Here is a 144,179-nt window from a genome sequence, read left to right as displayed (position 1 = left end):
CCTCATGTATCTTCTAACACAGATAAGTAATGTAATTTCCTTAATTACATTATAATTGTAACATAACTCTGTTCTGTCCTCTTTTATTTTTCTTCAAAAGAAAAATCTTCATTTCACTTGTACAGAATATCAAGATAATGTCGAAGTATATAGTCCTCAAAAATCTCTACAATATGAAACTATCACAGACAGGACTACAAAGCCTATAAAGGGAAAAGTGATCTAAATATGAAAATCAAATAAAAAAGCAGAATGACAAAAAGCTTATACTAAATAAAATAAGGTGACCAGAAAGAGGATATTTCTGATTGATTATTATTTATACTTCTTTTTAAAAATCCTACAGTAGTTGTCCTAAGGCTTAAAACAATACTCTTTGATTAATTAGATTCTACCTATAAACAATATTATAACACTTTACTTGTACCTTAAGCACTTTAGAACAGTATATTACCAATTACTCCCTTTCATTTTGTGTGATATTATTGTCATATATTTCACTTTTACAAATCCAGAATCAATTGCTATTACTTTTGCTTTGGACAAGTCATGATCTATTAGTGATTAAAATAATTAAAAATAACATATGTATTTAACCTCTTATTTTCACAGTGTTCAGCACTCTTTGCCCCTCTAAAGATGTAAGGATATATGCAGCATCAAAGTCCTTCCTTCTGAGAACTTTCTTTAACACTTCTTGTAATACAGTTATCCTGGGAATAAACTCAGTTTTGTTTGTCTGCAGGAGTCCTTAATTCTCCTTTATTTTTTAAAGATATTTTTCAGGGTAAAGAATCCTGGACTGACTTTTTCCCCAACACTTCAATAAAGATGTCACTTCATTGTTTTCTGGATTGTGTAGTTTTTGATGAGGTCTGCTATAATTCTTACTCTTACCCTTTTCTTCTACATGCTCTTCCTTTCTCCTTCTAGATTTCCATTAAATATATGTTAGACCATTGATATTGTCCCACAGCTTTTCAATGTACTTTTTTTTTTCTTTACTCCTCTCTTTGTGTTTCACTTTGGGTAATTTCTATTGACCTATTTTCAAATTCCCTAATCCTTTCCATATTTATAGCTAGTCTACTGATAAACCTGTCAAAGGCGGTCATTATGTCTGTTATTGTGGTTTTCCCTATAATTTTGATTTGATTCTTTCTTATACTTTCCATCTCTCTGATAAAATTTCCCAGCTGTTTTAATATTTTTATATGCTTTTCTACTAAAGCCTTTCACATAATAATCAGTACAATTCTAAATTCCCTGATATTTTCAACATCTGAGTCATATCTGGTTCTGTGGTTGCTTTGCCTCTTGACAATGAGTGGGGTTTTTTTGTCTTGCTTTTTGTGTATCTCATAATTTTTATTTGAAAACTAGACATTGTGTGTAGGAGAGCAATAACAGATGTAAATTATATTTATAACTGCAAATGGACAAGGCTCTACTTATATACACAATGTTCACAGAAGCTTTATTAATAATTGTCAAGATTTGGAAGCAACCAAGAGGTCCTTCAAGTAGGTGAATGTATAAATATAAATATTTCAGGCAATGGAATATTATTCAGTGCTAAAAAGAAATGAGCTGTCAATCCATGAAAAGACATGGGAGAAACTTAAATGCATATTACTAAGTGTAAAACACCAATCTGAAAAGGCTACATATTGTATGATTCCAACTATATGGCATTCTGGAAAAGGCATAAACATGGAGATAATAAAAAGATCAGGGGTTACTAGAGGTCAGGGGAGAGAGAGGAATATAAAAGCAGAACACAAAGGGATTTTAGGGCAGGCAATTAAACTATTCTGTATGATACAATGATGGTATATACATGTCATTACACATTCTTCTAAACCAAAAACTGAAGCCTAAGATTGAATCCTACTGTAAGCTATGGACTTTAGATTATAATGGTGTATCAGTATAGGTTTAGCTATTAAACAAATGTACTACTGATGCAGGACGTTGAGAGCAGGGAAGGCTGTGTGTGAGTGAGGGCTATAGGGGTACTCTCTATATTCCACTCAATTTCACTGTGAACCTAGAACTGCCCTAAGCAATGAAGTCCATTTAAAAAGAATTGCAGCACATAGGCCCAGGGATCTAGATACACTATGAAAACCCTTATATCTTACTAAAATATAAAAATGGAAAATCAAATTTGAGAAAACTGATAATTATCTGAACAAAACCACAGCCAGGAAACTATAAAACATGCTTGAAGAGTAGTAAGTGGGAGTAAGTGAGAATGTCTCACCACCCAGAAATGTTTCCAAAAGTTGGAAACTGCTGGAAAAGCAGGCAAATTAGACCAGATGTGCAGTGTCACCAATCAGGTATGGGAATCTCTAATAGTGGCTAAGGAGCTTAAACTTGGAGGTCATGAGAAAATACCAAAAGTCTGGTGGAGAGTAATATGAAGAAAATGATCCTTTAAGAAAATGTGACCAAAGGATTAAAGATGGCACCATGAGAGGTGAGACAGAGACTTCCTCCTAAAACTGCATATAATATGAAAACATAATTAGTGCAACTAATCCTGAAAGAGCAACAGGAAAGAAGCTGTACCAGACTGCATATACCTGGAGAACAGAGCAGACCTCACAGAACAGGGTAACATACCAAAGCCATGACCCGGCAGGACCCATGCCCTTCCCCAACCCCAGCTCACTGGCGGGAGGAAGAGAAATGGAGCGGGGAGGGAGTGGAGGCCTGGGACTGCTGAACACCCAGCCCTGAAGATCTGCTCTGGGAGCACGAACCTACATTGCATGGTGCTCTCGTGATTAGTAGGATTGGAAAGCTAGGACAGGTGGAATACCTGGAGAGACTGAGATTCTAGCTGCTTGTGGAAAACATGGAACCATATCCGGCCACTCTAGGTGGACAGTCTAAGAGACTTCCTAAAAGCAAGAGGGCTGTTAAAGGGGCAAGGACTGCACAGAGCTTACTGCTCAGGAGAAAGGACAGGTAGACAAAACTGCTGAGGTGCACTCTGCCCAGCAAGTTGGGAACTTTCAGGATCTTCAGGCACTCCATCCCCCTGGCTGGCTACGTGGCTCCAAGGCCCCCAACCCTGATATGCATCCTGGTGCACATTCCTCCCAGCCAGACTGCACCTGGCTCGCAAATCGGCAAAACCTGCCCTGACATCACGCCAGCCAGATGGAGGCCCCACCTACAGCAGCCACACACAAGCATGGAGGCTCATACCTTTGTGTTCGGCCCACTGGTTCTGGCAGTAGAGATAGGCATAGCAGCTGGGAAGAAGGAAACAGTTCTTTCCTCCCCCCCAGGCACCAGCACTGCACCCCTGCAACCCCTGACATCACTCCAGGAGCTGAGGAGCTCCAGAGAGTAGAGTTTCAGGGTATTAGAGGGTGCCACATACAAATATGAAGCATCAAAGGAACCTGGTTTAAAATAAAATCTCACAAACACCAGAAAGCGGGATGAGTGAACTGAACTAAACGATCTTCCTGAAAGAGATTTCAAAATAAAAACCATAAACATGGTCCTGGAGGTACAGAAAAATATTCAAGAACTCAGGAAAAAATTAAGGATGGAAATCCAATTGTTGAGGAACACAACGGAGGGTTTTAAAAGCAGATAAGATACAGTGGAGGAGACTATAAATGAAATATAAACTAGAGAAGAGGAATACAAAGAAGCTGAGGCACAGAGAGAGAAAAGGATCTCCAGGAATGAATGAATACTGAGAGAAGTGTGGGACCAATTAAAATAGAACAATATTTGTATTATAGATGTACTAGAAGAAGAAGAAAAAGAAAAAGGGATAGAAAGTGTCTTTGAGGAAGTAATTGCTAAAAAATTCCTCAATCTGGGGAAGGAAATAGTCTCTCAGGCCACGGAGATACACAGATCTTCCAATACAAGGGACCCAAGGAAGACAACACCAAGACATATAGTAATTAAAATGGCAAAGATCAAGGATAAGGACAGACTATTAAAAACAGCCAGAGAGAGGAAAAAGATCACATACAAAGGAAAACCCATCAGGCTATCATCAGATTTCTCAGCAGAAACTTTACAGGCCAGAGGGAGTGGCATGATATATGGTTCGAGGGCCTCGAACAAACAGTACTCCATCTAGCAAGATTATCATTTAAATTTGAAGGAGGGATTAAACAATTTAGAGATAAGCAAAAGCTGAGAGAATTTAACTCCCACAAACCATCTCTACAGTGTATTTTGGAGGAACTGCTATAGATGGAAGTGTTCCTAAGGTTGAATAGCTGTCACCAGAGGTAATAAAACCACAGTAAAGAAAGTAGAACAGCTAATTACTAAGCAAATGCAAAATTAAATTAACTACCCCCAAAGGCAGTCAAGGGATAGACAAAGAGTACAGAATATGATACCTAATATATAAAGAATGGAGGAGGAAGAAAAAGGAGGAGAAAAAAAAAAGAATCTTTAAATTCTATTTGTAATAGCATACTAAGTGCATTAAATTAGACTCTTGGACAGAAAGGAAGTTACCCTTTAACCTTTGGTAACCATGAAGCTAAAGCCTTTAATGGCAATAAGTGAATACCTACCAATAATCACCCCAAATGTAAATGGTCTGAATGCACCAATCAAAAGACATAGAGTCACTGAATGGATAAAAAACAAGATCCATCTATATGCTTCCTACAAGAGACTCACTTCAAACCCAAAGACATAGACAGGCTGAAAGTAAAGGGATGGAAAAAGATATTTCATGCAACTAATAGGGAGGAAAACCCAGGAGTTGCAGTACTTGTATCAGATGAAATAGACTTCAAAACAAAGAGAGTAAGAAGAAATAAAGAAGGACATTACATAATGATAAAGTGGTCAATCCAACAAGAGGACCTAACCATTATAAATATCTATGCACCCAACACAGGAGCACCTACATATGTGAAACAAATACTAACAGAATTAAAAGGGGAAATAGAATGCAAAGCATTCATTCTAGGAGACTTCAACACTCCACTTACTCCAAAGGACAGATCGACCAGACAGAAAATAAGTAAGGAGACAGAGGCACTGAACAACACACTAGAACAGATGGATCTAACAGACATCTACAGAACTCTACACCCAAAAGCAGCAGAATACACATTCTTCTCAAGTGCACATGGAACATTCTCCAGAATAGATCATATACTAGGCAACAAAAAGTGCCTCAGTAAATTAAAAAAGAACCAACGAGCTTCTCAGACCACAAAGGTATGAAACTAGAAATAAATTACGCAAAGAAAATGAAAAATCCCACAAACACATGGAGGCTTAACAACATGCTCCTAAATAACTAATGGATCAATGACCAAATAAAAACAGAAATCAAGCAATATATGGAGACAAATGACAACAATAATTCAACACCACAAAATCTCTGGGATGCAGCAAAGGCTGTGCTAAGAGGGAAGAATAATATTGCAATACAGGCCCACCTCAGGAGAGAAGAACAATCCCATATGAACAGTCTAAACTCAAAATTAATGAAACTAGAAAAAGAAGAAAGAAGAGGCCCAAAGTAGAAGGAGGAACATAATATAGAGCAGAAATAAATTAAATTGAGAAGAATAAAACAATAGAAGGAATCAATGAAAGCAGGAGCTAGTACTTTGAGAAAATAAACAAAATAGAAAATCCCTAGCCAAATTTAGAAAAAGAGAGTCTACACACATAAACAGAATCAGAAATGAGAAAGGAAAAATCACTACAGACAACACAGAAAAGCAAAGAATTATTAGAGAAGACACTGAAATATTGTATGCTAACGAACTGTATAAACTAGAAGAAATGGACAACTTTCTAGAAAAATACAACCTTCCAAGGCTGACCCAGAAAGAAACAGAAAATCTGAACAGACCAATTACTAGCAATGAAATTGAACTGGTGATAAAAAACTACCTAAAAACAAAATTTTATCAAACATTTAGTGAAGACCTAATACTCATTCTCATTAAATTTTCCAAAAAGTAGAAGAGGAGGGAATACTTCCAAACTCATTCTATGAGGCCAGCATCACCCTAATACCAAACCAGGCAATGACACCATGTAAAAAGAAAATTACAGACCAATATCCCTGATGAACATAGATGCAAAAATCCTCAACAAAACATTAGCAAACTGAATTCAAAAATACATCAAAAAGATTATCCATCATGATCAAGTAGGATTTATTCCAGGTAAGCAAAGATGGTACAATATTAGAAAATTCATCAACATCATCCACCACATGAACAAAAAGGACAAAAACCACATGATAATCTCCATAGATGCTAAAAAAGCATTTGACAAAATTCAACATCAATTCTTGATAAAAACTCTCAACAAAATGGGTATAGAGGGCAAGTACCTAAACATAATAAAGGCCAAATATGACAAGCCCACAGCCAACATCATACTTAACAGCAAGAAGCTGAAAGCCTTTCCTTTAAGATCAGGAACAAGGATTCATGCACTCTCCACTTTTATTCAACATAGTTCTGGAGGTCCTAGCCACAGCAATCAGACAACACAAAGAAATAAAAGGCATCCAGATTGGTAAAGAAGAAATTAAATTGTCACTGTTTGTAGATGACATGATATTGTACATAAAAAAACCCTAAAGAATCCACTCCAAAACTACTAGATCTAATATCTGAATTCAGCAAAGTTGTGGTATACAAAATTAATACACAGAAATCTATTGCATTCCTATACACTAATGATGAACTAGCAGAAAGAGAAATCAGGAAAACAATGCTATTCATAACTGCATCAAAAAGAATAAAATACCTAGAAATAAACCTAATGAAAAAGTGAAAGACCTATACTCTGAAAACTACAAAACACTCATGAGAGAAATTAAAGAAGATACCAATAAATGGCAACACATCCCATGCTCATGGATAGGAAGAATTAATGTTGTCAAAATGGCCATCTTGCCTAAAGCAATCTACAGATTCAATGCAATCCCTATCAAAATACCAAGAGCATTCTTCAATGAACTAGAGCAAATAATTATAAAGTTCATATGGAACCATAAAAGACACCAAATAGCCAAAGCAGTCCTGAAAAGGAAGACTAAAGTTGGGGGGATTACGTTCCCTGACTTCAAGCTCTAATACAAAAAAAGAGCCACAGTAATCAAGACAATTTGGTACTGTCACAAGAACAGACCCATAGACCAATGGAACAGACTAGAGAGCCCAGACATAAACTGAAGAATATATGGTCAACTAATATACGATAAAGGAGCCATGGACATACAATGGGAAATGAGAGCCTCTTCAACAACCGATGTTGGCAAAACTGAACAACTATATTCAAGAGAATGAAACTGGATTATTGTCTAACCCCATACACAAAGGTAAACTCAAAATGCATCAAAGACCTGAATGTGAGTCATGAAACCATAAAACTCTTAGAAGATAACATAGGCAAAATCTCTTGAATATTAACATGAGCAACTTTTTCCTGAATGCATCTCTTCAAGCAAGGGAAACAAAATAAAAAATAAACAAATGGAACTACATCAAACTAAAAAGCTTCTGTACAGCAAAGGACACCATCCTATAGTTTGGGAAAATATATTTGTAAATGACATATCTGACAAGGGGTTAACATCCAAAATATATAAAGAACTCACATGCCTCAACAACCAAAAAGCAAATAATCTGATTAAAAAATGGGTGGAGGATATGAACAGAAAAGTCTCCAAAGAAGAAATTCATGTGGCCAACAGGCACATGAAAAGATGCTCCACATCACTAATTATCAGGGAAATGCAAATAAAAACCACAGTGAGATATCACCTCACACCAGTTAGGAAGGCCAGTATCGAAAAGATTAAGAACAAATGCTGGCAAGGATGTGGAGAAAGGGGAACCCTCCTACACTGCTGGTAGGAATGTAAACTAGTTCAACCATTGTAGAAAGCAATATGGAAGTTCTTCAAAAAATTAAAAATAGAAATAGCATTTGACCCAGGAATTCCACTCCTAGGAATTTACCCAAAGAATATAATTTCTCAGATTCAAAAAGACATATGCACCCCTATGTTTATCGCAGCACTATTTACAATAGCCAAGATATGGAAGCAACCTAAGTGTCCATCAGTAGATGAATGGATAAAGAAGAGGTGGTACATATTCACAATGGAATACTATTCAGCCATAAGAAAGAAACAAATCCTACCATTTGTAACATGGATAAAACTGGAGGATATTATGCTCAGTGAAATAAGCCAGGCAGAGAAAAACAAGTACCAAATGATTTCCCTCATTTGTGGAGTAAAACAACAAAGCAAAACTGAAGGAACAAAATAGCAACAGACTCACAGACTCCAAGAAGCGACTAGTGGGTACCAAAGGGAAGGGTTGAGGGTGGGTGGAGGAAGGTGGGAGGGACGGGGGAAAAGGGGATTGAGGGGTATTATGATTGGCACACATGGTGTGTGTGGGGTCATGGGGAAGACAGTGCAGCACAGAGAAGGCAAATAGTGACTCTGTGGCATCTTACTATACTGATGGGCAGTGACTGCAATGGGGTATAGGGGGGACATGATAATATGGGTGAATATAGTAACCACATTGTTTTTTCATGTGAGACCTTCATAAGAGTGTATGTCGATATTGCTTTAATTTAAAAAAATGAAAGAAAATGTGTCTGGTGGCCTATTTGAGATAGGTGAAGGTAAGAGAAACCATAAACAAAGAAATTAAATATTAAATTATCATAATAATCTCAGCATAAGGGAGTCAAGGCCCGAATTAGGATACTAGTGATGCAAACTGAAAAAAATGGGAACAATTTGGGAGACAGTGTGGACAAAGAATTCATATGACTGGCTGACTGGTTTGATAAGAGTAATGAAGGTAAAGGAGAAATCAAATATGCAAAGCTTCACACTGGGACAACAGTGGTGGAATTTTCTCACCAGTATCTTCAATAGATCCCTTTCCAAGAGCTTTCTCCTTTCTCCTTTAAACTTGCCCATGCCTGAATTAGCATAAATGTTTGGAAAGGTAAAAAACATTTATCCTCAAAATGTTCTTGAGGTAAACCATTTCTGAAATATGAACCTACTCACCAGCCAAAACTCAATTTGTATTCAAACTGTGGTTTAAACACTCTGTCCAAACATGACAGATGCTGGAATCAATTGGTTTGCAAGTCTTATATTTTTTTTTTGTCAGCTTCAATAAACAGAATCTTCTTAAATTATTTTCTGTCAGATACATTTACCAAATCTTTGCAATGCATAGAGACCTCTAGAAAGTTAATTGAAAATTAAATTCTTGGCTTTTAGGAGCTATAAAGAAAGGCAGTTTTTTAAAACGGAGACAAGGGAGGCTTTAAAAAATGCAAAAGAGTGTACCAAAAAGCCAAGCAAATGAACAAAAGAAAGCCCTATACACAAGAAAAGATTTTTCTCTTATTGCAACCTCTCTAAAACTATTTCCTAACTTTTGGCCTAAGGTTCCAAATAAATGTTAAGGTTCCAATCCTAAGATCCAGTAGGGTTTTTTTTATCAGATCCTATGACATTTATAGGAAAGCTTGACATTTTTATATTATATTCTAATTCAATAATTTGAAATATCTCTTTATTTGTTCTCATTATCTCTGCTAGATTATGTTAAACATAATACTGACTATGGGAAATGGAAGTGTTCCTCTAATTATCATAAACAATAAATAAGTATTGATTCTATCCTTGATAAAGATAATAACCACAGATTGAGTTCAATGAATATAAAAGGAATCCAGACATAAAACTCAGGCCCAAGGCCACCTGGCCTCTCTAGTTACTCTTAATAGAACCTAGTTTATAGGATTGTGGGCATTAAATGAAATAATGTATGTAAAGTACATCTCATGGTGTCTAGCATATAGTACATGTTTAATATTATATAACACACCTTTAATTTACTATCTAGTTATCTAGTTATTTTGTTAATTACTATGTATAGTTAACTAACTGTAGTTAATTTACTATCTTCTTAATTTGCTCTCTAGTTTTTGTTTTTGCTTTTGATAGAATTACTCCTCTTTGACTTTTCTTCTTGAGAGTTACCATTGCTTTTATGTGTAGAGAGTCTTCCCTATTCCAGAAATGCATGTTGACATATGTTTATTTGAAGTCCCATTGCCCCCCATTTTATTCTGTGTGTTTCTGTGTGGTGACAGGTAGACATTTTAGAACAGCTAGACCTGGGGAGGGGATGAAGTGAGGACTGAAATTTAATTTTTTCAGCAAATGCTGCTTATAGTACAAGCCACACTTATTGAATAATCTTGTCCTTCATTATTGACTTACAGTATGCGTTCTTCCTGGCTCACTGGCCTTGAAGGATCCAGCTCCTCAAACTCCAGCCATAAAAATTTAGTTTCTGCTTTCTACTCTCCATTCTGAACTGGCTGCTCCCTCTGGCCTGAGCACTTGCTCCAGCCCCTCACTCACACTCTGATCTCCTTCTCGGCCCGCATTCAAGTACATTGATGTTTAGCTTAGGCCCCATCCTAACTCTCTGATTTCGCTTGGCTGCCCAGCACAGCCCAATGGCGTGTGAGGTGGCGGCCAGATCTGGGGCCTTAGTGGAAGAGGGACCAGCTGCCACCACGTTTACCATGGATTTGGCATGTGAACTTTGACTTCTGTTCCCCTTTGTGCTGAGTCCTTCAATCCCACAACTGTGTTCGACAGCTTAATTTAAGCCAGACTGGCAAATGTCTGCAAAGCCAGCGCAGGCATCTGCTGACCTCTCTAAATTCTAGTCCTTCAATAATTTTTTTACTATTCCATGTTAGATCTTTGGTATTTTTATGAAAGGATTGTGTATTTCATCTAGTAATTTCAGTTGCTTTTGGCCTTCCTTTACTAGAAATGGATTTGCTCTGCATTACAATTTATCTTTTCCATAAAATGTACATGTGTTGGTTCTCTATCTAAATTATGTATCTTCAGTGTAAAATCATTCTAGGTACCTAACAATGCTTGACCCGTGGTAGACACTCAAGTAATATTTGTTAATAATTATACAGTAATGACATTATCAGCCAATTAGAAAGCTTCAGATGGTAAAATGGCCAAGTAACTATAAAAACTCTGAAAAGTTGATTTTTGAAAATGATATTTCTTACCATAGGTACTTTGAAATAATCATGATTGCCACATTATTGGGAAAAAGGAGAAAATTTAGATTCTGTGTATAATATGCCTCTCTGTATTCAATTCCAAAATATTTATGAGGCAAATGTGAAAGAAGTGAGTACAAATAGGAAGGTCAGGAGTGAGAGGAGTCCTCATTGGGAATATGATTTTTCTCTTCTCCAGCTAAAGTTTAGGAATATATTGCTTTATATCCCTGATTTTAGTAATAGCAGGGAGAACTCTCAGATGTTCCAAATGTTTGTGAAACCATGCAGTTACATTTTTATTTATACATCTATTGAATTATTTATTTATTTATTTATTTATTTATTCATTTATTCCGCTACACTGTTTGCTAGACCGCAAGTCTACAAGGAAAGAGATGGTTGGTTTGTTCATGACACTACTCATAGTACCAAGATCATTGCTTTTTACCTAGAAGGTGCTAAATAAATTTTATTAATGAATGAATGGGTGCAGTATTTCTGGAGGCCTAAGACCTGGCTCTGCTTCAGGGAATTTAAGATCTACATAAGATGAAGGAGGATGAGGGAACTACCGTTTGTTTAGCATTTATCACATGCCCACTTTCATATGTTGTATCATTTATTGCTTGCAAGGACCTTATGAGACAGCTGTTAGTACCATAATTTGTGAGCAGTACTATCTGCTTTATTAAGATGAGGGAACTGTGTCGTGCAGAAGAGATGAAACTTGCCCAGTCACATTTTTTTAAGAGGTAAGGCCAGTATTTGTCTGAATTTTGTGTTCACACTCTTTCTTGTATGCACAGTCCCTCTCTGAGTGGAACACAAGTGCTAAAATACAGTATATAATTAATTTTTAAATGTCCAGGGTGACTATAAATGATCTAGAAATTCAAAGAATGAGATGAGTGAAAATAAATAGACTAGGCTCATTGGGGAGTTGGGATTTGAGTTAATTTCTCAAGTCTGTAGATGTAGAGTAGAGAAGAGTAAAGAAGAGTTCATTTCAGGAAAAGCAATTTCAGAAATCCCATCATAATTCTTTAAAGTCAATAAATGTTTTTTAAATGGTATTGGTTGATGAACACTATAAATAATGTGGAGGCAAGAAATGGTATACTCACAAGCCATATAACAGCATAGATGTTATATGGGTATGTGAAGAATGAGACTGATACAGTCTTGGCTTTTGCCTCATAACACTATACTGAAAAATAATTGAGTGGGAAATGCTTAGGATATTCACATAATACTTTACTAATCTAAAGGATAATATTCAATATCTGAGTCCGTGTTATGCCTAACGATGACTGCATAGAAAAGCATGAAGAGCCAATAATATGTTCTGATGCCTGCAAAGAGCTAACGTGGTAATTTCACCACTTGATGAGAAGGGGGATGCTAATTGTCCAGTGCAAAATTGGCAGTGACCTCTGTAATGCTTTGAAATGACTGGGCTCTCTAGATCCAGATAAAATGTAGACAAGATATCTTATTAGTTAAGCATTTCTTTTTTTCAAAGCAAAGCTCACTGGTATTATGCTGATTCAAGAAACCCCATTCTGATTGTTAATGAAAACTTAATGGAGCTGACATAAGTAAGATGATTTTAAGCCTGCCTCACTCTCTAAATTGCTTATTTTGTTGCCTTCTGGAAAGATGCTGGGTCATTGAACACAGCTGTCATGTCAGGGTCTAGAAGAAAAGCTGGTAAACAACATCAAAAAGGTGAAGAAGGTCCATAATACAGTCAGGCAGATTGTAGGGGCATATAAAAGATAAAGAAGTAGGAACCAGGAAATCAGCGCAAGGGCTAACAAATTAGTAAATTGGAAGTGATCAAGGTAGACCTAATTTTGCTTTCCATTGCCACCATTTAACAGCTTTGTTAACCTGGGTAAGTTACTAAAGTTCTCTGAGCTTTAGTATGTTCATCACAGAAATGGATTATAAAAGTGGTATACTGTAGATGCTTATTGTGATGATTAAATAAGAAAATTCAGGTAAAACACCATTGTGTCTAACACAGATAATTCCTTTAAAAATGATATTTTTCTCTTATCATATCATCATCATCATATCACCATCAACCCTAACAGGAACATGACAAATGCATAGAAATTAAGATAAGCTAAAGAAAAGGGGGAAATAATAAGGCCTAGTACCTCAAGACAGGCAAGGGTCAGAAGTCTCACACAGTAGGTCCTACAGTCAAAAAAACATTAGAAGGGAATTTAGAGATCATCTAGCAATCACTTTTGTTTTACAAATGAGCAACACAACATTAACAAATGTCTTAGTGGCCCAGTTACTGTTGAAAACATTTTGGTGATTTTTTTATAAAGTTCAACATGGGCTTACTATGCTTTGCTGGACAACTTTGTGATCGCATTCCAAAGTATTTATCCAAGAGAAATAAAAACTTATGTCTACACAAAGACTTGTACATAAATGTTCTCAGCAACATTATACATGACACCCCATACTGAAAACAATCAAATGTTCATTGATAGAAGGACGAATAAATAAATGTCATACAATAGAACACATTCAGTAACAAAAAAGATGGAGCTACTGGTATACCCAACAACATGAATGAATCTAAATCATTATGCTAGCACAAGAAGCAGTATTAAAGAAAACAAACTGCCTGATTCTATTTATCTGATGTTCTAGCAAATACAACTAATCTATAGAGATCCAAGGTGTCTAAGTAGTTGTCTGGAGTTTGCATGGGAAGGGGGATTGCAATGAAGGGGCAAAAGGGAACTTTGTGGGATGATGGAAATACTTTATATCTTTCATAAAATACTTCATAACTTTATTGTGCTGGTAGTTACACAGCATGTCAATTTGTTAAAACTCATTAAAATTTTATACTTAAAGTATCATTTTGATTATACCTAAGTAAAGGTGATTTTAGAAAGAGAGAGATGACTTGCTGTCTTATTCTTTTCAGGGCAGAGCAGAGAATTTAAAGCCAAATCTTTGCTAGCTAGTTAACTACTTAGCTAAGCTAGCACCTAGATGGTGCTCATTAGCTGAGCTTTATTCAGTAATTAGTGCAACATCTTGGTATACTTGCTCTTATTCTGATAGCTGGCCTGGTGAAATGACATAAGCCTTAGCTTTGGGGTCACAAGGATGTGGTCTGGTGTCATGGCTTCCCCTCTTATTAGCTGTGTGGCTTTGGCCAGGTTGTAAGACCTCTCTGACCTATCTTTTACTCATCTCTCAACTGGGGCTAAAACTACTATTATAGGATTCCTATAAGATAAAATGATATGCTATAAAAAGTGACCAGAAAAAAACAGACACAAATAAATTGTAGCTGTGGCTACTATTAATTTCTTCAAAAGAACATGCCATAGAAAAATCTTGTCATGTGAGTTTGTCAGATAATGCCTCCGGACTGCATTTATTCATTCATTCAATAAATATTACTCAGAGCCTCTGATGTGTCAGGCACTGTTCTAGACTCTTAGAATTCAGCAAATTGATAAGCCAAGAGATGTATAATATGTCAGTATCTGTGTCAAGAAGAAAAATAAACAAGAGTAAGAGTAAGGAGTGCTTAGGGATGATAGGAAGATGCCATTTTACATAGGGGGCTTAGAAGCAGCTGACCCACTAACACCATATCTGAACAGAAATCTGGAGGAGAGGAGAGAAGGAGTCAAACAGAAAAATAAGTACAGGGAAATTATTACACGTAGAGGGAAGAGCAAGGAAGAGGGCTTGATGCAGAAGTCAGCTTGGCCCATTTTGGGATCAGCAAGACCTATGGAGCTGTGTGTGTTGTTTTCAAAATTTGCAGCAAAGCCAGGTATTTATGCAGCATGCAGTTATATACACAACTTACCAACTGATCACAATGTTGATCTCTACCTCTCTATCGTTTGGATTTGGATTTTCTTCATGGACACAAATCTTTGTGCCAAATTCCTATTGCTTTTGTCATGTTTAGTAATGGCTTTGGTGCCAGAAGGAAGTAGTTGCTTATCTATGTACACCTTCTAAATAGTAAACATTTATTAAAATAAAATAAAGATAAATAAATTCTGGTCCAGATCAGTTGCCTCCAACTAAGGAGAGATGTAAATCTACACACTCAGCTTGAGGACTAAACTGCCATTTTTTTGTTAACCTGGGAAACAATGTTTTCCATTCCCATCACATATTTGGGAGCAGGCAAGAAGTTGAATGTGGAGATAGAAGCCGGAAGTGTTATGTACACCACTACTCCTCATTCTGATTTTCTCCAGTGTCTTAAGGATGAAAAACCCAAATGCAAAAACACTCTCTGAAGTAGTGCTTATGTTATCTCAGGCATTCTCAGCCAAGGTGCACAGAGTGGGTGCAGTGAAATGAGCCCAGCACCAAAACTGGAAGAGCAAAAGGCAAACACCAAGACCTAGTTCAGCCATGGACACTGGCCTCCTTTAGAAGTGACACTAAGCCTTGAACGCAGTCCTGGTGGCAACCCGTGACTTCTCTCATACTAGCTATTCCTAGGCATCCAAAGTTTCCTTCCAGGAGAAATCTACAGAGGAGGACCAAACCCCAAAGTTCTTACTTACTTGCTTTCTGCTCCAAGTACAGTCCACTTGAACACAGTGACAGTTTCTGGTGACAGACTGCGTGTGGGGAAGTTGGGGTTCCTATGGCCAGGATCCTCACTGAACTTAAACCACCTAATGATGTAACTGGCCTGTTGCTGGGCTGTCACTTCCACACCTGCAGGCAATAAGCTATTATTGCGCTATATAGAGAGCTCGGCCCAGTGCTCTGGGCGGAGGCAGAGACGCTAGTGCTCGACCTACTGCTGGAGAACAAGCCAGGTCATAAACCTTTTCACCCCAAGAATGTTTTGCTGTCCATTTCTTTGGTCACACTGAATGCATAGCAAACTTGCCCGGGGCTGAAACCCATTGGCAAAACACTGGGACACAGTAGAATGTAGCCCCAAGGAACCTCAATCATCATTCCCAGGGGGCACCTGTCTAAAGCCAGCCAGGTAACAGCCCAGTGTGGTGAAGAAGTGCAGGCAGGGTGACTGGCAAAGCACAAACACCATAAGAAATGCATGTTGGTATCAGTGAGAGATAGGAGTCGAGTCGGAATCTATCAGCAAAACATAAAACACAGGGGGGGCATTCAAGGAAGCATTCTCCTTCTTTCTCAGGGAAAGAATATTCTGGTGCAGATGCTTTTAAGGGACTGAGAAACCTCCTTCTCCAGCCTATGGCTTTGCCTCTTGAAGTAATGTTTCACAGCTGATGTTATTCACTTTGGTAATCTGCACCTAAGCTTCACTTTCCTTAGTATAGACAGTGAAAGCTAGTTGTGTTAACTAATTTTCTCAAGAAAAAATAATTAAGAAGGAGTGTGGCGAGGGGCTCAGTTATTCTGTGGGAAGATCCTGAGTGTTCAGTCAATTCAGCCACTAGCATAGAGTAAACATTAAATAAACTGCAGTTTGTTCGGCTATTGCTAAACCACAAGAGCACTGAGCTGAAATCCAAATTTAATTTTAGACAAGGATAAAGACACGACACTGCTTAGTTCCCTGAAGTTTCACTGAATATTGTCTTAAACTTTCCCACACATGCGTCAACCACAGAGAACCATGGTTCTGCACACAGCTGGGCGCAAGGGTCTAACAGAAGCTGCTGCTGAAGCTACATCGATTCACCTAAAAAGTTGTCAAAAACCAGAAAATTCAAAAGAAATAGAAATATTATAAAGCATTACCTAAGTTCAATGTTCCTATGAGAAACAGTATACATAGAAAGCTCTATATTTTTTAACTTTAATGCAAAATTAAAAATGAATGGTCCCAATATTGATATATGCCAACAGATACTGTGTGTTTTACATTTTTATAAATATTCTACTACCATTTTACAAAAAAATGGCCCCTACTCCTCAGTTTCAATGTGTTGTCAGAGAAGTTCCTTCATTTAACCCTCATAAAAACTCTGAAAAACAAATATTAGCACCACATCAGCCATTTCCCTGAAGAAATTAAGACTTTGATTGGGTCAACTATTTTCACAAATTTCTACAAGCAAGCACCAAGATGGACAGTAAAAGGCCTTTGATTCCAAAATCTTTTTCAACTTTCCCATTCTGCCTTTTTCAGTAAAACCTCAAAACAATTTGACACACACAAAAGAACAGATGAGTGAAGACTCCCTAAAGGAAAGATGTTTTTCAAAGAGGATGCAGGGCCAGTAGGGAGGAAAGAAATGTTTCTGTCCCTCCCTCACGCCTTTCTCTGTACATCCCATCAACACATGCACTTTTTTAAAAAACCATTTTTATACTTAGAGCTACTAACTGCCTTTGCCAAACTCCAAAACTGGGTTACTTCGCATTTTCTGAAATCTGTAAGATGGTAGCTCTCAACATTAAAGAGTTTGTGCTGGTATCTATTCTACATAGGTTCCTGGTACAAATTAAATGGTACATTTTAAGAGTGGTTCACCCAAGCATTGAATAGTAGGCAGTCTTACTTAACTATGCAAACTTAAGATTTTTATTAATTTTATATACACCATTTTTAAGGTATATCATATGCATAAGACAATATGTGAAAGGGTCCTGATGGTACATACACACACACACACATACACACACACACACAGTAGTAAAGTAAAACAGAATGCTACATGGTGTAAAGATGGTAAGGAGGTTTCAATACAATCCTACATCAACCATCTGGTAGTTACTGTCTGGAGCACTGGTTTATAAATTATTCCAAGACCAAGACCAGACCAAAGAAAGGGAGTGCAGAGATTGATTAACAATGTCTGTCATGGCTTCAGGAGTGGGGAGTGACACTTCTTAACCTGAAGGTATTATATCTCACCAGACTAAGAAATAAAATATTAAAATGTCTTCCATTAAAAGGCAAATTCATAATTTACATGTCAGTCTATAAAGAGAATTGCATACTTACTTCTAACTCCCTGAGATAGACTACTGGATGAGCTCAGAGTGATGGTCTTAATCAGCGGCACATGGGGTAATTTTAGAGCCTGACACAGTCCCGGTCTGGCATCTGACTGGGTGTGTTTCTGTATGTGGGGCAGGAAAGCAGAGATGTTGGGAAAGAGAAAAAGGAGGGGAAAAGGTTGTCCTTCAAGACTGATCAGCATATTTAGGCACGTGCCTGCTAAATATCAGGAGCATCTGACATGGGCACGGCCACATCCAAATTCAAACCATCTGGCCAGTCCAAGTGCTTGTCCAGTCCAAACTTTGTCCCTGCCTTCGGTCCCTGGATTCTCTCTTTCCCAAAGAAAAATTCACTTGTGATCCTGTTTGACTCTTCAGAGGCTCAACATGAAGTTCACCCATTAATACTGAAATGCAAAATCATTTAATTAAATGAAAATTGCAAGCACTTCTCTTATTTTTCTCACCAAGTGTCGTTTCATTAAGTCGGTTCAGTTTTGATTTACATTTCTGAAACTGACTACATTTGCAGAGTTAGCCTTTAGCTTTCTTACTGGTTTGGACAGACAGTTGGTTTTGGTTTGTAGTATCTTAACACCTAGGAGACAATGAATATAAAGGAAAAGACAAATGAATAACCAAGTTCTCCCTTCCCCTCCAATTACCAAGAAACCGCAAGAACCTCTGTTTCCCCCTAATTTGGCATTCATGAATAAAAGCAGATTCTTTTTAGGAGTTGGTGTGAAGTGATGAAATCATTGAGGTGTACCTGACTTGAGTCTCAAATGTGCTACCATGACAAGTACAGTTTCAGAACTCAATCCTTTTTTGATCACATCTGCTTTCAAGATCTTTGGTGCTATAGGTAATTATAGGAATATTCAGGAGACAGATACAAGCATTCCTGTTTGCAAGTTCCTGTAAGAAAAGAAAGCAGACCAAGGCTCCCTGCTGTGGATTGTAGATTGAAATATATTTAGCCAATGAGAATGCAAGCCACAGAAAACCCTGGGGGGAGGTAATAGCATGTATTTTCTGTCCAGGAAATTACTGGGCCTTGAAATGTAAGGAGTTAACAGGGAAATTTGTTCACTGCAGTCTCCTCCAATTAAACCCCCAGGAAAATGCTCTCATGAATCACTTGCTACTTCAGACATGACTTTCTAGTCCATTGTTTGGTGTTCATAATCATATTCCTCTTTTCATCATGCAATCATCTTTCGGGTACTATAAATCTGGAAGCATGTTGGGGAGACATAAATAAACCAAACTCTGCCTTTAAAAAAGAGATCACATTGTTTGTGGTGCAGAAAATAATGTCATTTAATCAGGTCTCTGCGCATATATCCCCTCCTCAGAGCAGCCTTCCATCTCTCTGCCACCTAAAATAGCAACTCCCTGTCCTCTATTCTCTTCTGTATTATTTTTCTTCACTGCACTTACAACTTCCTGGAATGACGTTATATACTTATGCATTTGTCTCCTCTCAGTCTCTCCTAGTAGAATGCAAACTCCATGAAGGTAGAGATTTTATCTATTTTGTTCACTGTTGTATTCGCATGGCCAAAAGTTTCTTGTATACAGGAAGCTCTTGTTGAATATTTGCAAGATGGATGAATGAATGGATGCATGAATTGAAGGAAGCTTACACAGTGGTTGAGACTGAAGTTAGAAGTCTGGGTTTGAATTTTGTTTACACAGATTACCTTGGGGGAATTCTTAACCTATGTCTCAGTTTTAATGTGTTCTCTGGAGATAACAATAATACTTAGCTCATAAATTGGTTGTGCCTGATGCATAATTAACATCAATAAATATCAGGTGTTGTTATTACAATAAAACACACACACAACACAAGGAAGCACAAAGTCAGAGAATGTTCTAGCTGTGTTTTAGAAAGGGAAGGGCATGACCTGTACAGGGGACAGCACAGAAAGAAGTACATAGACTTGAAATAATTTTATGCTTTTTCAGGACAATAGCAGATCCTAAGGCAGCAATACCAAGTATCCAATCATCCAAAACTTCTCAAAAGCAGTATCAAAATCCTGATAGCATCAGACCTTCATGACATCTTTCACTAATCACAGAAAGATTATTCTATCTTCCCTCTTCAGCAATAGGACTCAGCAATGTTTAATAGTTTGGGAAGTGCTAGAAGAGTCTTTTCTATAGTTAAACACTCTACCTGTTCTTGAGACAAGATGGTGAGGTGATAGAAGATGGTAAAAGAATCAGCTTGTCCCACTGGCCACAGGCCCTTTGAGCTTGCTTGAACCTCCCCCACCCCATTCACCACACATTTTGAAGGTATGAGTTACAAAGAGCAATGGTAATTGAGGGAGATGTCTAGAACCCCCTCTAGCCTGTTTTTACTTGCTTGCCTTTTGAACTATTTTCAGCTAACTCTGGCGTTCCCCCTATGTAATTTAATTGCATTCTCTACTTCATGCGGTTTTGTAAGCCACCACTGGGGTTTGGTACTCCTCTGTTTTAAGGGGGCTTTTGCTTAGTCTTTGGCTCCCGGGATCCTTTACTACATTTGGCAGAGGCATCTAGCTACAACAGCCTTGGGCCACTGACTACCTCCACCCATCAAGTCTACACCCAAAAAACTAGCCCCAGTCATTATCTTTCAACCCCACCTGCAACAAAGAATGTGGAGTCAGGAGACATGGATTCAATTGCAGTTATACCTCTTACATTAAGTTCCAAGCCTGGTATGGGATTTCCCTAGTGAAGGACTACCCAACGGGCAATGCAGAGCAGCTGACCTGTGACCACCCCACCTCAGAGTGTGGCAGACGCAGGCGCTGAGGCCCAAGAAGGAAGCCCTCCTTGCCTGTGTTTGAAGGACAGGTAGACGATGGTACCCCAGAAACTGCAGCAGGGAGCGGGTGAAAGCTTATACAGCCATTGCTGCTGGGGGCCTTCAACACAGAGACAGAGGAGCCCTGGCATTTTGGGTAGCCTGTGATAAGGAGGACCCAGGACACAGAACTACTCAGATAGTGGGATGAGCAAGCTGGAGACACAGGGACATGGATCAGTAGGTAATACAGCTCCAGTGTCCTGGTGATGTGAAGGATCGAGGTTTTTTCCTCATGGGTTTGGAAGAAGCATTGTAGGGCTCTAGTTTGAGGAACATGTTACCAAGGAGAAGACTCTAGCAGAGGCCGCCGTGCTGAATTTCACTTGTAGCATGTAGGTGATGCATAGAGATGATGATCGTGATTCCCCCAGGTCCCCTGCTCCACCTCTTGGCTACAGTTTCTAACCTCTTTCTCCATTGCCATATCTATAAAATAGACTCAGAAGGGTTTCCATCCCACTGAGTTTTGGAAGGTTTACATGATAGTTAATAAAAGGTTATAACAGTGTGTGGATTATAGAAGCACTCAGTGCCTGTGCACTCTGATGATTAGCTTGTAAGCAATAGTTTATAAGATGTATGTGTGATATATTATATGTAAGATATTATATATATATATACACACCTATATTTTATATATATATATATACATATATATATACACAAATGTAAGATTTAACTAGCCATTACTTTTTGTCAAGCACTTACCAAGTGCTTTTATGAATTACTTCATTAAATCCTTAACAATCCTGTGAAGTCTGTACTGTTATCCCCTCCATTGTGTAAAGGACTGAGGCACTTCAAGTGAAAGCAAATAGTCCCAGGTCATACTGTTAGCAAGACACAAGCTGGACATAAGCCACACAACCGAATTCAGAGTCTGGGCTCTAAACACAACTCACTCTGCTGCCTCTCTAATAAGGGGCTTAGCGTTGCCCTCCGAGTTAAGCTATGAAATGAGGGCAAAGATATAGGCAACATCTCTCCAAGGAGTGAAAACAGTCATCTGGCTAGAGTACACCTCCCCGTAAACACACTGGAGCCACTGACATGATCATCTTAAAAAGCAAGTTGCCCATGGAACATGGAGCATAGAAAAATGAGAGTCCCAGAGACCAAGACTAGCAGTGTGTATACAACCCTAACCAGCAGAGAGGGGCGTTTGGTCACCAGTCAGGCCAGACTGGTCCTCCTAGAGAAGAACAAAGACTCTCAGCTATTTGGCTGAGGAATATTTCTTAAGACCCACCAGCTCCCTTTGGCTCTGGTGTTATGCTCACTCCTTCCCAGTCTCCAAAACAGTGTTGGTGACTGGCTGTTCAGGGCTGAAATGCTGTTAGCAACTTGCTTTTAGCCACAAGGAACTGCCTCACCAAAGGCTACGACCCCTCACTGGGGTAGTGCACTTCCAGCGACTGGTTGCTGTGGGTGGGATTGGACCAAGGCTCAGCCCCCTTGCCACGGTGTGAGGGCCTCACCCATCTCCAGGACCCCCATGGGAAGGGCTGAGGCAGCAGGTGTACCTGCACCACAGGTGAACTTCTCTTGCTGCCCCCTCCTGCCCCTCTCGCTCCCTTCCAGGGCTACTCCTGGGAGCTTCCCCAGGGCACCATCTGGACACCAAGGTCTGCCTCAGAGTCTGCTGTGGGCAGGGGGGTACCAAACTTAAGGTGGGCACTATGGAGTAGCAGTATTATTCTCATTGCAGAGAGGTGAAGTAACCTGCTCAAGTTCACACAGCTCAGAAGTAGCAGAGCCAAGGTTTGAAACCAGTTCTTACGGTAACATTTGGTACAGGAATTTTCTCTAAGTGAATCAACTGTTTGGCATGTACTTTGATTAATAACGTCTGGGCTAGAAAGTGAGCCCAGGACCTAGAAGCTGATTGTTGCCACAACTTCAGAGGAAAGAAAAAGTTACTCTGAAAAAATAGTGAGACAGATTTGAAGCTGGGTATAGTGAGGAGAACGAGTGGAGGGGGCCACGGGGCAGCTGACCGGGAGGGCGCTGTGACTGTGCGGTGTGATTCCTTCCCGCAACACCCTCCCCCCGAAGAGCTACCCAAACCAGGTAGCGCTTGGTGCTGTATTTATTGGCTAGGGCTGCCAAACAAAGTACCACAAACCAAGTGGCTAAAAAACAGGAAGGTATTGTCACAGCTCTAGAGGCTAGATGTCTGCGATCAAGGCCTCACTGGGGTTGGTTCCTTCTGAGGACACAAGAGAGGATCTTTCTATGCCTCTTCCCTAGCTTCTGGCAGTTTTCTGGCTATCTCTGATGCTCTTTGGCATATAGAAGCATCCCTCTGATCTCTGAGTTCATCTTCACAAAGCCTTCTCCCTGTGTCTGTATGTGTGTTCAAACTTCCTCTTTTTATAAGGACACCAGTTGGACTCAACTAGAGGCCCATCCTATACCTGCATGACCTCATATTAATTTAACTGCATTTATGAAAACTCTGTTTCCAAATACGGTCACATTCTGAGGGACTGGGTGGTAGGACTTCAACATACGAATTTTTGTAGGATGCAGTTCAACCCATAAGTGCAGTGGATTGGCTCTCTTATGGTCACTTGTGAAAGGTTTGACTTCTACATCTGGGTTGACATGGAAGTAAACAGAAACCATGAGACGCAGACATGAGACTGTGAGAGGAAATTTTGGAGAGGCCTAATACTTTCTCAATTTGAAGAACTGTGTTTAGAGGGAAGCTTGCCGTGTCTCAAGGACTGGCAACCAATTGAAATCCAGATGACAGTGTCCTGAAGTGCTGTAATTTCAAGGGCTACTATCAATTATCAATTGCTTTCCCACTATGACTCTCAGACTTTATAGAACCAACTCTATCATCCCAATCCTCCAAAAAGATCATCTGCTCCCACAAATTTTCACATCCATCAAGAGGGAGTATTTCTTCTACTTCTTTTACATCTTCAACATGTCTAATGTACAGGGAAACATCCTACTAGAGATTGATTCCTCGGAGATCTCTGCAAGGGAGCTCGTCATACCCAGACCACTTGTGAACACACACTGTTCTTGGTGATATAGACCTGCTATGGCTACACTGATGCATATAATTCTTCCCGGCATCTGACTTAAAGGAAACCTTACAGTACAAGAAATATAGCAGTGTGCATTATAGGGATTTCCTACTCAAATGGCCTCAACTAAAAAACCATCCCTGTTGTTTATTGGCTGTATGAGTTTGGACAATTTATTTAATCTGTCTGTGCTTCATTTTCCTTGTCTGTAAAATGGGGATAATAACAGATCTCATCTCAATGGGTTATTAAGAGAACTAAGTGAATTAAATCAAGTAAAACACTTAGAGTGTTGGCTCTCCCATAGTGAGCTCTCAATAAATGGCAGCTATTATAATGTGGTCTGAAAAGCAACTGTATCACACTATCAAAATGTGATGCAGCTTGACATAGTCAAAATAAGTATAATACTTAAAAGTACTTAATAATAAGTAATAAAAAAGCATAGTACTTAAAATTAAGTAGAACAGAGGAAATGCTCTGCTTTGTAGGATTTATTAAAACCACTGGGTGAAGTTTGAATCACTGGTCAGGGGCCAGGCAATATTTATCACTAGCCCTTTGTGCATATTTCAGATAGATACTGCCTGAGTCCAGTACCTATATTATCAGCAAAGGCAACTACATAATTAAAAATAAAAATTCCTGGCTCAGACCCTAAGGATAATGATTTAATTATATGTTTAGACCATTAACATCATCAAATAGACAGTCCAATAGTTTAAGAATATAAATAGTAGGCCAAAATGCAATTTTAGGGTAACCAGTACCACCTTCTCATTTTAAAAATGCCTTGGGGGCAAGAAAGAATGACAATACCTCATAGACTAAAGTTGTTAGGAGAAAAAAATTGTAATGCTAGGTGAGGTTTCTAAATAATACAAGCCAAAGATTTGATCTATTCACCAAATGTGACTCAAAAAAAAAAACAACTAAACACTGGTAGCATTCCTTTCCTAGCAAACCTATCCATGACCCCAGCCCTAAAAAATACCACCATTGAGAAGATGGCAGAGGTTCCTCATCTGCAAAATGAGAAAATAAAGATTTATATTTCAAGGCATCATTGGAGAATCAAGATGAGATAATTTATAAGAGAGCAATTTGAAAATTGTAATATGTACATATGGTAGTTGTTATTACACTTACAAAGGATGTTATGACTTCTCAATAATTACTATATACTATTATGGGAAAATAAAATAAATTGAATATAATGTTCAAAAGAACAGAGCATTTTTGTATTTACTACATCTGTTCATCCTCATGACCATGCTTGAAGCAAGGCAGGCAGTAGAGCTGACTACCAAGAAGGCTGAAGCTCAAGGTAACATACAGACATGGCAACGCCAGGACCTAAACATTCACTTTCTTTTCTGATTTCAGATCTTTTATGCTTCCTTTAGAAAAGAAATATACTTTCACGTTACCTCGAGCTCCAATCTCTAATCTTACCACTTCCTGCCATCACTGTCTGTATCTTTCTGTTTTCAATAAAATGAAGCATAACACAAGCTAAACCCCTCCCCCGTTTGTGAGAAGCAGCTCAAAAATACAGCAGAGGTAGCAAAGCCCATGCCACCCCCACAATATCTCACCTACTATCTTCCAGGGGCACCCAAATCAGAACTCCATGTTCAGGAGGCCATCACACCACTCACTGTGCTGCATAACAAAGCACCCCCAAACTAAGCTTTAATAAGCATTCATTATTGCTCAGAGGTTTATGGATGCCCTGGGCAGTCCTGGTCTTGGCTGAGCTCGTCTGTGCATCTCTGGTCAGCAGTGGACTGGGGAATCAACTCTGTTGGCCTTGGTTGAACTTCCACGCTTACCTGTGGGATGGCTCGCCATGGAATAGAACTGGTACCTTGTTCCTTCTGCTGCAGTTCAGCAGCCAGAGCAAGTCCCAAGGCCAGCCCCAAGCCAGGAGTGGACACAAAAATTCCACCTTTTGATGTAACAAGTTGGAAAATCATAGAGCAAAGGGGATGGGGATGGGGATGGGGATGGGGATGGGGATGGGGATGGGGAGAATGGGAGACTTGGAACCATCCTTGCCAGTCTTCTCCTGGAGTGGCACCTTGCCTGTCACCAGGGCGGAAGGCCCAGCGCACCGACACACATTTGCATCGATTGGTTGGTTGTCACTGTGCAGCACTGAAAGCTCCCAGTTAATCAGTCAAGGGATTTGATAATAAAATATGATAATTTACTCATCTTTGTATTCCCAACACTTAGCATTGCATCAGGCAAATTGTAGGCATTCTGCAAAAATAATTAATACTGATTAAAAAAATGATAGTGGAAAAATTACTCTATTAGAAATCAGAAATCAGCTGAATCTCAATTCGGCTTTGCCAAATTACCTATGCAACTTTGAAAGCCAGTAATTCGACCTCCCTAAGGTTTCTAGGGCCAGACTGGGAGCTCTCTATATATTCTTCCTATATTCTTCTCTATATATATCCTTCCTTCCTTCCTTCCTTCCTTTCTTCCTTCCTTTTATCTTTTCTTTTCTTTTTCCCCTTCCTTCCTTCCTTTCTTAATTTTAAAATATAAAGTCTGTAAGAAAGAACCCCAGAAATTAAGGAAATCCAAACCACTCATCATTATATAGATGGGGAAACTGAGGCTAAGAAAATGAATCACTGGCTTAAAAACACAGATGGTTAATGTCAAAACTAAAACTCAGAGCTCATGACTCCCCGCCCAGTCCCCAATGTATATGACTCAGTGTGTTCTGGGGGCCAGTAGCATCCCATGGGAGTTTGGTAGAAATACAGAATCTCAGACCCTGTCCCAGACCTCGGAATTAGAATCTGAATTTTAACAAGATCCCCAGATAATTCATATGTGTACTATAGTTGGAGAAGCTTTAGGCTTCCTGATAAATACTTAACTGCCAAAAAAGCCTAAATAACTTGTTTAGTTAGGAGAATGTTCTTTTGGATATATTAACACTGAAACCATCTTTTCTACACACCCCTCACTATTCCCTTTAATGTACCTCCTCGGTACTTACTCCACGCTCAGTGTTTTAAGAACTCTGTGTGCACATCTTGCCTTCCTGGAGTTCATCCTCCAAAAGAGAGTCAAAAGTCCTCTGCTCTTCTCCCACATCCTCCTTTCTGCCTCTGTGCCCTCTCTTTGCTCTTTGCCTTCCCAACTTCCTCCTACTCCCATCTTAATGATTCCATGATTGAAATCTAACTTCAGAAATTGTTGGTGTGAGAGTGAAGTATTTTAATTCATTTGAAATTCCAGTTTCAGAGCAGTGATTTAAAACATTGGAAAAATTTTATTTGGCATGCTTCCAAGCAACTTGCCTTATAATACCAGCATGACCCTGAAACTGTGTATAAAGAAGACTCGAGCAGTCTCCACACGTTGAGAGGAAATCCTACAGGAATAAAGCACAGCTTAGTCACCTTCGTTTCTGCTTTTGTTTTTTCCTAATCCAATCTTTTTACTAGGAAGAGAAAATGTTGGGAAGCTGTGAGATACTGGAACAAAAATGCAATAAAATTGGTGGGTTTTTTTTTTTTTGAACTGTTTACAGCCAGCACATCTACATCTATAATAAAACATTTATTTTTTCATTGGGGAGCAAAGGAAAAATTTTAACTATCAACTGATTAATTTTATCAAAGAACTTAGTATGAAACAGAAACAAACAGAAATTCAGTAAATCAACTATTTTCTGATGAGTCATATGTAGGATGGAGCCTTTACATTAAACAATTGGATCACAAGTAATGGTAATGCAATGATATGCCATTCCTTTGAGACTTATATGCCTGGCATTTTAAGTTCCAGGGATTGCAAGTATTGTACTAGTCTCTTTTTTTTTTTCTTTCTAAACACTCCTTCATAGTCCTGAAAGCTCTGAGCTCATTTCTTTCTTCCTTCCTTCCCTTGTTTTCTGCCTCTTCAAAGATAATCCATGATAATTCTGCTTTTCAAAATCAAGACTGCTTGAACTTTAGCCGAGAGTAATAAAATTACAATCTTTCACACAATGGCAACTACATCCTTTCTGCTCTCTTGGTGTAGTTAGAATAGCAACTGCCCAGTGTGAACAAAAGAACTACTTTTCAGTTCTGTGGGATTGGCTGTTGCTGAACAGCAGTGCATAGAAATAATCTTTGACAATCCCATGGGTGACATTTCTCATTCCTTATCGTCCATGCTGCACACAGCCTGAACTTGATAAGACATCCAGAAAGAAGATAATGGCTGCTATCAAGCTGTCTAGGTAGAAATAATAATAATAATCTGTTTATAGAAAAGCAGCTGTCCTATTGTTCCGGATTTCACGAAATCCCAGAGACAGATCCTCTCTCCTATGCCAGCCCCATCTCCATTCCCCTTGCCAATCCAATCACTTTGGACCTTTAATGATGGGCATTTTTTTTCATGATCTTTTGATACGATGAACAAGGATAGCTGTAAATAGTCCATAACCATATTCACTCACAGGATGTATTTAATGACTAGAGAAGAGGCATTTTATGGAAAGATCTGGAGGCTGGGAAGACTTTGTAATGAATGTAGGAAAGCCCAGCATCCCTTTTGAAAATATGTACAAAACCCAGAATCACTATAAATCAACAGTCTAATGATTATTCCAGTCTAAGAGAATAACATCCTACCCCCAAGTTTCAAAGGTAAGTCTCAATTTCTCAAAGAAAAACCCCAAAGAACTGTGATGTGGTTGCCAACAGTGCTGGTTGCATTTTGTCGAAGGCTTTTCATGTATTCCAAACAGAACAGCCCAAGGCTCGGTCCTGGCTGAAAAGTCAGTGTGATCCTTTCCTTTGGGCTGGATTGCTGCCCTGGCTGGGACCAGATAGGTGGTCACTTCACCTCCCAGTGTTAACACAAAGCATCGTCTTTCTCACTGTCCTCTTCAAGGAGGGCTGGCTGTGGTGCTACATTCCTTTCCTTTTCTATCCCACTGTCTCTGATGAAAGAACCAGGCTGCCATGCCCTTCAAGGTGAAACGACACAATCAAAGAGAACCAGTGGTATCAGTTCTTCTTCTTCCCTCCACGTGGTCCTGCACTGCCACTTCCAGGGTCAGCAGGTCCTTCAGCCCTGGATCCCACAAGGTCCCACCATTGCAGCAAGCAGTGATGGGTTACCTTTGTCTCTTTCCTGTGGTTTCCATAAGAATCATCACACCCTCTGATTTACCGAGGCTGAACTCCCTTTGTCCCTGAATCTCCTTGTAGTGGGACACGGCAATGCCATGAACAAGAAACAAGATACGGATAGGGTAAGTGGAGAAGCAACCCTGGAGAATTTCCTGCTGAGTTCCTCTATTCTGTAGTATAGAATCACTCTGCATTCCAGAAGTTTCTTTGCCTCTGAATAAGTCCAGGTCTTTTCCTAACAACAAAGCATGCCCAACTGAATCTCTCTCTCCCTCTCTGAAGCACATATCCCCTTCCACAGAGGCATCTTCCAAGAACTACTGTCTCTGTGGTGCCTTGCTCTACCCTTTCCCACCTCCCCCTGCCTTCCAGCACAATCAATCATGGTATTTAGTCCACAGCCACGTTTGAACCTCTTTCACTCTGCATCACACACCGTTCATGCCAACCAGAATGTGAATTCCAAAAATTAAGTAAATGCATTTTTTGTTTTAACTCATCTTTAGGAAGGCAGTTTGGCAAAATGAAGAAAGGAATGGGTTTTGTATCACATAGACCTGGATATGAATCCTAGCTCTGTAGCCAGGGCCCTTGACTTTTCTGGGACTTAATTTCCTAATGTGTAAAATGGAGCTATTTCATAGTTTTTTAAAGGAGTATGTGAATTTAAGCACATGTATGTGAAGTGTTTAACATAACACTGACATGAATAAGTTCTTGATAAATGGTAGCCATTGTTATTACTGTAATTAACTTGGTATCCCAGCTGTACCACAGTGGACTATCAATAAATATATATTAAAGAGTAAAGTAAAAGGACAAATGAAACACACATATACACACATAATACATATACACTGCTATCCTCCCACTAGAGATTGCATGGCTCTCTGCTTATCTAAACTCTCAAAATGCGATATAGTATGTCCACATACAGGGTATAGGACAGAGGGGAAAACACTTCTCAGGAATTCTCCTTTCTAGCACCTTTGCCGTAAGTGCTGGCCTCAGGAAACCCACAGGTTTTCTTCTGTGAATGCCAATTTTGCCCCTTTCCTTGGGGCAGCCAGCTGAACACCCAGGCAGGGCAGATGGCAGGGCAGAGTTCTCCTTGCCCACGACCAGCAGGCTCACAAAGAGAAAAGCAGAGGTGATCGAATCTGTGTCCGCTCACCAAAATGAGTTCTGGCAGAATGCAGGAAACAAGGACATGTGGCCTTGAACTCGTACCTCCTTCTCACAACAGTCCTTTTTTGCACAAGTCATTATAAATCACCTGCTCTCACACCACGAGTGAGTGTAAAATCCTGGAAGTGTCTGCATTCAGACTTGGCATTTCCCCAAAAGGACACCAAAGGGGTTAATGTCTGTCCAGTAATCAAAATCTGGCAGCTCCTACCCCACACATAATGGGCATTGTTGTTCCTGAGAGTTTGTCTGTTTTTTCTGGCAGGCTTTACTGTTTGGAACTGATTCTAAAACAGAAAAGGAAAAAGTCAGTCTGCTTTTTTTAAGTGCACATGCAACAAGACATAAGGCTGGTCACAGAATGGTTGTTTTGCTAGATTTCCAGGAAAGTTGTTGGCTTCCTGTTCAGAGAAGATGAATTATCGACTTAAAATGCATTTAACTCCAAAGGAATTCATTTATATATGTATGTGAGACATACATAATACCCTGAGGTGGCTGCCTTCTCTCAGATAGGAAGCAACACATTACAACTGTATTAGCTGGTGAGTGAACTGTAGCAGACCCACCCATCTGCATCTAGAACCCATTTGCATGATGTTATTAATGGGCTCGCTCATCAGCCTTCCCAGGTCGCTTGCAATCTCAGGACCTGTTTGTCACTCCCACCTGATGGGCCCCCAGATGTTCTCATTTGAAACCACATGACTATGTCTTACTAAGTTACCAGTACAACAAAAATCCTGTTACAAAACACCAGATTCTATTCCAGTGGGAAGGGCCAGGGTATATTATTTTTTTATATCCAATTTGTCATAAACCAACACTTTTGTATCAAACAAAATCATGCACTTGGATGTCAACAGCACATCACATTGTTACAAATGCTTCCAAACACTAACTCTTAGTTTCTGTGTTTACCTTGCCGTGGATCAGTAACAGTTTGTGAATCACAGTGCTGCACGGACCACACTTTGCTGGACTTGTTTATGTTGCTGAAAGACCGTATTCTAAGGCAATTTCACAGACTTTTTCTGTAAGGGACCAGGGAGTAAAATTTTAGGCTTTGCAGACCACTCTGTCTCTTATAACTACTCAATTCTGCTGTTGTAGTGAGAAAGCAGCCATGGGTGATAAAAAAAAATGAATAGGTATGGCCGTATTCCAATAAAATTATATTTACCAAAGCAGGCCACAGGCTGGATCTGGCCTGCAGACTCTACTTTGCCGACCCCTGGGTGGTGATGATGATGATAAAGATGATAGCCAACTTTTGCTGACTAGCTATGATGTGTCAGGCACTTCCTGTCCCCCCACTATAGCCACAGAGTACGTAACATTGTTGTAATTTTATAAGCAATGAAAATGTGACATCAAGAAATCAATAAATTATTTGTTTATTCTGAAAATAAGTGGATAATCCAGGATCCAAACCACAGTCCCTAAACTCACCCTATACCCCGTGTATACACTGAGTGGGGCGTCTTTTTCACTGTGAATGAAAAACTTAAAATATCGGTGTCATCTTAGTCACCCTTTCCCCTTTCTCCTCTGCTTGCCCATCACCCCTCTCCACAGAGTCACCGTCTTAGTGTTGGATCGTGCTGTAGAGACCACAAGCATCCAGGACCAGGCACGGATATTCTCCAACATTCTCATCAAAACACTCACTTATTCAACAGATGTGTTGGGAGGGCCTGCTCTGCACAGGCACTGTTCTAAGCAATGGGGTTCTAGCCATGAACGACATACACAAGTTCTTGCCCTTAAAAATTTTGCATTCTAGTAAGTGGAGATAGAAAGTAAGCAAAGAAATACATATCATGTTGGCAGGTAGGGGAGTCAGGCTTTGAAGAAAAAACACAGGAAGAAGATAGTGACATGGAGATGTTTCTCTTTTATCCCCTTTTGCATCTTCTCCTTACCAACTAAGCTATGTAAACTCCAAACAGAGCTACATTTCCAAATACATCTACGAGGTATAAACCTATTATATTTATGAGATTTTTTTTGTATCCTATTTTTACCAGTTATTTCCTCCATAATTGTATGGGAGAGGACACTGAGGAAGAAACGAGTTCATTCACTCATGCTGCGAATTTTTATTGAGTGTCTGCTTGGTACCTGACACTGTTTTCAGAACAGAGAATTCCACAGTGAGTCAAACAGACAAAGATCCTTGCTGTCATGGGCCTCCACTATGACCAAGGGAGTCAAAGAATCAACAAAAAACATAATAAACACATATTAGAAGGTGCTGAGTACAATGGAGTAAAGTAAAGATACAGCAGGATTAGGAGCCCCAGAGTGTGCTGAGAAGGGACCAGGTTGTAATTGTGAAGAGCAGAACCCCTTTCCCTCGATTCGGTTAGTATACGACGAAAACAATGTCTATGCGAACAGCAGCCCTGGTTTGCAGTTTGCCCATTGCCACAGTCAAGAGTGTCATCAGTTAAAAGAAAACACAGGATGTTCTGTGTTGAGCACTCTATTTAAGTCCATAGAAAGAAATGTTATTCTTTCAAAGTCAGTTTCGCCCTTCCCTTTCCCTGGCTTCGGAGAAAATACTGAGACTGGCAGCTAAAACAATGTAGGGACAGGAGAGGGAAAAGGAAGGAAAAACTGAGCGCCAGCGTTCACACCAGGTGACTGTTTGAACAAGGACGTAGCTGTGCCCTGGCCCCGCTGAGTCCCAACACGGCCTTGTTCAGTAGCCGCAAAAACAGACCTGGCGGATACTGAGCATTTTCCATTAAACATGGCGCTCATTTTTTTCAAAAAGTAATGAGATGTTAATATAAATTTGAATTTTGATCAGATCCAACTCAGGAACAGGGTGTTTTTCTGCAAATGTGAAATACTTCTAGGCTTTTAGGGAAGTGCATTCCGCATGAAGGCTGACTACTGTTTTACATACGCTGCCATTCTTCACTGGTTTTTCAGGAGAGAGAAAAATATAATAATAAAATGAAACATTGCTGCAAGGATTTCTTACTTTCTTGTGAACATTAATTGTTTCCAAGGGTATTTTTTAAAATAATTCTTTACAAATTAAGAAGGGAGCTTGTAAGCTTAAGACAAGGATTAGAGCATTTCAGTTCAAAAATCACGACAACAGACATAACTAAAATCTACTTCTTTATAATAAGAGCATTAATTTAACAGATCTCAACAAATTCTCTAAACTATTATTTAGGCTCAGTGTTAGGAGTGCCAATATCAGCAATCCTGCCTAAAATAAAATGGGATTCAAGGTCCGGTCTGCTTGCCTGGAAAGAATCAGCACACAATTGATACCAGCAATAATAGCCATATTATTATAATAATATCATATTATTATATAATAGCTGTATTATTATATAATAGCCTTGTTAGCTTAGATGTTTGTGTTGAGAACTATTCTATTTCAAGCATTTTGCTAAGTCTTCAACAGAATTCACTTTAGCAAATCCTTACCACAACCATGTGAGAGAGAGATAGTGTTCCCATGGAATAGTAAGAGAATCATTCCCATAGAATCTAAGAGGAGGCCAGCTCAGAGATGTGAAGTGACCCTACTGAAAGGCATACAGCTAGTCAGGGTGGATTCGAATCCCCATCTTGCTGATCTTAAGAACAGAGCTCTAACCTACACTTCTTCTCTTTTTATTTGTTCTACATTCCTCTTTTTCCCCCATAGTATCTTCCATGGATACATATTTCTTTTCCAGTTAAAAAAAGTTTTTTTAATAATCGTTATATAGTCACTATACTAAAGTTGATCATCCACCAGTTCATTCTATAAACCTCAGAAGAAAATCCTCTGGGGTGTGATGGGGCACGCTGGGTCCTGGGAGTCCCTGCTACCTCCCTTGTATAAATTAAGCTGTTTTCCACATGACAAGTCTTTCCCACAATCCATTGCTTAGACAAGGGATAGGAACTCCCCCCCCCCTCCAAGCCACCTCCTATCCATCCACCCTGGGAATTCTCTAAAGGCCACAAAAATCAAAATGACAATGTCAGAGTCAGCAGCTGGTGGAAGCTAGGAGGCTAGGAACAAGAATTCCCTAAACCTCATGCACTCAAGTCTGACCTTCAAATTCCATAGAGAAAACAGGCAAATTCCATTGAGTGTCTGTGTTTGGGGAATGGGCCTTCCATGAAAGCTTGATATTTTCCATCTGTGCATATATTTGGATATCTAAACATGTGTTTATAACACACAGTCCTGTTACTAAACATCTAGAGTATTAAGACAAATGCATTGGAGGGAGGGACAAGTATTGACTCTAATAAAGGATTTTTCACATGAAAATATAAATCCCTATTGCATTCACTTGCAAAGCAATCTGCCTGACACTGTGAGATGTGCTTTTTCTTCTAATCCAGATAGGACAGATGGACTGAGAAACAAAATGTGGGTAATTATGGCAAAGGGGCAAAGGGATGTGCACAGCAGGAGGAGGTCTTGCAGGTGTTCTGATAAGCCCCTTTAAGAACCACTGGCCAAAACATCTTAAATGGATTTCCATGTATATAAATTAAATGTATCTATTTTTAAAAATCATACATATCATCTATAGAAAGAGCCACCTAGATAGTACACTTGAATATTTGTATCAGTGAAAGAGAACTCTGGTCTATGGATGTTAAATTTAGTGTGCATCTGAAGCACTTGGAGTGGTTCAACTTACACAATTTGGGTACCATAGCTGAGAATTCTGATTCAGTGCATCTGGGGGAAGCTGGGCATCAGCATCTTAACTTAACAAGTCCCCTGACCCCCCACTATCACCACACGCACACCTACATACCCGTGACTCTGAAGCCCACCTCATCCTGCAAAGCACTGCGTTAGTCAATGGAAAATGGTAGACAAGCCCTGCAGGTAGGCGGAGCCAAGGGTGACAGTCCGCAGGAAAGGCTAGAGGCAACGACACGCTCCTGACTTTGTCAAACTGCTGGAAATGTGTGTCCAGCTTTTATAAAGAGAAACAGCTCTTTAACATAATGGGTTTTATATAATGTATTTGGTTTAAAATTAGAAGGGGCACTGGTATTCCTCTCTCGAACCCGTCTGTCATTCACAAACCCCGGCCCTATTTTTGTATGACATGACCTATTTGCCATATTTCTGTGATTGAGATTTCTGGCATGGAATCTCAGGTAAAAATCAATAGGTGCTTCCAAGAAAAACAAGAAAATTAAAACCATTATCCTTCTCAGTGCTTATTAACCCAGCGAGCTCCTATACACTGTCAGTCAGCTCCATCTGCCACAAAAAAACAACGTAGTGTGCATGGCTTAAACAACAGTAATTTATTTCTCACAGTTCTAGAAGCTGGGAAGTCCAAGATCAAGGTGCTGGCCCATTCAGTTCCAGGTTAGGGTTCTCCTCCCAGCTTTTAGATAGCCCTCTTCTCATTATATCCTTACATGGCACAGAGAAAGAGAATGAGAGCAAGGAGCTCTGGTATCTCCTTTCTCTTCTTTTTTTTTTTATTTTTATTAAGGTATCATTGATACACACTCTCATGAAGGTTTCACAAGAAAAACAATGTGGTTACTACATTCACCCTTATTATCAAGTCCCCCTCATACCCCATTGCAGTCACTGTCCATCAGTGTAGTAAGATGCCACAGAGTTCCTGTTTGTCTTCTCTGAGCTACACTGTCCTCCCTGTGACCCCACACACACCTTGTGCACCAATCATGATACCCCACAATCCCCTTTCCTTTCTCTTCTTATAAGGACACTAACCCCACCATGGGGCCCCCAACCTCATGACCTTCTCAGAATCTAATACCTCCCAAAGGCCCCACCTCCAAATACTGAAACAGTAAGGGCTAGGGCTTCAACATACAAAGTTTGGAGAAAAACAGACATTCAGTTCCTATTATGCATGAGGATAAACCTTATATTCTTGGAAGGAGAGGCCACAAACAGCAGATTACACATGGGTAACTTAGGTCATCGTTGCCCTCAGATGAGTCGTTCAAGGTGAGAATGTCAACTTATTTGAGAGAATGCAAAACAATCTTATTTCGGGAAAAAAAAGGTGATGTCAGTTTCCACCATATCGATGTTCAAGTATTTCTAGAAATGTAGCAATAGCAAAGAATGAAATTCAAGAATCTACACCCAAGTTGTTGTCTACTTAGTAATAATTGCTTGGTTACTGACACTGATTATTCAAAGCAAAGCAGTAAAGAATGAATGAACTTATCCAACCACCTTTTAATTCTATAATTCTATCTATGAATTATCCACTCTACTTCATATAACTGTCTTGTGGAAGATACGCAATCTTTCCTATTTTATTTTTATTTCTCTCTTCCTTCAGATACCCTACACTACAAATTTTATGAAAGTGCTGTAAGGGCAGGCAAACTTGAAAGATATTTCTATTTAGACCTGCCAGAGAAAGGATAGTTTTCGTCTCCCATATTGCCATTAGTTGGTACTTAAAGAGACTGATGAAATAGCATATATTCTGTCATTTTATTATCTGCTTGCTCCCCTCCAGCCATCACTGGGAAGATTTTGAACAGAGACGTGCTATCAGATCTGTACTCCTGGAAATGAGGAGTTTGTGCAAGTGAATAGCAGTTACATTCTAATTATATTAATTCAGACTGCAATTTCTTTGAAATATAAAGGACCTGCTGTCGGAGTGGTGTGGACAATGGAGGCTGAACATGCCAACGACATGACAAATTCCTCGAGCAGAGCGCCAGATGTATTGTTGCCCAGGACTCTTTTCTGAGAGCAAATTCAGCAAGCACTATCAGTGTCAACTCTGGAGTAAGGAATTGGTTCATTTGTTATCTTTCCAAGTTGCAGGTACATTTGCCAGAAGAGTCTGCCAACAGATGAATTGGTAATTAAAATCATTTCCGTGGTTAGAGGAGTGATTCGGAAATTGTTCCTCTTGTCTTTCTTTCCCTGGGTAGGGAAAATCGTGGGAGAATATTGATACTGATTTGCCATGGGCAATACCAGAACTGTGTGGCTCACTGGAGTGCCTTGCTGTCCACTTGGTGCTTAAACACCTTTACTGGGGGTTGTCAAGATTTTCTCACAGAATTTTAAAGTCCTGTTTTTTGTTAATAGTGTATCTTCCTTCATCTTATAAAAGCACTTTGCAGATGTTAGCAAAGCGTAATGTGGGTCAAATACACCTAACAATATTGCTCAATTCCCATATTCCTTCCCTATGCCAGATACTGTGCTAGAATAAAGAATAAATAATGGTGATAGATTGAAAATACACTAAAATTGATACTAAATTACATAATGTAGATACAAGTTCAGTACCTGCCCCTAGTAGTTACTCAACAAATACCAATTTTACTTCATCATAACCACCATCACAACAACAAAACCAACTAGTATTTATTGAGCATTTACTATGAGCAATACAAGCACTTCACATGTATTCATTTATTTTATCCTTACAGCCTATGCTGGTTTATCCCTACTGCACTGATAAGAAAGCCGATGCATGAGAAGTGCCTTGGGCAAGCTGACAAACTAGGAAGTGCTAGAATTAGATTTGACCCAAGCAGTGTGATCGCCAGCACTCAAGCTTTACAATAATGTCACATGACACCATATAAATAAACTGTATTAAATTTCCTGGACTACGCAATGGCCCATTAATTAATTGACTTATCTTTCAGTACTCATTTGCTTACTGTTTTTCTTTTCTTCCTCCTCCCTCCTTCCTTCTTCTTTTCCTGATCTTCGGTCTATATGAACAGCTGCTTCTGTTATTCTAGCAACAAAGCAAGGTCTTCTACCGTTCTCAGAGATGTAGGGGAATCTTTATGAGTCAGTAAATGAATAATGTAGATTTATAGACCTTGGTGATCTACAAGTCCACCACTGAGTTACTAGCATATATGTATGTATACACATATATACATGCACATACATATATTTATATAATAGAACATTGAGACATATCAAATATGTTTAAATACATGACTTCTTAGTGATATTAAGAATAAAAACAAAAACAACATCTTATGTTCTTAGAGGATACCAGAGAGTATCAACACATTATTCTTCAAAAAACTAGTAGATAAAGAAAAAGCACAATTTACTTTGGGTTTGTCAGATGAATTTCACTTCACATAACCAACTAGGTAATGAGGGGGAAGCTCCTCCTTATAGAAGTATCCCACTTAATAAATGGAAAATAAGTCATCTTTGGGTACATGTCAAGTTGCACTTGTCAAAGCCCACAGAATGTACACCACCAAGAGTGAGCCCCGTGTGAACTATGGACGTTGAGTGAATGATGAGTCGATGTAGGTTCATTCCCTGTGACACTGCATAGCTCTGGGGGAAAAGGTTGATGGCCTCAGAGGCTAAAGGAGGGGGGAGGGAGGAGAGGAAATATATGGGAACTCTGCGTACTTCTCAGTAGATTTCGCTGTGGATCTGAAACTGCTCTAAAATATATTTTTAATCATAAAATTATGAGATCACAGCTTTGCAATAGCTAAATAATGGATCCAGGCAAAATCCTTAATAGCTGATTACATTATACATACACACATTTCCACTTATGGAACTATATACCACTTGTTAGGACATAGTCTTGCTAAACTAAAGTCTGATAAAATCTCTAGCTCTACCAGTAAATTTATAGGAAGTACAAAGTACAAGATGACCAATATATCTGAGAATACTTCATAGAACAGAACAAGAGAAGTTCAGGCTGTCAGAAAATCTTCAGAGAAAGCAATCCCATTTCTTCAACCAAAAGTTCTGAAGAATAAAATTAGATATGAAGGGGGAGCCTAGAGATTCAGAGAGAATTTAGAAGGTCATCAAGAAATCACAACGTATGGACCTTGATTAGATCTGCATTCAAACAAACTGTTAAAAAGAATTTGACTGTAGGACAACTGGGGATAGGTAAACACTGACCACATAATTCTTGGTATTAGGAATTATTGTTAAGGCTTTTAGATGTGGTGAAGGTATTGTGGTTATTTTATCTAAAAGAATCTCCTACCTCTTAGAGTCACGTATTAAAAAGTATGTAGATGAAATGATATGATGTCTGGGATTTGTTTCAAAACAATGCGGTGGAGTAGGTGTTGAGGAAGAAGGCTGACCCTGAATGGGGGGAAGCAAAATAAGCATAAAGGTTCATTATACTCCTTTCTCTTATTTTGCATATATTTGATATGTTTTATAATAGAAGTTTGTATAACTTACGAATTTACTTAATCTGCCCAAGCCCATTTTTGTTTGTAAAACAGCAATATCTACAGTACAAATAGTATCTCCTTATAGGGTTTTTTTTTGAAAATTTAAATAGTGTATTTAAAGCACCTGGAACACAGTAACGATTACATAACTTTTGAGGGACTGAGTTTGGATCGACTTACTACTGAAGCAGCTGGTGTACGCTGAATGGCGTCTCCACAGCAGCCTTGGAGCCGAGGAAGGCCAAGGAGGGGGGCGGGACAGGGCGAGCCCGTGTCTCCAGGAGCCGCCCTCCGGGGCACCGCAGACACCCTGGCTGCAGTTGTTGGTGTTGTTTTAACTTCATTCTATTCCATTTACTATTTTTAGGTTTGCTGATCTTGGAACACATGTAGGTACCCTAGTTTTGCTAAATATTTATTCAATTCTAGGCAACTCCAGGTGCAAGAAGAGAGGGTGCAAATATATCACACCTTCCTAAAGCATTTACTTGGGCTCCACCCTCACTTCCTCAGGCAGTTTTCTTTTCTGAAATACCAGAGAATCAGGTTATCTTCAAAACTAAATCATCCTAAACCCACCAATTTCCCCAACTCATTCCAGTTCTCTACAATCACTCTCTTTTTGCTTTGTATCCCTCCCTGTTCTGATTCTCACCAACCCCTGTGAGACCCAAGTTTGAAGACCAAAGTTTAAAGGAAAGAAATTACAAACGTGAAACCCAGGGGCCTGGGGCTGGAAAAGATTAGATTGCACAGAGGCACAGTCTGCTTTCAGAGATGATAAGCCCCAAATAGGGATTCTGCCGGTTAGTTTTTCAATGACTGAGTTTTTTTGGCTCTCTGGGTCCTGCTGGAGACGTGAGTTTGTCAAGAACTGAATTTGGACATTCTCCAGCTCATGGCTGCATGTCAATTCATTTGATTTCTAATAAAGCCAATTCTTATTTTTCTAAGTTGCTTCCAATTCTCAAATGTAGTTCCAAAGAAAACAGAAAGTAATTAAAATGTCAACACTTCCCTAAAAAGGAACATAAACTCTCTTTGGATTTTCTTCCCACTGGAAACGCGGCTTTCCTCTGAGGCTCTGGCCCCACGCTCAGCAACCGGCAGTCAACCCACAGCAGAGCCAGTAGAGGGGCAACCACATAAATTCCCCTCTGTCCATTTCCATGTTTGCATTTCTTCTTCTCCCTTGCCATTTCCAAATGGAGAGATCCTATAAATGAAGTACTTACGTCTGTCTCTTAAAATGGACTAATATCTACTCCACTGCAATATATCCAAATTGTATGCCATATGAAATAAGCTGCAGCAGCAATAAGCTATTTGATCTAATGTGAGAAAAAATAATGTGAAGCCTAACAGCTTATTATTCAGTGCAGTGCAATAAATTAACTGAGCACCATTTTGCATAATGCAAACCTGATTATTCCTTTTCCCTCCATTTGGATTGGTTTAGATAGATTATGACTCTCTTCAGAATTAATTGGATTTACGTGTAATAACTTTTTAAAATGTATTACATTACAGGATTAAATAAAAGGGGAGGAAAACATAACCATCGTTTTGTGATTTGGTGTTTTGTAAGGTGAGTCCTTCAAAAGAGATTCCCTATGGAGAGGAAAATATTGTGGCCTTTGACCCAAGAACACTTTTGTTGGAGATGTTCAATTTGGGAAAAACACATGTTCATCGCCTACTCCAGCCCCTTTCCTACTTTCTTCCATCAATTTAACTTTGAAAAGTACTTTTAGTCAAACTCTTTTGAGTCCTTCTTTCCAGTATCTCCCCTCCCCTGGAATCTCTCCTACCAATGCCCAGTTACTTAGCACTTTGGTGCACTTATCAGACTGACCAGCACTTTTGGGCAGTGAGTCCAGAGGCTCCAAACAGGACTACAGCCTCTCCTACCACTGAAGGTCTCCAAAATGCATCAAAATGGGTCAAAACATGTGCCAACAATAATGGCTGCTGCAAACTGTCACAATAATCATTTTGAGAACCCAGGGTGAATCAAGCAACTCTTTAATCTTTAAAGCAACCCTGTTAGACATGTATCACTTCCCAATTTTGCAAGTGGAACCTGAGTCTGACTGAGATCAAATACCTTACCAAACTTGCATGGCAAGTGAAGAGATTACCTCTGGAGACCTTCCAAGTCTGTGTGATATGTTACATTATCTGCTGGGAAAAATAAAAACTGCTACGAAAATAGTATCTCTATGTTTGAAGGGAAAAACAACTCAAAGGGGATGCTCTGTTAGCCGTAAGGCTGAACTTCTATAATCATGTATGTGGAGTTATTTTTACAGTAAATTGGATAAATATGTGGTCTACCAAATCTGCTTTTTACAGAGATATTTGCATTTCTTTTCTTAATTACAAACTGCTCGAGGCCAAGACATTTATTTTCTACATGACAGGATATCGATGTGGTGTGGTGTTTAAATCAGAAAACCCTAAGTTTCCGTCTTGGTTTCAGTTACTGCTAACTGTATAGGGAATTCCAGGTTTTTTTTTGAACTCAAAAGTAGATAAATATACTACATAGAGTTGTTGGAAAGGTTAAATGAACTAAATTTATATACATGCACAGCACAGAGAATGTAATCAATAGGTTCTAGTCCTCTCTAATTATACCCATCCCACCTTTACTACCTAAACATCAGGTTTCCATGAATGGAGATATTCCAGGGAGGGGTCAGTGAGACACAGAGTTGTGACTGGAAGATTTCCTGATTGACACTCTTCCTCTTACATTATATTCTCTTACAATTACTCATTGACACATATAAGCCATCTTTCCAAAATGATACTTTTAAAAGATGACTTTAATTCTAAAGCTTGTAGAGCATCTGGCATTCATCTCTGTGTATCTTTCCTTCTAATGCTTCCTGTTTTATTGCTTCACTTCTTTCCAGATTGTGACAGTAAGTGCTGCTGATAATCTAAGAAAGCTTCAGATCAAGATCAAGGCCATATAATTTTAAACTTTTATTTCCTCACTTCTCTGCTGTGTGACTTTTCTCTCATCAGAAGGGAAAAAGAGCTAAGTAAAATAACAAAGGGTGAATTGTAAGTCCTTCAAAAATTTAAGGGGAAATTGCAGAAAAAGATGAATGATAATCTGTGCACAAAAGAAAAAAATACACGATAAAGCTTTGTTACATTATAAGTAGCTTCAATTTTAAAGATGTCAGAGGAGGGGACATTTTTCTTTGGAAATAGTTCCACTTTGTTGGGGTCTGAATGAAATGTTTGACAAAGAAAAAAATATTTTTAATAGATGAAAATTTATTTCATCTTTTGGTTTATGACCTCTTTGAGCCTGGTGAACTCAAAGAATTTGGTACAGTTCTTTGAGTTATAATGGTAACATTGCTTGACAGAACTTGAGTTGATAAAATGACAGCTCAGAGAGGTTAAGTAAAATATACAGGATCACACAGCAAGTTAGTGACAGAAATTCAATAGTTTGGAATTGAGAGAGTGTGGATGCTTTACAATGAGATACAATAAATGATTTGCAGGAAAGAACAGCTAACGTGAGCACAGAAACTGCTCCGCACTCCAAAGGAACACACAATCCTCCTGGAGGTGGGGGGCAGTGGGGTCTATATGAGACTGTACTGTGCCTAAAATCTGGGAAGGGGTACAAAAGTAACGCTTACTGTGAGCCTTGCAGAATGAGTAGGACTTCCCACGGCCAGCAGAGTGGGGCAGGGGTGGGGAGGGGAGACACCCCTGGCACACAGGACCACTGTGGAGCTGCATGAACACATGGGTTCAGCTGAGCCTTCTTATGAAAGATGAGGGATGCTCTGGATTGAATGTTTATGCCCCCAGAATTCACATGTTGAAACCCAGCCCCCAGTGTGATGGCATCTTGAGGTGGGGACTTCGGGAGGTGAGGAAGTCATTAGTCTATAAAAACGGGGGTTATAGGGTCATGGGCAGACCTTGACAGAGCAGCATGAGGGGAGTAGGAGTACTGAGGGCCTATCACGGGTAAACTGGGGGAGTGCAGAGTGAAGAAGCCTTAATGGAGCACTTTCCTGCATTTAGCTATGAAAGGAGGAGGGGGAGAGGCTACAGCCGGAGAGGCTGTAGAATGAAAGTGTGACTATCTTTGCTTTATTTTTTAAACAGCAGGGAGCTTTGAGCATGTTTAAGGGGTGAAGGTAATGAATCTGTGAAAAGGATGTCATCAGGAAAGATTCCAAACAACAGAAATATAAATGCTAGAAATGAATGATTTGGGCAGGGCAGGAGGCAGTTATCAGCAAGTTAAAAAAGGGGAATCTCATCAAAATAAAGCAAAGGCAACCCTGGTTTCTGATGATAATAGATAGCATAGCCCAGGTGGAAATAACTCTTTAGGCTGTACAGTGTCAGACACATGCAACGGCAAACCCCAGCCAGGTCTCCAGGGGCAGTGACTTCCCTGCACAAGCACTTCCCCTCTTGAGCACTCAGGTTCCCCACCCACAGACCACAGGTCATGCCACATGAGCCCACCTCAGTGAGTGGTGAGTGATGGGACGGGTCCAACCTGCTCACGTAGCCCATCCCCTTCCCAGCTTTATTTTTCTCCCTAATACTTATAACTTTCTTTGTATCTTGTTTATTATTTCTCTTTCCTATTAGAACACAAACTGAACAAGAGGGGGGATTTTTCCAGCTTGGTTCAGTGTTGCATTTTCAGGAGTGCAGTGCCTGGCACATAGTAGGCCCTTAATTATTGTTGCATGAACAAATCACTGAGTGATTAGGAAGCTACAGAGCAGTTTCTTAATTTTGGCACTCCTGGTATGTGGGGGCAGATGGTTGATTTGTTTGGGGGCTGTCCTGGGCTGTGTAGGGTGTCTAGCTGCATCCTTGGCCTCCAACCCACCCCCAGTGTGACCAGCAAAAATGGGTCCAAACAGTGCCGAACACACCCAAGGGTCAAAATCTTTCTAAGGTGAGAACTTCTGCTTCCAGATTAAGAGCTAAAAATGGTCGCTTTTAATATGATTATAATGGAGGAAGGAATGAAAAATGAAAGTAACACTTTGGTCACCAAGCTCTCCCACAACCTACTTAATTTGAGGTGGAGAAAAATACTGCTGCTCAGATGGTGTTGGCTTCACAGCACACTGACATTTTATGTATTATTTTGCCAAGAAACGTGATTAGAAGAGAACAGTTCATAAATCAAGAAAGTGTCTCCTTAATCTCTCTGTTAGTCACATGGGAGGTATTTTCTTCCTTGTCACTTCTCTGGACAAACAATAAAGACCTCTACCTGCGTAGTCTGACGTCATCAAAGGTAATAATGTACCATACATAATTTATGGGCCAGCGCGTTAAAGAAAATGATGTCTCCAGCTTCACATTCTAATTAATACAGGATTATAAAAAAAAAACCAAAAAACTGTCTTGTTTATAATAACCTTTCAGATACATGAGAATTTCATAAAATGGTGACTGTTTCAAAATTTTCTTTGGGGGACATGAAAAATAATGACATAAAGAGACCCAGAAATGGCATGCCCCCAGGTTCTGCCCTTAGGTACAGACACCACAAACTCAGGAGCAGTCATTAGACCAACAGGGGGCTCATGGTTAGGGCAGCCCTGTGTCTGGGTTCACCTAAAACAGCCCTGGTTTATGCCTGCTGTCCCAGGCCAGCAATTAGCAGCAAACTCCTTCACCCTCAGAATCATCCAGGTTGTGACAATGGAATATATGGCAATCTTACTCAGAGTTAATTAGCATCTGACGGGTTGCCCAGAAGAAAGGGCAACATTGAGAACTGGCTGTTTGCTTCCCTATCTCTATGCCTTGAGCACACCTGACACTTTCCTCAGCACGCTAGCAGGCCTCGCTACAGAGATAGCACTTTCTGTAGCACCAGCTCAGAGAGAAACTATCTGTGAGTCAATGCATGAAGCAGTTCTCCACCTAGCTTATGGATCTATATATCATTTATCTCTCTGCTCCCAGGAAAAGTGAAATGGTAATTAGATTATCATGTCATAGAGTCTGGCTTGCTCAGGTTTCCAGAAGGCATTTAGAGTCAGAGAGGCTCACTGGTATGAGGGTTGATTCTCAATCAGCCTGGCCTGGGATTCCTGGGCCTGCTAACAGTGCCCCAGCCTGCAAAATGCTAGCCAGAAGAGACCAGGATAAGAGCCAACATGCTCCATAGCCCAATACCCCTCAGAGTAGAGTAGTGACAATATACAGAGATAAGCAAAGGACCAAGAATAATGTCCTACCTTGGTACTAGTAAGATAAGTCTTTCTTTCTTGGACCAAGAACACAGCTTAAAAGATTATGTGAGTATCAGGGGTTAGCAACATAATGCTGTGCCCATTCAGATCAGAGTCCAAAGGGTCAGCAGGACAGCAGGCCCTTGTTCCAGAGCCCGGCAGAGGAGAATAACAGGACTTGGAATCTGGAACAACTAAGCGGCAACCTGAGATTAGACAACCTCTGCTGGGTGGGCACCAAGCCTTTCCATGCCCAGTAAGCTCTCCTTTCACATTCATCCCTTCCAATTCCAGAATGAAATTCCAGTTTCTTGACTGCATCATAATTCCCCTCATCTTAGTACCTTTACATATATAGTTCCTTAGCACAGATGTAATTTTCTCCAGGGTCTCCTCCCTGAACCCCTTGGACTGGAATTAGGGGGTCCCTCCTAAACAAACTCATCACACTTGGTTATTTGTCAATTTATGTATCTATCTACTAATTATAACCCCTTTGAAGTTGGTAATTTGTCCTTTGCTCCCCATCCCCCCACCCCAAGTAACACAGATAGTACCTGATACATAGCAGATACTCAAAGAACATATTTTGAACGAATGTATGACCAGTTTCACTTTGGTGGCAGGGACAGTGGAGACTAATGACATGAATAATGACACCTGACAATTAAATTAGTGAGCACTTACTGAGAAAACATGTTATAGAGAGCATCCAGCATTTCCCTCATTGTCATTTATGTCGACTACCATGCACCAGACACTTTACTTGCCAAGTTATTGTAGAGATTAAATTAGATAACACAACTATTCGATGTCTAATAAATAGTAGCTGAGCACAAAGGGTTAAAGTGACTTGATAGAAAATGGTAAAGATGTTAATTAACAGCTGCCTGACTCGAAAATCCAAGCTCTTCACTATAGCAGCCATCTCTCTATGAAAGGAAAGAAGGAAGAGGGAAGGGAGACAGGGAGGGAGAGAGAAAGGGAGAGAGGAAGGACAAGAGGGAGATGGCAGGAGGAAGACAGGGAGGGAAGGGAGGCATAAAGAAGGAAGAAAGCAAGGCGGATTGCGATTTTTCTTTTAACCGGACCTAAAGTAAATCCTTGTAAAATCATTCAAACAAGTATTACATTGCTTTCCAAATAGCATCCAGGCTCCAACTGTTACAGGTATGATTTATGATGGAAAATTATAAAAACGATCAAAAACTCCGATCTGAGCTGTGACATCATTTGCACATAATAACCAGCAGGTGGAGAGGGACACTCTGTCCACACTGTCTGTTCTTAGCACCGTGTCCCTAATGGGCACAGCAGAATCTGTCAGCTGTGTCCTGAGTCGGGGCTCACTCTGGCTTGCTTGTATGAGTCACATCATCCTCGCGGAGGACGGTGAGTCAGGGTCCGCCCAGTATTTTAGCAAATTCAAGTTACAGATCAATAAGAAGGGTCATAAAAGATTGCATGGAGGCCGAGAGGAGGCATCATCAATTAGCTGCTTTACCCTGATTCACAAACAGCCTTTCTGTGCAGATAACAAACTGCAAAAATAGATACCGTCCAAATACTCTCTAACACCTAGTGACTATGGAAAATTTATCAAGTCAGGTCAGCATCATTTCTGTTCTCCATAAAGAGAAAAACAATAACTAAGAAAATGTTTCCCCATTAATATTATAATCCACAAAACTCTGAAAGACTATAAATGAGACTCATATTTTCTTTATAGTAATTTTCTTGCATGATTCCAAGACGATACATGGCATCTAATGTAGAACCATCCTGGTCAGCCTATTTACCCATATTTCTTCCCTTATGGAACACACACTAGGTACCAGGCACTATGCTAATTTTTAGGATTATATTGTGAACCAAAGAGAAACAATGTCTGCCTTCATAAACTGTGTAGTCTGTGTGAAAACAGATAATTGTTAATCACAGAAATATACAGGTGAGTACAAACTATAACATTCTTCTTGGAGAAAAAGTCAATTAAATTTTTTACTACGTAACGAGCACATTTTAGGAAAGGGGTCTAACTGAAATTTTGGCTATAATAACCAAAAGTTGCCAGTAAGTCCCCAAAAGACAAAGCTTGCTAGGTTGATGAAGAAAAAATTATTTCTAAAACTAGGCTGCATCCTTAAGGCAGGCTACTTTTTCATGCATTGGTTTCCAAGTAGAAAGTGATACGACGAATCATTCTGACACCTGTGGCTTCTAAGTATTATTTAATTATTTTGTAATGATCAGTGATGTAAAAATATTCATTTTATTTCAGAGAATTATGAAACTTTACATTTGGGCAGGGCTTTTGAGATTAAATCCTATTCTCCCTTATTTCACACACGAGGAAACACAGAGACAGCAAGTGGTTTGCTCAGCATGACACAAGTGGGTGCAAAGATGAGCTGGGAGTGAAACTCAGGCTCCCTCATTCAATGCTCTTTCCTCCAAGCCAATCTGCAATGAGCCCTTTTTTTATTTTCTGAAAGATTACTGTTAGTGAAGAGGTCATGGCTTGCTTTGAAAAACTTTGTCTCTCTCTCTCTCTTTTGCACACATACACATACACATACAACTATGAAAGGACATGCTTAAGGCACAAGCTATCAACTAAATAGTAATCTAGCTTCCACTGCCAGTGTTATATGGCAAACAGAAAAAATATGTGCTCTTTGTTCACTCAACCCCTAGAAGAGGTTTTTAGACAAAGCCCACCCAATTACTCCAGATTCTTTGCTGTCTACTTGTGGGTTTCTTTGATTTTACACAGAAAACGGTTTAGTGTTTAAACATAAAAGCCTAAGTTGAACAGAACGGAACTCTTTCAAGGACTCAAAATAAATATTGTATTACTGTACTTAGTCATTGGCAAGAAACATTTTTTTCCAAGGTGACGTTCATGTACATTCCATACCATGGTTATTCAGAGTTTACCTTAGCAACTAGTTTTATATACTCAAATAGCATTAGCTCAGGTAATGAAGGAAAAGAAAAAAAAAGAAAGAATGCAAAAACACAAACTTTAAGTAGAAATTTCTTCAGAGGCAAGATCCAAATTTGATACGTATTATCCACATTCTAGAGCTTAAAACATTTTTAGATCCCCCGAAACTGGCATCATCTTAACTCAAATCATCTGGCCTGAAGCAGGGGCAGGAGTGAGAGATGCCGGAAAACCTATTCTACTTACTGATGATGTAAACCCCCTCTCATTAGGGCCAGCCAGTTGTGAAAATTTAACCCGGGCTTTCTTCCTTTGGGTCTAAATTTTCTCATGTAAACAATGAAAAATCTGGAATAAATTACCTTGTTAGTCCCTTGAAGCAGTGAAATACCCTGTTCCTTTTGTTTTTCGTTTTTATTATTTGCCCCAAAATCTAAATAAGATTCAACATATGTCCCAGGGACAGAGATCTGACATAGGATAATACACATAGCAAAGGAGGCTCCAGGCAAAATTGAAAAGTACACATGAACCACATGCGTCTTGGTACATGAATCATGTGTAGTAAGAGTCAAATGGTCTAAGTGAGCACCCAGCAGTCAGATATGCCTCAAGACGCTGGGACAAACTCCCAAAATATGAACTTCTAGTTGTTAAAAGCATTAAATATATACAGATACTCTTTAACAGACTGCTGTTGTTTATATACTGATCAGTGTTCCTCTATTTACACGAGCAGCAATATTGGAATTGTAAATACGTTAGATTAGTTTGAAAGGAGCCGTCATTCCTTCTGTCTAAGAGCATTGCACTAATTGAGGTAAACCACAACTTATGACAAGCGTACATTACGAACAATACCATAACACTAACTCTGAGCTTAACTCCGATGCTGGAAATGCCTATAAAGAAATTTTACAAATTAACTCACATTCTAAGGCTTTATATTATACTTTCAGAGATGAGGTTCCATGGTGAAAGCAATGGTTGGCAACCACAAGTGAGAACAATTTACCTTAAAGCACACAGAAATATCATTTTAAACATCATGTATTTTGCGAAAACAATAACTTTTTAATAAAACGTCAACTTTTTTTGCATTGATTCAAGTATCAAACAGAAAAGCTGACAACGCCATTCCAGAAAATGAGACGATTGCCAACTTAAAATGTGGGAAGAGAAAATGTCCATTTCACTGAGGGAACATACAGAGTCCTCTTAAGACAAGCACACTTAAAGAAAACTGCTTTGAACAGCACTGCTTCTATCGCAGGTTTCTGGCTCTCTCTCATATTACTGTCTTTACAGACCAAATAACTGGTGGGGAATCTACAGCGGAAACACATTCTTCAGCATTTGGCAGAGTATACATAATAAATAAATATCAGAATAAAGATTTTATTATTGTTTTTTCCCCCACCTCCTTATTGTTGGTTTTTAATCCATGGCTGGTTAAAAAGATAAAATTTTATTTTCTGGTTGGGTTATACTTAACTAAAAGTAAGTATAAGCAGATTTTAAAAAAACAGAAAGACTAGGTGAAAGAAAAGAAGACCCAATCAATTTTTTTTTTCTTTTCAAAACAACATAGCAATAGTAGACATACTACTGGCTGACAGGGACATGACGTTTTATATATATACATGTGTGTGTGTGTGTGTGTGTGTGTGTGTGTGTGTATAAGCTTACATATATTGTATATGTAACAGCACCATAAGACAAGAAACAGTGATGTCAACACCGAAGATAAGAGACAATCATACAAGATACAGTGCAAATAGGATTGAATATGCCGTGAAACAAGACCAGAGAACAACCCGCAGGAGAGAGGTGGTGTGGGGATGAGAGTGATTGAAGAATACCTCAGGCAGAAGGAGGTCAGGGGGCAATGGTCACAGTGATTGGCTGGGACGGCGCAACGACGAGGTCCCCAGCCAGCCCCCACCTCCTGAATAAGCTGAGTCGGAGAGAGCAACAAGGCCCGTAAGGCTGCAGCAGACGAGTGTGGCTCCGAGAGCACAGAGATGGGCAGCGCCTTGTCACAGGTAGCTGTTGGCAGCCAGGAGACCAGCCAGAGCCTCAGAGGCCCTCCTCAAAGGAAGTCTGCGGCCCCCACAATCACTGCAGATGAGCTTCTATAATCTGAGCCAATTGGTACTAAAATGTGAACAAGGTATTCAAACATATATGCCCACAAAACAAAACTAACAAGCCAAGATAAGGAAAGATATGGGATGTAAAAAAAGTGTGGTGAGAGGGGGAAAAAAATAAAGTAAAAAATGTATTGTTAAGCTTGTCATTTTTGATGTACCATTAAAAACTTATTTTTATGGTAATTTGTTGTTAGGATTTCAAACTTTCTCAATTTGGAAGGTGGTGAAGCACCAGGAAATGAAAAAACATTAATGTTCTCCTCTGGTTTCCTGGGAGCTCATGAATGCTAGTGGGCTCTAGTTATTGTCAAAAACTAATTATGTTTAAAGATAGATTTTAAGAATTTAAAGGTTAAACTTCTGGTTTAACACAGTGGATCAAATACGTAGATTTGTTTCATTTCCTTTTGAAATGCTACTAAAAACTTAAAAGGAAATTAAGCACATACACCCTTTAAACCAATAAAAGCACAGAGAATGGGAGAGGAAATGATAGCAAATGAGGTGTGTGAGAAAAGAGAGTGAGAGGAAAGAAAACAGTTGGATAAGTGGTAACTAATTTAATAGATCAGAGAAAGCTAAACTCTATGCCTGAGGAGAGGCATGCTAACAGGAAACATGACAGTTTGTGCAGAAGAAACTCAGAATGCCTTAGGAATTGGAGTTTCAAGTGTCTGAAGGTGAGGGAGAGAGGGTAGTACTGAAGAAGGGATCTTTGAAGAGAGTCTGAATAAGGAGCAGCCAGTCCCCCAAATGTACTCTGCTGTACCAACAGCTAGGCGAATACCTCCAGCCCACTGGAAGAAGATGGGGGTGTAGCAGACTTTGAAGAAATTGAATTGGAGGAACTTTGCATTTCAAGGACAGGAAGCACAGAAGGCAGATTAAGTGGCAGGCTACATAAAGAACTCTGGCAGCAGGGTTATTATCCCTGTCTCACTCCAGACAGCACACCAGAGAAGCCCTCTCTGAGGAAATCACCCTGTCCAAGAGAAAGACCCACTGGTGAGCTTGAATCCAGCTTGCACACACAGTCTTCTTGAATGAGTTGTTTATGGCCAGTGTGTTTACAGTCTGGACCCTTTATCTGATTGAATCATTATTAAATATTTTTAATGTCATTCCAGTCGTCAAATATTGTCAATACTACCTTAGGGCTCCTTCAGTAAATAACTGGTTCTATGCATAGTAAACAGGAAGCCCAGTAGTTAAGAAGACCAAGCCTCCAGAACATTCAATTAGCTTTTAGAACCTCTGTCTTAAATGGCTATTCAGCCAGCCAAGGGTCATCAGATATTTGAAGGAAGATTCCAACATGGAAAGCAAAGACAAAACACAATAATGAATGAAAAATCTTGGAAGTACCACAGGTAATTCAGGGAGCAGAAGACAACTTCAAAAAATTGCACTTTCAAAGAAACATAAAAAGATTTTGTATCTCTGAAACAAATGAAACTAGCCTAGGATACTATTTTTTTAAAAAAGAAACCATAAGAAATATAAGAAAGGACCCTATCTGCATGAACAGAACATTTTTAAGTGAATAGAAGGATTAAGAACATAAAGTAGAAATTGCTCAGAAATTGAATCGAAATAATAGAGATAGAAAATAGGACAGAAGAAAAAAAATTTAAAAGCCAGTTACAAGATCAACCCTGAATTATTGTTTAAGAAAAAAATTAATTAATATAAGAAAATGTATCATAATTGAGAAATTATACAAGTTAAACTCGTCAGAATGACAACAAACATCCCAAAGTGACAATGCAATGTAACAAAACATGGGTTTTACTGGTAAAGAACCACAGATACTTACTGAACAGAGAGAGTCATGAGCTCAGGTGCGTTATTATAAAACAATTAGTGATGAAACTTCCAGCATTTGAGACTGTAATCAGTCATGGGATGAATCATGTGATTTTTTCATGAGCAGCAGAGTTGGAAAAAAATCCTTCTGTGGTTCAAGGAAATATTGCTCCTAGGTAAGAGAGTCAGTATCTTCCACTTTAAGACCAGAGTCACTTTCAGAACTCCAAACATCAGATGTTTGAGTCTGAAAATTCATGAGTGCCCGAAAGAAGTTACCCACTCTAACTGTCCTGAATAATGCCTAGTATTCATTCTCTATCTGTCCAGTTTTCATTCAGAAGGAGAATCTTGAACAATGCTTAGAGGGATACCTTCACCAAGAGGACCATGACTATTACCAAACATTCCTGGGCCCTTGTCATGTAAGCATAAAAATACATTGGGAAGTGGGCTTATCAGGTTGCAGGAAAGGACAGATGAGCACAGCAACTGATTTTTTTTTTAACTTTTTATATGGAAAATGTCGAATATATACAAAAGAAAAAAGAGTAATATAATAATCCCCCACATACTCCAACAATTTTCAACTCATGGTCAATCTTATTTTGATGACTTCATCCAATTCACCTTACCACCACATCCACTGGATTATTTCAAAACAAAACTAAGACATCACAACATTTCATCTGAAATATGTGTATATATATATATATACATATATATATATATATATGATATATAACATATAATTATATATGCATATATATGACATATATATATATGTATATATATATTCCAGAGGTAAGAACCTTCTCTTAAATATAATGAATAACTAATTATCATAATTAAAGATAATTAACAGTAAGCCCACAAATTACTAACGATTCAAATCAATGCTCACATTTCCCCAATTATCTAACAATTTCATTTTCATTTTGCTGATTTGAACCAAGGGCTATTTTCCATTTGCTTACCCAGCAGTATAGTATGTACAGAAAAATAAGATAAATGTTTGATTCCTTCTCTTTCTTTATTAGCTTTCCAATTTATGAGTTTGTAACCTAGTATCCCCCAAAGAGGACCAATGGTTTTAGGATGTTTTTGGCTGTGTGTGCTCATGCGTGCGAGCATGCATGTGTGTTAGAATTGTTCTAGGTTTAAACATACTGGTTTTGTTTCAGTCCACTGCAGTTATTTCATTGATGCACAAATTGTCCCATCTTTGGCTACAGAAAGCCTTTCCTTGTTGGCTCTGGAGTATTTTAGACATGACACCAAAAGTCATTAATAGCTCACCCGCTCTTTGGGAAGCTAAATATGCCGGCTCACTGTTACATATTTCCTGTCCCAAATCTGGAATCAGTTCTCTCTCAAAGAGCCTTCATTCTTTCAGTAGGGAATGGTATCGAAAGACCGCAATCTGGGTTTGAACCAAGTTAATGAACATGAGGCGTGTTCATTTTTACTGAGCTGATCATTGTTTCCAGGTCTTCTAAAGTAAGCAGAGCTAGAGAATCTGTATTTTTTGTATTAAAATATATCAAAATTTCAATTGGAAATTAAAGTCTATATAGTTTTTGCTGAACTTCTTTGATCTTTGCATTTGAATAATGTTCTTCCAATCCTAATTCTCAACACTATAGTAGTTTCTCCTTTCTGTTTTTCCATAGTACACACAATAGTCTCAAAAAAAATAAAAAGGGAGGGAGGGAAGAGAGAGAAATAAAAAAGCCAAAATAATGAAAATATTATCACTAACAATAAAACTAAGAAAAACAGTTCAAATTTTTTGGACAATTTTTTTTTCCTTAGGGTCTATCTACAGATAAATTGCTTTATCACTTGAAATAACTCCTCTCTGTGATTATGACACTAATTTGAAGCTCAGTTTCATTTGTGCTATTTTGCTTTCAATTTTTAGAGATTGATTTGTCCCATGATTAATTTTGTTTTAGAATCATGTTCAATATTTACATGTTTATGAACTCAAAACAAAAACAAAATATATTCATGGACATCTAATTTGTAATCCTTTCCCTTCCACCTTGTTTCTGCACTCCTATAAATAACCTTTTCCTGACATTTTTTTAAAAATGTAAGTACATTTATATTCAGACTGCCTTCATTTTAAATAGCAGCATAGCATAAACACTTCTTTGCACCACGATTTTTTTTAAACTTCATAAATTCTAGAGCTCATTCCATAAACTTGATACTTTTAAAAAAGTGTGCTATTTTGTAGCCCAGGTGAGAAATTTGGCTATAATTTGGGAGCATTAGTAGGCAGCTGTTGGGAAAAGAAAGATTTAATCCAAATGTATTTTTAAAAATATGCAGATTGGAACTTTGTAGTAAACCTTCATAAAATGACTCACCGAATTCACAGCATCGTGCTGGGAAAAATTAGAGTAGGTGGCTGTGCTTCTGAGAGGCATACACAGTGTACAATTTTACCATGCAAAATGCTTTTGCTACTACAATTTTCCTTTGCTTTGCCTTTTTGAAAAGTAATGTTCCCTCCTATTTTAGCAGCACCATTTGCATTTCTATTATTCACACTGAACTGGGATTTCCATTTTTATCTTCCTTTTGTTACTTGTTTTCACTCCAGAACTTGGTGCCTTTCTTGCTCTTTGCCTTTCCTTCATCTTGCCCTTAAATGGAGGCATCATGCTATGGGAACAGTGCCATGCATTTTCTTGCCATCATGCCAGGCCTTGTCCCAATTTAATGATATACGTTCCTTGAACCATTGCCAAGAAAGCTGGGACATCCCACACACATTTGCTATGGAAACACCTTCATGACTAATGGTCTCGCAAATTAAGGCATTTTATATTCGAAGCTAGAAGTAGTTTTCATTTTTTAAAAAACATCTCCTGCAGCTAAGGAAAAAAAAAATAGAGCAATTCTCTAAAAGTTGTGAGTGGCCATATTAATACACCCAGCTTATCTGAGAGGTATATTCCTTCATCCCCAATCCCAAGGTATGTACAAAATGACAGCAAGAGCTTATGTATCCTTATCTGGGTCTTTGGACAGCCTCTGTTCTCTTCTGCTGTGTATTCCTAAGTTCAGGAGTGTGGGTTGTGCCAGCTTCTTTTCCTTAGAACAGAAGCACAGACATCGAAGGTGCTGCATGATTGGTATGCTAAGCCCCAGATCGGGTCCCACTACTTCCCCCTCTCATGCTGTAATAGCAAATTACACACACTTCTCCAGACCCACCAGGCCTCTTTGGCTTTGTTTGAGCTGTTGCCCTGGCTGAGGAAGACAGGGTCTGTTTTTCAGGTGACTCCCCCTCTCATTCGTCATCATCAGCTTGGTGAGGTGTCTCCTTCTCTAAGATTTCCCTGATGCCCTCTTTTTTCCTACTCAGAGCTGATCATTCCCTCTTCTGAATGGCTTCTTACATGCCCTTGGAAGTGTGACCAGCTAGAGGGCAGAGACCATGTTTTATTTATTCATTCCCCACAACCTGACACCATGTATGACAAGTTAGTGGTTAATGAAATGATTGAATGAATAATTGGACATGTGATGGGCTCTCCCTAGTGGAAAAGGGAGATGAAACTATCACCTACATGCGTGTTACATTGGAGTATCTGTTTTTAGACTTCCTCTGTTTCATATCTCTGAAAAAAATGGGGCTTTAATACATATCTCTGGTTACTTACTGACAGGGAAGAATAGCATGAAAATAGTGGACACCACAGCCAAACAGAAACAAGATTTTCGTTTTTACCTGAAAGAGGTCACATGAGAGGCTTTGCCACTTTGTTCTTTTAAGAAATCTCCAAAACCCATTCAGATAACTATCCCAAGAATCCTCTTTGCCCCATACTGGGCCTTCCTACATGACGCCTCCTTGCTGCCCACAACAGCCGAATCTTGCTTCTGCCATGTCTCTAATCTTCACCTTCTGGCCCTAACTGAAGGCTGGCCTGGCCTGTGGGTCATGTCTACAGACCCCAAATGGCAAGTTGCTAATCTGGTTAATTATTTAGCTCAATTAGGGAAGACTGGAGTGAAAGTTCCCTGGTTGATTATAATCATCTAAGTAAAACTATAGATGGCCCAGCCTTGTTCTTATATATTTCCATTCAGTAAGTATAGGTTTGGCAAAATATCTCTGTCCTTTATAAAGCATCTTTGTGATTCTGAGGATGAGGCTAGTACTGGAACAGCACGTTATTGTTCAACAAAAGCCATCTAGAAAACATACCCTGTTGTTATCTGTCCTTTGGATGGCACCTGGACTTTGCAACTCAGTGAAGAGGACAGAAGGACACACCTTCCTTTGTAGTTGACCAGCAGAAGTCAGTCCTATTCGAGTTATGCCTTCAGAATCTCCAAATGCATTGAAGTAATTTTGGGTCAGCTCCCTGACCACAGAAGTGAGATTTTATTCCTTACTCCATGTTCGTCTTTGCCACAGATGTGATTTTTAGATACACGCTCATTTGGAAGCTAGTAAATGTATTGTGCAAAAAGTCATCCCCCAGCCCGTCAGCCCCAACTGAAAGGGGATCAGAAGTCAGAAATCCCAGTCCCTAGGAAGGCAGGTGACTTCCCGTACACTGTTTTTGCTCTGTATCAGGTTTCATCACACCTTTCCCCTCCAGCACCTCTTCCTTTCCTGATTCTATAGCTGCAGGTTTCAACAGAGCAGATTTCTCCCATGCTAAACAAATGACATTTTTTTTTAAGACTTATTCCCCACCCACTAATACTCTCTGGACCTCCAATAAAATTTAAGTTTGTCAAATACCGCAAAGGAATTAAATACCTATTTTAGAGAAGATGAAAAGTGAATTCTCAAAGCAATTGGGAGGACTCAATCCTTAACCGTCAGAGTGACGAAGGGAGAGGCAGAAGTGGCCCATTTCCTCGTTCTCACAGAACAGCCTCCTTAGAAAAATGAGCTCCGCTCTTGACACCAGGGGGAGGGACCGCTATCTACCACATCACAGCCAGCAGAGAACAGGATGTTATGAGTACAGTCTGAACCTCGGAGCTGGAGTCAAAACCATACTGGGTGCTTCCCAGGCTCGCGTTTACCTTGTTTTCTTCAAACTTGAAGAGAGAGAGAGCTCTTCTGTTATATAAAGTGTACCTGAGAATGGAGCAGTGAGAACCGATAAATCTCCTGAGTTTTATTTTATTAATGAAAACAGATCCCACTCCGGTTTGTAAAAACATATCACCAAAGCAGCCCAGAGCTCCTACTTGATTCTTAAAGGACCAGGCTTTGTCTCCAAGTCTGTTCATTTGTAGCCCAAGCAAGGTTATCCATGAGGTCAATTAGTTTCCCCCAGGCTCTTGGACTGCGGAATGAAGACTTGAGATTCTTCTGTTAGGTAGTTAGAAAACAAAACAAAATAATCACAGTAGGGCACTGCCCGGGAAACTGAATGTGAAGAAAGTTTAATCCCTAAAATTGGCCATGCTTAGGAAGCACTCATTTATTATCCTCAGCACATCCCTTTGTAAGCTACAATTAAAAACGTATTAAAAATGAACCATCCACCAGCTGTCAGGTCTGACTTTCATTAAGTATTACTGCTCAGTTAACAGCATGCTGGTCAGGAGCCCAGTGTCTTAGACATGTCTGGGTTTGAATCTGGATCTACTACTGCTTGCTAAGGGATCTTAGGCCTTTCTTAAAAGGCATAAGTCTCTTTTCTTTTCTAAGCTTCAGTTTCCTTTCTTCAAAAGACCTAATATGAGAATTAAAAGAACACATATAAAGGATTCACCCGAGGTCTGTTACTTGAGAAGTGTTATTATTACTAAAACAAAAGGCTAATCAGGGCCCGACTGGATGTTAAGTGAAACAAACCCAATACAAACTGGCTTACACAAACAAGGGGAATCGCCACAAACAAATGAAAACTCCAGTGTCAAGGTTCAGGTGCATATGGATCCCGGGGCCTCAGTGAAGTCCCAGGACTTGAAGCCCAGCCCCAGCCCCTTCCCACCTCCTTCCATGTTGTGGCTCTGCTGTGCTGTGCACCTGCACTCTTCTGCAGGCTCATTCCATGGCATCCCAGGCTTACATCCTCCCAGCGAAGAAGCCTTCGCTGGAGAAAATTCTACCAAGAGCTCCCTCTTCATATCTCACTGATGGAACCTATATGCCCATACCTGAACCAAACTCTGTGGCCTAAGAGAGTGAACGTTCTAAACTGACAAGGCCTGAGTCCCATGTTCATCCTGCAGGAAGATGAGGAGACCCCCATGCCTGAGAAAGGAGGCCTGGATGCCAATTTGATATGCCCTGCAGCCCCTGAATAACTTCCCTTTCCTCAAAAACATCTGCTGGTAAATAGAAGATATGCAAACTTCACCTTCAAAAGGAGAGAGCAAGGTCTACAAAGATGGACTCGTTCTCCCAGACAAGTCCTAAGGTGGAACAAACAGGAATATTAGACCCATCAAGACAGCGGGTCACCCTCAGTATCCCAAAGGACATTCAGGAGTGGAAAAAACTGTTGAAGTCAAGCTAAAGGCTACCTGCAGACTGGCTTTTCTTGATCATCATGTGTGGTCCTGGTATTTTTGAACTGGTTCTGTTTCCTCTGAATTTTTTGAAATATGTTTGATGTGTGTATTTCATGTTGAAAAGAAGTCTTCAATCTGGTGACTTTTCATTTGGCCCTAATTAAATCTCACTTAGAAATAGTGTCTCTTCTTCCTAAGGTCCCTTCATCCTAATAGTTCCTCATCTGGTGAATAAAGAGCAGTGCTAAAAATGTCCCCAGGTTTCTAACATTCTTGCCCAAACCAGTTACAGCTTTTGTTTTTTACTTGGTACAAACATGTGTCACATATTTTTTTTTCTTATAAAAGCAATTCAGGTATAACTGTAGAAAAGTCAAAAGATACAAATAAACCCTCAGAGAGGCCATAGTTTCATCCCCCAGAGACGCTGTTTGGCATCTTCATGTTTTCAGAGGCTCTCTTTATATATGATGGGTTCCAGACACACTCCCCTGGAACATGACACCTCAGCATTTTTAATATTTAAGATAAAATGGTTTGAGGAAACAACAGAAGCAGGACAGTCACTCTGACGTCTTTTCCCTTCCCCTTTTCTCTCTGAAACAGGTGCTCTCCCGAGACCCAGAGGAAAGGAGCAACCTTATCTCTGAGGACAAAGGGACCCCAAGAAGAATCCTAAACAGCAGGCCTTGGTAAGTCTCCCCAGCTCACTACACCTGCTTCCTACACCTTACCATCCCTCGCTCCTCCACAACCATGAGCTCTTAACCACACGGAGGTAAAGACTCAGCTCTAGTTGTTACTTTGGGTCTTCCCTTTGTTAGAAGCCTCCCATGTCATGTAAAACTTACATGAAATAAATGTGTATGCTTTTCTCCTGTTAATCTATTTTCATTAGTTTAATCTTCAGACCCAGCCAGGAATCCTGACAGGGTGGAGAAAAACTTTCCCCCTACAGACACATGTATAGGTGGATTTTCTTAAAACAAAATGAGGTTTTACTCTTTTAAAATCTGCTTGTTCTACTATTCTATGTATCAAAATTATTAAATCTTATCTCAAAGAAGTTCTTTATATTAAGTGTTCTTAACCTCTGAGTGATAGACGAGTGGATGGTAAAATCCTCTGATATTTTATGAAAATGTTGCATTTTCCTGGGGACATGGTCGATAGTTTTCACTGACTCTGCATGGGTACCTACAATCTAAAATTTAAAAAAAAAAACTGTTTTATACATTGTTTCTAAATGGTAGAAATAGATAGATGTTGCAGAGAAAAAAGATATGAGATAGACATTATGATTTATTTAACCAAATTATTGTTGGACATTTAGGTCCATTCCAGTTTGCGGCTGTGGTGAACAAAATGCAATGTGCATAACTGTTGCTTTAAAGTTCAACCACATAACTATTTCCCCATGATACTGCAAGACAGGAATTTGCTGGGAATTTAAAACACAGACTGACGAAATGTCACAGCTCTTAGAAGGTGGCTTTTTACGCCAGAGAATCCGCATGGGTGAGGCACCACAGTTTGTCACCCTGCGCTGTCTAGTGAGAAAGTCCACCTCCTGCAAGTACCAGCTGTGTGGGAAGAAGCAACGTTTCCTGCCTTTGTCCGCGTTTGTGACTGACGAAGCCCTGCCCATCCCCCCCGGGGCAGAGCGGCAGTGCCCTTGTTTACATTCTTCTGAGGACAAGTTGGCAAGCCCCAGCACAGCCGAAGCGCACACGGATACCGGACCGAGCAGCTGGGGATCCCCTTTGGGGAAACAGAATGATGAGCGAGTGCAGTCACTGCCAAGGGGAAATTCACAGATGAAAGCAACAGGCGTCTTCCTAGTAGTTTCAAGGCCATGCAGGAAGTGACAGAAGGCAGGTAAGCAAAAGGTGCTGGGAAATAAGTGGTTCCACTGACGTAGGCTCATATGTATGAAAAGGCTTAAACCACTGTTGAAGCACAGAATTTGGAAGTTGTGGGAGCAAAACGGTTCTCTAAATTCACATGAATTTTCATCCAAGATTCTTATTAAGGGGTTTACTAGAACAGTTTTAATCATCCCAAAATAAATACTCTTTGGGACTGTTTTTATTAAAGCATATCTGTGTTTGTTAAAGCATATCTGGTCTGGGAGATCTAGGGCAATCTAGATCATCACAGGGGACCTCGAAATCAGAGCATGTTAACCTCCACATTTCCAAGGATTGACAGTACTCTTGCCATTGTTAGTGAGTTGTGTGTGCAAAGCAGGTACAGGGCTGCCTTCAGGGTCCATGTTCCTCCAAGCAACACAAGTATGAAGATGTTGTTTGTAAACAACGAGCTGAAGCTGAGCACATAAGACTTTGTCTTTTTTAAATTGCACATAAATATAATTTTGACTTGTAAATGGTGTTCTCATGATTTCAGTTTTTTCCATGGAGAAACCACAGGACTGGCCAGGTCAGAAGTCACCTCCAAATGCATGAAGTATCAGGGATGACCTTCCCTGCCTTCAGGTCTGAAACGTCCTTGGCAAGGCCTTCACGTCACTCTACCATCTCAAGATTACAATCTGTCTAGCAAACAGTGAGGCAAAGGTCTTTTGCCAAAATTGCCAAAGCCTCTCAAGTGACATACCTCCTGCATCCTCCCTAACAGCACTTTTCCTAGAAGCCCAGTGTGTGTTACCATGCTTTCACAGCTGGAGAAAACGAAAACACAGGAAGATTAAACAGCCGATCTAAGATGACCTAGCAAGTCATGCTCCAAAGGCACGACTCCTGACACAAATGCTTCCACGGACAACTCGACCTCACCCTTGTTTCTGGGTGGAAAAAAAATAAGGGAAATCATTTACTGGCCCAAAAGACTTCACAATGTTATGAAGATGGCAAATTCAATCAGACCCTCATTATCTAGATCCAAATTGAGCCTGGCAGAGTCTTCATTAGATCTAAAATCCCTGCCTGTTTTAGCTCTGAGTCCCCTGACTTTGTCATGTCACCATAAACAGGCTGTTTTAGAGTCAGTGACAGCTCCCAATAAAGTGCTCACAGATGATACCTATCCTGTATGAAATTTTAAAAAGTGCTATTAGGAAAAAAAAAATTATCAAGTGCCACAGCATCAAGGTCTTACCAAAGAAACAGCCTCTCTAATGGCCTAGAAATAGGCAAAAGGAAAACCCAGTTATTTAAGCAAACTAACCTAAAAAGAAAATTATAAAGACATTATCTCAGACCCAGCACGGAAATGAATATATACTTCTCTTCTGAAGCTGGATTTCATGTCAGCTAAGTTCTAGTTTATATACTTTGTATTCCAGATCAGAAAACGGTTCTCTCTACGTCTGAAAGAATTCCTCTAACCCCCCAGATGAGCCATTTTCTTCTTTATTTCACAATGGAATCAAATTCTGTCACTTTTTTCAAACAGTGCAGTGAGACAAGCCCTTCAGATAAGCAGAGTCAGTGGCCACTGAGTTAATGTGACTTGAGAGGAGCCACAGAAGCTGCATACCCAGGTGCCTAAGGCTGCCCCCATTAAAGTCACTCCAATGAACGGGCACTGCATTTCCAAAACGCTTCTGTCACAAATACTAATGTAGACCTAGCACAGTGCCCAGGCCATCACAGTCACTCAATGTTTATTGAATGAATAAAAGAATGTTGCCTACAAAAGACAATAAGCTGTAATTATATTGGTTAGTATCTATGCCCAACGCATGAAAGTCTCTGGGACATATTAACTCATTGGCTCCCACTGTATATGCCTGTGACATGTGTTCTCAGATTGGCCATCTGCTAACAAACCGGAGCTGGCTCTCAAAGAAATGGCGCATTGGGAAGGAGAGTGCATCCTAGGTGATTGGCTAGCAGAACGAGAGCCTGACCGGAAAGATCCTGAGGTGTGGTAGAGGGAGTAGAAACTCAAGAGGTGAGCCCAGTGCACATGCAGCCAGCACAGCACGAAGGCCTGTGCCATCTCGCAGGGACCTGGCCTATCTAGGTGCACTGCTGATGAGTGGTTTCACATCCTTGCTCTCCTGCTTTCTAGATGCAGAATTTAAGACAAAATTGCTCTGAAATTAGCATAATACCTCTCTTCTTGAGCTGCTGTGAGGCTTAAATATGATAATACATGGAAAGTCCTTAGAGGAATGCCTGCCTGACCTGGCCTAGGAAGCACTCAATTCATGTTAGTTATTATTATTATAAATATTTCCACCACCTCCTATCTGTAGAGTAAGATACTGGGAGTGGGCGATTTATTTCACTACTATGACAACTTCTACAAATACATGATACATAGGCTGGCTCGTTGCCTCAGCAGCTGTTGCCTCCAGTTGGTGTATGTCTAGATGGAAGAGATAGAGATGTGCATTTCACATTCATACTCCTACCATGAGCAAAGGCCAGGACTTTCCCTACCTCACTTGCTCAACAGGAGAAATGGATAATAATAGTATCTGTCTCATGTTACTGAGGAAAGGAGTTAGATGAGTCAATTCCCAAATAGTCTAGAACAGTGTCAAGCAGAAAAATGTATAATTATCATTATTTCCTCGGTGTATGTATATGTGAATGTGTGTTTCTCACATTCTTCTAGGGACGAGTACAATATTGATAACCAATTTTCAACTTTAAAAAAAAGTTAACATGTAGATATTTACCATACTTGATTCTTCCAGAGTATGGAGTTCAGCTGTGACGCGTTTAGTAAGGTTAGGGACACTTTGTATCCTCAGCCTTTGCATTCCCATTAAACTAGTCTGAGTAATAAATCCATGCCCTAATCGTGGCTCTGTGGTGAAACTGCTGTTTAATGGTGCAGTGGAGATTAAGGTCACCTAAAAAAATTATTAAAAGCATTATTCTAGGGTTCATCAAAGCGAATGGAGATGATCACTGAATTAGCAGTCCTCACGTCCTATGCCACCCTAGGCATCTGCGATCAGGACCTGCCTCAACACCCTTAGTGGCCCTTGGGCAAGAGACTATTGAACTCATGTATTTCCAATCAGTAAAATGGAAAGGCTCTTTCCAGTTCTGGAAAAACGCTTAGGCAGGAAGGGGGGCGATCAGCAGAGGAAACAAGTTTGGTTTTTCTCCTCTGAATTTTAAAGTCAGGAAGTTTCCTCAGTAAACAACTGTTTCTTTTTCAATTCTTACTCAAGCCTACCTCATCTAATACATCCAACTTGGAAAACCCAAAATGATTATTCATAGCCTACTTCTGTAAAAAAATATAATATACACATACATGTCCATAAGACCCTGGGGATGGGCGATCTGTTTCTAACCTTTGCAACTTCTACAAATGATAGATAGGCTGTGTAACTTCCTCAGCAGCTCCTGCATATATACATATGCTTAATATATGTGTGTCTGTGTGAAAGAGCTAGACGATTGCATTTCAAATTTCAACTCCTTAGGACAGTTTCCAAGTTAAGGAGATGCCAGTGCTGTATGATAGTAACAGCAGAGAAAGACGTCTGCTCATTGATATGCAAATGACAATAGCAGGCATTCTGCTCTGTTTAAGGAATCCCATGACTGGTTTGACCACAAGCAGGTTATTAAAGTGAAACAAGGCTATTTTGTCCATTATGAAAAGCTCTGTCCTGTCCCAGTGAGTGGCACATTCAGGGCTATTTACATTTCAACAGACAACCAACAATAAATCAATATAAATACTTCTTCAAACTCATTTTCTTTTTTGAAGGACAGTAGCTATTCAAAAAATCACAGGATTAAACAAGAATCTGTATCAAGCAGAAGTCATAAAAAAAAATACAGCATTTGGTCAACCCTGTGTACGTTAAATGATTCATAAGTAAAGTCCCTCAAAGCCCTGGAGTAGAATTTAGAGGAATCTCATTTTGCAGCCCTAGAAATTGAGGTCCAACTATAAATAATAGCAATAATATCAAGTAGCTACATATATCATATAATAGACATAAGTACTTACTTTGGGATGGAAAATACGGCATGCAAGTACTTATATTGAGATGGGTGTGTTAAATGTGATGCATGTATCATGTACTCTAAATCAAAACCTCTACAGACTGAGAGATCTCTGAAATAAAAGGGTTTATTGAGCTTTTACAGATGCTAGCCAGATAAGGACTGCGTCCTGGGACAGGAAGTTTCTCCTTCACCAGCAGCAAAGACAGTTAACAGAAACAACTTGTCCACCAGACTCAAGAAACAGGGCACATTTATGAGGGTTATCAAGGAAAGAAAGTTCTTTAAATTCAAATTAGCTATTAAATTCAAATTAGATAGGGAGTAGGTAAATACAAAGCAGGCAATCTGGGGTAGATAGTTGGTCTAGAGAAAGCTTGTGGATTGGTAGTTGATGAGCATCAGACACTGGTCACATGCAAGGGGAATGTGGTGGTCCTGGGGACCTTCTAGATGAATGTTCAACTGACTTCATCCAGTAATGTGGAGTTTCTGGTTAGCTGTGTCCCATGGCTATTGACTGATGACATTCCCTTGTCTCCCTCATGCCACTTAATTTAGAACATTTCAGGATTTTTACCTTGTCACATGCATTACATCATTTAATTCTCACAGTGACCATGTGAGGCAGGTATTACAATCCTCATTTTAAAGATAAACTAAGGTTTAAAGAGGCTCAGTAACTTGCCCAAGATCAGAAATCCAGTATATGAAAGAAACAGGTTTCCAGTCCAGAACTCCTACCTACATTAGAATGGGACTTCTAACTATCACAAAGTCATCCTCTCTGCAGAGATTCAGTGATAGAAATTGGATTATAGCTAGTAAAATATCCTGGGGACTCAAGATATTTTGCCTGAGTTTGACCAAGGATGAAAAAACTTTAGTTCAATCTATGGGGTTACTATTAACTTTAATTTTAAAATCATTGTGAATGATCCAGTCATCTACAATAAATTCTACCATTCATTCACTTTTGCACCCAATACTCACTGAGCAGTTAGCAAGTACAAGGTGTATGCCAGAACATGCAGCCAGAGCAGTGAACCAGACATAGCTCCAGCTTCATTTAATTTATAGTTCTCTGGGGAAGAGCAACATTAAAAAAAAATCATCTTTCATTATGATTGTTGTAAGTACGCAGGAGGAAAAGGCCTCAATAGAAGGAAAACAGATGAAAAGAAGATTCAACTTAGTCTGGGAATGTCATAAAAAGCTTCTCTGAGGAGGAAACATTTAAGAGGCTCAGAGACTGAGTAAGAATTGCCAGATATAAGAAGATTGGTGTAGGGAAGGGGGTATCAGGACAACTTTAAGTTGTTTGCAAGTCAAATAAAACCCAATGCATATTTGCTTAAAACACTAAAAGGTATTGATGACAGCTTCAGGTATGGTTCGATCAAGGCTCTGGCTTTGTTCCTCTGCGATTCTGATGGGTTTACTAAATTTTATATGCTGGTTTCAGTCTGTTGGTTCCTATTATGATGATGTCTACCAACAATAACCAGAATTTATTTTTCACATTCACAGAAAGAAAGAGAAATTTCCCTATTTATGCTGATTAGGCAACCCCAAACCAATCTTTCTAACAAGTGGGTATTTCCTGGTTGACTTAGGTCTTGGTTACATGAACCAATCATTTTAGTAAAGAGAATGGGATTTATGTAACTCTGGACCCTGGGTTGGGTCTATTCCATCCAAACTATAAGGTTGCTAAGCAAAGATAAGATATATGTGGAGGCAACCACAATTTCCATTCCAGACAGAAAGCTATTCTGATCAAAGACAGACACATGTGCGAATAACCTTAGATGGTTATATTAGGTTTCGAGGATCTGACATAAGTCCCATGTAAAATGAAGAGAAGAATGGCATGAGACAAGGTTGCACAGTTAGGGAGGGGCCAGACCTTGTAGGGGCTTCAAGGCCCATGTTAAAATTTAGGACATTTTCCTAAGCTTTAATGGAGAGTTTCTGTTGTATGTCATAATCAAATTTATATATTAAAAACATTCTTGAATAGAAGAAAAATTTTCATCAAAATATATATGTATATATCTTAAATATATATGCATAGGGTATCTCTGAAAACAGACATTAAACTGCTAAATGATTGCTTATAGGAAAAGGTCCTTGAGGGCTAGTGCACTGATTTAGTAGAGAGACTGCTCACTGGATGCACTTCTGAACTTGCGACCTCTTCTTTAACCTACATGCATACATTATTCTTAAATTTTTTTAAAAAGTGAATCAATTGTTTTAAGTGGATATTCTATCCATCCAATGGAGAGAAAAAGCGGAGGTGGGAAAGAGTACAAGGAGATGAACTAGAAGGCTACTACATCTGGCCAGGCAGGAGCTTCAATGACTTGGCTTTCAAAGGTGCAAAAACAGTATTTGATACCAGGTCATCTAAGGCTGAGGCTCCTGCCCTTCTCCACCACTATAGCTAATCCTTGTATTCCCACAGAAAGCACACAGAGGTAGGGCAGAGTGAAATGGCTGCATAGCCAGAGTTATTTCTGAGCATGAGATGCAGTATGGGGAGGAGGTCTGAGAAAGAGCCAGAACCCAAGGAATGGTTATAAGAGGATGATGGGAGCCTGGGGAAAGGGAGCAAGTTTTTATTTGTGCAGAGGTACAAACTTACTTGATTTACCTGAGCTACTGATATCCCCAGCTGTAAAATTATGCAAATGTAACACCTCTGAAAATGAGACTCTGCATCCGAGTTGAACTCCTGAGATCTCAGATTGTAGAATGGGAGCCTTGAAACCTCTAGTAGGCAGCCCACACCCAGCAAGAAAGTGGGAAGCTGTAGCTTGCAGCCTGATTTCATGTCCGTGCTGAGTAAAGTTGAACTGAATAAGATGCAATGCAGCCACAATCCTGGCACAAGTAAATATAAGAAATGATTACCGAAAGAATGAATGAATGCCAGTGGCAATTTTAGCGATAACTATAGACAATTAGCAAAACATAAAATGAATTTTGGGAGAACACAAACATTCAGTCCATGCATCAGGGAACCCTGTTTATATTCTGCTGTTGTCTCAGTGTTTAATCTTCCCATCTCCCAATTGACATCCTCCATAAAATCCTGCCCTTGTCCCTCAAATGGGATATAATCATACCTTTTGAGCCTCTTATCATTTCTATCATTTCATGGTACTTCCCTTATCTCATGTATGGGTACAGTACAGCATAGGAACAAGCAAGCCATCTGGAAATTGATTCTAAACATTTGGTCTACAATTTACTATCTTTGCTAGTTGTGTGATCTTGAGCAATTTACTTTACATTTCTGTAAACCCACTTCTTCATCTGTAAAATGGTGCTGGTCATGCCATGGCATGACTGAGCCTCAGCCTTACGTATATATTACATACATATTAGTCAGGGGCACATTGTAAGCTCTATGCAGGAATTGCTTATTATTACGCTTACAACTATGTATAGTAATTACTGGTATATGACTTATCTTTTACTTAGATTATATGTATTAATTTAAATGATGTAGCTGACTTAGATTCTCTTTATAACATAGTATGACACAGTGTATTAGTCATCTATTGCTATGTAACAAACTACCTCAAAACTTATCACTTTAAAACAACAAAGATTTATCTCACAGTTTCTGTAGGTAAGCAATCTGGGCGTGGCTCATAGGCTCTCATGAGGCGACACTGAGGTGTCTGCCAGAGCAATAGTCATCTTAAGACTCAACTATGGAAGGACTCACTTGCAAACTCACTCCTACAACTGTTGACAGCCTTGGGTCTCTGCCAGATGTTGTCTAGAGATGTCAGTTCTCTGCCATGTGGCTCAGAACATGGCATCTGGTTTTCCCCAGAGCAAAGGCTCTGTGAGAGAAAGAGACAAAGAGGGAGAAAGAGCACAAAACAGAAGTCACAGTTTTTGGCAACCTATTCTTAGAAGTGATAACCTGTCACTTCTATACTCTACATGTTAGAAGTGAGTCAGTATGTCCAGCCTACCCTCAGAGGACTGGATTACACAAAGGCACTAATACTAGCGGGCGGTAGTCACTGCAGCCCATCTTAGAGGCTGCCTTCCACACACAGTAAGAAATCAGAGCCCGTGAAATGTATTGTCCTTACCAGATAACCCTGGTGATTCTGAAAGACGGTGCAGCTCAAGGACTGAACAAGGGACCTGCATAGGTAAATTACGTCTAAGAGTGACATTCATTTGTTTGCTCATTTAATAACTAGGTTGAGCCCCAGTTTACGTCAGACATTGTGTGAAGAGTTAGGGATGCTAAGATTTTTAAAGTGAATTTTAAACCTGGTGGAAATCTGCCTAACTTCCTTATTTAACAAGTAAGGAATCTGAGGCCAAGAGCCGACGAGTTACATGATACAACACAATGGCGCCAGGACACATATCTCCTGATTCAGGGCTTTCTTCTCCTCTGATGGAAATGTGTGGGTTCCCTGCCACATTGCCCTGTGCAACCAAACGCCCAATTCTATTTTTATGAATTACATCATAAAGAAGAATTGAACCAGTGGTACATTCATTCTCTTTAAATGCTTATTGTTTTATAGAATTCAGTCTTTCATATTAGGACATTCTTTAAATCCCTGAGGTTCCTATATTCCTAACAGATTTTTATAGGCTCCGTTTTTCCCATCTCTCCTCTTGTTCCTTGCAATGTTTCATTTAAGCTCCAACACATCACCTGACAGGTGAGCTAGACATCATGTGAGTTAGACAACCTCAGAGAGAGTAACAGGGCCATTCTGCGGGAGACACTCACGCAAATTCCCCCAAACCGTCCAAGCTACGGTTCTCTCCTTTCACTTCCCTCTGAAGGTTGGCGTTTATTTGTTGCTTCGTTTCACTTCCCTTCAACTAGAAAGCAATGCTTACATGTCAGATCCCACAATGCCACTTTCCCCTTCTGAAAAAATAACACTCGCTGCCATAGTCATGCCTGGGAATGGAATGCACTTCAAGAGGCAGATACAAGAATTTCACGTGATATGAATAGCCTCCATCAATTCAAGGAGAGGCTGTTGAAACTGAAACATTGACAGGTAATTATCAAAAGTACCTTAGAAAAGCAAGTTTCTGTGGACAATAGCTGCAATTTATTATTATTATTGTTGGTAGCCTCCCCAATGTTCTCCACTTATGATTCGAATAATCTTCTCTCTTCTGATGAATCTACCTTTTGTTTTTCATTAAGTTGTCAATGCATTAGACAAAGGGTCTGCTGAGTACAACAAAATCCATGGTCACCTGACAGAGGAAAACAGAACTTTATACCTGTCAGCCAAAACACAGTTGCCCCCGTGGCATGAAAACACATATATACAAAACCACATGTACACACACGCACACACACACACACACACACACGTGTGCACACACACAGGTATACACACAAAAATTGTTCTTGACAGTCCTGGAGATTACGTTAGGAATCTTTTAGCCAGGTTAAAGTGGAATGTGTCAGGTTTGACAGTTCTAGACCATGTGTGACTGAAACCAGCCACCTTCCACCCACCTACATCGTTATGTCTTTTTTGTTGGGATCTTGCTGAATCCCTAGGCTGACCTGAAAGAAGTGAGAATCTCTCTCCTTCAAAAATTCTCAGGCTCCTTCCCCCAGCTGTAGATCCTGAGCTATACATGGTATGCCTTGAAGCATTATTTACTCCTAGACTGCCTGCTCCAATGCTTGAGCAGCTCTTTTTCAAGACCTTCCCGCTCCTATGGGGTGGGGAGGGCTGGGGGAAGTAGTTCACTGGTCGGTGAAGAGAGGTGGGAGGTAGACGCACCGGATTAGCACACCAGACCCAGCACTGGGTGTTTACGTCAGCATTTCAATAGGCTCTTAAGAAGCCAATCCACTGAGATATGTGGATTTTTTATCAGTCTAGTATCCCAGTGACACAATCTTGGAGAGTTGTCAAGACTAATAACCTTTCACAATAACATCCTTGACGGGGAAGGGGAAATGGGATTTTCCCAGGGCTCAGGGCTGAATGATGGTAAAAAGTTTTAAAAAAAGAACAATTCAGAAAACAATTCAGAAAAGACTTAAAATTAGAAAAAAAGAAAGGTAAGTTAAACTCTCCCACTCTCGACACAGAAAAAATGTTGAGCTTATGTGGCTCAGAAAGGGAGGAGACTTTTAAAAGAAAAGCTCAGATTTTAAAATATATGCACTGCATTAATTTTTAGGTAATTGGGAAAAGTTATTTTCTATTTGTCAGAAATCAGATATGTGCATTCCAGATAAAGATTTTGCTAGTAAACCATAAATAGCCATGGAGTATGAAATACACTGCCCATACATATTATGTCGTATTTCAAAACCTCGCTGGTCATAAGAGAACACAAAAGTGGAAAGTGTATTTTTCAAATAAGTTATTTTTTCCCCTATGTAATCTCTACTCCTATCCCTATGTACTCACTCAAGAACATAAAATATTTTCAAACAGAGCAAAACTAGAAATGACACCCACTGTAATATTCCAGCTTTGTTTCTGTTCATTCATTCATTCATTCACTTGACAAAAATTCATAGAGCTTCCCTTTTGGCTAGGCACTTGATTAGGAAATCAAAGGTGAGTCAGTTACACATATCCCTCCTCCAAAAGAGCTCACTCACCTCTTAGTGAGAGAGGAACACACATAAATAATTATACTTTAAGTGCTACATAAAGACCCAGCAGTATTGGAGGCTATAGTGGTGAGTGTCTAACATGGGGTGCTTGAGACAGTCTCTGCAGAGGAGGTTGACATTTCAGCTGAGTCCTAAACACTAGTGAGAGTTGCCTGGGTGCCAAGGTTGGAGCTTCACACATCTTTCAGAGCTGATGAGCCATGCACTCTGATTGAAGCAGAGTGAGCACGGGGTTGATGGAGAAGGTGGCAGGAGGCGAGGAAAAGTAGGCACCAGCCTTTAACTGGTTCATATGCCATGCTGAGGTATTTGAACCTTACCCTACATGCAATAGAAGGCCGCCAGGAGTTCCTAACAAGGTAAGATTTCATTCTTTGTTCAAATAATTCAGGGGGTATAACAGAGGAGAGATGAGAAGGTCGAGTTTTTCATGGTTACTCAGAATACCCCACCCAGGCCAAGCCTAGTTTCTGCACAAGTGGGATCCTGTATGTTACAACATCTCTTTTATTTATAATCTCTATCTCATTCGCGTGTAATTATCTTCTGCTAATCACTCATTCAATCATTCCATCACTTAACAAATACTTATTGAGACCTTAGTGAAATGTCAGGTACTGTGTAGGAGCCAGTGGCACAATAGAAGGACAGTGGCTGCACCCTGGCAAAGCTTCTAATCTAGCAGGGTAGACAGATGTGTTTAAATACAGGGAACTGCAATGATATGTAATGAGCAAGATGATGGGAAGCAATGGGGGCTTTCCTGAGGAAGTGATGGTTAGTTGTGACCTGAGGATGAATAAGATTTGGCCAAAGTGTGTGTGTTGGAAGTAGGAAGGGGAAGAGGGAAACATTACCCAGAAAATGGGAAATAACCAAAGACAAGAGAAAACATGGTATCTTGAAGGCAGTAAAAGATTTCAGGCCTGCCTGGGGAGTTAAACAAGCTGGAGAGACAGGCTGGAGTTAAAGCCCACAGGGCTGTGCTAGCCACGGGCATGAATCCCATAGGCTAAGCTGTACATCAGAAATAAAACCCTAAAACTCAGTGACTTAACCCACAAAAATTTAGTTCTGTGTCAAGTAAATTCTAATATACATCTCAAATGACATTCCAGGTCAGTTCTCCATGTGGTAACTTAGCCAGCCAGGATCCTACCATCTTTTGACATGACCATCCCAACATGTGGCTTCCCAAGACACCTGAATAGGTGAAGAGAGGGTGTGGTGGTGCTATGCCAGCATCTAAGTGATTTGGCCCAGGAGAGGCACACCCATGAGCTGCTGCCTAGAAGCAGCCACAAAGACCCAGCTACATGCAAGAGACGCTGGAAAATGCACGAAGCACGTGAACCTGTTGGTGATCTCCAGTGTCTCTGCCAAAGATTAGCAGGCTTTATCCTAAAGATAAAGGAGAGCCACAGAACCTTGCAAGCAGGGGACTTCTGGGATTAAGTTTATGTTGTAGAAATTACCCTCAATATATTGTGGAGGAGGAAATGGCTGGTCAAAGAGAGACCAGTTAGAAGATTTTTCAGAAGTTCAGGTAAGAGACAATGGTGCTTAGAATACAGTGGTTTCAGTGTACTTGTTTAATAAGTGCCTAAATCCGGACACTTTTATAAGAATTCTTCCAAGGGATTGGTTTAAACTGGTACTCATAACAAAGGAGAATTTTCATAAGAATAGAAATGACAGTATGTGTGAACTATTGGTTGAATTTACCTAGTGGTTTAACAGCCTATAAGTAGCTGAACTCTCTTCCCATAGGCTGGAGGGCAGGAGATGCTTGATAGCAAAGATTCTTTTGGTCTGGTGCTGTGAAATGGTGAAACCAGGTAAGGAACACTGGGTAACATCTGACAGATCTTGAAGTTGAAGGTAATGTTGAGGTCAAGGAAGTATGCAGAGCAGAGATCCAGATAGGGAGCTAAGTAATAAATCAGAAAAATGATACATGATTTTCCAGAACTAGGCAGGTGGGTCAGAAGACAGAATATGGAACCAAGGAGCAGAAGGTTGCGCAGATGGGCACAGGAAACAGTGTGGTGAAGCCCAAAGTGAATACTCCAAATTGACTTTACACGCATTCAATAATCTGGAGCCTTGGAGTTACAACTGCAATTAGAGACCTAGAGATGGGGTAGGCAATAAACGTTTCTCTAAGTCACTTCTCCATCAGTCATCCTCTTATCATGTTGAAGGAGGAGATCTTTTTTTAATTAAATTTCAGCTTTATTGAGGTACAATTGTCATGCTGTGCACAAAGCCCCCATTCTTCTCCATCTCAATAAAATAATGTGCCATCCACTGGAGTCCTCCAGCAATGAGCGCTTCTTAATTCCTCTTGTCCTCATGTACCACATCTCCATGTCCAATCCATCAGTATGTTCTTTGACTCTGCTCTGAAATACGGCCTTATTCTGTCCATTCTTATCATGTCCACCACAGCCCAAGCCGTACCATCTCTTGTTTTGACCACAGCAATAACTTCTTAACTGGTTCCCGTCTTCTGCTCCTGCCTTCTGTATTATATATACACAGCAGCCAGAATGATCCTTTTGAAACATAAACATGACCATATTTACTCCCTTTTGGTGTCTTCTAGTCCCACTTGTAATAAAACCATGACCTACAATGCCCATCAGTATCTGGCCTGAGCCTTTCTTACTGTTCACACCTCCAATCCTCCCTTGACCACTGCTCTGGCCTTCCTTCTCGGACCCCCTTCCCACTGACCTTCACAGGCCCTTCTCTTTCTCATCATATAGGCCTCAGATTAAATATCACCTCTCAGTCAGCCCACCTCTGAACATCTAATACAAAGTAGCCACTCATTACAACACAGTAAATCATGTCACTTTGTCATTGTGCCACAGCAGTAGAAATCTGGAAATAGCCAAAATGCCTTCCCAGAGAGTAGTTCAATATATTATGGGATGGCCAAAACATGGAATTTTATGCTACAATTAGAAAAGATGCTTTAAAAGTATGGTTAATGAGGAAATGTTCATGACGTATATTAAATTTTTTAAAAGGGGGACATAAAACTATATATAGTAAGAGCCTAATCTTGTTCTTATTGTTATGATTAGAATAAAGTCTGGAAAGAAAAAAAAAAGAAAACCACTAACTGTTATCTTCATGTAGTAGCATGATTGTAGTTTAAATAATTGTCTTTTTCCTTCTCTGCTAGCATTCATTCCTGCTCTCACTAGTACCCCTAATTTCCTCTTGGAAAATCACATCTTTCTCATGTGTGTGTCCTGACGGGATTATAATAGAGGCTCTTCACTCTCCACTAGGGAAGCTGACCAGGGTCTCTGGTGGTTCCGCAGCCAGGAACTTCTGCTCACAAGCCCAGTATAAGCCAAGGACCCTGCATGCTAAGAAGGACTAATAAAACATTTAACTGAGTTAGTTACAATGGGACAGAAAAATGTCAGGTTTCATTCAGTCTTATAGTGACACCTGAACTAAGTAATCACGTTCCTCCTACATCAATGCCTAGAGCTGGTTTTCTTCTTGTCCTATTTATAAACAGGTTCTCTGGCCTCCTGTTCATTCTGAAAGCTTCTTTATATCCTTTCAATATATTTTCTTTTCTTGGCTAAATTCACTCTTGTTGGTTTCTGCTACCAAAGAACCCTAACTGACATGTCTGTTTTCTATTTTCTACAAATAAACACATTTTGTCTTTACAATCAAAAACAAATAGGTAAATGAAAATTAAAGACCTAGAAAGCATAAAAACAGTAAAAGGTACTGGTCTGAGATATGTCTGACTATAAGGAACTTGGGTTAAATGCAGGACACACCTCTACTACTCCCTCACTGCTCTTAGGAAACACCATTCCATGTTGTCATTTTATAGTAATCAATAGTATTACCTTCCTAACAAACAGAAAATATTTTCATTTCTATTTCTAATAAGTTATGGTCAATTAGAGCCTACCAAAGCAAGAGTTGACTTATATTAGAGAGAAAATATATTCACTTTTTCATTTGATTCATTTATTAAATGCTTCCTCTGTGCCATCCAGTGGGTATACAAAACTGAATAATATCCGGTTTCTGCTCCTTTCACTGTATAATGAGGCAAATGCATAGCAGATGAATTGCAATGAAATGTGGTAAGTGCTACTACAGAGATGTGGACAAAGTGCCAGGGAATTTAGTAAAGGAAAGAGATGCACTGTCAGTTAAAAGATTCTGAATGCCAGAAAGAAAATAACAAAGACCCAGCACATAGTGTTTCAGCTAAAAAGGGTGCTTATCACCAACCGTGAAGCCGTTTATTTGCAAAGAGAACCATCATTCCAATGAGAAAACATGTAAAGCAGGCTATTATGCTTTAAGTGGCAAAACCATAATAAAAGCTGTAATTTCCATTTCTTTTTTAAATGTACTAATAAACTGTCAATATTATTATATTAGTGTTAAATCCTTTTAAAACACATAGTAGTATCCTTACTGCCAACTTAATTTTAATAAAAGAATTCACTTTGGCACCTTCTTCTAATAAATCCTTTAAGTATGTACCTTAGCTTTTGCAAAATCCATTTCCTATTTCTCAGCACCAAAGGTACTAAGGGATTACCTAGAACTTCCCACCAAAGAACCCACCCAGATTCTGTCTCTGCCCCATGCTGTGGGTAGGATGAATAGATTTCTCCCAAATGTATAATCACATCAATTCTTGCCTATTGCAGATTCCAGTCTCTCAAGACATAATCTGATACCTGCTAATGCCACCATGTTGGCAAAGGTCATGACTCTCTGTGTCATTGCTGCCAGGTAACATTTGAACTGAAGCCTTTTGGAGAAAACATCTTAAACCAAAAGAAAGAACAGTGATCCTACTAATGAAAAATTTTGATACAGATAGACCAAAACACCCAACACAACCCTGTATATTACTCCCAGAGATTCTAATTAAGTAGTAGTTCTGGATGTGAGACCTTAGAAAAAGAAATGCATCTATGTAAGAAAAATTTTGTTTTATATCCTCCTACCTTAGAAGACATTAACCTTGGTGGAGAAATTTGGACACTTAAGGAATGATAAAAATGCACCATGTCTTACTCCAATGTAACCACATAAATTCCAAGCAAAAATCAAGTCCAGGAACACAGAAACTTAGGTGTGTGGGGACAGGCTACATGTGCGGTGTTTGTGTCTGGTGGCCTCCTACTTGCCTTGTCTCTGTGCTTCTGGGGTCATCTCTAGTCCTCACAGGAGGAAGTTGCTCGCTTATAATGACAGAGGATGGACTTTGGAATCAAACAGTCCTGGGTTGATAAGTGGACTCTGCCACTTGCTAACAGGGTGATCTTGCTGCTGAACGACTCAGAACCTTAGTCTCCTCATCTGTAAGAGAATAGTGATGGGTTCCTCGCAGGGCCCCTAGGAGAACTAAAGGCATCTGAACAAGGAGGATGCTCAGCCACCAGTGGCTATGAGAACTCCGAGAGTCAGGCTTTTACCAGGAGCGACACATCCACGCCTGCCCTTCCCGCACCAGACATACGATTCAAGCCTCACAATAAATAAGCATGTCGGCACCCTCTCGGCTGGCACGCTGTAAACTAAGTCCTACAAACCTGAAACTGCCAGGTGAGCCCCTTGTGCTACAAAAAGCCTCTGCCAGAAAGAGATGCTAGGATTTAAAGACATGTGTGCTGTCACATCAGCTGTCCCAGAGCAACCGGCCCTCTGAGAAAGGGTGAAAGAGCCGGCCTCACATCTGACCACTTACACATCCGACTGCTCTCTGTGGCCTTTAGGCATGGAGGTATGTGTATTGTGAGCAGATTGAAGGAGGACTGTCATTTCCCATTTCCATATTCACCCTGTGCTCTGGCAGGAGCTCTGAACACATTTGTTGGTCATCGCCTTTTTGGAACTGGAAAATGGGATGGCTCAGAAGGATCCTAGAAACTATTGTGCAGCATTCCTCAAAGTGTGCTCTGGGGACCAACTACAGAACCCCTGAGACGGGGCCAGAACCTGCCTTTGTTAACATCATCACAGGGGATTCAGTCTTAACACTCTCAAGGGCAAAACAGCGGGCCAGCCCAAGTGCCCCCATTTCCAGGGCGAGAAGAAGATGAATGATTTGTGTAAAACAGTGTCTTAATCTCAGCTCTATTGGCATTTGGGACCAAGCAACCTTCTGTTGCTGGGGGCTGTCCTGAGAGCTGTAGGACATTGAGAAGCACCCCTAGTCTCCACCCACTGGATGCCATGCGCATCCCCATAGCTGTGACAACCAAGGGTGACTCCAGACATGGCTAAACATCCCTGGGGGGCAAAACCACCCATGAGAGAGAAGTCTGTCCAATCAGAAGCAGAGGAGTGACAGCTCTCAAGTGTTGTTTCCCAGCCCAGCCACCTCCCTGGTTCTTCTTGTTCCTCTTGGCTGTGGAAGCAGGAGGAGAAGGGGCTCAGGCCAGAGGCCTTGGAGGAAGAAAGTAGAGCTGAGGCCAGTCCAGCTCACAGAACTGCTTTCTCCTGGGAGCCTGGGAGGTTGCTCCTGGCTTCTTCCATGACTTATTGTGCAGTTAGTCATCCCTATTTCTATTTCTCCACCTGTTTAAACCTTGATCTTCCAGGAGAACTGGCAGAATTCAGACTGGCAACATCTTGGAAACCCACACAGAAAGGTGCCATCCAAAAAAGCATTTTTAACTGAGGCTGATTTAAAGGTACCCCTGTGTAGAAACCAAGAGTGTCATATTCTAAATTTAGTGCCATACCAGGAAGAGGAGGGTGATGGGGAGGCATTGCAACAGGAATCAGGAAATGTGGCTTCTGGTCCAAGCTCTTTCCAAACTCCCTCTGTGGCCTTTAGCACAAATCACTTCAGCCTTCTGTTCTAGGAGCAGTTTCCCATCAAATGAAGGAATTAAAATAGGCCATTATGTCTGGGCTTGGACTCACCCCACATCCTCTGCCCAAGAGGCCCTGAGGCTGGCCATCAAAGATCCAAACTCTCCCTTCCCTCCCAAATCCAGCTCAGTCATGGTCCCTCATTTTCTTCAGTGGTAATGATACTGTGGTTATGCAGGAGAAAGTCTCTGTGCTTAAGAGATGCATGCTGAAGTATTAGGAATGAAGGGCCCTGATGTCTGTAGCTTCCTCTCAAATGGTTCTGAAAAACTTATATAGTAAGTGTATTACATATACACATATATGTGTACACATACATATATTTTGTACTTAGAGGAAAGCAAATACACTGAAATACTACTGAATATTGAATCTCATTGAAGGGTATATGGGTGTTTGTTCTGTATGTTTTAAATTTTTCCAAATCAATTGTTAGTGAGAAAAACAGCTCCAGTTTTGTTTCCCCACAAAGCCTTTCCTGAATTAGCTGAAATAATTCCTCTGAATTCCCACAGCACTTATGTACTCTGTGTTTATCACTTTCTACCTTGTATTATAGTTATTTAAGTGCTCACATTGTGGGTCATAAAATTGCTAATGCAATATTCAGCTAAGCGGAGAGCATTTGTGCTAAAACTGCACTTTATTTAGTCTACAACTCCACTCTTCTTCCTTGCAAAACCCAACATCGCTGGAAGCAGGGAAAAAAAATCAAAATAAATGTTTCGCCCAATCTTGTAATCTCAGATTGATCATAGAATTTAAGCAGTCACTGTAGGAAGCTCAGTCACATTTGGATAAAGTCCAGGCCCTAGATCTCCTTGCTCCCATCTCATTCCCCAGGATGGCATTTGGGTGCAGAGAGGAACTGCCAGGGTCCAGGCAATGCCACAGGAAGTGTCCCCAAGATCAACTTACAAGACTGGCTAGCTATATTGTAACCATTATGCAGACATTACCTCTGTACCTGGTAATAAGCCCTGAGGGACATTTCAGTGCTACGAGAAGCAGTGGGAGGAAGCTTCCTATCTGTGTCTCCAGAGCATCCAGACAGTGCTTTATACCTACAGGCTTTCCATAAATATCTACACATGCAGTCCCTTTGGTCTGTTGCTCCTACTCCCACAATGTGACTTTGGCTATCATCACTCATTGAAATGTCCCAAAGCAATATATAGTAGTTTGATATGAATAGCAACTAATGTACTGAGTGTACAGTTATGTGCCAGGCAGAGGGCCAAGTTCTTCACACGTAATATTTCATTTAGTCCTCAGAACAACCAGATGAGCTAGTACTATAATTATCTTTCAGTAAGGACAACCATTGGCTCTTCATTCCTGATTTCTGAATTAGCCTTTGTTTGAACTTCCTGCAACATTAGATACTACTGGCTGCCATGCTGTACATGACAACCCAATTTAGTTACACAAGCACCTCTTCCCCTGCCCTATCATTCTACTTTCTGCCTCCCATAAATGCTGTATTTTTTCTGACCATCCAACCTTTACAAATCACCTGCACATTCCCTCCAGTCTTCCTCATGCTCCTTCAGAATCCACCCCTTAAGGACCAATTTTCATTCATTCAACATACTTCTATTGAGTGCCTACTTTGTGCTCAAAGCCATCATCCTCAGTCTTAGAAAGACAATGCTAAGAAAAAGAAAAGCAGGCCCCATCTCTACCATCATGGAACTTGCCATCTAGTGACTGTCTGTGCTTTAATTTTGTCCCAGTAATTCAAGAAAGAAACCATCTCCCTTGCATCTCCTTCAAATATGCATGGTATCTGTGTCACCCACTTGACTCTTACCAAGCACAGCTCTGTAGAGTTAACCATCCTGTTCGGGGGTTTGGTTATTACAGATAATAATAACATCAGTAGCTTTCTCTGCCTGGATGTTTCCTCTATGCCAGGTACTCGTTCTGCCTACATTGTCTCTAGTTCTTCCATTGACATTGCCTGAATGGGGTGATCTTTCTCTTTTTATTAATAAGCACTTGAGGCTCAGAGATGGTAAGAAATCTTCTCAAAGCCACATAATTAGTAAACGACATTATCAGTGTGAGAACCCAGATCTCCTGGCTCCAAAGATTCTTCTCCCACTACCGTGAGGTAGTGAATAGTTGGTAAACAGTGAGGCAGGGTAATGGGAGTTTTGGAATTAAGCAGTCCTGCACTGGATTTCCAACTATACCACTGAATGGTTATGGGATTTTAGTCAAATTCCTGAACCTCTTTGTATCTTAATATCCTTGTTTTAAAATCATTGCAAAAACTAAAAGTATATTATAGGCTCCTTCCCTGCTCCCTTTGTTGATACATATCATTTAAAAAGTTTGCCATCTACCTTATTGTTGCTGATATAAGGTCCTAAGTTTGATACTGAAGAACGCCTGTAGACGGGTCTTCAAGGACCTGCAAGTATATTAAAGAGGTGGATACTGGCACTGAGAGAGAAAAAAGCAGTACAGTTGAGAGAAGATGGAAAACCAGTGGGAGGTGGTATGGTTCCTTCTGGTAGGGAAGCTTTTCTAAGGCAGAACCCTTGAAGCTTTTATGTATCAAAAGCATTTTAAATGCTTTCCTCAGGTACACTCATATGATATTGCTTCTGTAGCAAAGAAAGCATGGTCTGATTAAAATGCTAATTATTTTTTTCAGAAGGGATCTAAAGACCTCATGAATGGAACCTTGCAACCAGGCTCAAAAGCCCACTCTTTTTTCTATAGGATGGTCATCCACTCCAGCACATAGCACAGCAAATAAAGTAAATTTTCACACTTATTACATTTTTATTAAGCACTTTAATTGACCTCATACATCTACCACTTCACTAATCCTTTTCGAAAAAGCCCTGAGAGGTAGAAATTATTATTTGTTATGTTGCAAATGAATAAACTGAAGCTCAGAGAGGTTAAATATCTTGCATAAGATCCCATAGCTAGAAACTGTTGGTGAGATTTGAGCTCATCCACACATTCATTCAATAAATATTTATTGAGTGACTTCTGTGTGTGAACCTATATGACTTTAAAGTTAATGTTCTTTCTACTATCTAAGTCTTCCTCATAAAATAAATGATATGATAATATTCACTATCATTTATAATGCCTTCTCAAAAAGAGAAAATGGTTTGGCCAGAGCATGAGATACTTGTGGCTCACAAACAATAATCAGGCTGATTGGCCTGGCCAAGCAAGTATCCACTTGCCTCAGCTCTATTCCATGTGCTTCTCAATGCTTGATGCTCAAGAAGAATGGTCCTCCATAATCAGAAATGCCATTCTCAGACAAGTCTGTATGAGTATCAGTACTTGTCTGCTTATAAAATGTTATGAGAATAGTACACGTCAGAACATTTATTTGTTAGAAAGTTGCAAAGAGGAAAAGGTCAGTGCATGCAACTCCCTAAAAGAGAGAAAATCTAATTGTCATAGAGCCTTACATTTAAATACATGTATCTGTAACATATATGATGCCATTTTAAACTCATACCAACCCTGTGAGATCTGGAAGGTGATGGCTTGTTGTATCCATTTCTGAGGATATGAGGATATGAAATTGAGATGCAAGTTGCAAAGGGCACCGGTACTTTAGAATTGTCCAAGTTCACATTATTATTTAATGGCAGAACCAGAATTTGAACTTAGTTTCTCTCTGCTCATTCTAGGATGAAATCTACATTGGTGAGGATGAGCTGAGTTATGTTACACTAACAAAGGGCCTTCGGATCTCAGGAGCTCATAAAAAATAAAGCTTGATTTCTTGCTCATGCTCCATGGCAGCTGTGGGGTTGATCTACTTTGCCTTGACTGCAAGATGCAGTTGACAGAACAGCCTCCACCAGGAAAGCAGCCAGTCATGTGGCAGGGTGAAAAGTGAGTGTGATGGACCCCATACGGGCTCTTACAAAGTGACTCAGTTATTCTCAGTTCATTGGCCAAAGTGAGTCACATGGCCTTGTCCACATACAATATAGCAGGACTGTATTATCCTTCCACAGGGAGGGATACCAAATAGGAGTGAAAATGTCCCATTTGTATTAGGGGAGTAATGTGTAAAGCAGTTGTGAGCCTCCCTCCCTCCTACCATGAAGTTATTCTCTAATAAATGTGGTGCTGATGAAGAAATATTTCAGATATGAACAGCCAAGCAATCACCTTAAATAATGTAAACATTAAATAATCAAATGAATTTAATGTTTAAAAGCAACAATGCTCAAATATGACTGTTGAGCATGAAACCTTCTGCATTTGCAAAGAAAAGCAACTTTTGCTCTGGGAATATACTTTCCATTTCTGGCAGGAGATTTGGATAACAGCACTGAAGTGGTCCTGTGAATAGGCGTCTGCCTGTCATATCTGAATATGTAATGAGTAAACATTGGCAGCAACCCCCTTTGCCATGTGACTGCAAAACAAACACTATTCAGTAGGGAACTACCAGCTGGACTGAGTAAGAAAAAAATGCATTCTACTCTTCCTTCCCCTCCTTGAAGCAAAAATCCCCACAGAAATCACCTCCTGCAAGAGCACAGGGCACAAGTAGATTCTTATACGTGTTCAGAAACAAAACCCTACCCCCAGAAAGTCCTCCTGGCAAAGGCATTGAAGTAAAGTTCAGAGGAAGAGAGAAGTAGGGTATGAAACAGAGGTCAGGCATTCACAGAACCTTCCCTTCCCTTAAATCAACGAGCACCTTAAAAAAAAATAAAGGTGGGAGGCATTTAGCAAGAGTTTAAAGTAGGCTCATTTATAATGTCCCTTATAAGTCTAAGATTCTGTGATCATGTAAGTTTCTGTGATGAGAAGCAAATCTATTTTGTTATTTAAGTACAGAAAAGAAAAGGAAAAGGATATGTTTTATATAATAAAATTTCACAGGGAGTAATACCAGAAAAAAAAAATTGTCCTAGGGCTATGAGGTTGTCTTGAGTTAGGCACTCTGCACGTACAATTCCGTTCTTAAAATATTTTAGCATGGAGTCAGGACTTCATTTGTGGAAATGACACTTTTCCAATATTTCTTTTAAAGCAGTGAGGGGGAGGAGGAGTGAACCGACTTAGAGCTTTACCTAAGACTTTCTATAAAGGTCACCAGCAGAAAAACCCGTAAAGAAGTATTGCCTTTTAGTCACTTAAAAGGAAGAGATGGATTGTTTTAGGATAAAGGAGAATCATTATTGCATGTCACATATAATTAAATTGTTATGTCTTGCTTTTTTTCCCCGTGATTTTGAATGGATTTCAAGTTAAAATGAACCTGGCTAATAAGGAAATGTGTCTACGTATGTCTAATTTGTGCTTTCTAAAATGCTTGGATATAATTCTATAATTTTACTGACATAATGGTTGCTGGCACATCTCCACAACTGATATTCAAATTCTAATGTAACTGTAATTCAAACTGGGCCTCAGGTACCAAGATGCCAATCAGGATATCGGGGTGAAAGAAATTATGAAAACAAAAATGGATATATTAACCCTTTCTTATCTTCTCTGACTTGATAGCCCACTGCTTCTCTAGCTATTTTCCATAGAAAGAGTAAATGGGCAGGAGATGTATGGAATCTTTAGAGTCTAGCTGGATACACAGAAACATTTCTAATGCAAATAGTAGTAAATAGTAGAAGAGAACCATCCACACAAAAAGACTGTGATTCATTTTGAGAAGAGAGTGTGGGTCTACAGGATCAAACTGTTTGAAAGGGAAGATTTTTTGGATCAATGGGGACTTGATCGAATCAATGGGGACTTGAAAAGAGCTGTCTTCCCTTCCACAACTAACTCAAATTTCTTTTTGACTCCTGAATCAAATGGTTGTTGGGGTATATGGGTCATGGTAGAAGTCAGTGAAACTATATAGAGAATCAGTAATTGTATATATGCCATACATAGATGAATATATACACACATACATATATGTGAGGATATATAAAATATATATGGATATATATATACACACATATATGGATATATATATATATATACACACCATACATACCCATACATATAAGGATATAGATACACACAAATATATATGGGAATACATATATATATATATGTGCACACACATTCATATGTGTATTTAACCAGTTATAGCAGTTATTCAACTGCATCTTAAAAATAGCTGAACCCCAATCTTATGCCATGTACAAAAAATAAATGCCTTTTGATTAAAAATGGTTGTAAAAAATACTTTCAAGAAAATCTTGCACATTGTATGTACATATATGTAGAATCTTCAGGTGGAAGGAGACTTTTTTGAGCAATGCATTTCTTAACCAAATGAAGAGCTATAAAAAAAGATAGACATATTTGATCATATACAAATTTAAAATTCTTGGCAAAAGAAATATTCCATAACAAGGTCAATAAACACATGCTAGGTTTAGAAATATTTGTACCATAGATGACAACAGATTTTTGGTTTTGTTTTTACAAATCAACAAAACAGACAAACTCATGGAAAAATGAATAAAGAATTAGGAAATTCACAAAGGAGCAAACCCAAATGGCCAAAAAGTAAGTGAAAATAGGCTCATATTAAATTATAGTCAGGGAAATGCAAATTAAAGTAACAATGATGTGGGTTTTTTTATACCCATCAGGCTGGCAGAATTCAAATGATCAATAATCTCTATTGTTGATAGGTATATATGGAGTAATGGGTGCACATACATTGCTGAGGAAAATGTAACTGTTAAAACTGTTTTAAAAAAATTTTTTTTAATTAAACATATATGTGCCATTCAATGCTACAGTCTCTCTCCTTGGCACCTGTCAGAACACCAGAGCACAAGGGAATGTGTAAAAGACACTTAATGTTACAGTGTTTATAACAGCAAGAGAATCAGAGAGGGATAGGGATCAAAGTACATGCTAACCACTGAGAAAGTCTAAATAGAATGTAGCTCATCCACACCATGGATTATTATGCAGCCATTCTGAAGAATGAATTATAGCTGAAGAGCCCCTTCTCTGGGATTTGTGTACAGTTTCACATCAAGGGGAAAAAATAAGAAGAACAAGACACAGGAAATGTGCATTATTAATGCTCATAAAACAAACAATAACTGAACCTCCCCCATAGATATGTGTAAGTATATATGATTCTACGAGCATGGGGAGAAATGTATAAATATGTATCAGGTCGCTTAAGTAGTTACATGGCAGGGGAGGATGCAGAGGGGCTCAAAGGAGAAGAGAAAGGCAAATTGAAGCTAAACATAAGGAAAAAACACAAGACTTCCCTAAGTAGCACATAAATATGTGTATAAGATAACATATATGCATATATGTAAGATTATATATGTTTGTGTATGACAATTTACAAAGAGAATGAAAAGCTATTCCAAAAACAAATTCAAATATGATAATATTAATAATTTAAAAAGCCAATATTTATTGATCACTTACTATCAATAGGCACTGTCCATAGCATGTATTGACAAAATAACCCCCATAACAGCCCTACAATGGAAATGTGAATATCTTCATTTCCAACGAGAGAAGAGGCCAACTTACTCCTCCATAACTTTAGAGTAAAACATTTGAAAAATTCGAATGAAATCAATCATTTCCTTGGCTTTGTTAGTGATCTTGGTTTGTTTCCTTCAGTGTCTGAATCTGGAAGATGGAATTTAACAGGGTACCATAAATAAAGTTATATTGCCCAGTGGGCCAAGGTTGGCATGAGTCATCTAAATCAATGGTACCTGTCTTGCTAATTAGCTTCTTCCATATTCATTTCTTCAATAAGGAACCACTGAACGATTTCCGCATGGCTCTGCACCCTCGGGGTTTGATGGCCATGACAGCCACTGAGTGGTGGCTTGGGATGGCTAACAGCGGCCATTGCCTTAGTGCCTTTGGATTCCTCATTCTGAAGTGGAGTGCGAAAAGTTATCTGGCCTCATTTTGTGAACATCATGGGGCAAGATTCCTATCCTTCCTGAGAAGTTTCCAGAAACATGTCAACTCTACTTGGTCTGAACCTAAGTGGAATGTCACTGTGAAAGTGAACAGGCCACAACGCAGCCTTCGCTTAGCAGCCTACCACTGACACTTAAAAATCATTTCTTCTCTAGTGCTTAGAGATGAGTTAGGGGTTGCTAGTTTTGTCTCCTATTTTCACATGTAATTTAAGCATCCTCTGATCTCCAATCTTAATGAAGAGATGCCAAGCAGCAGAGCATCAACAACAAAGTCTTCATGCTCAAACATCATGACTCCTGTGTCATGTGTCTCCATTCTCCTCCAAAAAGCCACGGTGTGTGACTCCTCAGTAAGGTCAAGGTGTAAAAATAGAGATTGTGATTCAGATAAGCCTGCAGTTGCTAATGAATTTATTAGGTAAACACCACTGAGAAAACCCAGAACACTGGTCCACTCCTCTGAATTTGGGTCCTAAATGAGATCCTGAATCGGTAGATACACAAATGAAGAAAGCGCTTGGGTGTCTCACAACTCTGTCTGTCCAAGCGCTAAAAAGTTCAATAGCACGTGTGTGTTTTTGGAGGCTCCTGGCCTTCCCTTCTCGCCCTTATTGGACTGCGTCTCACACAGTTTTTGACAAGGCACACTCTGGAGAGGCCTGGAAAAGTTTCCATCCAGTCACTTCTGTTGATTAATTATTAGCAGCTCTGGTAAAAGTTGTTGGCTGGGCTGTTGTAAACAACTATCTGAAACAAGGCTTTTAGTTTATCCATGGAGTTCATTCATTTGGGGAATCCTGTCCTCCAAATGCTGAAGAGAGATGGACAAAGGTAAAGACCAAACTAAGAAATGATGTCTATCTAGTCCCTTCTCTGGGACCAATTAGCTGAGCGATCCTAGTCAAAGGAGGAAAGATAACTTACAGTGACACATTAGAAACTCAAACAGAGATCATATATTTAAACCCTAGAACAACCTATAACGTACATATTAGTAGCTTCATTTTATAAATAGAGACCTGGACCCAAAGTCCCTAAACTTTGCCTTAAACCATACATGCCATTTCATTTACCCATGTTTGCTTCCTCACCTAAGAAAGCAAGAGGGTTGAACTGGTTGCTCTCAAAAAGGTCTTCCTAACTCTCTAAGTCCATGAATCCATTGACCTGGCAGGCAATAAATCATTTCTCTCTTACAATTTCCACATGGCTTTTCCCTTTTCAACCTTTATTTCCCAGGAGACTTTGGGGGCAAATAAACAAAACTGTATTCTGCACATAAAGATGCTAACTAAGGTAGCAGTTCTCTCATGAGTTATCAAGACAACAAGGCCCTTTTTCTCCTGAAGCTATTGCATCACCTTTGTTTACATTGCTCAGTTCCATCAGTTTAGAGCACAATGAAAAAGCAGAACTGGGTTGGCTGTTTAACGTTGGTGGTGAACTTTATGCCTCAACTGTATTGCAACCCCAGAGTTTACTCAACTCCACCTGGGAGTTCAGCTCCCTGAGATAAAACAGTTTTCTCTGGGGGAAACCAGTAGCAGCTTATCTTTTTGCTCTGCTGCTGGCCAACAGCCAGTTTGGGCATCTAATAGACAGTCATCTGCTAGTGGAAAGTAATTTAAAAAAATAAACAAGAGGAATATGAAGGGAGTACTGACATAAAACAAGAATTAAAACCAATACCTTGTGTAGATACTCAAGTCTGGGACCAAGGTAAGGACTTCTTTTGGGAAACTATATTGTCTCTCTGTGTGTATGCGTATGCATGTGCATGTGTGTGATGTTCTGTCTTTGCATGTGTATGCCTGTATGTATATGCTTTAAGATTGTGTGGATATGTGCATGGGAGGGGGATGGGGATTTGTGAGTGAAAGAATCCTAAAAAAATAGCTAGCGAGGACCCAAAAGCAGTTTCTATTTTCTACATTCCTAAGTACTACAAGATTTGTATTAATTTCTCATGGAGAAATGGAAAGTTTCACTTTGTTAACCTTTTACAAAAATGTATCTAGATATTCTCTTAGAGAAAAATTATACTGATAGCAACAAAGTAACAAAAATAGTTTTATAAAAGAAAACAACACACAGTAAGGCCTGTTGAAGAGAACAGCCTATGCATTGGTGGTTTGATGGTAATGCTAAGCAACAAAAACATTCACGTTGCAATATATGCAACTAACTAGCCTGAGACCTCCTCCATATTCAAGTTTGATGCATAAGACAATAGGCTTTTCCAGCTCCAGCCAATCCTTCAGCGAATAACTGAATTATTTTCCTCCAAAAGATAAATTGAAGTCCTAACACCCAGTACATGTGAATGTGACCTTATTTGGAAATAAGGTCTTTGCAGATGATCAAGCTAAGATGAAGTCATTAAGTTGGGCCCTCACCCAATATGACTGTGTCCTTATAAAAGGTGGAAATTTGGACACAGAGACAGACATGCACACAAGGAGAAGGCCATGTGAACATGAAGGCAGGAATCAACAAGCCAAGGAATGCCAAAGATTGCCAGCAAATCCTTAGAAACTAGGAGACAGGCGTGGGACAGCTTCATGGCCCTCAGAAGGAACCAACCCTGTTCACACCTTCATCTTGGACTCTAAAGCAATGCATTTCTATTGTTTAAGCCAACCATGCTGTGGTACTTTGCTATGGCAGCCCCAGCATGAATACAATTAGGTTTTCTCAAAGTCCCCTCCTATAACCACACATCTTTCCTTTTGACCCTTTATCTGCACAGCATCCCCAAAATACATGGGAAAAGCTGGGTTTTCCCTCCATTTTCCTTTCCTCCTTGAATCCTGTCTTTTCTAATTTCCAAAGAGGTATTCATAAGATGTTTCCAACAAACAATAAGTGGCTAATTCCACCCAAGGGCCAAATAGTAAGAAAAATAAAGAATGGCTGTGATCTGGGAACTTCCCACGCAAAAGACTTGAGCTGAGGCCTCATGTGCCAGATGATCCACTAGCAGTTCAAGAAAAGGAGAATAAAAAAAGCATTTGCCTCCTAAGGGTCCTTCAGTTCAAATCTGATATCAAATAATCTAAGTAGATTCAGATATTCTATTTGGGATACACACTTGAAAATTGTAGCACTGTTTTTAAGTAGCTGATTCAGGTCACACATGCAGACAGGTTTGGTTTCCTTGTTTTGTTGCTGTTTCTTCCTAGAGAACAGTGGATGGATCCTGATACTTGGAATTAGGTTGGATTTAGCTGTAGCCTGAAAGACTAGCCAAAGGACTGGCATTTGGAAAATATGTTCTAATGTTAATTTAGAAAAGGGAGTGAGTTCAAGCTCCTGAGAGGTGAACAGATGGCAGTGCATGCTGGGAGTTCCCGGCAAGGAGTCAGTCCCTGGAAGGGGTGGTTGAGTGAAGCACATTTGTATCTACATTGCAGGAGCAACAGGATGATGTGACTGGATTTGGCAGTTTCTAAAACAAAATTTATTAAGGAGGAATAAATTTTATTGTAAATAAATGACAATTTACTTTTCATATTTCTGCTCAATTTCCTCAGAGAATTTTCCTATAAGAGTTCAGCTTCTTAAATAACTATTCTAAGGGAGTAGGAGGTTCAGATGTAGATGGCATTGGGGCTTCGACTTATCCATATCAATAAGCTTTGAAAAGACAGCAGGAATCTAAGAAAAATATCCCAAACATGGAGAAGGTTTGTTCTTATCTACTTATGACAAAATCACATAAAAAATGTCACAAAGGATGATATTAATAAAAGGTTAGGATCTTAATCCATCAGTAAGAAAACCAGAGCCTCACAACTGTTCTAGAAAAAGGAAGTTATTGCTCTTTGTTATGAAAGTTTGCCAGATAACACATGCAATTGAAAGGCAAGTCTTACCACTTGGCTAGTAACTCTAAGTATACCTCTGCCAGGGATGCTTCAGAGGGAGCACTGCTTCTGAACTAAGCCAGTTTCAAAATAATCTTCCTTGACCAGTAGTTGACCACATTTTCTTACTGTGATGAGTAGTTTTATGTGTCAGCTTGGCTGGACCATGATGCCGAGTTATGTGGTCAAACATTATTCCAGATGTTTCTGTGAGAGGTCTTTAGATAAGATGAACTTTAAAATGGGTGGATTTTAAGTGGCACATTGCCCTTCATAATAATGGGCCTCATCCAGTCAGCTGAAGGTCTGAATAGAACAAAAGACTAATCACTCTTAAGCAAGAAGGAATTCTGCCAAAAGACAGCTTTTGGACTTCATCTGTATCATTGGCCATTCCTGGTTCTCCAGCCTGTCAGCCCACTCCACAGATTTCATGCTAACCTCCATAAGCATGGAAGCCAATTCCTTAAAACAAATTTCTTATATATATATACACAACCTGTTGGTTCTGTTTTTTCTGATGAACCCTAATACATTTACTGAGATATTTGTCTCCAGAAGCTGTGTAATAAAGCTTGTAGCAGATACCAAAGATAATTCAAATTCAGTTTGAATAATACTTAAAGTCAGCTTCATGGCCCTCAGAAGGAACCAGACAGATAGGTCTACAGTGACCCGTGCACATTTCAAATAGATGAAATGCTTTAGAGCGTCTTTATAATATCAGTTCTATTTTCAAATGAAACACAAATATTTCTATTTGCTCTGGGGTTATTATGTTGCTGTACCAAAGAGAAAACTTCCACAATGTCTATCCATTCCATATTTATCACCCATCTCCATATCCCCAGCAGAATGCCTGGGACATACTGGCTAATCAGTGAAGGGGTGCAATTGAATTTGTGGAAGTATGCTGATGTAAGTCTCTTCCACCCTATTCTTTTGATATCTGCAAGTCACATTTCCAGAAACCAGGCTACTGCAGCAGAAAAAAGATAATATTTAACATTTATTGAGTGATCACTGTATGCCAGACCCTGTTAATAATCAGATGCACGGCCTCACTTCTTCTTCAGAATAACTTTATGAGGTAGGAACTTGTAGTATCTCCAATGTACAGATAAAGACATAAATACAGAACATTAAACAGTTGGTCCAAGGTCTCTCACACATTTAGTCACACATCCAGTAAAATGCAGAGCTGGAATTTGAACCTCAATAAGGGGTCTAGAAGATTAGCTTCTCTAGAACCTCCTGACCCACGCTGTAGCCTGACCACTTTGGAGAATGGTATGGAGCATTCACTAATTCAATGAAAAAACTTTCATTCATTGTTTAATGCAGGATCAGATAATCCTTTGTTGTGGAGAACTGTTCTGTGCATTGTTATAAGTTAGTGGTATCTCTGGCCGCCACTTACTAGATGTCCCATCTCCCAAGCTGTGACAAAGTTGTCTCCAAACATTGCCAAACACACCCTTTGGGGTGAGGAGGAATCACCCCAGTTGAGAATCATGGGCTTCATGTACTAAAGCTCATCATCGCATAGTGCAGCATCTGTACCAAACTAAACCCAGTGTGAGTATGGTATTGTTTCTGACAGTTATCTACGTACATTCCTTGGATACTTTTTATTCAGCATTTCCCTGGGGACTGTGTATGCAGCTGCCCCTAAAGATGAGATTTTTCAGAAAGTGAACAGAGGCTTGAGAGGGAAGGTGAAATAGCAAAATGGCAAAGAACACACAGGCTAATTACCATTCTGTTTAATGACCTTCTTTGTCCTTAAGTTCAAGTCACATTGCCTAGGGGCCTCATATTTCCCTCGAGTAGAGACACCAATTGACTAGAGGGCCCTGACCCTGGTGATGTCAGAACCTCTGCCATGATTCCCAGAAACCCTTTGAGGCCAATGAAGAAAGGATGAAAGCCACCCTTGTCTGTCCCTCTGTCTTTACATATTCTGTTCCCCTGCCTCAAATGCTCCACCTCTACTTTACCCTCACCACTCTCTAACATAACTCCCAGATCTATTTCCTTGGTAAAACATTACCATCAGAAATCATCTTATTTGCTTACTGGCTTGCCTGCTGAATGCCTGTGTTCACCATTCCCTACCCACCACTAGAATGTAAGCTCCCTGGAGCAGGGGCCCATAACTCTATCTCCAATTCCCAGAAAATACTATGACCAAGACATAATGGGTGTTCTATACATATATACTGAATTAATTAACTGACTGTAGAAGATACTCTATACTATTCAAATTTTTTACATGTCTTCTTTTGCACCACAAACACTTCATGAAATGATCTTTCTGGGGCAGTGAGGCCTATGAGTCCAAAGGAAGAGTCTTAAATGTTGAGTCACTAGCTGTCTTATTTTTGTATGTCTGGAGGGAGTGGTTCAGGCATCCCAGTGATTTCAGAAAAGACTTGCAGGCAAACCCTCACCAGTTTGCCAAGATCTTCCAATCCATGTGGAGCACTATTCCCTACATGACTCAGCCACTATTTGCTCCTACCATGTGGGTACCCCACCCTTGTTATCCCTTCATGTGTGAAGAACCTTGGGACTTGGCCCAACTGAGTCGCTGCTCAACACTTCATTGCTCTGGCCTGCCTTCTTTCTCATTCATGAATTCTCTTAGGAAATAAACAATTATATGTGGGATGAGGAAAAACACATATGTAATAGAAACACAAAACTGTGAAAAGAAAAAATGTTCTTAATGAAACTCTGAAATGATTATAGGTTGATTCATCAGTGGAAACACATGGCAACTATTATACAGAAATTCAACAGTTATGAAACCTGAAACCCTCTTCAATATTTTGTTCAGAATTATGTATTTGGCCTTCAGGAATTCATGTTAATTTTCTACTTAAATACAAAGGAAAACATCTGAATTTATTGGTTAATAGACTCATAAATGGATCTGCTTTTTTCTGAATTAATATTGGAAAACAAGAGAGACCACCTAAAAGGAGCCTTGAGTTGATGCCTCTGAAACTGGATAAATTTTAAATCAAGCTTGCTTTGTATCCAAGAGCTAGAGTGAGGTTAACAGGGAGACAGGTAGCAGGGAGCAGGTTGCTATTCTGACCTCAGCCTTCTTAGCCTATTCTAGGTACAGCTGCCACTCTATAGAAGCCCAGGTCACATCACACAATCAGAGACTAGATGTTACATCATAGTTATCTTTCCAGTTTTTATTTCTGGTATGTTATTCTTCTGCTGACATAATAACCATAATGATACCTTACGGACAGAGTTGATCCAGCTTACCAGTGATTCTACAAACTATCTCCAAAAGTTAGATAGTAACCATAACCAAAATCTTTTCACCTTAGCAGCAACAACCTTTCAGATCTTTTTGAAACTTCCAGATCAGAAGGGTAGAGGGGTACTTACTTGCCTTATTTTGTAGTTTCTGGTCAGGCAACTAATATACTCATTATATTCATCCTTTCTTTCTCTTTATTTCTCTCCAATCAAATGAAATCTTGTCTCTAAGGTCTTTAGATTCCTTTGCAATCATGAATTGTTTGCACATAGGCTTTGGGTTCTCTGCTTCAATTCCTCTGCCTGGATATAAAAGGACAAGTGAAGTGCCAACCGTAAGTCTATGTTTGTAAAGTAAACTAGACTGAAGCTGTAATAGAAGCTGTCAACTTAGACAAAACAGGATATATTTGGTAGCTTTACCATGCCAAATGTTTTTGATAGCACACTCTTAGACTGATACATTTCAACCAACCAAAACCAAAGGTCTTATTAGTTAAGTAAAAACAAGAATAAGCATTGTTAAATTTTGGCATAACAAATACCATGGCCCAGGAATGTATATTCCAAGGGTGAGCTTCAGAAGACTGACCAGGCAGAGATGTAGAAGCAAGATTTTTTCAAGAGAAGAAAATGGAACTGAAAATGTGCAGGTGATGGTTGGAAACAAAAACTAAGATCCTCTGCTCCACACCAAGTTGGAGAAAGTTCTACATGAAGTTTGTGGACTTTAGGGAGATAAAGAACACCCTTGAGAAAAGCGCCTGCCCACCACATGGACAGGTGGCTGCCAGAGCATCTGGAATACAGTGTGACAAAGTCGGGTTGTGGTGTAATTTTAAATAAGGTGGTTAGGAAAGACCTGGATGAGAAGGTGACATCTAAGTTACGACCTGAATGAAGTTAAGGAGAGAACCAAGTGGATATCTAGTGGAAGAGGTTTATAAAAGCAGTTGGCTTATTTCTGAACTGAGTTAAAGTGGGGGCTGAGATTCTGTTGACTAGTCATACATGTTCTGTCCTTTTCACAGGGCTATCTTCTATCATCCTTCAGGTTTGGGTTGACGCTGATTTCCTTGGGAAAACATTCTGTTATTTTTTTCTTGTTCAGGTTAAAAACCCTTTCCTGTGTCCCCACAGCATCCTACTTCCCCTGTCAAAATAATTATCACACTTTGTGGTACACCTGTTAAATGGTTCTCTTTTCATGTTATTCTGAGAGGAGTGTAAAGACCATCTTTCCCACTCAGCATCACATCCCCAGCCCCAATACCCAGCACAATGCCGAGGAGGCAGTGTTGTGTGGGGAATCATATTACTGGGTTCATTGCCTGGTTCTACCACTTATTCAAAGTGTGCCTTTGGGCAAGTTACTTAACCTGTCTATGCTTCAGTTTTCTCATGCTTAAAATGGAAGAATAGACCTAGCAGGTTCCTGGCACATAGCAGATGGGTGGTAAGTGACTCTAGCAATCACCTCATCCTCTGGTAACATTTCAATCCACAGGGAGTGCTTTCTTCCATGACTGCACATCAAAGACAGTGTGGCCCAATGAGACAACCATGAATCTGAGTCAGCTCAGATTTTCAGTGAGCTGAAATATTAATATTCTATAATTACATAAATGGGAATAAAAATCTCTTTCAAAAGGTTTTGAGGATTTAAAAAGACAGCATTCATAAGGGGCCTGCCATATAATAGATACTCAACAGAAACTCATACGTCCACCCTAATTGCCCACATTTATCTATTATTATCTATGAACTCTTACTTAATTGTATGATATTTTACAAACATTTCTTGTATAATCATTTAACCTTTCCTTAGATTCTTTGGAGTAATTCTGTACACTTTATTTCTCAGAGATTCTCATTATGCTTTGCACAGGACCATTCCCTGAGAGACTTTCTAATATGAATTGAATGAATAATAAATAGAGGGGGAAGAAGGGAAAGAGAGAGAGAGAGGTTTTGTTAAGTCAAAGGTTATATGAGGAATAGAGACCTAGGAAAGGTTCATGGAAACCAATGTAAATTATTCATGCAAATGAGCTGACAAATATACTTAGGGCTCCCTTAGAGGGAAAAATTCCATTCTCATTGCTAGGATAGATATTTTTATCTGTTCAGAATCCCTTAGATACGTTCCTGCCTGAAGAAAGAGATGACCTCTCAGGATATCTTTTCTTAACCTATTCTTTCTCTTCCCACCCCCGCTTTTTAAAATCAATTTACTAATAAGCTTACACAGAAGGAGGAAAACAGTATTGTCTGAATGAGATATGTATTTCCCCATATGATACAATGAAACATTCTAAGAGATAATGGTTACAGTTCATGGCATTACTAAGAAAAAAATAGCCAATCTGCTATTTTAATACTGCACAGGATGACTTTGAATTATGCAAAAAAATAATGAACAGCTTCTAGTGACTATAGAATGTGTTACTAAAGGTCATGAAGTATCATTTATAGGCTACTGTTGGCAATCTGAGTGCTGAGAGATGAGATGTTTAAACAATATAAGGAAAAGTGGCTCAGCTCATGGACAAAGAGATTTATTTCACAAAATAAGCCCACCAAACCTGAAGAAACAAATTAAGCAAATTACAAATCCACCTAACAAAAGCACAGATGAAAAACATTTCCTCCTTGAATATTTAAATATAGCAGTGTTTCTCACTCTGGGACCTAAGGACCCTTGGAGGACCCACAGGTATCTTTTCAGGGGTCATGAATTATGTAAAACTTTTAAACTTTTGCACATTAATGTTAACAATATATTTTAAAATTATCTTGTAGATTAACAACAGAACTGTATTCGTTTTCTTTTACGGCTGTCAACAAATTACCACAATTTTAATGGGTTAAAACAATGCCGATTTTTTATCTTAGAGTTCTAGAGGTCAGAAGGCTGATACAGGGCTAAAATCAAGGTGTCAGCCAGGCTGGGCTCCTAACTGGGGGCTTTGGGGAAGAATTCCTTTTCTTGCCTTTTCAGCTTTGAGAGTTTACCCAGTCTTTGGCTTGCCTGTTCTTCTTCCATCTTCAGAGCCAGGGATCCAGCACTTCTGGGGCCCTGTTTCTGTTACCACACCTCTGTCTCTGACCTTAGCCTAGGAAGATTCTCCAACTGTCAGGATTCAGGTAATTATATTGCACCCAGCTGGATAATCTCCCTTTTTCAATGTCCTTAAAGTTCATCACATTTGCAAAGTCCCTCTGGTCATGTAATATATTTACTGGGAGATTAGGATATGGATGTCTTTGAGGGACCAATATTCTGCCTAGCACAAGAATGCTTCTTCTTTCATGATAGGCAACTGAAAAACAGTCTCTGAGAATATGATTTTAGCCTCGTAAATCAGCATTTTTAAAATTGGAGTAGGTGGACAGACAATCCTGAGTATCTACAATATTTTAAAGATAGTTCTTAGTTTGAAAAACAGACATTTAGCTTTTTCCATTTGTTCTAGGCCTGCTGTCTAATCAGATAGTATTCCTGTGGCTAGTTAACTTTGTTCAGCTCTACCAACAAAGACTCTATCTGATAGAGACGCCATCTTCCAAATAATGTACTTTGAATTCAAGAAGGTCCATGTTAATGAGTACAGATAGTCTTATACAAAATCTATTGCCATTCCTGGAAAAACAACTCAGTAATCATTTTCTACTATTGTGTGCCAGTAGAAAGAAGAACCCACTAGAAATCTCTTCCAGAATAACATAGGAGAAAGACTCCTACTAAGGGACTGTAGGGCTTGAGGAACTCACGTTGCCTGTTCTTGTCCCTCCACCACTTCCCGATATAAAAGAAACAGCACATCTTTGATCCATCAACATTACAAACAGAGAAGTTAGCCAAGTTGCAAATGAAAGATATTATGTCCTCTTAGAATAAGAAGCAGTGGAATGGAATTAGAGATCAATGGAAAAAGGAGATCTTAGAGAATGGTGATTCTTAACCAGAGGTCCACTGAGGAATTTCTGGGGACCGTTGGACCCCTAATATCCTGAGTACCTGAGAATTTTTCTTAGGTGAAATATTGTGCCAATTCATAGGTTTCTCAGAGGTATGTGACTCCAAAATGATTGAAAACCACTGCTCTCCCATGGAACAACAAAGAGACCTGAGAATTTTGGACAACCAGTCAATAAAACGGAAAATTGGAATGTATGACTGGAAAGAGGAGAGGGCAGGAGGTATGCTTACATGTTCATATGAGTGAATGTTCATTAAGTGATTGTTTCAAAAATGAACATGAGAGGAAATGGAAAGCTCACAGAGCTTTTTTAAATCACCAGCCACATTTTTCTCTTCCTCTTACACTACACAGCCCAACGCAGCCACCTGGTCCCCCTAGCTTCATGGCATTTGGTCTTTCCCTTCAGTTCTTGACACTGTTCAGGATATTGGCCTCAAATATGAAGGTACTGCATTTATAAAGCCCTTGGAGCTCAAATGTTCTAAAGATACATTTATATACACACACTGAGCCTTTTATAAAAGGGGCTATTATTACACAAAAACGTAATGCGAGGCTTAGTCACAGCTGCCCCAATGTCTCTCTCCTATCAAATTAACCCAAAATTATAAAGAAAAAATGATAATACCACTCTGAGATGTACTTTTCTTACAGCACATCTATAATGGTCAGTTTAACATCACTACTGCAAAAAAGAAAATGCATTACCATTACACTACAGTGACTCCGCCTCAGAAATAGAAGACTAATCTTCTAGAAAGATTTACTCACGTTTACCTATGTTTACTGTATTAAATGACAAATTCTACAACTGAGGCAATATACTCCGATATCTCATTGTGTCTTTTTAATCACTTTCTCCCATATAAATAGTTTGGGTTTCCAAATTTCTGCCTTTCCATTACAAATACAACTCATTCACATTTTGTTAAAACACTCTATGTAGCTTCTTGGATTCCAATTATCCAACAGAAGGTGCATTGAATTTGCCTGGGATACAAGGACAATGCCTGTTTATAAAAATTTTTAAGAGCATTCCCTCCCTCCCCTCAGAGCATTTTAGACATCTAAAAAGTCAAACCCAAGGGGAAAATACAAACAAGGTGCTTGGAATATACACAAAATTACATATCGTATTTGTAAAAAATACTGCCACTATATTGCCAGGCAGATCATAAAGGAAACATTCATCCCCATGTAACTCACACATTTTTTTTTTCTTCATCCCCACCAATGCCTAAATGGCTGAAATGATAAATACATAATCTGGCTGAAATATACCATGGCTGCAAGTGGTAAGATTCCAAGTGTAAAATGGTGACATTGCATCCTGTTTTTATTGATAAGTGAGGCAGTAAATATTAGATGGATCAATAGGCCTCACAGAAAATAACACCAAAATTCTAATAGCAGAGCAAGAGAATTTATTTAAAAAATGCATTCTGGAGGTTGAAAAATGTGTTTAATTCCCTAGAAAGCACATATATACATATACATATATAATTCACAGAGGCGCTTGCCCCTATAAGCACCTCAGAAGTTTAATGAAATTGATTGCATAGTGTGACCCGAGGAAAAAATTCAGGTTTGGGGAAAAAAACAGACTTGGGCTAGAATTCTGTATTTGCTGCTCACCAGCTGTTCAATCTGGGAACAAAAAGATGTTACTTCTCTGAGCCTTGGCTACTTTTCTCAAATATAAATGAGGAAAATAATGCCATTCTTGTAGGATTGTCCAGAAGTTTCATTATTGGCTTGTACCTGGCACATGGTAGGTCATGGAAAAATTAAAGCTATTAGCATCAATTATGTAATTATGTCATTCACCAGACATACCTGGATCTTAGACACTATGTACATTTCAACTCATATATTTTTTTATTGTTCAGTTGATTTACATTTTGAACTCTCATTCTATTGCTCAGGTCTTCCATCTGGGTTATGTCACCATTTAGAAAGTAATATAAAGGAAATATATAAGCTCCCAGTCTAGTGAAGAAGAAAAATAAATGGTCTATTTTAAAATAATGTGATGAACACAATTGCAGTGGGATAATGATATTTGGAAACATTGATACCTTCTCTGCTTTAGAACTCCTTGCTTTTGCCCTTTTTGGCTTTATGGGATTCTTTGTCCAAAGGCTGTTATAACACAAAAACAGTTGTTGAGTTTCAAAAGCCTAACAGTAAAAGTTGTTGAGTTTCAAAAGCTTAGGCCGAAAGGAGGTTAGGACAGAGAGACAACAGGATGGGATTAGATCTAGGCTTCCCACATGACCCTTCCATATCCCACCCATCTCCCCGACTGCTGAAGAGCATCTGCTAAGAGGGTGGGGAGGAAGAAGAGTCAGAACAAACAGGAGAACTTCCACGCGTCTGGCTCACAAAGGCCCATGTGCAGGGGAAGAGCGAATACAGGACTCCTAGATGAAACTGAGAGCTCCAGTCATGGAGGGATGTGCACTTCAGTCTCTCGTAGAGCCCCAGAGAAGCAATATCAGCCTGCTGTATCTGGGAGGACTGGGCCTCAGACAGCCTCACCGAGTTAACAGAATGGTCTCATGTTTCTGAAAGGGACCCAGAAAACCATAGTCCTGGCACCCTAAAATTTCCCATTGCCCAGTGTGGCCTGGGAACATACATGTGTGCATTCCCAAGAAGGGCACCAAAGCAAGCAACTTTGCTAAATCTGAGGAGCCTGCAAAGATGGGAATGAGAGCGATGGTACAGCTACCTGTCTGGTCTGACAACCAAAGGAAGAGCAAAGATAATGGGCATCAAGTGAAGGTCAGCAAGAATAGATGATGGCCAAGAGCACACTCCCTAACCCAAATACTTTGTGTCCCTATGAGCCATGTAAATCATATGGTTTTAGCTATAACCGCAGAGAAAAGATGGAAGAAGTACTCTGATTTACCTGAGCTTAGGCTTCCAACAAGAAGCAGAATGAGCGTTCAAAATGTAAATTCAATTGGTCAGTAGAAAAAAATTATGTGAGCTGAAATGGGTACTGATATTGAACTAAGATCAAGGTATGTCTAGTGTTCCATGTCCTCTTCCAAACAGAAGAGGTTGGAGAAAATCAGAAAAGGGTAGCCTGACTCTAGGACTGAGCAAAAAACAGAGTCCAGTCCAATCTGACCAGGATCAGGAGTGCTCTGGACAAAGGAAAAGTCCTTACAATAGTACAAAGGTAGGAAATGGAAACGTGAGCTTGAACAATAGCTAGTAATTTGGTATGGCTCGTTTTAGGGCACAGGTTGGAGAGTGGTAGGAGGCCCAGCTGGAAAGGAAAACCTGGGTCAGACCATGAAGACTATTATCCAGAGTGCTCTAGTATTTTAGAAGGAACATTCTGGTAATTGTATTGTCTTGTCAATGGGCTTCAGCCCTGTTTAAGTTCACTATGGATACAGTGTGACCAAGAAAATGACAGTAGAATGTTCTTGGGGTAAAAGGATTATACCCAACTTTATTTCCACGGTAGCAGGTCAATCATAAAATCTCATCCACTCAGAAATCTCATCCACTTTCTGTCTAAGCTTATGTGGACTTATGGCCTCAAATTTTAGGCCTCTCAACCCTCCCTCTCAAATCACTGTATACACGTGGATAAAATGAAAGTTCCTGTGGCCAGGATTCTCACCTGGCTGTGGTCGAGTAGCTCACTACATACATGTGGGCAATATGTTGCTATTGACGCTATATAAAGAGCTCTACCCAGTGCTCTGAGTGACATGGGGGCACAGCTGCAAGGCTGCAGGAGAGCAGAGCAGAGGACAGAGGCCCAGAGGACAGCTGTGTGGACAAAAGGGCCCAGAGGCAGAGACCGGCTTGCTGCATGCAGACTCGCTCTGAGTGAATGGGATTTTAGTGACTGACCTGTCACCTGGAAATAAAGTTGGGTATAACCCTTTCACCCCAAGAACGTTTTGCTGTCTTTTTCTTTGGTCACATTAAATCCATAGCAAACTTGCCTGGGACTGAAACCCATTGGCAAGACAATACTCTTTGCTGTTTCTCTGAAACACAAACACCACTATCTTGGACAATAAAGTCAAGACTATTGGGCAAAGTAGCAAGATATAAAGGGAACATGGATCCCTTTATAAAGAGCAAGTGGGGAAAATGGAAGTTCCTCTGGCAGGATCCTCACCTGACCCTAAACTATTTGATGATATAATTGGCCTACTGCTGGGCTAATGCTTCCACACCTATGGGCAATAAGCTGTTATTGGACTGAGTCACTATATAAAGAGCGCAGCCCAGTGCTCTGGGAGAAGGCAAAGACAGAGGTGGATTACGGACCTGCAGACTGCTGGATGCAGACATGATTCTAGTGTTCAACCTACCACTGGGAGAACAAAGCTGGGTATAAACCCTTTTGTCCCAAGAACATTCCACTGTCATTTCTCAGTCTCACTGAATCCATAGTAAACTTGCTTGGGGCTGGAACCCTCAGGCAAGACAGGCCCAATGGGACATTATGCCAACTTTGGAGCCACCATCAGTCCAGACTTTTACTTGAATTAGAAATAAACATCTGTCTTGTTTTGGACTTTCTGTTACTCATATCCAAATACTTCATATGGGCAAGGTCTGCCTGGGTAGACAGTACACTGGCCAATTTTTTACTTGAGGCCAAAGATTGAAGCTAGCTGCTCCTGGGTGGGAGATGTCTCCATAAAATGCAGTTGAATGTATTCAGCTCTTATAAACTTGAAATACTTGCATCCCAGAAAAAATTCCCTTAGTCTGATCCCATACTCCTCTAATGATTTAATTATGATTTGACTTTCTGTAGAGTACATCCACAAGGAGAGGGTATTCTAACCCAAAGATGAGAGGTCAGTTATAATTCTCATTGCATAATGATAAACTGGTGTTCTAGTTCCTACTGTAGTCTCCAGGAGCCCATCCCAGAGAGGCTAAGCCTCCCATTGGACTGACCACATCAGGTTTCTGCAGACTCAGAGCCTAGTTCCTAGAGAGAGCAAACTTGCCAAGATTACAGCAACCTGTAAAGTGCCTTTGAATAGACACCCTACCTCTCTTGTCCCTCTTCAAACTTGCCTTATGCTTTCTTTTGTAAACATTAACAATCACTGTCACTGTGGGATGCAGTCACCTAAGAGACTAAGTGTATGGTACAGTCTGTAGATAAAGTGAAGGTTCCTGTGGCCAGGATTCTCACCTGACCCTGGTTGGCTAGCTTACTGCACACATGTGGACAATACATTGTTATTGACTCTATATAAAGAGCCCCACTCAATGCTCTGGGCAACACAGTGTCATGGCTGCAAGGCTTCCCAACAGCAGAGACAAGACTGGAGTGGTGGCAGCTCTGAGGACAGAGACTGAGACAGCGGCATGGGCAGAGAGGCCCAGAGGCAGAGACTGGCTTGCTGCATGCTGACTCGGTCTGAGTGAACGGGATTCTAGTGATTGACCTGCCATAGTGGAAATAAAGTTGGGTATAAACCCTTTCACCCCAAGAACATTTTACTGTCATTTCTTCGGTCATATTGAATCCATAGTGAACTTGTCTGGGGCTGAAACCCATTGGCAAGACAAATCTGTTATGCCAGCTCTCATTAGCCAGAAACATAGGGAACACTAAGATCATGGAAGAAAAAGCATGGATTCGCATTTTCCTGTAATGAATTTTCATATACATTTTATTTTTACAAAATATTTTAGAGATAAATAAAATGTAATAATGGATCAACTCTGCATAACTATGATTAAAAGACTATTCTGGAATATGCTGTCCTTGAGTTTGATTACATGTCACTTAGCAGCTGGGTGAGATTGGGCAAGTGACTCTGTTTCCCTAAGCCTTAGTTTCCTCATCTGTGGAACAAGAAAGATAATACAATCTCATTAGATTCTTATCAGGATTAAATTAGTATGACATGTCTAAAGCTCTGAGAACAGTGCCTGGCATATACATAATGCATGTAAAACACTCAGCGTTCTGCCTGGCACAATGTGTGCAATCATTATATGTTGGTCATCACCATAATTATTAGCCAAAGCCACTCAATATACCCTTCTCCTTGTCTAGCCAGCTAGGGGCAGGCACAATAGCAGTAGGGGAGGAGACTCCTACAGTTACAGCAGATGTTCTGGGAAACAGCTTCAGCTGCTGTTGAGCCGTCCTCCCCATCAGGCCAGCCTTGAGACTGCCCAGCTCCGATTAGAGAGGGGGATTTCTGCTAGGAAGTCCTTTCACAGACTCAGAGTGAGAAGCATCCCTCTCCACTTTCCTTCTTTAATCTTGTTGGCAGAGCAAATGCAGGCATGAGGCAGGGTCAAGACAGTTAGCCTGCTGACTACCTGGCTTTCAGCAGACTGAGGCTGCACAGTCCTCATAGAGAAGCCTTGGCAAAGTGCTCCTCACGGCCGCTGGAGTCCGGCCTTGCCACCATGTTTGCTTTCCTCTCTCCTCTATGGAGCTGAATGCTAGTCTTCCCAGGATGCAGTCATGATCCCCTTCATAAGGTCAAAGAGCTTCCATTTGAAGGTACCTTAAAAATCCATACTACTTGCATTTTTTTAATAGACTTAATTTTAGAGCAGTTTTAAGGTAAGAGCAAAATTGAGTGCAAAGTACAGAGATTTCCCATGTACCTTTTGCCCTGACACAGACAGGCATGGCCCACTCCATTATCAACATCCCCCAAACAGGTATCTTTGTTACAATCCACAAACCTACCCAGACAAGGCATTATCACCCAAAGCCCATTTTTTATGTTTATATTAAGGCTCACCCTTGATGGTGAACATTCTATTGGTTTGAACAAATGTATAATGACATATCCACTACGCTAATATCATACAGACGTTTCACTGTCCCCAAAATTCTTGTTGCAAGCCTATTTATCCCTTCCTCCCCACAACCCCTGATCTTTTTACTATGTCCATAGTTTTGCCTTTTCCAGAATGTCATGTACTTGGAATCATGTAGTATGTAGCTTTTCCAGTTTGGCTTCTTTCAGTTAGTAATTTACATTTAAGTTTCCTCCATGTCTTTTTATGGCATGACAGCTCATTTCTGTTTAGCACTGAATAACATTCCATTGTCTGGACATCTTGAATGTTTCCAAGGTTTTGAAATTATAAATAGAGCTGCTATAAATATCCATGTGCAGGCTTTCACATGGACAAAATTTTTCATTTTATTTGGGTAAATACCAAGAAGTACAATTTCTGGGTCATATGGTAAGAGTATGTTTAGTTTGGCAAAAAAATGTCAAACTGTCTTACAGAGTTACTGAATTCACTTTGCATTCTCACCAGCAAAGAATGAGAGTTCCTATTGCTCCACATCCTCACCAGCATTTGATGTTGTCAATGTTCCAGATTTGGACCATTTTAATAAGAATGTAGTGAAATCTCATTGTTGTTTGGATTTGCAATTTCCTGATGATACTTGTGATGATGTTGTGTGCCCTTTCATATGCTTACTTACTATTCGTATATCTTCTTTGGTGTGGCTGTCTGTTCAGGTTTTGCCCATTTTTAAATCAGGTTGTTTATTTTCTTATTGTTGAGTTTTAAGAGTTCTTTGCATATTTTAAGTAGCAGTCTTTTATTAGATGTCTTTTGTGAATATTTTCTCCCAGTCTGTTGCTTGTCTTCTCAGTCTTTTGTTAAAACTTACATTCTAATGTGTATTGTAAATACCTTTCTTTCTTCACAGCAAGTCTATTGCTATTGTTTTTTGTTTGTTTGTTTGTTTTTTGGTCAGGCCTGGAAAAGAATACAAAAAATGGCAGAGAGACCACAGTGAAAGAAACAATACACACTGTGAACATACTCAATCAGGAGGTGCAGAATAGTTGTCCTTGATGAAATATGTACAGCACAGTTTGCTGGGTCTGCTCCTATTTATTGACTGAGAGTATATGATAACCCTCAGAGCATGGGAAAAATATGCAATCACAGTGTACTGTAATAAATTATTACATACATTTGTTTTAGGAAAATATTTCAGAGACAAATTTCCTCATGAGTCAACCATATAGAACCCACAATAAGGACAATATTTGGATGGGTGGAGAGGGCCAGGGATCCCACTTCCTCCTGAAGTATTACCTTCCAGCTTGAGATAAAGGCTGACTAGAAAAAAGCAAATGGTCTTCATGGAGCCTTGAAGACCTCCTGAAACTGGATAGGCATTTATCTTGATTTGGGGAAGTCAAGAGTGCATAAATCTTTGAATCTGTCACAGAAGAAGAAGGGCATTGTGGGTCTGATATGGTCTTTGTGTACTTTGCTGAAAAGCATGGAAATTTCCAAAAGCATATTCACACAGGCAGGTCTTAGGTCCCCTAAGTGTATTGCTCCTGACATGTGGAAATTGTACATAAAGTTTTCTACATGTTGCCCAAATCATGCAGGAAGCTTGAAAGAGATTCTTATTTCTTTCACATAATGCCATGGACACACACATTCACAAAGCTAATATAAGCTTTAATACAAAATGCTGAGCTCTGTTATTAAATATAGGCAAAATATTTATGGAGGTCCCTTACTGTTGCTGAAGTATACCTGTCAGAAAAGTCCAAGGCTTAAGGTGCTGTGTGTGGGAGTGGCCACTTCCTTTAGCCTTTCTCCCTCCAGTTCAGCCTTAAAGAAGGGCTGTGAGATCCTGAAAGTACAGGAAATCAATCCCAAGGGTCTTCTATCTTTAGGAGATCCTATGCTCACATTATCATTATGTCACAGGGGCCAGTACAAAAGAGTGCATAGACTCTGCACTCATAGTTTCAAATACAGAAAGCTGTGTTAAATATGCTGCTTAAGCTGGCCTTTCAACTGAACCCCCTAACTCTAGGCCGGAAATGGACCCAGCAGAGAATCCTGATACACACCTTTTCTTTGTCCCTCTCTCCCTATAGCCTATCAAGTAGAGGAAATAGTAAATTAGAGTTCAAAGGCCTCTGGGATTAGCCACACCAGTTCAAGAAACTTACATTTCTGGTCTATACTCAAGTGTCCATGCTGGCCCTTATGCCAAATATCAACAGCCATAATAATAATGGCTAACTATTCATTTTTACTTTCCCTCAACTGATTGTATTTATAATATCATAATATAATACTTGAAATTTTAAAAAATACACTTAGTCATAGAGCACAAATTATAATGTGACCTTAAAGTTCATGAGTCAACCTCTTTCATTTTAGACAAAAAGAAACAATTCGATAGAGATGAAGTGACTTTCCCCAGAAAGTCTATCAAGGATTTATGTAAGCTAAAAGATTTAGTATAATGGGCTCTTGCTTCTTTCACTACCCAAAATCCATTTGCCCTTCTCATGGCTCCCCAGTTTGCCTTAAGGGAACACCCCATCCCTAAAATATGGACATATACATACTTTCTCAGTCAATGCTATTTCTGTGAAACAAATGTTTTTATGCATGTTTTATGCAAACATAAAACAATCAGCACACTGCATTTGCTCTGATCACAATAACTGGTTCAGAAATGGAGCAAAAAAGACAAAATGAGGTTTTTACTGATAATGCTGAGACAAAGACCTTTTATCTTCCCATAGAGTTGAGGGGCAAGGAGGTAAGAACCGGAGACCCTGTAGCTACCCTACAGCCTCAAAAGGCCAATGTATATTAAAAATGGAACTAACACATAGAAACCAGAAAATTGAATATGTTTTCTTAATCCTTTTATCAAGCTACACTTAAAGCCAGACAGGGCCCTTGAGTTTTCAGACAAACTGAGCCAATAAAATCCTTTCCTAACCTAGTTTCAGAAGGCACCTTTGAACTTTATATTATTTTGCCCAGAACACCTTCCCTAGACAGTGACACAATTATCTCTATCACTTCCAGGTCTTTACTTAAATGTCATCCTCTCAATGAAACATTTCTTGACGATCATATTTGAAATTGAAACCCACACTTTCAACACCTTCTATCTTCCTTCTCTTTCTTTGTTCCCCTCTGTAGCATCTATCAGCACCTAGTAATTTACAGATCTTATTTACTTCCTTCATTGTTTGTCTTTCTACTGGAATGTCAGCTCAGTGAAGGCATAGATCTTTGCTGTGTTCACTGCTGTATTCCAAGCCTTTAAGAACCTGTGGCATAGAATAGGACCTCAATGTAAACTGGTTGAATGAATGAATGAATTCACCATATCTAGCACCTTGCCTACACATTATTTTAATTTTAAGCATTTTGCTGGTAGTCATAATGGAGAAAGGGAACAGCATGGCAAGCATGGACAAGTCACAAATGTCCCAGAACCTGAGAATGACCTCATTGTCTTTCTGATCTATCGATTCTGACTCCCCACTGAGCAGGTTACCTGAAATCCCAAAGACCTCAGCTTTTGCTTCTAGAGCACTGAAATTTGATGACTCCTTCTCCTGGCCCTTATCTTTCAGGAAGTCCTCTCTTTACCTAAAAAACACGTAGGTGCTCTATTATTGAAACTGAGTTATTTGTGTCTCTGAGCACCCACAGAGATCAGAATAATACCTTTTTTGACTCTCAGAAGAATCTCTCTCAAGATTTTTTCTCACAATCTTCAATGGCAAGAAAGATAAATGAGCATATTTCTGTTATTAAAACCTACATCCATACCACCCTCCCGGCCCTTTTCTAATGACTAAGATAAGAAAGTACTGAGAATGAAGCCCTGCCAGATGCCATGAATATCTACCTCCTTGGCAGCTCCAGGACAGAGTATGACCACAGCTCGTCCTGTCCTTTCTCTTCTTATTTCCTGTGACTTCAAACTAGTACACAGGCCCCAGGAAATCCCCTAAATCCTCTGTCGAAGTCCAAAGCTAATTGTGCTATACCACTTTTGAACACTTTTTGATGGTTTTTTGAAATACACCGTCTACTAGTCCAAAAGAAACAGTTGGCAAAACCAGGTTGAAGGACAACTTGTTGTGAGAAGAATTAAAAGCCATAAACCTGCATCCCTGGTAAAATTCAAGCACTGTCTTTCCTTTGTGAGAGCAGATTTAAATAGACAAAGGCCAAATTTCTCCAGGAGTGTTCATATCTCAGCTAGGGCGCAGTAGACAGGATAAACACAGATTAGTTAATCATTATTTCCTGCCATTTCCTGATTATCATCATTGACTAGAATTTATTAACAAGATTATCAAGTTAGGTGTGCAAAAGAAAGCCAAGTAAGCATGTAAGAAGGTATCATGAACCCACCAGCGGTAGGACACAGATTTCTACTAGTGGGTGTTGATTCCCACGGAACTCATCATATATTCCATCCCACTCTCCCTAAATGACATCCTCACACATTTGTGAATTGACTGGCTGAGATGAAGGTACAATCAGAGGACACTGGTTCAGATGGACAGCTTCTTACCCAAATTTTGGTGTTATTAGAAGCATGAGATAATACTCAAACATTTCAGATTTAACCAGTATCTACTGCCTTTATTACTCAGTGCTATGAACAATGCCTTATATTAGTAGCTCGTCCTCAGACACAAACCTGAACATTCTCCTGGCTTCCCACAAGGAGGCGAATGGTGTAGATAATTCAGGTAACTTCTCTAGGAGCTGCTAACTACTAGTAAAGAGGTAATTGTATTGTGATTAGAGGAGAGAGATGAATTCAAAATGGACGGTTTCTGAGAGGGGATGGGGTAAGTGAAGGGCCCCCACCCATAAGATGGCGAAATTCCTGCTTCTCTTCCGGCTCCTCGGTTCCCGCCAGTGCCACCTGAACCCCAACCACCCCTCGCCCCCCTAATCCCAGCACCTAGCCAATAGCCACCAGCCCCGTAGAAGTGACACCACAATCACCCCATGCCCCTTCCTATATAACCCAGCACCTTTCCCTAATAAAGCGGAATTCTCTGGTGAATTGCTGCTGTGTGTCGCTCCTTTCCTTTCATTGGTGCCGAAACCCGGGAGACGGGACACCCCAACTGGGCCCCTGTCTTCCCCCGACACCAGCAGCAGCTTGCCCTCGTCCTCTTTTTCCGGTGCTGGCTCCTCACACTCACCACTCCTCTTTGGCCTTTGGGTAAGTTTTCCCCCGGAGTGGGCCACTCTTCCCCGACGAGGAGGGAGCTCTCCCCACCTTAGGCCTTCACGGCTGCGGCGGACCCTCAGGCCCCTCCTCCAACAGCCATAAACGAGGTGACTCCTTTGTGGATGAGAACACTCCCTTCCCCCCCCCCACCTTCCGTTCCTTCCAGCAAAAATTCCTTCGCCGAAAATTCCTAGTACTAGGTACCTCGTGACTCCGGCACTCTGCCTCCTTAGAGGAGTCTGGGCGACGACCCACACTTCCTAAGAAACCGACTCGTATACGAGTTTCCGCAGACCCCCAAGGATCATCGGGGACGCCCTTGGTCTCCTTGCCGTCTGCTCCCAGTCTGAGGATCTCCGTTCGTCTTCCCGTTTGTCTCCTTCTCTGTCCTTTAGCCATGGGAGCCTCCTCATCCCTCCCTGAAAGTTCACCTCTTGAATGCCTGCTCAAGCATCTAGCCACCCTCTCCCTGACGCCTGATATAAAACCAAAACTTCTCCGCAAATACTGCTCCCAAGATTGGCCGACATACCCCCTAGACAATAACAACCAATGGCCCGCAGGGGGAGCTCTTGATCCTAACATCACTCGCGATCTCTTTAACTTCTGCCAGCACCTGAAAAAATGGAAGGAGATTCCCTATACCGAAGCTTTCCGCCTCCTCCCCCCGCCTCCCCCCAAGTTCTCCTAGTCTGCAAGCCGTCTCCCTTCCCCCTCCTCTCCTACAACAGCCCCTCCCCCTTCCTCCCCCACCATCTCCTCCCCCACCTCACCCCCCTGCAGATCAAGCCTGAGCCTTTCAGCCCCCCTCTAACTAAGTCCCAGGAGCCTCCTCCGTCTTTGCCCCCATCACCTGTTTCTCCCCCACAGACTGAGCCAGAACCCTTCAGTCCCCCACCACCGTGGGTCTCCACTCTCGAGATATCTTCGCCTGCTGCTTAATAGCAGGTCTGAAAAATGCAGCTCGTAAAGTAGTCAATTTTCAAAAGCTCCAAGACATAATTCAAAGGAGAGAAGAGACTCCCTCTGAGTTCTTAGACAGACTCACTCAAGCCCTATTACAGTTACCAGCCTGGACCCGGAAACGCCTGACGGAAGACATGTCCTCATGACATACTTCCTAGCTCAAAGCTACCCCGACATTAAAGCTAAACTCAAAAAGTTAGAACAGGGCCCCACTACCCCACAGACTGAGATCCTAACAGTGGCCTTTAAAGTCTTCCATAACCAGGAGGAGGAGAAAGAATGCCGTAAACAAAAGGCTGATCAGGCCAATTTCCAAATGTTGGCCCAGCTGATAAAACCACAACCTGGGCACTCCTCTACAAACAAGCCCCCCCCAGGAGCTTGTTTCAAGTGCGCAAAAGAGGGACATTGGTCAAGGGCGTGCCCCTCCCCCAGATCTCCTACCACCCCATGCCCCAGATGCCACAGAAAGGGCCACTGGGGGTCTGATTGCCCAGCCACCCGAAGGGGAGGCTGGACGAAAAACCCCCATCCTAAGCCCGCCGTAGTGGGGCTGGCAGAAGAAGATTGACAGGGCCCGGGGGCTTCTCGCCCGACCATTTCCATCACCAAACAGGAGCCCAGGGTTACTTTAATAGTAGACGGTCGCCCCATCTCCTTCCTCCTGGATACAGGAGCCACCTTCTCAGTCTTGCGAGAATACTGGGGCCCTACCACGCCTGCCATTACTCCTATAGTCGGGGTAGGAGGTAAACAGATTTTCCCATTAAAACCCCCCCCTTTTATGCACAATCCAGGACAATCCCATACCTTTCTCCCACTCCTTCCTGGTTATGCCCCAGTGTCCCATCCCCTTACTAGGACGGGACATCCTTTCTCTCCTCCATGTTTCCATAACTATATCCACTCCCACAGCCCCCAGTACTCCCTTTCTAATGGCCCTCATAGCCGACGACCCCCCCTCTACCCAATGAAAGCTCCAGTTCCGCCCTCATAAATCCTGTAAATCCCAAAGTTTGGACATTACAAGCCCCTCCGTAGCTCTATGTCCTCCTGCCTCTATCAAATTACGTGACCCCTCTCAGTATATCTGTCAGACCCAATACCCCCTAACCACTTCAGCCCTCATAGGCCTCCAACCCATCATTCAAGACCTTTTAAACAAAAATTACCTCAGACCCACTCACTCCCCATTTAATACCCCCATATTAGCTGTTAAAAAAACCAACAGATCTTTCCGCCTCGTCCAAGACCTTTGCCTCATCAACATGGCCATCGTCCCTATCCATCCCTTAGTCCCAAATCCATACACCCTTTTATCACAGATCCCTGCCTCGGCCTCCCACTTCTCAGTCCTAGATCTCAAAGACGCATTTTTTTTTTCTATCCCTCTGGACCCCTCCTCCCAAGATTTTTTCACCTTCACCTGGACAGACCCATACACAAGACATTCTGAACAACTCACTTGGACAGTTTTGCCACAAGGCTTCCAAGTCCACCTTATTACAATACGTGGACGATCTTCTACTCTGCAGTCCCTGGTGGGAACAGTCTCAACTTGACACTGCCTCCCTACTTAACCTTCTAGCTTCCAGAGGTTACCGGGTATCCCCCGTCAAAGCTCAAATCTCTTCCCCTTCTGTCACTTACTTCGGAAATCTTCTATCTCAACAAAAAAAGTCCATTACCTTAGACAGAAAACAGCTCCTCTCTGACCTGCCCGTTCCCAAAACCAAGACAGAAATCCTTTCCTTTCTAAGCCTGGCTGGGTATTTTATAGTGTGGATCCCTAACTTCTCCCTGTTGGCAAGACCCCTATACGACCTCAGCAAGGGCCCCCCTGAAGAACCATTATCCTCCTCACCCCGACACTCCTTCATTAAGCTCCGTCAAGCCCTTGTGGAAGCCCCAGCTCTCCATCTTCCTGATTTGTGGAAGCCCTTCTCATTATACATTCATGAGAGGTCCAGTCAAGCTCTAGGAGTCCTAGGCCAACATTATGGCCCATCCTTTGCCCCAGTCGCTTATCTTTCCAAGCAATTAGACCCCACAGATCGGGGATGAGCCCCCTGCCTACGGGCATTAGCCGCTGGACAGCTCTTGCAGAAGGAAGCTCATAAACTGACATTTGGGGCGCCCCTTACCATTCTGTCCCCACATCACCTAAAGGATCTCTTAACCTACAAAAGTTTACAGATTCTCCCTCCCTCCAGACTCCTGACCTTACTGTCCTCTTTCCTCCAAAATCCCGTTCACCCCCTTTGCCATCCATACCCGAATCATGACTTTTTCCTCCTTTACTGCTCCCTTGCTCTCTCTCGCTTTTTTTCCTCATTCCTATTGTCTTCCCCGCCACCCCAGCCTCCTTTGTATGGCGATTCAAAGTCAGACAGACTTACACACAGCATCAAACAAAAATTACTGCCCTCATTGCCACATCAGACTGCCCTCTGAAAGGCTGCTCCGAGCCTTTATACCTCCACTTTCCTCCCTCCACCGAAGTGTTCACTAGCAGCTACCTTTATTCTCCCTACCTCTGCTTCCTCTATGACCAAAAACAAGCCTGTTGCAGGCGATGGCCAGACACCTACGGGGATGTCCCTACTGGTCTTGCGCCATTCACTACATGGGTAACTCCCGGTACCCACAGTATTACTCCTCCAACCCATTCTCTTCAATACTAACAAACCCCTTCCTTACCTGGCTTTGGCCCATTGCAGGCCCTATAATAATCATTCTCCTCGCCTGTCTCTTCTTGCCTTGTAAAGTTTATCAAATCCCAAGTCGGTAAAATCTCTAATCAAACTTTCAACCAGCTTTTACTCAGTAACTACCAGCTTTTAGCCACAGAAGATCCCTCACCCTCACGTAACCTCCTCACCACATGCTGAGATGGACCCCTCTCTCCGCTGGAAACTGTTCCTGGAAACAATGGCCGCAGACGCCTGGCTTCTGGCACCCGTATCCTCCTGGCACCATTGGAAACAACAAGTCCTCGACCTATAGTTACAGGGAACCTTCATTGATTTCCAACCTGAAGAAGTCCACATCTACTCGTCCTTACTGTGGGGAGTCCTATCAACCCTTTCCTCCCAGTCCTCAAGCCCTCACTCCCTTCTCCACCCCCATTCAGCAGGAAGCAGTCAGAGAGAAAGCAACGTCCACAACCCCATAGAGGAGAAAGGGGGGAATGAAGGGTCCCCACCCATAAGATGGCAAAATTCCTGCTTCTCTTCCGGGTCCTCGGTTCCCGCCGGTGCCACCTGAACCCCAATCACCCCTCGCCCCCCTAATCCCAGCACCTAGCCAATAGCCACCAGCCCCGTAGAAGTGACACCACAATCACCCCATGCCCCTTCCTATATAACCCAGCACCTTTCCCTAATAAAGCGGAATTCTCTGGTGAATTGCTGCTGTGTGTCGCTACTTTCCTTTCAGTAATGATCATGGCCAAGACTTTTATAGACATTGGTGCATTCATACATTCATTAAGCATTTAGTGTGTGTACCTGTACTGAGTATAGGGGATACAATGGTGAGCAAAGTGGTCCAAATCTCTTCCCTCACACAGTTTAGAATAAGGGAGACAATCTGTAATCAAATGATCCCACAAACATGTATAATTATAAACTGTGCAACTTTTAGTACCAGAGCTATGACGGTGTTTCATCTGACCTAGTGTAAAAGTGGGAAACAGGGGAGGCCCCTGAGAAGGGATCATGGAAGGCTTCCCTGAGAAGTGATTTTGGAGTGAGGTCTGGAGAATGAGTGACAGTTATACAACCAAATGCAGCTGGCAGACAAGCTGGGGAGGGCAGGGCTGGCAAAGATTGTAGTGGGAGAGATCAGGGAGGGCAGTCAGCTGAAAAAGGCCTTTGTGGCTGGAGCACAGAGAGAGGGAACAAAGATGAGCTGCAGAGTTGGTGGGGTTCATCTAGGGAATGACAGTATACTACCCTGCCTAGAGAAAAATAGGCATGGCAGGAAACAGATTAAACTGCAAGTAGTGATTGACACCCTACCATTCTGGAAGACTATGCAAAGCAGGTTAGAGGTTTTGAGCTATATTCTATAGGCAACAAGAAATCATTATAGGCACATAGTGATGAGGTCAGACCTGTTTAAGGATGGTTGTTCTGGAAGCAATATTAAAATGGATTTTGGTAAAGTGAGGTCAGGGGAAAACCCCCTGAAGGAAAGGATAATAATAACTGGGGGAAACTGTACCAGCCAAGTGAAAGGGAGCAAGATCTTGAACTAGGGGCAGAGGGAACCAAAAGAATTAAGACAGTGCAGAGAATCTGTAAAATAGAATCAACAAATTTGGTGGCCAATTTTATGTGGATGTGAATGGAGGTGGGGGAAAGGAAGGGTAGAGAAGAAACTCGTAAATGACTATAAAGAGTTGAACCTAAATACTATGAGGAGGACACCAATATCAGCGCTAGGGAATAACAGTCAGAGGCTTGGGGATGTCAGACTTGTTTCAGATATGCCATAATGACATCTAAGGCAGACAAATAGTTAATTCTAATAACCTAGCTTGCTTCAAAAGTTGCATTTGGAAATAAAGGTACCCAAGTCAGTCAACCAAAAATATGTGTTGGGTGCCTATTACATACCAAACATTATTTTATACACTGCAGCTAGAATTAGAAGTTAGATCTAATTTCTGCCTTCATGAAGTCACATAAATATGACTTGGATATGAAGGGTAGTTTGCATAAAAAGAAAAGTAGTGTGCAAAGGCCACATGATTTAACTCAAAAATAAACCATAAACAAGTGATCTACAAGTGAGACAACAGTTCAAAGAATGGTCATTATCGGGTATCAAATTTGCAAAGGATAGCATGGTGAAGGCTAAGATTCTCCTCTAAGGAGAGACAGTAGAATGCAAATTCACATCACCAACTGTCATCAAAGGGGAGATAGACTTTAAAAGCTCCTTGTGTATTTCATCCAAGAAGTTAAAGGACACAGCAAAATACAGGATAAATAATAGGTTCTTATTCTTTGGAAGAAAGAAAGCAGACATAGGGAAATCCCACTAGCAAGGACACTCAAACACCATGGCTCTTCATAAGCACTCAGAGAGTATACTGAATTCCAGGAGAAAAAGAAACTTTTGCCATTTTTCCTTTCAAGTGGGTGCCAAAGTCATCTCATATTGGAGCAGCAGGATGTTAGGGCAACCAGACCTTTTCATTTTTGAAACTAAACATAATGGACAAAATATAATACACTAATTAAAATTATCTCCAAAAGGAATAAATAGAGGATCATCAAAAGCTCAAAATAAGAAAAAAATCTGAAAACAAAAGTAAATAAATCAATTTGCTTAATTTGATAGCTAAAAACCAAACATATGTATACTCACATACACATATACTACATATGTATCTCTATATACAGATATATAGATGTATAGATATAGAAAGATTAGATAGATATAAATATATATATAAAGCCAGGATACTAAAAAAATTTAAGTAGGAGATTAAAACTAAAATGTCCATTTCATGCAGCTTGCCAAGTTATTAAAAATATGATCTATTTAACTAGTTAAATGCTACAGTACCTTGGAAGAGCAAATATGAGACAGCAGCAAAATAAAAAAAGGTTGAAAATAATTATAATGGGGAAGAAGGGGACTACTCAACCAGTTATCAACACTATGTTAAATCTGCAACAACTGAAAATGGTGCAAATAAGGCAGGCTGAGCAATGAAATAAAACAATCCAGATATAGACCAAGAATAGGAATTCAGTAAACGAAGAAAGATTCATTTCAAATTGGTTATCAGGATTGGTCAAGGCCTACCTAAAAAGTGTCAGAAAAATAAGAACTTATTTAGAAAAATAAAGTATGATCTTGTGGGGTAAATGACAGAATTTCCAGAATCTCCCACCTAGCCTTAGTTCATTTACATATCAATAGGTGTTTACCCCTGCAGAGCCTCCAAAGGATCTGGGGCAAGGGGTGGAAAGAAAATGGCCATTCTCTCCTCACCTCCATTCCTGGTACATAATTGGTCCAGTGTCTGCCAGTCACTAAGGACCCACCAATGGAGTTTCTCCTGGAAGAGGTGGGTGGGAAGGAGATAGTGTGCTACGGCTGGAGAGCACCCTGGCCAGAGGAGACCAACAGTGCCGAGCCTGGCCAGCGAATCTGAGCAAGCTGTGAACAATAAAAATGGTTTCTCCCAACCTACCCTGTCCCTTGACTTACTTCTGTTTCACCGGTTTCACAAGGGAATTTGCCCCGGGCCGGGACAAACATTCGCCCCTGGAGCTACAGATCTCCACAGCAATGTTCTTTTGGCTCCATTGATTTGGCCAAGAAAATTCTTGCCAAGAAAGCGGTTTTATCAATACAAACAATATTTTTTATTTTTTTTATTTTTTATTAAGGTATTATTGATATACACTCTTATGAAGGTTTCACATGAAAAAACAATGTAGTTACTATATTTACCCATATTATCAAGTTCCCACCATAACCCAGTGCAGTCAAAGTCCATCAGTGTAGTAAGATGCCACAGATTCATCACTTGCCTTCTCTGTGCTACACTGTTCTCCCATGATCTCCCACACCATGTGCACTAAACATAATACCCCTCAATCCGCTTCTCCCTCCCTCCCCACCTGCCCTCCCACACCCCTCCCCTTTGGTAACCACTAGTTGCTTCTTGGAGTCTCTGAGTCTGCTGCTATTTTTTTCCTTCAGTTTTGCTTCATTGTTATACTCCACAAATGAGGGATATCATTTGGCATTTGTCTTTCTCCACCTGGCTTATTTCACTGAGCATAATGTCCTCCAGTTCCATCCATGTTGTTGCAAATGGTAGGATTTGTTTATTTCTTATGGCTGAATAGTATTCCATTTTGTATATGTACCACCTCTTCTTTATTCATTCATCTACTGATGGACACTTAGGTTGCTTCCATATCTTGGTTATTGTAAAAAGTGCTGCGATAAACATAGGGGTGCATATATCTTTTTGAATCTGAGATCTTGCTTTCTTTGGGTAAATTCCTAGGAGTGGAATTCCCGGGCCAAATGGTATTTCTATTTTTAGTTTTTTGAGGAACCTCCATATTCCTTTCCACAATGGTTGAACTAGCTTACATTCCCACCAGCAGTGTAGGAGGGTTCCCCTTTCTCCGCATCCTCACCAGCATTTGTTGTCCTTAGTCTTTTTGATGCTGGCCATCCTTACTGGCATGAGATGATATCCCACTGTGGTTTTAATTTGCATTTCTCTAATGATTAGTGATGTGGAGCTTCTTTTCATGTGTCTGTTGGCCATTTGAATTTCTTCTTTGGAGAACTGTCTCTTCATATCCTCTGCCCATTTGTTAATCAGGTTATTTGCTTTTTGGGTGTTGAGGCATGTAAGTTCTTCATATATTTTGGATGTTAACCCTTTGTCAGATATGTCATTTACAAATATATTCTCCCATACTGTAGGATGCCTTTTTGTTCTGTTGATGGTGTCCTTTGCCGTACAGAAACCTTTTAGTTTGATGTAGTCCCATGAGTTCATTTTTGCTTTTGTTTCCCTTGCTTAAGGAGATGCGTTCATGAAGAAGTTGCTCATGTTTATATTCAGGAGATTTTTGCCTATGTTTTCTTCTAAAAGTTTTATGGTTTCATGACTTACATTCAGGTGTTTGATCCATCTCGAGTTTACTTTTGTGTATAGGGTTATACAATAATCCAGTTTCATTCTCTTGCATGTAGCTGTCCAGTTTTGCCAACACCAGCTGCTAAAGAGGCTGTCATTTCCACATTGTATGTCCATGGCTCCTTTATCATATATTAATTGACCATATATGGTTGGGTTTATATCAGGGCTCTCTAGTCGGTTCCATTGGTCTATGGGTAAACAATAGTTTAAAATAATAATTTTACCAACACTGATGAATTTTGGTTGAGAAATTTCCTTAATTGTATTATTTTTATTTTTCCTTGATCAAATTGCTGTAGAGCATTTTTAAAACATTTCTGTAATTATCACTATTTCCATTTTTATCTTATCAAAAATTATTTTCATTGAGACCAAGACTTTTATTAATGTATAACTTTTAATGGCTTACTGCAATTTGTTTTATCTTTATCAAATTGTATAAATTAAAGCTCTTCTGCCACTCTTAGTTTTCTTCTACGATTATTGTTTTTATCAAGTTAAAATTTTTCCAGGTCTAGTACTGCAGATATATATTTGCTGAGAAGATTTATTCTTCTGGAAGCAAGTAGTTAATAGCTTATTTTACCATGTGCACTTGTATCTGTCAGCTTTAATTTGTGTGATTACAAAATGATGGGGTCAAAACATCCTACATCATATTCCTACCTCACAATTTATACATAAACAAATTCCAGGTGGATCAAAAACTGTACCATAGGCACAAATAACAAAGTATTAGAAAGAAAACATATCTGACTTTACATATGTGTATGTGTGTGTATATATATATATATATATATATATATATATATATATACTTGAAGCAAAAAAAAGCCTTTCTGTGCACAACCCAAAAATCTGAAGCCATAAAAGAAGTCTGACTCCCTTTATCCATCCCAGATGAGCCATAACACTAGCACTTTTCAAATGTCCCACGGAGGATGGTCTAGTCGTCTAAGAGCCAGGGTTTCTTGTCATGGGAGGAGGTAGGAACGAGGGGCTGATTAATAACAGATGTAGGTAGGGACAGTGGATATTCGAAGGTCTGTGGAAAGCATATGTGGGATTGGAGTTTTTAAATTATTTTCAAATATTTTTGTCATCATAAATGTAATACATCATCACAATTAAAAATTTAAAACAATCCAACAGTTTAGCATAAAAGTATCCTAAGTTAAGTTACAGAGATAACTATACTGCTGATAATGTGATGAGTATTATTCCAGGTCTTTTTTTTTTTTTAGTTTGTTTGGCCTTCTACTTATCCTAAAATGCTAGACCTGGAAACAGGAAGTCCAGGGTTGTTTTTTTTAATGCAGATACAACACACTCTCAGATACTCTTTCACACACATAATTTTTTTAATGAAATCCAAAAATACAGGGTCAATTGGTCTAAGTTTATGGATTTAAATACTATCTGTACATGTCTGGATGCACATCAAGATGGAAAGAAGAAATTGAGACACTTATCAGAAAGTAGAGATTACTACTATTCTGATTCCTAGGACCTTTTCTTTTCCTCTTTTTTTAAGTGTTCTTTTCTCTGTGATATAAAAGAAATACAAGTTCCCCTTAGTAAAAGCACAAAGAAAGAAACAGTCACCCATAATCCACCAAATACAGCCAACTGCTGCTAACTCCTGATGAAGGAAGATTCCATGTTTAATAGGTCTAGAACAGTTGAGGCCAGCAATCTTGCAAAAGCCAGAGGTCAAAAAGAAGGTCCTAGCACCATAAGATAGAGCAGGTAGGAGTTAGAGACCACACACCGGGTACCCCCTGACAAACAGGACCAAGAGGAAACAACAACGTGGTCAGTGTTTTTGAAAAACACACAGCTTGAAGGCAGAGCTCTGAGGAGAAACACAGACACCAGTTATGGGATGGGCAGATGCGTCTCTGTGGGCTCAGATAAGCATACAGCCTTGAGCTGTGAACCCAACTCCGTGGATTGGCAGAGGAGTCTGGAAAGGAGCCACACTAATAAGCTTTATCATCAGATTCACCAGTGTACCAACTTTTGCCCTCAGATTTCCACTCAAGCAGAACAGATGTCCTTGGGACATTTCAAACCTGAAGTACATGTGTAAAGGCCAGCACAGAAGGTAACTCTGGAGAGACAGAGTACAGGACGGAAGCTCTAGCAAGAACTTAAAACACTGGTTCCCTTTTAAGCTAGAAAGGGAGGAAAGCATTTCAAATGGTAGCACGCACGACTTTTCCAGATAAAGGTGCTGAACACACTAGGATTGTGAAGAACTTCCCACCCAGCTAAACTTATCCTCAGGAGTTAGAAATGGTCAGAAAGGTGCAGTAAGCACACATCCCGTGGTTCTGCAAAAAGCTTAAAGCAGTAATTGAGCTTTCTCTGTAAAGGGCCAGATTGGAAATGCTTTAGGCTTTGCAGGCTATCCTAAAGTCTCAGAAGCAGCTGCTCAGCTCTGCAACTTCAGTGCAAAACCAGCCACAGACAATACGTGAGTGAATGGGTTGCGGCAGTGTGCCAGTAAAGCTTTACTTTGGGGTACTGACATTTGAATGGCATAGAACTATCACGTTTCACAATGTATTCTTCTTTTGATTTTTTTTCCCATCATTTAAAAATATAAAATCTCTCCTCAGCTTCTTTGGCTGTGCAGAAACAGATAGCAGGCTGGGTCTGGCCGCTGGGCTGGCCTATAGTTGCCTGACCTTTGGTAAAAAAGCAGTTTCTGCCCCAAGTTTACATTCTAATAACACAGATAAGAGCAAACTGGAGAATCAGGAAGTGTTTCAGATGGAGAGGATTTCTGCTCAGGTGGGGGAGCCCAGATGGTAGGAGAACTTTTAGTGGCCAGCAATTCCTTGGGGATGAGGTGGGGTTGTGGGGCAGAGCGGGGAAGAGCACAGGAAGGCTCCCCAGAGGCCAGAAACCAGGGTGTACCTCCACAGTGTAGGCCTGTAGCATTAAGGGAGAGAAAGGAGAGAAAATGCTTCCCTGTCCAATTATGCATGCTCTACTTTCCCAGTGAATCAGGCCCCTGAAAAGATGGGATGCAGCAAAGTCAAATTTAATTCATAAGACTTTTTTTTTTTTTGCAGTGATGAGGCCCTCCTTTGTACACAAACAAAAACTAACAGTTGTCAGCCCACCTCTACTTCGATATAGACGGCCTTTGTTTACCTGTGTGCACAGCTCAGGCTCTTATGCAAATTCCAGCAGCTGGTTCAAAATAAACTCAGGCCTAGCCTTGATGGATTTATTTCTCATTTGCTGCAGGCACAGACCAAGTCTATTGAAGAGAGAAAAATACCAGCCCCTCCACAGCGGCTCGCCCAGGAGTCCCGGGCCTGCCTGGCAACGAGCCTCTTTGCTCCCTTCCAGCGTGGGCCTGCCGTTACCTTGCCATTGAAGAGTCTAGTGGAAGAGTTCAGGGCAGGGTTTGCACTTTCCCAGCCATTAGCCAGCTGCCAATGCATTTCATTATCTCAGGAGTGTTTTGTACATCAAAGAGAGCCCCAAACGGTGTGATCAAGTGGAAGTAACAGCGCCTGGTCAACATTATAACTTGCAGCATTTTTGTTTTCACGGATATAAATGCCATCTGGCACCCAGGAGCAGCAAAGGCCAGCGATAGAAAAACCCTGCCGCCCTGTTTTGCTTACTGGTGTAACAGTTAATCCTGATAAAGCGGCAAGGCCTCTGAGCCACTGCCCTGTTGTTATCTTGCATATCTATTGTCTTTACACAGGCCAAGCTGCCCTGAACCTGCAAGAGGAACAGTGCACATGAGATTGCCTGGGGCAAAAATATGCAGGGGTGCTGGGAAAGGGGCCATATTTGTCTTTATGTTTGTTTCATTGCTTAGCAAACACACACACACACACACACACACACACACACAGGGAAGGGACAAAGATTTAAAGTCTTCTTTTCTGGGGAAACATCTAGTAGCTGGCTGTGAAATCCCCTAACAAGACTGTCTTACAACAGCTTAATAGTTTCTCCTATACCAACTTGCTTTGGATAATTTTGAAAAAAAAAATCTCTGCAGCTTTGGATTTTAGATCAGAGACCACCAACTTGCCCCCAAATCAGAGACTTTGAAATTGATTTTTGCTAACCAATTTCTCACTAAGTCTTTCATTGCTCTCTCACAGCTAAGGAGAAAAAACTTTCCTGAAATGACAGCTCAGAGAGGTTCTGAAGAAACTTCCTCTGTAGTGCTGAGCTAACTCTGCTTTCTGAGTTGTTGATTTTCAATTGACAAATTAGGGAAGAAAATCCCACATCTCTTTGTTTCTACTTCAACATCAATTTTCAAAACATAGAAGAACATAACACAAAATGGACCATCTCCTTCTCTGCTGAAATGAGGGCAAATTATCAGATTTATGGTATCTTTTTCCCACAGTCTCAAATGCAGTTGCCTCAATGCACTTCAACTGTTTTAGAAACTCCTCAAGTGATTTTTCTACTCATTACACACACTACTCCCCTCCCTCTCTTCCCTCGCCCTGTCCCACTTCTGTCTCTGTGGGAGGGAAAGCCTGAAATTTTGAGTCCAACGGTTCCTTCTCTGGTTTAAGTACACATCAAATGATGATTTTTCAATTGCCACACAAGCAATTAGGTAAGCTTTTCAAAAGCACGGTAACTTTCTAGGGGAATTGTCACCTATACACAGTTGTAAGAATCTACATGATTTTAAAAATAAGTAGATGTCACCCAATAGCCAACCTATGGTTTGAAATTTTCTCAGAAAACCCAACTTGACTTATCTTCACTGTCATAAATTGTAGCAGAATTAAAACACACAGGACTGAGTTGTTATTTTAGACTGGCATGGAAACTGAGCTCAGAGAAATGAAGCCCCTAGCTTTAAGAACAAAATTCTCCGACCCTGAATATCTTCACTACACGATTGTTTTCCTCACTTCTTTTCTCCCTGTAAGAATCAGTGTAAAAGAGAGAAAATACCCATGGATGTGTAGTTGAACAATTGTACAAAGTGTAACTGAAATCTTTGACAGAATAAGAATAAAGAGTGCATGATAGTCTGGTTTCCAAAAGATGATGATCAAATATCAAACTTGAATTATTCATTGATAATATATGCTTCACACTTCCTAGTTTGTAAAATGCTGTGATCTCTTGCCTTAGAAATAAACATTTGCTGGAAGAAATTTTCAAAATCACTTTTTTACAAGTGAAGAAATAGTAAATAAACAGCTCAAAGTAATCTAGTTAATGGCAGAGCTCAAATAGAATCGAGGACTTCTACTAATGGCTGACTCTCACTGGATTGCTTTTGCCATGGCCTATGTGCATGCATTCAACAAGCATTGGTTGACTGCCTACCATGCCCCAGATATTGTGGCAAATACTGAGAATGCCTTCTGGTAGAGTAAATAAGAAGAGATTGCTGCTCTCAGGGAATTCATAACCTAACAGTGGAGACAGGCATATAAACTAAGAACTGCAACAGAGAGTGGTAGGTACTAAAATATAGAGGGACAGTACAGTGGTGACAAAAAGGAAAAATAGATCAGTTACATCAGAAAAGATCTTCACTGCTAGCTTAACACTAATGTTAAAATAGTGACTTGCTATTGTGTTTAAGAAGTCAAATAAGCCTTTGTTCTCAAATTATCCTAGAAAGAGAATCAATTACTTGTGGCAAGTCTTAAATTCCACTTCAAGTAAAACTTAATCTATCCTGTGCTTCCTTTGATTATTCTGGATTTGTTGGTGCATATTTTTAAAGAAGTGGGACTCTGTGGTTTTCCCATTCAGATTGTTCTAAAGTGATGTTCACTGCAGGATTTGGCCAACATGCTAAGTAGTCGAAATTTGGAAGGGAGTAGAAAAAGGAGACTGAGATGAGAAAATTACACATAATGTCTTTCCTCTCATTATGTGAAAATCTTAGACCCATAGTTGCCAGGGATTAAAAAGAACTTTAAGTAAATTCCTGCCTCTGCAAGGGTTTCTTTCTTTCTTTCTTTTTCAAATTTTTTAATCTAAGTCCAAGATTTAGATTTCTAAATTGATTATTCCATTATCATCCCTGGGGAATTAATTCCAGTCTTAAGGGGGTGTCCATTGGCACCCTGTTGATAGCACTTTGACAGTCTCAGATTTTCACTCTACAACCAGGTAAATATTGCTAAATAGAAAATTAGTGACTGTCTTGAGTTGGTACCTGACTTTGTGCATATGTGATACTTACTCTGAGTCTGATTTGATAAGCAGAGACAGAAGAGGGATTCCCTGCTTTCTTGAAACCCAGTGTGGCTTTCTGAGCTTCTAATTAAGCACCTACCAGTCTCAACCTAGGCAAAATCAGCAAGGTAAAATAATACCTGAAAGAATTGTCTTTATTTTTTCTCTCTAAATGATTTTAACAACAAAACAAAACTTAAAACTGCAATCATTTAGGAACAATAATTTCTTACAGATTTCCCCTGCCCTGTTTCTCGGTCTCTCTTTTCCTTTCTCTCTCCTTTTGTTTCTGTCTCTCTTTCTCTCCCTAGTTTATAACATAAAACTAGAGAAAAGATGGGCATATAGAGAAATAAAGGCAGATGAGGCCTCATGTGCACATACAGAAAATAACATAACCTATCATTATTGTTGGTACAGTGTTTTGACTAGTTTATAAAATGTTCTCTGATATATGTAATAATAGTATCTGCCTCAAACAGGTGTTGTGAGGATTAAATATGCTAACGAATTAGAAGATTTTACAATAGTTTCTGGCACATAAAATGCTGTCAGTAAATGTTACATGGTATTATTTTTACTCATGCTATTATTTTTATCACTGTTATAGTCATGGCTTGCAAAACCAGATACTTAACAGTTAAGCAAGTATGAGTTCACATTTAGTTGGCCCTAATATAATTTAGTTAAAGAAAGAATGATTTTAATCCTAAATCCTAAATTCCTATCAATTCTTATTTGAGTACTTAGGGACACTCATACAGAATTCCTTTCATAAACTAAAAAGTACAGCTATATCTTAAGTATGACTTTATTTTAAGGTTTGCTATAAAAGATTTGCCTTCAAAATAATTCTGAATAATTCTAAATTCTGTGGAAGAGTAGTTACAACCCAACTTGGGCTTACTTCTCCAGCCTTCACAAATGCTACTTCTCATTCTGTCCATCTGATAAACCTGACACAATGGGCAATAAGACACTCCCCGAGCATGCTGTGTACATTCATGCCATTCTGCCTCTGTATGCACACTGTTCTTTATGTCTAAAATATCCTCTCCTGCTTCTCCTTCCAAATTCATTGTGAAGCCTTCTTCTTCTTACCCAGCCAGAAAATATCCCTCTTCTGTGTTTCCAAAGTGCATTCTTCATACTATATGCTGAGATGCATCCTTCCTACTATTAGCCATATCCCACTGCATGGAAATCCTTTATTCACAGGTCTCTGAGCTCTTCCAGGGGTAGAGCCTGTGTCTTACTGGAGAATATTCCCAGTGCCAAGCAGAGGGCTCATACACAGAAAAGATTCCTTTATTGTTTGCCATATTTCAGCAAATATCTTTCAAGCAGGAAAGAAAGGCCAGTCCCATGACATATTAGTAAGCACTTGGTTAGAGTTGAGGACAGAACAAGGACAGAAAAAAAGGCTTGGTATCCTTACATGTAGTGAATAAGCATTTAATTTAGATGATAAAACAATAGCCCATGCAAACGTTATAGTAACAATAAAAGTAGCAACCATTTGTTGAGCACTTACTATGTTGCAGCCACTGTTCTCATTATTTCATGAATACTAACTCATTTAATTCTCACAAGTCTATTATGTTCTTCTATTATTCCCATTTTACAGATTTAAAACAACAAAAACAGAGACACAGAAATTAAGAGTCTCTGTTCATGATCATGCAACTAGGAAGACCTGGATGCAGAATGTGAAGGCAGCATTTGAACCCAGGAAAATTTTGCAGAGCCTGAGTTCTTAACCACCACCACCAACATACAATGTGAAGCTGGATAAGGAGACTTTAACACTTACAGTAAGTTAATAAGTAGACTTACTCCAAAAATATAAAAGCTGTTAATGGAGTTGATAGTGAGAAGTTTTAATTCTTATTTTTCACTACCACTAACTACAGATGCATCAGCTTCTCATGGATTAAAGTCTTGACCAAATCTATGACATATAATAGCCACTGAAAGTACTTGGCAGGTTTTCCCTAATTTGGGCTCACAGATTTCCCAATGCTCTGTTACCTCCTGCTAGTTCCTAGCACCCATACCGTACATTCACCAGCCCATTCACCCCATTCTGCTTGAGTAGAGAGGCAGGCTGCTTCAAAAACAGTACTTATACAATTTGCCTAGTCTCTCTCCTCTGACAACTTTTTCTTCTCTATGTTTCATAAACCTACTTTTAATAATATAGGATTACAGCTTTCTTTTGGCTAGTTATTTGTATGACATAACTTTTTCATCTTTTTACTTTCAGTCTTTCCTGTATATTTTCAGTGTTTCTCTTAATAAATAGTTGGCTCTTGTTTATTGCTGTTTTGTTTGTTGTTTAATTTAGTCTGACAGAATTGTTCTTTCAATTGCTATATTTAGTCCATTTACATTTAATGTAATTACTAATATGACTAGGTTTAAGTCTACCATTTTGTTATTTATTTTTTATCTATATTACCTGTTTAGTATTGTTTTTCTTTCCTTTTTTTAATTAATTACATTTTATAATTTCATTTCCTCCCTTTATTAACTAGGAAGATATACATTATCTTACTATCATTTGTCACCCTACATATTACAACATGCATAGATGACTTCTTGTAGTCTAAGATAAAAGAGTATATTTACCTCTTCAAAGACAATGTAAAAACCATAAAACCCTTTAAATACTATTATCCTCTCTTAACACGTTATTTTTAATATATTTAGCCCTGTAAGATATTATCACAGTTATGTAACAACATTAAGTATTTATCCTTTTCAAGGCTCTTAAATCTGTCCTGTATCTTTGAGTTTCCATCTGGAATAATTTTCGTGTCCCAGAATAAAACATATTAGTATTTAGTTTTGTTGGGTCTTTGGGTGGAAATTTCCTGCAATGTCTATCAGAGAATGCCTTATTAATTTCATGCTCAATTTAGAAGGATTTCATTTATTTACTTTTTTAGTTTATAGAAACTCTTTTATAGGGGTTTTCCCAACATTTTAAATATACTATTCCATTGTCTTCAGGCTTTCTCTATCCCCTCCTTCCTATAGGGATGTCAACTCTAAGTATTACTGTTGCTTCTTAAACTGTGATATTTTTTCTTTTTCTTTATCTGGTTACATAATGCTTTCTTCGTCACTGTGCCTTAGTATGGTTTTCTTTGTATTTATCCAGATTGGGTTCACAGATTTTTCTAAGAAAATTATCATCCATTGTCTTGAAGCATTGTTTCTCTCTTATTAATCCTTCTCTTTTCCTTTTGGGACTCTGTTAACATAGGTTAGAACTTTTCCCTAGTTCCCCTGTCTCTTATATTGTTTTTGGTATGTGTGTGTTTTAATCTTTTCATATTGTTGTTTCATTCTGTATATTTTTCATATTAATATTACAGTTATTAATTTTCTCTTCAATGTGTCCAGCTACATGTTAAACCTGACCATTGGGTTGCTGGTTTCAGTTACATATTTTTTTCTGTTCTAGAATTTCCATCTTGTATCTTTTTATAATTTACTATTATCTGTTGAAATTATCAATCCCAAACTTTATTATCTCAAATATATTAGTCTTATTTATTTTAAAATCCATGTATGAATCCTCCAAGATTCCTGATGATCTCCTTATATTGTCTGTTGCTTCTTTTAATTTTTCCTCTATACTGTTTTAATTTCTTATATCTCTAGTTATTTTTGACTCAGGGTCAGATAGGATGTTACTTTCCTTCAGAGAGGACTTTGTTTTGCTTCTGACAAATAGCTAGGAACACTGCTAGTCCTGGATTATCCTAATTCACTCAAAAAATGACATGATTAGAAGCTGGGGTTCAGTCCCTCCTGGAGAAGTTCTACTTCAGGACCACCTTTATTCATTTATTCTGCCCTTTAGTTCGGAGTCCAAACATAAAACTTGTGAATTTACCAATGCTCCCCTCTTTGGCAGCATTGAACTTTCCTTCCCCAGGATTCAAGTCTTTCAAGGGCTCAGCTCACCTCAGCCTCCCATCTAACTTCCAAAACTGGCAGATGCCTCTAGGGAAAAAGCATTCCCCAATGTTTGCATTCTCCTCTCTGAGAGAAGCTTACCTCTCTGAGTTTCCTGAACTTGTTAGCTCTCTGGTGCCTTAAGTGTTATTTTCTCTTAAAATTTTGTTCAGATTTTGTAGTTTTCTCAGCAGGAATGGAAGGATTGTTTGCTGTGTTTGTTTTCACATATGAAAATGAAAAATATTTATATAGGCCTATTTCTTGATTGCTCTGTTATTCATAGAAAGGCCTGTTCTCCTTTAACCTAAAGCCAAATTCCATCTGGTATTGACTTTGGCATGAGCTGTCAGATAAGGATTTAGCTCCATCTTATTTCCCCAAATAACTAATTATTGTCTAACTGTATATTGAATAATTCATACACCCTCTGAATTTTATATACATATACACAGAAAGTCTTTTTGGTGATTTTCTATTCTGTTCTGTTCTACTGCTTATTTTAAAATTTTTGTACCAGTATTCCATTGTTTTTAATTACTGTAACTTTATATTGTTTACATATGGTGAGATAGGCTTCCTTCTTCTACTTAGGACCATGACACTTTTTTTTTTTTTTAAGTTTCTTGGCTGGTCTAGAATAATTAATTCTACAGATAAGACTTTAAAATCTTTTGTCTCAACTGTTAAACCTCTCTCCCCAAATACATACCCAAAAGAGAAATCCCATTGTGGTTTTGATGAGGATTGCAGTGATTTTAGAGAGCATTTTGAGGATAACAGACATATTTATAATGAGTTCCCAGCAAGAAACATCTTAACTCTCTCAGAGTTCATATGTTTTCATATAACTGCATGTTTCTTAATAAATTTATTCCAATATACTTTATACCTTTTATAAGTGAAATATTTTCTTCAATTATATTTTCCAACTGGTTATTCTTTGTAATGGGAAAAGTTGACTTTTTTCCATTATTAACATTAATATTGTAACAACAACCTTATTTGTTATTTCTAATTATTTCCGGTATGTTCTATCAGTTGATTCACTTGGTTTTAGAAGATATGGAATTACATTGTTATCCAGTAGCGAGATTTGTCCTAACTTCTTTATAATATTTATACTCTGCTCCCTTAGATAATGGAACATTTACTGGGTGGGCTGAATCTCAAACTTCAGTTTTAGGCTTGAGCCATAATTCACCCAAGCTAACCGTTTATCATAATAACAATCTCTTTTCCAAAGCAATGGGTTCAAATGAGTAACACAGGCACAGGCTCAAAGGGACATAGTACAACATGGATGATAGTGATTTTTTTAGGGTTTGGCATATGACTCAAGAGTTTTCAAGGTTTTCAAAAGAGCTCTTTCTTTTTCTGGACTGTGAGGTCTATAGACATGGGAGCTCTGAGACCTCTGTGGCTATTTGCCTCCTGTGATAGAAGCCCAACACACAAAGGAACACAGAGATGAAAGAACTGAGAGGAATCAAGCACTGAAACAAACCACGCTTGAAACAAAACCTACCCTATAACTTCATAAGAGCAAATATACTCCCTTCATTTTTTGAAACCATTGAGCATGATTTATCCTAACAGATATACCAGCCCAATGCTATTTTCAAGAAACATGCCTAAAACAGAATGACAAAGAAACTTTGAAAATAAAAACATATAGAAAATTACACCATACTAAAGTATGCAGACAGAAAGCAGGATGGCAGACTCAAAATCAGATAAGAATTCAAAATCAAGAAACTAAATATGATCAGATATTATGGTATCTCTATCCAAAATTTTGCTTTCTGAACTCAGGTACCAAATAGATTTGAATGTTGGGTGAATATTTGTAATTACTATTATATCTATCTTATTCAAAATACTCTGAACTCCCAAAGATGATTGAAAACTACCAAGATGATCTATTAAGCTAACACAAGACTATCCAATTTTAATTATTAAAAAATAAAAAAACAGAAAGAAAAATAATTTACTTATGAAAGCAAATGTTCTAAAAAAAATCAGCATCTTGAATATAACCAGGCATTCAAAGAGTAATATGGCAGCATGTCCACATAGATATGTTTCAGAAAGCTGTAATTATTAGTTACAATTCAAAGGTAAAACATTATATCTATCAAAGCAGAAATATATTGCATATAAATATATCACAAAAAAATTTCTAATAAAACAAGAATACGTTATCATCTACCACTTGTCTAAATATTCTCATTCGTATTTTTGTTCCATTTTCTTGATTTTTTTTTTAAGAAACCTACAACTATATGTAAAGAACTTTTAGTAAGAACAGCAACAAATATTTTATAAATGGTAAAATTTTTAAGCCATTGCCATTAAAATCAGATTCAAATAGGAATTCTTTTTATCACTATTCTTTTTCAAAATCATTTTAGATGAATAATGCTATAAGGCAAGAGAACTTAACAGAAAAAATAAGAATAATTATGGTTATTTGCAAATTTTATATGCTATGTTTAAAAGCCCCAAGACACACACCTAAAAATCTATTAAAACCAATAGGAAAATTTGGCAAGGCATCAAAATACAAGAAAAATATAGACAACTAATAGTCTTCTTTATATTAACATTATGGAGTTAGAAATGGACATATGGAAGGACTTAATATCATTAAAATGTTAATCCTTCCAATTAAGAACATAAATTTAATAAAAATACAATTAGAATATCAAAAGGTTTCCTTTAAGCCTTGTTGTATGCATTAAATATTTTATGACATAAAATTTGGGGCTGTAATAGAAGTAAAATTTGCTGAATAAAGAAGTTCCTGAATATAAATTTTTAAAATGCCCACTAAGCTACAGAAATAATTTAATAGAACTCACATTTTCATTTATAAGGTATGAGAATGCCAGTTCTTGCCCATTCTTGCAACCACAAAACAAAGAGCTATAATAATATAATGAACACCCATCCTTCCACTCCCTTATTTAAAAAGTAATTAAACATAAACAATGCAATTGAAGCTTACTGTATACATTTGAGATTCCATTCCATAATTCCTTTAGGTAGCCACTGTCCTGAATTAGGAGTTTATCATTCTCATCCATTGCTTTATATTCTTTCAGTGTGTGTGTGTGTGTGTGTGTAAATGTTTATACATATATGTATATATAAATGTTTACCTGTTTTAAAGCTTTACATAAATGATAAAAATCTGCATGCATTCCTCTGCCATTGCTTTGTTTTGTTTTGGAAAACAGTATTTATAAGATGTTGATGCATTATTTAGCTCCAGCTCATTCTAGTTTTTCATCTTCCAGAACACAAATCATCCCTGTGTTTGGTCTCCACATCTATCAGCTCCTAGTTAACTTCTTTCATTGCTTTGTGCTTTCCCACAGCCTTCTGTATGGTTCTTTTTATGCCTACCCTCCATATCTCTGATCTTTTTCCATGTTGATTCTGCTCCTCCTTCTGCCTCTCAAGCACTTTGCATTTCAAAACTGATGATATTTTCCCCTTTAATTTCTTTCGTAAGTGTGCCAGCTCTCCTTTCCATTACCCATGACTTCAAGTCCTTTGAGAGGATGAAGGAAATTTAATCTTTTGTTTCTATTTCCTGAAGTAATTATTATTCTAACATGCATCGATGCACCTTTCTTTTATATGTCACATTCCTTTTTTTGATTTGTAAAGAAATCCCATTTTTCCTGCTTTTTATTCAACTTTTATTGGACATAGTTTCATCTGGTCCTGGTATTTACCCAGTAGCATTGGTAGATTATCATTATATCCATTCAATATTTACCTGGTCTTCTTGAGTGGTCCCTTAGGACTCAGGCTGGAAATCTGAACATTTGAGAGACTAATAATTTTTTCAGTCATTCAGGAAACTGAGGGAAAAGGAAGACACAGGTGGTAAGTAATTAATGCCCAGGTATGGGTATATTATCTACAAGCACTTTCCCAACAAATGTGTTGATCTCACCCTTGCCAATCCCATTAAGACAAATACCTCTTATATTCTTGCCATTCTCCCTCCTCATGGTGAAAAGTTAACTCCATAGAAAATCAAGTCAGTTGAGAGCTCTTGGCTAAACAGCCTTTTATTAGTGGTTAATTCTTACTTATCTCTAGTTAGTCAACCTTTCTCAATAGATGTTTGACTCTCAGGTATTCCATTCCCTACTTCTCTTCATTTTCTTCGAGGTTGCCCCTTCTAAGAGCAGGCTATAGAATATCGCCCTTGGTTACATGGTTTCTCTTCCCGCAAACTCCCCATTTACTCTGCAATATGAAAGTATGCTCAGAGTAGGGATCCATCTGTTCAGTCCTCATTTATCTGATTATTGTTAAATGGGCCTTAAAAATCCTATAATTTATTTCCCAATACCTGCACCATTTGAAATGGGACTAGCTCTATGTTAACTCTGTATCTTCGCTGACATTGTCATTCTTTAACTGGCAGATCTTCAGAGTCTAGGGCATGAGGCTGTGGCTTTCTCTAGTTGATGGAACACTGATGTGACATGGAGTTTTGACAGGGAATACAGGAACTGTGTAGTGTAACATATATGTGAATCTTTTGGGCATCTTGTTAAAATTGCAAGGGTGAGGCCTGAGAATTTGCCCCCCTAATAAGCTTCCAGATGATGCCAGGCTGCTGCCTGCGAACCACACTTTGATTACAAAGGCTGTGTATTAGTCAGGGTCCTGCAGAGAAACAGAACAAATAAGATACATATCTAGAAAGAGATTTAGTATGAGGAACTGGTTCACGCAATGAGGGAGGCTGAGAAGTCTCATGATCTGCTCTCTGTGAGCTTAAGATCCAAGAGCCTGTGGTGTATCTAGTTCAAGAGCCTGAGAGCCAGAGAGCCAATGGTGTAGATAAATCCAAGTCTGAAGGCCTGAGAACTGGAAGCGCTGAGGGCAAGAGCAGATTAATGTCTGGCTCACACAGTCAAGCAGAATGAGAATTCAACTTCCCTCAGTCTTTCTGGTCCACTCAGGCCCTCACCGGACCGTATGACGCCCACACACACTGGCGAGGGCCATCTGCTTTATTCAGTCTACAACTTTAAATGTTAATCTCTTCCAGAATCACTCACATGGACATAGCCACAAATGTTTAACTAGATATTTGGACATCCCATGACCTTGTCAAGTTGACCTAAAATTAACTATCAGAGGCTATAATCACGTAGCACAGAAAGCAAGAAGGTGCTAAGTGGTTGGCTGAACATTTAATATAATAGGTAATACTTACTACAATGTTGACTACAACCTAGCCATGGCACTGAATGTTCTCCATGGGTTATCCCATTTAATGCTCATAATGACACTGTGAGGTAGGTGCTATATTATTTCCATTTTATAGGGGAGGGAACTGAGGCAAAGACTAGGGTAACTTGTCTAAGATTTAACATCTAGCAAGTGGCAGAACTGAGCAGTCTGACTTCAGCATCTCAAACTAAAACACCACCTCCAGTGCAAACCGTCTGTTACTGTTACATAGAAAGCAAGGGTCCACCATGGTTTATAACACCTGGGTTTCTGCTTAGTGGAAGGATGTTGGGAAAGATGGTGCTTTGGTGCTTTCTACAAGGTCCAGGTTGAGAGAGAAGTGAATGTCATTTTACTGAGGTAAGGAAAGTGATAGATACCAAGAAGAAAAGTAAGAGAAAAAAATTAATGAGAAACGAAAAAGCAGAACTTGGTATTTTTACACTTCAATTTAGAGAAGGGAGAATTGCCGAACAGAATTTCGAAATAAAATTTCCTTAGAAAGCCCCATAAAAGTTGTGTGTTTGTTACAAGTCAAAAGGATAAGGGGAACTTGTATATGCTTCCCTCTTAGGTCCACGGGCAAAATACTCCTCCTTCAAGATTCAGATCCCAGTGAAGCTTTCCAACCAACCCACAACCACCACCACAGTTAAGGGTTCTTCTTTGTTGCAAAGGCCTTTGCATAACTCAGAGTGGAAAATGTACTCTCACTCATTTGCTTATTTAGATTTCTCCCTTGCTAGACTGTGACCTTTTTTTTGGACAAGGCCTTAGTTTATATGCATACCTTGAACTCTAAGTATGTCAGAATACTCTATTCACTGAAGCTTCACGGTCCTGACATCATTCCCTCTTCGCTACTGGCAACCCTCAACTCATCACGGGTTCATTTAAATGCCACTCTTCTTATGAAGCCTTCCCTAAATTAAACATTTCAGCCTGCACATTTATTGTGACAAAAATACTCTCATTGTTGGATTTTGTCAATCTCATTTCTGCACTAGACTATAAACTCCTGGTGGTTATGATTGTCTTCATGACCTTTGAATTCTCATTAGAGCTGAGACGAATCCTGCACATTGGTTGCTCCTTACCAAAATCAGAGATCGAAAGCATAGTTAAAAAGAAAGGAAAAGCGAAGGGATTTAGGCACAATGAATGAATGAGTCTGAGTTGGTTAAAATGGACTCAACAACAACATAAAACAGAGTTTAAAAACTTCCAAGTCCCCTTTCAAGAGCTCTTCTGGGGCTTTTCATATATAGGATCTTTCCAGATCCTACCTTCTTCTTCTGGGCATGTCATTGGAGATGAGCCATTTTCTCCTTGTTCTGTAGGAAGTTATCATGCATGTATTTTCAATAGAAAAGAGGAAAGGCACCAGGCACTAGATTTACCTTTGAACTAAAATCAAAATAAAAACAGTAACTGGATGAAGAACAATGTTTTTAAGAAACAAAGGATTTAGGAATTCAAAGAGACTTAAGAAACAAAAGTAGATTCAGTTCTTTTTCACTTGAGGGAAGATCAGAGGTGCCTGCGCTGGTACCGTACCTGGAGTCTGAATAAATGCAGTGCTGACCACTGAGGGATTACTGACTGACTCTCAGGAGGACTTCATGGGCTGCAAGCGTCCTTGGAGAAGCCCAAGAAAAGTGTGGTTACTTGTACTCTTCCATTACAGGATGACGAGAGAGCTCTTGTGATTTCCTTCTTTTCCCTTAACACCAATTGTGAGTGCTTTAATTTTCTACAAGTTCTCTATTTCTGTCTTGAGACAACACAAATTAGGAGGTGGGAAGAGGGGCACACAGAACACAAAAAGTCATGACACTTAAAGAGGAAAAATGTAGATTCTATTAAAAATTCATGGCAATTGTGCACAAGACAAATTTGTTTCTTCAGCCTCTAAAGTATCTGTCAGCAAGAAATGACTTGTAGCTAAGTTTACAAAGTCAACATAAAATGTTATTAAAACTTCAGCTTCTCAGTGCTCTGTTTGTATCTCCTTTTCACTTAGAATGATTTATTTCACTTGTTCTTTTTTGTATGTTTGTTTTTTTAATGAAGACAACACAGATAATTCAGATCTTGGACTAGGTAATGAGAATCCAACATCTTAACGGCCAAACAAAACACAACAAAAACCAAAACCGAAAGTACTTCTAACAAAAGAATATATGTCACGGAGCGCATCCTCAAAAAGTAGTCTCTGTTCAGCCAGAGGCTGGGAAACTGGCACAGATAGGCTAAATGAATCCACTTTTGCTACCAGTTTTTTTTCACTAAACACCAAAATTCTGTACTATAGAGGGGTGTTTCTGATGATCTTATCACCATCGGACAACAAGTTTTCACTTCTTATTTCAATACATCAAGCTTTTCTAGCCTAGACCCATTTATTCTTCCTCATACTCAACCCCCTAAGTTTATGTGTGGAAAAAGAATTTTACCTGCTTCAGGCAGCAGACCTCACAATGGAGAAAACACCAAACAAAATACCACTGCACTGTCCCCACCAAATCAGCTTATATTTGTAGCCAAAGTTTTACATCATGTGTGTTCATTTTCCATTTCCCCCACTAAGTTGTCCCTGTTGAGAAGTTCTTAGCACCAGGCTCCTGAGAAACTGTCCTGAAAGCTTGACTGCATTACTATTTCACATTTAGCTGTGTTTGGCCATTAATCATCACTCTCAGAGAAAGGCCCTGCAGCTTGGCCAGTTCTCAGCTCCCTGGTTCCCTGTGATCAGAGCAAAGAGTGCTTGAGAGAGAGGAAGGGTCTGCTATTTGTCCTCCGACCTAAAAATGGAGTTAGAAAGCATTGAGAAGGCATCTACAAAGAAAATTGGGAGGAAGTTCAACACTCAAGATAGATATAAATAGATACAAACTAGGCCAATGTGTAAGCTACAGTGTCTTATGTGCTTCCTAACACAGTTTTGTAGCTAGACGTACATGCATGCTGTCACTCGACCATGGTTTGATGGTAAAAGCAGCCCATACTTAGTGAGCGTGGTTATTCCTGATCTTACATTAACCCCCAAATAGCTGCTGTCTAGTCCATTTAGGTTCCCAAATACCCTTTGAGATGGATAACCATATCCCAAACCCTTAGGGTCACTTGTACTTCTGCAAATCAGCGTTTTTTTCAGATTTTGGAAAGTCAATACGGAGCTCGAGCTGTCTGGCAATCCCTCCATGGGGGCTGGAACTCAACTGCATTCACATTCCTGTAGCAAACTGTGTCAACAGATACAAAAGTAGGAAGAGCTACCTCTGCAGGGCAGGTCTGACCCCACAAGTGTTTCTTGTGCCAAACCTCTATTTAAAAAAAAAACAAAAAAAACAAAAAACCGAAAACCTTTGAGACTGGGACCACGGGCTTAGAGTAGGGTGAAGGCCTCTGGAAAAAAACAAAGCAAGATGATCCATTGTGAGATTTGCTTTGGCCTGCTGGGGAGGCCCAGCTTATTTTTCTAACTTTACCCAGGTGTTGCTTTTCTTCCTCCAGCCATAAAACAAATGATTTGCAACTTGGGCAATGTAGCAAGCAAGCCCAAAACAATGTAGCAAAAGAAAACAGGAAGGATTCCATCTTGAAAATTAGACTGCATCTCTTAAAACCCAAATAGTTAAAAAGTAAGTTTCTTAAACAGACAATAACTTAGCCCACCTTGGGACCAAAGCAGCCAGTCTTGAGTGATATGCTCCCAGACCCAGAAGCTTCTATCCTGGGAGGAAATCAGAGCAGTGAAATTCTTGTAAATATCCAGGAAGACTAATAAGAAACTTAGTGTTTCTTCAGAGGTATTTGGGACCACTTAGCAGGTGCACATCCCTAGCCCTTTGTCTCTCAACTACCTATAAAACCCCTAGACAAGGAATCACCCTGGGGCTGTCTTGTCCCCTCCCGGCTTGAGCCAGGAGCTCTGTCTTTTCGCTTTCTCTCTAAATAAAAGCCTCTGCCTTGCTCTCCTACCTTGATTGTTTGTGAAGTTCATTCTTCGGCTCCGTGAACAAGAACCCTGGCATCACTATTTTTCGAGGTTGAATTTGGGAGTTGAAAATTGAATGTATTCTCATCACCTCCATTTTACAGGCAAAGAAACTGGAACTCAGAGAGGCTAGTGTGTTGCCTCTTGGCACAGCAGTGTGCGGGCCGGATTTGGACTCCAGACTCAGTCTCAGACTCCAGAGCCTGGGCCGAAACCCCACTCTCCTGTCCCTCGGGCTTTCCTTGGGTGTCCAGGTAAATGCGCTGTCACTGGTCTTTCTGTTTATCCTAAAGACTTGATCCATCTCCCTCTTCCTCATTACTTGTCTTTTCTCTGCCACCTCACCTGGAAAATGATTGTAGAAAGAAGAAAAAAGAAAACACTGTTTCTCCTTCAGCAAGAACAAAAAGAGGCAGCATCAGCCCTGGTCACCTCCTTCCTTTAGGAATTTGAGTTTTGCTCCTGACACAAAGCTGAGAGGAAAGGGAAGGGAAAGTGGGGGACAGAAGAGGAGAGTGGAGGGGAAAAACCAGGGAGAGGAAGGGGAGGGGGAAAGGAGAAAGAAAGGGCCTGGGACCTGGGATCCAGAGATGACCAAAGCATTAAAAAAAAAACCTACTAATTCACGATGTCTGTTGCTGACAGTCCCCTTATCTTCGCACAACTTTGGTAGTAAAGTGGGCGGCATAAAGGGGTGCCTTCTACGACTGAACGTTTGCCAAGATGAAGATGAGGCCAAGCGTCACGTCAGGGAAGCATGCCAAAAGGAGAGCCCAGGCAGGCAGGTAAAAATGGTCACTAAACTGACCTTATCCACAGAGACAGGGCGTCACGGGAGGAGTTCAGAGGCGGGGGGCATGCTACGGAGTAAGGAGCGAAGACTTGAGAGTGAGGTTGGACTACGAGGCCAGAGAATGGGGGTTTGGTCCAGCTAGCTCACGAGGCGTGGGGCGAGCCTGGCAGCACTCGGCTAACATTAGGGGCCACAGCTTGTGGATGGCTAACCAACTACATGCAGACACAGGGCCTCTTCAGTGCTGTTTCTCTTACCCTCTACATTCTAATCTGCTTTTCCTGGGAGAGAAAGGAGTGTATCTGTAATCACGCGACACTGAAATGCCCATGGGAGGGCCTGGTGACATTTTGAATGTTTTTTGCTGGGCCTATCAAAGCAGGAAAGGGTTGAGACCCATTGTTTTGTGTTTTTAATTTTATATCCTAACAGCTAAACTTGACCTTGGCAGCCAGAGTAATGCCAGAAAAAATCCAGCCCATGTGACTGAGAGTCCTGCACGGCCACAACGGCTTCAGCATCTGCCTTCCAGCCTTCCGACCACGGCAGCTGCACCCTGTAATCAGTGCGTCCACACTGCTGCCTTGGGTGCTAAGTTCACAGATGACCAGGTAATCTAGGTCTAAGTACAGAAGCAGAATTGTAACATCCCCCTTTCTTTCCGTAACGTGAAACTCAGTTTACTGCTTCGTCCCTCCTTAAGGTCATAGCCTTTGGTACTCCACCATCAGTGCGGGGCCAGGGCCTCCTCGGCGTGCCAATTCGTATATTGCTGTTTCCAACACAAAGAGAGACCTCCATTCCAGTGAAGTGAGTCCCTACCCACAGTAGGCACTCCCTCAATGTTGGCGATTTGAAAAGCTTATGAAAAATTGTCTCTCATGGTTCATAAATTTTGTCAAGTGCTTTAGTCTAAACCAAAAGGGGAAGGTTTTAAATGGTATTGATTAAGGAGGGTACTTTTCTGGTGTGAGGACAGAGAGTGGTAAAGGAAATATTTTTTCTTTCTCTGTTACTTTATCAAAATCAGTTGCCAGATATCAGATAAACTGTACTTTAAGAGTTTTTTTTTTTTTTAACACTGATCAGCACATTTCTTCCCCTGCACTGATTTAAGGACATCATAGGCATACACAGGACTCAAATACTTGCAGATTTTCCAGATTTTCCTTTTGCACCATTTCCTGAGTTTTACTCTCCTCTTTTCAATGCTAACCCTCTCCCCACCCTAATCCCCTAGCAAATACACGCGTAATACACCCATCCATCCTCCCACTCGTCCACACAAGTCTGTGTTTCGTGCCCTTGAAAGAAATTTCTAGTGAAATGAAAGTTTTCACAGAAAAAAAAATACTATATTAAGCCAGAGTTGTATTCAAGAAGCTGAAATATATTTTTAACTCTAATAAACACCCTAAACCTTTTAACTATGAAATAGTCAACTAAATAACTCCATTTCAATTAGCTTTACCAGAACTTTAATTATTGCCTAACACAAAGTGTTACACCAAATGACTAAGTTTAAAAATAATGTGTGCCCCACCACACATTTAGTCATTTTTATTTTATTCTGCACAGCAGAGCATTTTCCTATCTACGCTGACAAGTTCAATGTGAGTAGGTGGAAGGAAGAAAAACAAAGGGACACTCATTAAGAAATGAAGGCAGGACTTTTCTCATGAAAACAGAAGGGCAAAAACACACCTTTCATAGCCAGAGAATCATAGCCAGCATTTTGATAAGAGAATGAACTTTAATCTGCCAAGACAAATCTGATAAATCTTCTGGGAGAGATGCCACAGATTATTGCAATAAATATTATTAGCAGATTAACAAGGCTAGAGTCACTATCTGTATCCATGATACTGAGTTTCAAATTAACATGAGTATTTTACTTGTGTTCCCAAATTTAAATTAAAAAAAAATACATATATATATGTACATACATATATGTGTATATATATATTATGTATATATGTATTTTATATATATATATACATATATATATTTTATATATATGTATATATATATAATATATGTAAAAATTTGAGATTAGACAGTGTAGGATTGGTCAGCATTTACAAGGACAAGTTTGGAAGCTTAAGAGTCTACTTATTTGACTTCAAAAAGGTCCCATGGTAAATATTTGGATATAATTTCTAGTTCTGCATGAAATCCTAACTAATATCACCATTGCTTTTCAAAGTATAGCTTCCCTGTCTTCATTCATTCTTCTTTCCCTTTCTCCACAATCCCACTCCACCATTTTTAATCAAATGGTCAGAATAAGGTTAATTTTTAGAAGCCTTGAGAGGGATCCTTTCTTAAATCCAAAAACTGAAATTTTTGCTTCCTTTTTAGCTTTGCTTGGACTCGCCGGGTGAGGGTGAATCATATCTGAGTGATCTGTTCTCAAACTTGAAATGCCAAAAGTACTCATCCAATTTTTATACAGCAAAAGGAAGGCAACCTAGACTGCATAAAGATAGAGGTTCGAACTGTTCTGAAGGGGATAGTCTTCCTTCTTGGGCTGGGAGCATGGATGGGGTAGAATTCATGGTGAAATACTCTTCAGAAAGTACATTCTCATTCATCTTTGATCAATCAAGAGGAACCAGATATACACGCATTATAAATCCCAACACCAGGGATTTCTATAACTCAACAATAGGCCAAATACCTATAGGCACCTTAACAAGAATAAGTAGTCCATGATTTTTGAGACTATATGATGAAAATAATGTTACCATTGTTTTTATCTCATTCATACATAAAAAGCCAGGAGTTCTCAATGATAACAAGTCTCTCTGTACTGTAATCTAATATTCTGTAAGGAATAGGCATTTTGGATAACTGAATTTTCCAGATATCTAAATGTCACCAAAATAACCTTTTTTTTTTTTCAAATTCTTGCCTAGCCATACATCCAAACAAAATATTAAGCATCTTGCTAAGCTGTATCATTACACTGAATATCAATTTTCTTTTCATATTTTCTGTAGATAATAGAGTTTAAAGGAATCAGACTTATTTTTTTTTTTTTTGTAAAAAAATCTCATCAGGTCTTCTTATCAGCCTATTATGTTTGTAATTCTCTCTAAAATGGAAAGGAGGAGAAAAAAATATACCCAGCTGGGTTTTCCAGTAATCAAAGTTCTGGTCCGTATGGCATACAATAACCAGAAAACTAAGTAAAAAGTGGTCAGGAAAACAACTGCCATAAACCAGGTTAGTTGACATTACAATAGTGTTCAACAATGCCAAATAACAATAATGTATTTGGGGAGAAATAAGCCTAAAAGAATTTTGGAATTCACTCAATTATTTGAGTGGAATGTTCTTTTTCCTAGGTCTCTCCTAGGCTATTTCTCTGGCCTCCCTTCAAATTTCTGCTCAAATATCACCTTACCAGTGAGGCCTTCCCTGACTATTTTAATTAAAATAGCAACCTGTCTTCCTCACCCCCTGTCCCAGCACTCCCTGGCCACCCTTTCTGCTGAACCTTTGCACAGTATTGCACAGCAGGTGCAATAGTCACAGAGTCCTGCTCCTTACACTATCACCGTCTGATACACCATACATTTTACTGGCTTGTTAGCCTCCCTTTCTGAGAGTAGGGATTTTTGTTTGGTTCACTGCTGTTATCTCCAAGTGCCTAGAATAATGCTGGACACATGATAGGTGCACAATAAATATTTATGGATGAACCAGATTAACCAATTTTTGCACCTTCCAAAGCTCTGTTCTAAAAGCAACTGACTTTATGGTTTTCTTGCCTAATGCGAAAATCAGACACTAATGTAAACAATTCCAATACAATGGCATCAGCAAGCAGTGCACTGAGAAGTGACATTGGTTAGGAGCTGGTGCTTGACCTTGGACAACCCTGGATTGAGGACATTGGGCAAGTGATAAAACATGCCTAGGACCACGATCTCTTCAAGTCAGAGAGTTCTACAGTAACAAGTGTTTACTCTTACTGGTTTGTGATGAGGGGTCAGTGAAGGGATACACACAGGTGCTTAGCACAGTTCTGGCACTCAAGAGATCTACAGGAAGTAGCTGGACCGTCAGGTCTGAATTTCACAGAAGCAGAGCAACAGAGCAGGGGGTCTAATGCAATCTGGTGCTGGGGGGGTTGGGGGAGGGCTTGCCAGTAAGAGGACTGAGGTAGGAGTAAAAGAGAAATTGCCCTCCACATGCATACAATGAAATGAATGCCATATTGGATTTTCCTGTACTTAACATGTGAAGCTTCTTCTTAAAAATTAGGAATGAATTTTCTAGTAACATGAATATGTAATCAGAGTACGAGCTTCTCCAATGGGAAATGGGTTACTGACAAGTCTTTCCACTAACCAATGCTGGCTTTCACCTCCCTTACGTTTTTGCTGAAGTGCCATTCTTCCTAAAATGGAGTGGAGAAAAAACAAAAAGCATCCAGCTGCTTCTGCAATATTAGTTATCATTATATGGAGAAAGAAATGTCTAGGCTGCTCACCGTTCCACCCTGGCCCCCCAGTCACAACCCACCATTGCTGTGGCAACTCAGACTTTGCTAAGCAGAACATAATGTTCTTCTCAGGAAAACAGTTAATTCAAGATCTGGTTCCAGATCAGGTTCCAAATCAGAACACTAACTTTATAGGATTAAACTCCCTTTTCAAACATTGGTGAATTATCTGCCTTTCCTATCCCTCAGTAGATCCAAAACTCATTAAGAGGCTCTTGAGGGCCAATCTTCCCATCTTTGCATTGAAGAATCTTTAATGACAGTGACACACACAGCTCTTGAGTTCAATCAATTTCACAACTATCTGTGCTGTAACTTAGGTCAATATTCTAACTGCTCTTTTGCAACCAGAGTTGAGAATGGAAGGAAGTGCTCAAGACTAAGGGCTTAGCCATATATACAATTTAACACTTGTCTCCTCTAATCTTAGTGTGACATGATCAGGTTCAAAGAAAAAGTGGGGGACATTATGTAAATTTGGCATTAGCACAGTCTTTTTTGATTGATCAAGATTCTAAAGTTCCAGCCTAATAATAAACACCAGGCAATCCTTAGTGAGCTTGTGAGTCAGTGAGAGGGATATGACTCAAATTTTACTACTCACTTTAAAAACTAAAAAGCCATAGCAAATTGGGCAGGGATGTACTATATTAGTAACCACTAAATCATAACTAGTTGAAAGGCAACGGTTTCTTCTGGTGACAATTTGGTCATGTATAAAGTAACTATTAATGTGTGTTTAGGAAGCAGGAATAAGAGTTATAAAAGGAGAGAGAAAACAACTCATTTCTAATTTGAGGCCTGGCTCCACAACCATATTCCTTAGTCAAATTTTAAGTGCTCCAAAAGGGAATGTTCTGGTGTGGCAGAAATGTTTGATCTCTTGATCAGGGTGTGGATTACATAGG

The 144,179-nt window shown here is 39.7% G+C and overlaps 1 long non-coding RNA gene across 1 annotated transcript; it reads right to left on the bottom strand.

The window, feature by feature from the left end:
- Positions 1–26,713: 26,713 nt before the first annotated feature.
- On the bottom strand, positions 26,714–137,139 carry LOC118915537 (uncharacterized). The gene is made up of 4 exons (XR_008991953.1): positions 135,523–137,139; positions 132,488–132,572; positions 68,945–69,053; positions 26,714–31,393 (listed from the first exon to the last, which is right to left on the bottom strand). It is a non-coding gene; the product is annotated as an uncharacterized LOC118915537 (long non-coding RNA).
- Between the last annotated feature and the right edge of the window lie 7,040 nt (positions 137,140–144,179).

This window comes from Manis pentadactyla, chromosome 10 (genome assembly GCF_030020395.1).
Source record: "Manis pentadactyla isolate mManPen7 chromosome 10, mManPen7.hap1, whole genome shotgun sequence".
Classification (NCBI taxonomy): domain Eukaryota; kingdom Metazoa; phylum Chordata; class Mammalia; order Pholidota; family Manidae; genus Manis; species Manis pentadactyla.
Note: the sequence above shows the minus strand (reverse complement) of the source record. Positions and strands in the feature narration are given on the sequence as shown.